This window comes from Pelecanus crispus, chromosome 5 (assembly GCF_030463565.1).
Source record: "Pelecanus crispus isolate bPelCri1 chromosome 5, bPelCri1.pri, whole genome shotgun sequence".
Classification (NCBI taxonomy): Eukaryota; Metazoa; Chordata; class Aves; order Pelecaniformes; family Pelecanidae; genus Pelecanus; species Pelecanus crispus.
In genome coordinates, this window is record NC_134647.1 from 54578054 (window position 1) to 54684030 (window position 105977).

The following is a 105977-nucleotide window of genomic DNA, read 5'->3' on the forward strand; positions in this document are numbered from 1 at the left end:
CCTGGGAAACCCATTAGCGCTGAAACTGGATCCATTCACCCTGCAAGGGAAGTTTGCCCAAGTCCGCACGTCGCTCTGGTTTAGAGGACAGTTTTATCAGGTGGTTATCACAGAACCCTCAGTGTGGGCTGTGTCGTGCAGGTGGTGTGTCAAGAGTGGTATTTTGTGTCCTCCAATCCATGGATGTTAACAGACAGGACAACCAGCTGCACCCTCCTGGGAAAAGCAGCTCAGAAGGTCTCTCCCAGGACAGCCAGCAGCATTAGTGTGGCACACCAGTTACCCACCAGTATGCAGCACACCAAAAGCACAGCTTAGAATAATAGGGCTGCAACCTGCCCAGCACTGAAGGGCAGCTTCCTATTGCTCTCCAACATAAAGGTGAGGCTTCCAGATGCACTGTAGGTTTTATTAGGGACCAGCAGCTGAGATGCCACATCCAGTGGGTTCCCACACCAGCAGGACTGCAAACATATCACAGGAGCAAGTTTGTGTGTGTTGGCATTGCTCTGAATATTCCCCACAGTCAGTTTGCTCTGGAGCAGATGGGCAGTTTCATCACCATCTCTACATTTCGCTGCTCTATTTCCCATGGGCTTCCCAAGCCTTTTGCCTTTTAGCTAAGGGTCCTGTGCCCTCACTGAAACATCCTGTGCAGCAGAAAGCTGCACCAGGAACACAGGGTGACTCAAGACATCTACACAGAAAGAAGCTTGCACACTGTTAAACCCTCAGTGGGATCCTCCAGAGGACTTTCACCCTCAAGTTCACTAGAGCTTGCTGCTAAAAGAGGGGTGGAGAGCTTCAGCTAGAAAGAAGAGTAAAGGACTTTCTCTTATGACCCTGCCAAGACACCAGCTACCTGGATCAGAGGCCAATAAATAAGAGCATATCCCTGACCCATTTTGGCCGCGTCTCCCAAGAGAGGGAAAGAACAAACCAATAGCAGTAATACATCTCCTCCACCACTTTAGCCCATCAAGTGTACTCATGGGTCTCAGCTCAGCTGAGCAAAAGTCATGGGATTTCTCAGAGAAAACTGTTGGCTAGAAGGACTCGGTAGCAGCTCAGCTACTGGAAAGCCTGATCTCCCATGGCTTTGTGCATCCCTTTGGTGGGCAGTCATGAACCCTGCCTCACACCTCAACTGCAGGTGTGGCATGGGTAGCAGTGGTCCCCAATGCAATTCCTGAAGTCCAGCAAGGGCTGTGCTCACACTAAAGTCTCCCCATGGAGGGGAAGAGAAGTAGTGGACAAGTTTATAGATCTTTTCACAGTCCCTTTATGCAAGACCCATAGAAACCTATTTTTTAACTTATCAAAACTGACAAAATCAGACAACAGCCACAAAAATTATTTTGTCAGGAAGGTGACAGGCCAGGCAATTACATAAGCCTTGTCTGAGCAGAAGAGCAAGGTAGAAACATTTACTGGGAAAGAAAAAAGAGCCACCACCAGTCTTGCTGGGAATGAAGAGTGGGATCTGTAATAGCAGCTAAAAATGAGTATATGTCCTGGAGGCATTGCAGTATAGCACAGCAACCACCACAGCAGTAAGGATAGAAGGCAAGAGGGGGTAGATGCAGACCAGGCAATCCACTATAAAGCCCCTGCATGCAGGGTACCTAGTGACTTCTTCCTTAGGAAGCACCTTGAAACAATGCTGGAGGAATTCACAAACTGGCATTGTCATTTTTTTTTCCAAGCCCAGCACATTGTCATTGACTTCCCCAGGAGCAGAATTGATCCCAAGTAACCAGATCCTCCCCAGACACAAAGCACCTACTGTATTCGCCCCGATGCTATCAGGAGGGGCTGGCCGGGTGCACGCGGTCAGGCAGCACCTAAGCTCTGGTGGCCCAGGGCTGTGGGATGAAACAGGACTCTTCCTCCTCCCCCAGCACACCACAGCTTTGAGGCCATCATGGGGAGGACTGAAAATACAGCAGCTCCTCTGCTTATTTGTATTTCATGGGGAAGCTCTTCCCCACCAGCTCCAGCCCTGGCTAATACACTCTCCACCAGGCACTTCTGTCAATCCCTTCACAAAAGCCAGCACTGCCACGAGCATTTGTTAGCTCCTCACAAGCTCCTGGCTGGAGAGGAGTTGGTCATATCAACAGCAGATTTTTATTTCAAGGAAAGAAAGAAATAAGCAAGTCAGGGAAACAGCTGTTAAACTGCAGGAATAATCAATTAGGAAGCAATTTCATCATCTTTAAGCTTGCTTGCATTTAAAAGCTTTCTGAAGGAGGTGATTAGCCTCTAATTGATGGAAACTGTAAAGCCCAGGAAGGAGGCAAAGCAGCTCAGTTTGTACAACCATTTCTGGGTCATGGCATGGGCTATGGGTCCCACCACTGCTGCCCAACACTTTGCAATACTTTTGAGAACAGCATCTGCTTTTGCGCTTCTTCATGGATATAACTCCTTGCCAAAGACTCACTGATACTTTTCTCTGGATTCAGTGTCCCTTCCCCATCTCACACTTCCAGGTAACCCAGCTTGATGTGGGAGAGCCACTGGTCTAACGTCAGCCACGCAGTTCTCCTTCCCTGCCACTGGCTGCAGAAGCCTGGCCATGCTCAGCCAACTGGTGCTGAGAATTGGCCCCATTTCTCATACCTTAAATTTGAGGATCAAACCAGGCTTTCAGATGGTTCATGGTGCATCTCCTTAGGCCTCCTAGTCACCCATGGTGGGGGCTGCTCCTTTCGTCTTAACAGGGAAGTGACTGCCTCATCTTCTCTAGCCACCCTGGTCCCACCTGCAGCTAACATCCCCTTTTTCAGATGAATAGCTCTGCCACATTTGCTACTGTCCTTTAACCACTGTGTCCTGCCTGAGCTTCTCACCCTGTCTCCAGCTTTCCCACCCCAGCCATTGTTGAATGCTGGGGCTTCATGTGCCCCAGCCCCCAGGTCTTCTGCTGGCAGTGCTGGGATGTCACCGCTCCTTCCTCACTCCTCCGCCTACTCCAGGAGGAGACAGAGCAGCCAACAGTCAGTTATAGCTTCTGGCAGGCTCCAGCTAATCCTTTTGGAAGAGTTTCACCAGTCTCCTCTTCCCAAACTCCTCAGGGGCTCTCCAGTTACTTCCCAAATACCTACATGCACTCAGCTGCAGAGCCAAACCCTCCAACCCTGGGACACCAGATCAATGTTGTCAGGACAACATAATCAGCCACCCAAGGCACAGGCGTTACATTTACATCTCTAGTTCCATGACCTCATGTTATATTTTCCATACGGTCCCTGCCTCATTCAGCAAATGGGTGGTTGCTCACTGTTTCCCATCTCCTCCTCACTCTCTGTGCGCAGCCTCAGGGCCCTCCATGCTCAGATATTATTTTGAGCTTGTGTTGAGCACAGACTTGTTTCCTCGCAGATGCTCTTGGGAAAGCAGAGAAGCCTGAGGCTCCATGGATACCTCCCTTCACAGCCCCTCCTCACTGAAGCAGATATTATTGCATCTGTACAGCAAGAAACAGAGGCAAGAGGAGAGCCAGAGCTTCTGGGGGCCAGCCAGTTTCAGAGCACTGATCTGAGATACCAAAGCTCAGCTCTACAGAGCACTAATCCTGTGTGGGCTCTCTAAGAGTCCTAAATAAGACTGGTCAGAAATGGGTCATTAGCTCTTCACCCCACTTGAAGCCACCAAGTTGATAAGGACCCTAGGGTGCTGCTTGCTGGGGTTCACCACCAGCTCCCCATCTCTATGCCACAGGGTCTGCCTGCCTCCTGCCACAGTTTTACTCTGCCCTGAGACCATGATTCAATCCACCAAGCATCCCTCTGAATGAACCCCCTGTTCTCAGGGTCATCAGAGGAGAAATCTGATCTCCCCTCTGAAGCAGCAGCTCTGAGGGCCCGAGGCAGTGGGAATCTGCTGTTCTTCACCGAAAGTGCTGTTGGTATTTGATCACTTGGAGTGTTTTGACATGGTTTGCAGTTGGATACACTCATCCTCAGCCTGTGAACTTATACATGTCAACCAGGCAAGCACATGTCAGCCTCCACATCAGTGTCTAGGAGGTCTACAGCTGACAAGATAACCTTTTCATGACCAACACATTGCGACTCAGAGGAACGGAGACAAGAATTTGGTCTGATCTCCAACAAGATAAGAAGTTATTATTCACCTTTTTACACCTGAAGAGCTTCTAACCCTTTTCCTGCCTTTCCATTGCAAATCTTTACCATTTCATAAAGCTTTTTTTAAAAATGAAGTTTCCACACAGATGATGAGCAGTGGAAGAAAAGACTTAGCACATGCAAGTCACAGATTTGGACAGCTGGTATCACTTGGGATCTTGCTCACAGACCTACCATAAGGGTAAGGCACTCATCCTCAGTGGTTTGCGCCCTATTATGTGTCACAAGACAAGCATTTTCTAGTGGTGGGTGACATTTTGTGCCCAGAACAGCATCAGTGTAGATATCAGACATCTGGCAAATGATTTCACTCTGGAAAGGTGTCAGGAGCAACCAAAGCTTTGGTCTTTTCCCACCAGAAAAGCAGTATTTACTACCTCCCATGTCCAGTTCCAGGGAAAGACCTTGCCTGTGGCTTCCCTGGGATGCATGCCTTCTCCACCTCAGATGTGCAGAAAGATGACCCACTGATGTGGGTACATAAGAAACTCTCCTGCAGACTTCTTTTGTATATGAGTGCATGCCCACATCACACAAGAAAGCGGCCCCCACCCTGCAAACAGCCTGTGCAGCCAGGGGCTCGGAAGGTGGCTGTGCGCTGGGGTTCACACATGAGCCTCCTCACTGCACCAAGCTCTTCTTTGCTAGGAAGCTGTCCACTTTGGGGTCTCTTAGTGCCTATATCTCAGTTGGCAAGAACCAGCACAGCTCCACTCAGTCACATGCTGAGCCAGGCCATTTTGAGCAAGGCAAGGATCCAAACCTTCAGCTGCAGGTGGTTTTCCTAGACAGCATCTGCTACCAAGGTGACATGCTTCCAGAAAGGTTGCTAGCTCCAGCTTCTACATCTGCACACTATAAGTCTCCCACAAATATCTAAAAATACCATCAAGACTTAAATCTCCAGATGCAAACCCAGCCAGTATTGGCCAATACCATTTTGAGTTTCACTCCAGTCTGCATCTGCCACAGGCTCCTGTACCATCCATTCACAAAGAGCAAGTTAATTAACATAGTATCACTCAGAGCTAGCTCGTTCCTGGCTATCAGTATCATCTAATCAGTGTCCTCAACTGAAAAGTAATCTCTGACTTGATCTTTCCTTGGCCACTGAGCAGTGCCTGCATAGAGGGAGCTTTGTTTTGAGTCACTAGAGACATGAAGGTCAGCTCCCAACCTTTTCCTGGCGTTGCCCTTGCCTTGGAGAGCAAAGTAGAGCCTGTTTTCGTGACAGACCTTGTTCTTTTCTTCCTGACTTTGGCAAGAAGATACCATTTGTCCTAGGGAGTTGCTCCCTGTATGGCAAAGCAGCACCATGAAACTACATCTCGGGGGACCAGTCCCGAACATAGCAAACCCACCACCCACCCAGGGACATCCAACAACCCGCCCAGCCTGACAAGAAGTCATCTGCCATGCAGTGAGTCCTTCACTTGCAGAAGGTAAGGCCCAGCCATTTTTGCTTTGGCAGGATCCATCCACACTCTGAAATAAGGCACAACAGAATATGAAATCCGGATGACAGGAGGACCCACATCTGCTACTGCATTGCACAATTGCAAGTTGGACTTGTGTTCAGGTTGTGTCAAGCACACAGGCCAACTTGCAGAAGGAGAACAGGTTGAAGACCATGAATTCTGCTGATTTTACTAGACAAAGATCTGCCCCCTTCCACAATACTGATCCTTCCCCAAAATTATATGCTATATGTCACAATTTTATACATATACACACACATACCTTGAGATACTGTTATTATAGCATGTCATTACATTTTTGCAAGATTTTAAAAGTAGGCAACCAGTCTGTATGACATGGGTTTTATGGGGGTTTTATTTTGGGGGAAGTAATTTGGTAAGTGTAAATTGATAGTTAGGCTGATGGAAAGCCAGACTGATGTAGGTGAACATTTTTCAAACAGGAGATAGCGGTGGGTGGGGAAGACAAGCCTTTTATCTTTAAAAGATTTTTTTTTTTTAAAACCCTTTAAATATGATGTTTTAAGAAACATCCAAGTGAGAGGAATTTTTAAGGCAATTTTAATAACCATTAATGAAAACATCTATTTTTCTATTGCAAGCCTGGGTGGTGTTAACCCAGCCATTACCTACAGCTGGATCCTACAAATCAGGCTCATACTGGCTTCATGGGTCACAGCAGCTCCTCCACGCCACACATGCTCCGCCTACCCCAGATCTGCCCCCTTTCCACAAGCAAAGTACATCTCCAACTCCAGCTCACAGTGACTGTCAGCCTCACCCCAACCCAGATCCCCTCTGCTCCACTAGAGCCAGCCAACATTTCTCCAAGACCACCAAGCCCAGGGACAGAGAAATCTCAAGCCATAATTTCCCCAACCTATCCATGCCAGCACAGGTCCAGCCCTTTTCCCTGCTGCTGTGGAGCCTTCCTGTGCCAAAATCCCAAACTAAAAGACAGGATTTTGCCTTTCCATGTTGTCCACACAGAGGTTGGGTTTGGAGACCACCAGCTAAAAAGAATTATGCTTAGCCAACATTAAAAAATACTAGCACTTATAAGAGGTACCACCCTTGTGTTTTGCAAGAGTAAAGTACACACAAATACCACAGTCTCTACAAAGAAATTCCCCAACATGTAATTCTCTCTTAGAAAGAGCAAGGGCTTTAGAAACACAGCAAAGCTTACACACAAGCACCTACCCTGCTGTCCTTCATAAGATCATCTCAGATCGGGTCAGTCAGCTTCTTTAATGCACATCCTCCTACCTCCTCCCAAGCCTAAACAACCTGTGAATCCTGCTTTTGCAGGGTTTTACTCTCGCTCCTGCAACACCTTCACCTGGTGACTCACTGATTACATCCCAAATGAGCAAGCAAGCACGGATGAGATATTTCTACTGGAAGAGAAGACCTTGCAGCTCAATAGAGCTTATTTAATTCTCCATGGAAAGCCTTCTCCTACATGTTAGACATTTCTCCAGCCTTCTTTCTGTGCTTTTTCAGCTCATGTTTGGGGGCAACAGAGTCCAGATAAGGGCTCAGAGATGTTTTGTAATCCAAATGTTATTGTCAAGAGAAAATAGAGCCTGTGCAGTGATTAAAAATAAGTTTTCATTTTGGGGAGCGAGGGGAAACACTCAGCTGCAGGATGACCAAGAACACAGTCCCGAGCAGTTTGGGTCAGGCAGGCTGCCCAGCACCCTGTCCCAAGACATGACCGGGTGAAGGGAACAAACCGGACACTGCCGGGCTGGGACTGCTGGGGGTTTTGCAACAGTTGCAGTTCATAGGGTCAGGTGCCATGCTCTTCTGTCCTGAAATAGAGCAAAACCCCAAACCAACCTAAGAAATCCAGGCTGTTCCTAGTTCCTTGCAACTACAACTTGCAAAATAAAAATCACAAGTTTTCTTCATGAAGCCACACCATTTTGGAATATTTTTTTCCTGCAGGTTGGACTTTGAAAGCATTTTATAGCACAGGGACAGCAAAGCAGTGACTGATGAGGGGCAGGAAGGTGAACACCTTGTTTTGAACATCTCAGACAACGAGGTGTGGATCCCCATGCCCAATTTGGTAGCATCAGCACATGGTGGAACCTCTCTATGTCAGGGAGCTGCAATGAGAGCAACTCCTATTGCAAAATACCCACCCATATCTTTTAGGCAGTCCTAACATGGAGTTGCCCATGGCCCTGCCATGGAGAGTTGGGGTTCATGGTGAAGTGATAGTCCAGGTGAGAGCACTTATGGGGTAACCTGGCCTGCAGAAACACTTTCCCACTCCTCCAGTTCCCCCTGCCTGGGAGGAGGGTGAATGCCTCCCAGCCATCCTGTGCTCAGTGAGCTGGGATGGCAACCAGGGATGTGAAGGTACCAATGAGGTCTGCAGGGCATTTTAAGCCAAGAGCTCATGTGTTCGGGAAAATGTTTTGCTAGTAACCTGGCTGTCCTGGCTTCTCTAGCTCTCCTTCAATGCTAAGAGTGTAGAAACACTGTGGGCAGGTGTAAACATGAAGCAGTTTTCTGGTGGTACAAACACACATGAGCCCATGCAGAGAGCTGGCACACATGCAAAACACTACTTTTTCTCTTTTTTGCCCATCCTTTCTACAAGACCCCTCCTTGTTGTCAAGGTTGCCTGGTGTCTGGCCTCCCTTTTTCTTTTGTCATTTTATCTGGGAGTCATCTCTGCTGCCTACAGATGTCTGAAAGTTGGCTGTTCAGGGCTGAGCTAGTCCTGCACAATCCTGCACAATCTCCAGTGGAGAGCCCCAATAAGCCCCTCACTGCCGCCTTGGGTGGGAGCCAGAGATAGGTGTGTCACCTTCCAGATCCACCAATCTCTGCCCACTGGCCACGGAGGACCCTCAGGGGCCAATTTAGTCCCAGACCAGAGAATATTTGATATCAAAAACCCAAGGAGCAGAAGCTTCCTCCATGGTCTCACCATAGCCTACCCAACACCTTGCCGACTTTGGAGACAATTCAAACACTTCCCTCTCTGAATCAATGGGACACCCCATGCAAGAAGAGACCAGGCTTTGGTTTTTTGCAGAGATTTTTTTTTTTTGCTTTTTAATTTCATCTTGGTATGTGATTTCTGACAGTGTGTCAGCATCTCCCACCGGGTCAGCCATCTCCAGACCCTGCTACATTCAGTGTCAGATTGTACGGTGGTGATGAGCCAGTGTTTTGAGCCTCACAGTCACTTGCATGTCTTTACGGGTTGTCACTTACATCATTTGTGAACAGCAGCACAAAAGGACACAACGCATGAAAACAAGAGTGGGGATGAGGTGAGGGTCAGCTGAAGGCTCGACCCTAAGGAGAAATTTCTCCAGGTTCCCACGGCTCCTGCAGGGTTGAACCTGAGCATGGGGTGGGAAATGTAGGGCTCTCCCTCCTTTCTCTTTTGCCTGAGGGGTGGCAATACAGGCTGCAGTGTTTTCCAGAGACAGGACAGCAGCTCACACTGGTCTAGCACCCATATTTGAGGTATGGGATGGGGTTGCTGGCGGAGGCAGGCTGGGTCCTGCCGTGGGAAGGAGAGAGGTGATGCAGAGAAGCATGGCTGGGCCCTGATGGGCCAGGATGTCCACCAGCTCCAGCAGCGTTGTCCACCCCGCACTGACCTCCTGGACACGTCCAGTGGTGGGGACAGGACCTGGCCACTGTGCTGTCCCCATCGATCTTCTGGAGGAGAAGCAGGTCCCTGGAGCCAGCCCTACTTTGGGTTTCAACTGCACCTCAAAACCAGTGGGGCAACCTGAGAGCACCAAAAATAACCAACCCCGAAACCCAAACCTATTGCCTGAAATGAACTGATGTTCCTTCCCTGCCACTGGGCTTTTGCAACCTAAACATAACGTTTATAAAAAGTAAATTATTTCATCTTATAACTTAAGTGCATTGAGTATTTCCTTAAATATGGTTCACGCTGAAAATAAAGTTACTTTTGCTGTACAGTAAATTTCTGATAGACTTAGAAATAAACTTTGTTGATACAATCTGGCAGGTGTGGCTGTGCAGTGCATCACCCACAGCCACACAGCTCTGCACACACACACGTGCATGCCCACACACACACACATACACACACAGAGCCCCGTCCTCGGGGATGGAGACAATGTTAGGGGTTTCTAGCTTTCTATATTTGCACGGGAACATCTATCTTAAAAGTCCCTGTGTTTAAACAGCAAGTGCTCAAGCTGGTCAAGGGAACAGAGGGAAAACCCTGCAGAGAAATTTCCCCCCTGTTTCCCCAAAGCGTTGTCAGCTTTTCAAATTTCAAAGCCCAGCTGATGCTGCGGGCTCCCCCCGTGAAGATCAGCAGTTTGCTCTTTCTGCCACTCGGACCGAAGGTGGTGCAGAGGGGATATAGCACTGGGATGTTCCCGCGGGAAGGGTTTCCCCCTCCCCACTGCCTTTCCCCCTGTCAAAATGAGAAATTTGGCTCCCCGTTTGAAATTTGAAAATCCATGAGCCAGCTGCAAAAACCACTCCTGTCCCTAATCCTAGGCTCCTAAGAGAAACATGAAACTATGCAACCCATAACTTAACTCACTCCTTGGGAATCCCAAGCTACAACATATTGTTTGACAGCATCCCAGCAGTGTTGCTTCCCCCTCCCTCCCAACCCCGGGGACTCTGCAGCCCCTCCTGGGGCAGCACGGCGGCGGTGGCTGCCCTGTGCCGGGGACCACGCTGCACTCAGGAGGTGAAGTAGGAGTTCTGCATGGAGTAGAGGTGGTCGATGGGGTTCCCCACTCGTGCCTGGAGTGGCCCTGCGTCCGCTGTGGCGAGAAAGCAGTCGCCCAGGTTGCTCAGTGAGGTATCATCGCTATCCAAGTCGTGGAAGAGGGGCTCGGCACCTTGGAAAGCAGGGAAGGAGCAGAAGTGCTTCAGAGCCTGCTTTCTCCTCTGGCACCTTGGCAGTGCTGGCTACCCCCAGCTTTTGCAGCATAAGGATTTAGGGGTGAGGGGACTGCCATCTTCCCAGAAATTGCCGCACCCCCCATACGTGCCCCCACTACACAGCCCAACACCACAGCCCAGCATTTTTTTTGAAGGAGAGAAGGCAAGAGGCAAACCCTGGAGCCTTACCGTAGGGGTGCATGTGGTCTCCGGGCATCTGCGGTGGGGTGAGCCCTTGCCGGAAGGGGTCGGAGCCGTAGACGCTTTGCTCCATGCCCAGCAGCTGCTGGGGTGGGGGCAGAGTGGTGTAGGGGTTCAGCATCCCCTCCAGCCCCACACTGTTGCCACCGTTTGTCTGGGCTGGAAGATAAAAGCAAGCTGTCGGTGCAGTCAGGCTGCTGCTTTTTTGGGGGCCCAGCTCCCTTCGGAAGCCCAGAGAGGGCTGGGAAATAGGGACACCCTGAGTGCAGGGAGAGCTGGGTGCAAGGGGGGTACCTGAGCTCAGGCGCTGTGTGTTCTGCTGATCCTGCTGCTGCTGCTGCTGCCTCCTGGCGAGCTTCTTCATCTGGACGAGAAGGGGAAAAAATGGGGTGAAATCATCCCCCCGGCAGAGCGAGGAGGGAGGGGAGCCCCGGCACTGGCCACTAGTGGGGGGGCTACCCCTTGTACCAACCTTTGCTCGTTGGTTCTGGAACCAGACCTGCACCACACGGACGCTCAGCCCTGTCTCAGCTGCCAGTGTCTCCCGCACCTTGGAGAGAGGAATGACAGTGGTGTCTCAGCCCCCTTAGCTTTTTGGGGGGACTTTAGGAGGGGACAGAGCAGCTGGGGCAAGTCCTTGCCCAGCACCCAGGACATCCCTGGGGGCTGGAGGCGGCTGAGCATGTGCCCTTCTCCCTATACCTTCCTGCAGGGCTTGGAGGAGACCTCAAATGATGCCTTGAATGCCCTGCGCTGCTGTGTGGTCAGGATGGTCCGAGGTCTCTTGGGCCGCTTGTGATCCTTCCCGTCCTCGGCGCCCTTCCCTGAGGCTTGGCCCAGTTTGCAGATGCTGTCCTCGTCGTCACTTTTGCCTAAGGGAGGAAAAAAAAAACAGGTCCTTTACAGACAGTGGGCAGCGCACATCATTTTCCAGTATGTCCGAAATAATCTGGGGGACTTGAAACAAACTGGTGTTGGTGGGGATCTTCTTGTGAATGTGTATGAGGAGCTGAGGTTTGGGGATGGCTGTCCCATGGCAGCTCAGATGGGGGAGAGCTGCTGTGGCTTATAGTTTGGGGTCGCTCAGCCAGCAGATGTGCTTTTTGGTTCTTCTTTTCCCCAGCAGTCTGAGCAGCTGCAATGTGAAACCCTGGGACACCTGATTTTCCCTCCATCAGACCCAAATCCCTGCTTGCTCCACAGGGATTTCCTGCCAGGCCACAGCTGGGGACACATCTGGACAGAGATGCATAGGTCACATCCACGCAAGGGGACAGCAGCCATCAAGGACCACTGTGCCCCTGGGGCTGTCCCCTAGCCCCGCTGGTGACTTGGCATCTGGTCCCTCTGCCCAGACAGCCCAGGCTGCAGGAGGTCAGGGCACAGGGTGAGCAGAGATGCTCAGAGAGGGCAACATGTTAGCCAAGACCTCACAAAGCCCTCCTGATTTGCCCCGCCACGGAGGTCAACTCCATTCAGAGCACAGAGTTTTAATCACAAACATAAGAGGCGCCTTTTTGCCTATATTTCCCCCCTTCCAGGGAATCTCCCTGGACAGAAGCCCAGGCTGCTTCAAGCTTCGCCCCTCGAGTACTCGCTGCAATGTACGGCTCCGTTGTGTTCCCAGGCACTGGTGTGTATCTCCCTGCTGCTCTGTGCTGCTCAGGGCTGCAGGGCATTTGGGCAGGAGCTGCTCCGGGAAAGCAGGCAGCGCTGTCCTGCCTCCTACCAGCCCACCTCATTTACCGCATCACCACCGTGTTGATGACCTCGGTTGTGTGGGAGGGCTGTAATGCAGGTTTGACAGCACAGGTCCTTCCCTCTCACGAGCGGTAAATCACTTACAGGCTTTTCCAGAAAGCTCCTCCACCATCTGTGTGGGAATCGATAACAGAGCTGAGGTGCTGGTTTGATGTAGACACAGGCTGCAAGGCCGTGCTTGGCCCGAGTCCTGTCCTGGGGCTGCCGTGACTCTGGGAGATGGGGATGCACCAGGGGGTTGTAAGCCTGGCCCAGAGTAATCCATGGCTAAAGCAGGTCAAGTTGTACCCCATGGTGACGGCTAATAATGGATCACACATATCAGAAAAGTTTAAATCCAACAGCAGCCCAGTTGGCAATCGTGAAAGACAGGAGCAGATATCTGGGGAGAGGGGAGGCAATAATCCCAGTGGAGGAGCTAGGATGCTCTTGCATACCATTTACCTCTTCCCTCCATGCTTCTGGGCTCTCTCCTGGCCTCACCAGCTGATAGGGAGACTTTCCCTGTGGCGAGGTCTGGGAGGTCTGGGACAGGGAGAGATCTTCATGCTGGCAGTCCCCAAACAGCCTGGATCTGGGTGCTGGCCCCCAGGAGCCAGAGCCTTGCCGCTGCTGTGAGCTCCCTGCTCGCTCACAGCATGCCCATGGCAGCAGCGTCAATGGGAAAGACAAACTGCTGTTTCCTTGCATGTCCCAATACAAGGGATGCTGTAGGTCTGAGAGCCCCAGCACTGGGTACCCTCAGGCTGTGGAGTCTTTGACGGCTAACGGGGCTGAGCAGTGGCCGCCGCTGCCTCCTTCTCAGTGCCAGCACAAGCAGGGTCTCTGCTCCGCTGAGCTGCCTGCTCTTCTGATACCTGAAAGAGTTTAATTTTGATGGAAGCATAGAGATTTTACAAATATTGGGAGGAGGAATGTCAACCAATGGAGACATTTTGGTGCCTGAACCCCTTTGCACCCTAATACGAGGTAAGCACCCCAATCACCTCCAGTCTGGGAGGGGCAGAGCCCAGCAGGGGCGAAGCCAGAGGTTCATGGACTCCATCAAGCAAATGATGCTCAAAACCCATGCGAAGGGGGAAAACTCGCTTGGAGCAGCTCCCCCAAGCCCTCCCCCCCAACACCTGCTCCCCAAATCCCTCCCAGTGTCAATGGGAAAGAAGGAAAAGTGAAGCCGGATTTGGCGGGGTATTACTTTTAATTAACTCTCCCTTTCAAGCCTTTCCCCACCAAGGAGGCGGGAGAAATTAATGAGTGTCTGGGGCTGCCCCTGACGTCACCTGGGAAGGGGCCGGGGCGATGGATATTGTGCGACGTGCCCTCAATCCGACCTGCCTAGCCTGTATCCCGCCGCCGGAGCCAGGACATTCCTCGCTCGGGAGGATTTAGGGAGAGGAGAAACGTTAGGACGCTTTTAATTGGAAAGCGGGGTCCTCTTTCAGAGGGGCTTGTTTACTTAGGCTGGGCAGCAGAGGCTCAGGGGAGGCAGTAATTGAAGGAAGGGTTTGGGAGATTACAGACAACATATGGCTCGCTTTTTATCTGCACTTTCTCATAAAGTGGCCTTTGGTGCGCGGCGGCCAGGGGGAGGGAGGGCAGGGGGCTTCAAAGCAGCAAGGGGGGGACAGAGGAGACGCTGGACATGCACATCACATGCTGCTGGTGAAGGGCATCCAGGACCGGTGCCGGAGCAGGAACACCCCTCTGCATCCCCCTGCATGGCAGTGGGGTCCCCATGGGGAATGCAGCAGGAGAGGGCAAAGCCACGCCACGCTGAGCATCCAGGTGAGATGTGCACCTGGGCTGTCCCCTGCCGTGCCACTGTCCCCAGGGCCACATGACATCCAGAGACAAACTGTTGGTGGCCACCAAAACCAGCAGGGATGGTGGTGGGGCTAAGCTATTGGGTCTGTGGGGAGATGGGAAGGGCCAGGACCCCCCAAGCCAGGGGTTGCCAGGGGATGCTGGGGGCTTCTGGCTGGGTTTCCAACCAGCCAAGGGGTTGCCGTGCCCTTTTGACTCCCACACTGGCCCTTCGCATCCGTCGGATCTCAGCTGGAGTTTCCACCAAAATAAGTATTTCCCCTGGAGGTTTTTGCTAGTTGAAGCTCTTCTTTGGCCGGAGCCCCTAGCAGCGGGGCTGGGCCATGGGTCAATGAGTCGCTGGGGAGGAAAAGCTCCCCAACCTTTCCCAAACTGCCCTTTTTCCCCACTAGGAATAAACCCAAACTGCTGCGGGCAATTCACTTATTTTCCTGCATGACGTCTCCTCATTGGTTCCTATTTTAACTGAAAAAGTTTGCACACCCCAGAAGGAAAAAAAAATAATTCTTCAATCAATTAAGGACTTTCCCAGGGCTAAGGCAAGAGCCAGTGGCAGCGTGCCGGATCCTGCTGCTTTCCTGCCTCTCCAGCACCTCCAGCATTGGACCATCACTCACCAGCTCCCTTCAGCCACCTCCTCCCATGGCCTCACTCTTTATTTTTTAAATATCATCACCATTATCTTGGGGGAATGATTTGTTCTTTCGAGTGAGTGGGGCTGCAGAGCTCAGGAAGAGCCAGCTGCAGGCAGTACCACAGAGCAGCCGGGTTCTTGCAGAGGAGCATGATATTAAAGAGAAACATGGGCTTTGGGCAATTTTTGCTCCATCCTCACCAAAACCAACCCTGTTCCCCCATGCACCTTCTCCCACCTGCAGTGTCACCTGTGCCTGGTGGTGAGCGCCAGGCTTTGCTGTTGTCTGTGACCTGCCCTGCTTCACACCTTAACAATCCCCTCCTAAACAGGCTCGTAATGCTGATTTCTATTTTTATTTAATTCCAGTGCTTTGCTCTAGCAGGGAAAACACAGGCTCCCCGCAGCTTGCCCACAGCCCTTTCCAGAGCACAGCATTTTAAAGGGAAATCCTTCCCTCCACAAAGCACATTTTCCCCCAGTGATGGTTTTTAAGAGGAGCTGAGCGACCCAGGCACGTGGTGTGGGGCTGCACTGTTTCGCGAGGAGCAGGGCTCTGCAGGGACGGCATTAACATGAGGATTTCTGCTAGCAGATCATTTCCACCCCCCAGCCCCCGTTGCTGGGCTTTCTTACTAAATTTGTCTTCCTGGGAAACATTCAGATTTGATTTGCATTGACTGTAGATACATATTTTAATGCTGATCTGATGCTCTGGGCAACCTGACCTGGCAGTGACACCCTGGCTGGAGCAGGATGCCAGCCTCAGTTTCCCCTCTATTAAAAAGGGTGGCTACAGCAGAAGCAGCTCACGTCTTGCACTCAGCCTTTCCAGAGTCCCAGGTGGGGACAGTGAGGCACAGGGAAGGGACAGAGAAGGTTTAGCCCAAGGTAATCAGTGGGATGCTTGGGACTGTGATTTTTTTTTTTTTTAGGAAGAAAACTCTCATTTACAGTCAACCTATGCCAGCGCAGCTCCTCCACTTCCCTGGGCGAGGAGGTGGCAGATATCACCTTCGGCCAGCACGGCTCTCCCTCCCATGCCTGGGGAGGTCATACGCCCCTCAGGGTGGGGGCCAGGAGCACAAACCCTTACAGAAATGAGCCTAATGAGATGGGATGGTCCCCAGAGCATCCTCCAGCCCTGCAGCCCCTCCGCTGCTGAGGTCCCCACTCACGCCCTTGCCACTGAGGTGGGAGAGAGTCTGGCTGGAGGATGCAGCAGTGCTTACAGAGTTTTCCCTTCAGACCATGAGGCAGAGGTTCAGGGCAGCGAGCCCAAACCTTGCCTCCAGACCCCACTGCGCTCACAGGGGCCTCGGAGTGGGACCAGCCAGGGAGACGCCGGGCGCGGGCGGCCCCTTACCAGAATCTGACAGAGCCGGGCTCACCAAGCTCAGCAGCTCCCGCTCCTTCTCGTAGTCGCCCTTACATAGGAGCTGCCCCTCCTTCAGCACAAACTCGTCGCCCTTCTGCAGGCGCCGCTCGCAGACACAGCAGCAGAAGCAGCGCAGGTGGTAGACACTCTTCTGGGCGCGCATCACCAGCTCGCTGGGTGCGATGGCCTCCAAGCACCCAGCACACTTCACCGCGAAGAGCCTGGGGGAGCAAGAGGATATCCCGCTGGGATGCCCGGCAGCACCGCAGCTGCACCCAGAGGGTGGCACAGTGTTGGAGACAAGGGATGGGGCACCTGTGGTGGGGAGACAGGCATCAGCACAGGATCACTGTGTCACCCCACTGGGGCTTTGATTGTGCTGAGGTGCTGGGCACAACGATGCTGGCACCCCACAGTGACATGGCATGTGCTGCAATCTTGCCCTGTGCCAATGGAGGATGCTGCCTTTGGGTCAACTTTAGCATTTTTGGCTGATCTGTTGCCAGGTGCTTACCATGAATGCGGTCAAAGGACAAAGACCCCAATGTCAAGGTGCTCCAGGTGAAAAACACAGGCGTCAAACCCAACAGTCCACTACCACCACCACAAGACATGGGACACACCACACCTACATGAGTTTTATCAAGTCAGCCCTACACGTCCACCTGCCTCCAGCTGATGCCTAGACATAAGGACATACTGGAGATGGCAATGGGGCCAGCAAGCTCATCCATGTCTCTCAACAAGCACCTGCAGAAAGCATCTGTGCTGTTGGTCCCCCACGAACCACCATGTCCCACTGGCCTGGGTCACTGGAACAGCCCCGTTCCTGCTTGCAAATGCATCAGAAATGTCTAATATATCATAAAAATCTCCATGGCAGCAAGTTTTGGGTTAAGGCTTGGGTGACAGACTGAAGACTTGGTGTGTCAAAAGGAAAAGAAAAAGCTCAGCCTGGTCCTTGACATTGATGTGACAGCGTTTGAGGCATCCCTAATTGTACAGTTCCCAGGTTTCAACACACTGGCTTTCTACTTAAAAGCCAATAATAATAACTATAGCAATAACACTTTAGGTTGAAACAGAGCTTTTCTTTCTCCAGTTTTAAATGTCCTTGCCAAGAAGCTCAGTAGCATGATCACTGACTTACACCTGGGGAAACTGAGGAGAGCAAAGTGGAGGTGGCAGCATCAGTGCTGGCTTGAGAGGAGTTGGAGGCACCTGAAACCAAACCATGGGCAGAATGTTTTAAGTGACTGGGATGTTTCCCTCAGTAGAGATGTTTGAAGGTACCAGACCAGAACCTCTTTGCCACCCACAGATATCTGTGGTTTTGGCTTGGGCCCCATAAAGAAAAAAAATCACTGTTTACCCAGCCTCGTCCTAAATATCTGTGGGAACTGGACATTATTATTCCCCTGTCTTGATGACTTTGGCCCAGAAAGAGAAGTCAGAAGTCAGCACACATCCTGCAGAGGTTATCTCCGAGCATCACCCATGTCCCAGCCCGGGGATGCCCCAGGGACCCACATGGGGAGCACTGCATCCAGCCTTCCACTGGCCCCGTATAGCTCCCACCTCTGTAGTCCCTGTCCTACGTGTCATCCCCAGTGGAGACCTGTGGGGCCAGGGGGCTGCGGGGCTGGGAATGGCTGGCTGGGGAGGGGAAAGACAGCCCTGCAGCCACCAGCGGGCTTTCAATCCTTTCTCTTTTTGTTGGCTGTTACAAAAAAAACACATAGGAAATTAAAAGTGCTGAGTCAGCCCCATTCCAACAAGGAGAGGACTGCATGTATGCAAAACCCTTGCAGCAAAACCATCCGAAAATGGACATAATTTTAAAAAGGTTTTGTGATGAGCTTGATAGCCCATAAAACAAGGAGTTGGCAGGCAGAGCAAGGTACATGCATGTCTTTGTGCCCCTGAGGTAGCTCCCAAGGCAAAAGCCCGTAACACCAGAGATGCTGCTGAACAAAAGCTCCCCAGCAGCAAAGGGGTATACATCTTGCCGCAGCCCACGCGCAGCCTCTGCTCCCGTGAAATCCCAGCCAGGCTTCATTTCACCTTTTCATTTCACTGCTTTAGTTGCCCAATAGCTGATAAACAAGATGGTCAGCTGTGCAAACCGCCGGAGGGGGACAGGCAGGCTCCACCGCGCAGGCAGCGAGCCCAGGAGAGTTGGCAGCAGCTGGTCGCATCTGTGCCCATCTCATCAGAGACTAGCACTTGCCCGTGTGAAGCCAGCGAGCCCAGGCAAGGCAGTGCATCCTGCCAGCACAAGAAGGGCAGATACATGCAGGAGCAGAGGACAACTCTTGTCTCCCCATGCTGATGGGCAGGAACGGCTGCAGTGCATCACCTCCCGGTGCCCTGTGCCATGGCTGGTGAGCACCAAGCTCTGGAGGCAAACAACTGCCTGCCAGATGTGGTTGCAGCTGGCAAGGTGCCACGGCACACTGCCACCTGCCAACCATGCCTGCCAGCCTTTGGGACTGGGTGTCGAGGACTCAAAGGGCTTGGAATTGGGTCCCCAAATGTATCCCACTGTATTGGCATCAGCTCCCTTCCGCCTTGGGGTCTTCTCGCAGATGCTTCATGCCAGTGCGTGGGCTATGCCCGCTTGTTCCCAGGTCTTCCCAAAATGGCAGCAGCAAGCACGGGGATGGGGTGCACCACTCTCCCTGTGCCAGCCAAATCCTGGGTGCACTCAGCAAATTGTAGCATTCCCCAAGAAGTAGGAAAGGAATGTTATAAAGATTTTATAAAATGCTATTGTTGCTACAGAAAGTGGAAAACTATCAAATAAAAGGTAGAGGTTAAGGAGTTTATAACTCCAGATAATACCATTAGTAATGTTTATTTTTTGTACATTCAACCTTGATTTCCCAGGTTTACATACAACTGTCTTTCTCTAAGGTATATATATATTTTCAACACCCCTATGACTGCCCTGGGAGAAAAGGGATGTATATTCCTTTGAAAGCCTCCGTTCTGAAGGGTCATTTTTTCTTATTCCAGCTCTGAGAAACGTAGGCTTGTGTTAATGCTTTATATTTCTGTAGTCATTTCATCTTTAATTATGTCTCTTTTATCTCAAACTGGAGGTGATTTGTACTCATCTGGTAATGAATTCTCATCCTGTTTAAATGAAGTTTAAGCCCTACCTGTTGGGATTACTAACTGCTCTCAGTAATAAAATACTGATAAGCTATTACGTTACTGCTATCTAATCTTCATGAATGAATGTGCCCAAAATCTTTATTTCCAGGGCACTGATTAGAAAGCCATAAACCTCTGCCAATTAGGCACAGCAGCACCAACCAAGCAATGATGTTTCTAAGCCCAAAGAACGTTGCAAAACAGGAAGGTGTGAGATTTAGGTAAATGGTTGCCTAATATTAAACATTAAAGCCATACTTAGGTTGCTGAATAAATGACTTAATTTCCAAACTGCTGAGTCCCCAACAGCTCCCCCTGAGGGATGCCAGAGGGATGGAGTGTCTTTCACTGCACAGTGCAGGACTCCCCCATCCCTGGGCAATGTGAGATGCAGAGAAATCCCTGTAAAACCTTCTTCACAGCATGAAACCACAAAGAGCTCCTTATAACCTACAATAAACCCAGATTTTAGGGACTAAAAGGTGTCAGGCATAAGAACTGTAACCTACCACAGGTAGTAATGGGGAGAGAGCAAAGGGCATCGCTGGTGTCCCAGGTCCCTACAGCCCTGGATAAGCCCTGGACAGTACCAGCTCCTCTACGGGGACTGGGGAGGAAGAGTGTGCACAGATAACCCCACACATGGATAACCCCATGCATAGATAATCCCATGCACGGATAACCCCACGCATGGATAACCCCATGCATGGATAATCCCACTCGGGAATAACCCCACATAGGGTAACTCCAGCATGGATAACCCCTGCATGGATAGCCCCACTGAAACACTCCTGGTCAGACTGAGGTGGGGCAGAAGCAAAATTTTCTTCCAGCCCCTGATCTAGCAATTAATTTAATGTTTTTGCCGGAGCAAGACACACCAGCCTGGATCCAGAGATGTTTTCCTCCACCTCAGGGATCTGCAGCTCTCTTCCCAGCTCCCTCCTGCTGCAAGTAGCAGGCTGCAGAGCAAATACCATCTTTTCTCCCCTCTCTACTTCTTTGTGCCTCTCTGCAACTGCAAAGGGGACTTTGAGATTACATTTCTCTACAGGAGGCTGCACAGAAGAGAAGAAGGACTGGCTCTGCGCAGTGACATCAACAGATTTTAAACCAAGAACAAATTAGCCACCCCTAAATTGCAATGAGAGTGCCTTCATTTCTGCCATCCTAGGGATGATGCAGGCTTTAGTTCTCAGCAGATTTTTTTTTTTTTTTTCCTCCATAGCATGGGATTCAAAGGCTAAATCAGGCCTGGCTGGCAGCCTTTGGGTTTGTTTAACCACATATGAAGCTGGCAGGTGCAGGGACAGGGTGACCTGCTCAGCACTGTGATGCTCGGTGGAAACCCAGCCTGCCACTGGCAGCTCAGTAAAAACCTCAATGAAACACTGACAGTGAATATTTGTAAATAAATTAAAAAAAACCCCAAACACTCACATTAGGAAGAATTGGAACAAAAATATGGTGATGCAAGCATTTTTTATCACAACATACAAGCATTTGTTTCCAATCTTAGAAACCTTCCTTTTCCTGTTAAATCTGCCTTTTTTTTTTTTTTTTAATTTCGGTCCCTTTTGAAATGACAATCTGCAGTTTTGAAACAGAAAGGTGGTGGTGGTGGGTTTCAAGAAAATCTTGAAACAAAATATTCTGCCATTTCCAGAAGTGCAACATTTCAGCTCAAAGACCCCCAAACGAGCTAGCTGGTGTTACAGACATCCCCCCTTCCCCTGGGACACAACCCCACATCTCTGTGCAATTCATCTTCCTTGAGAAAGCCATCCCAGACCTCTGCTTTGTGGTTTCCATCTGTGCATCATCACTGAAACCTAGAAATTTCGACACGTGGCCAAAGCCACCTCTGGGGCAGCGCATCCCATCCCCAGCACACCAAGGAGGGGGAGCAGCACGGGCAGCCCCAGTTTCCCATCAGAGCCACCACCCCCTCTTTCTCCCTTTATTTTGAGGTGACAGGCTGAAAGGGGCCATGATTGACGGGTGCTTCCCGGCTGCTGTCTGTCTGCGTGCACCGCATATAAACGCAGCCCTTCAGAGCCTCCCCGGGGGGGTTGGCGGGTCGGGGATGCCGATATTAAATACTGACGGACAAATCTCAAATGCTGCGTGGAGGCTTGGTTCAGGCAGCGGGCAAGGCAAGGCAGCTCTGCTGGGCAGAGGGATGCTTTCCTCCCTGCCTGCGCCAGCCTGGCCCAGAGATGTGATGAGAGGGGCAGGGGCAGCCCCCAAGTGACCCCACGGGCTCCTGGATGAGGGCTGGGGTGGGTGCTGTTGGCACCGATTCCTACGAAGCGGTGCAGGCAGCTGCCCTGCTTGCCTCCCCACCAGGGCTGCCCGCAGCAAACGCATCCGCAGGGATGCTGGGGTTTCCAGCACCTCGGTGCAGAGACCTGACCAACTCAACTCCTGCTCTCACCATGGCCCAGGAAGAGACTGAGCAGACCCCAGCTGACCCATCGGAGGTGCAGGGAGCTCCAGCCCGGCCATAGTCACAGCCATCCCCAACCGACGGCTCTCTGGAGAGCAAAGCCATGACGCCCCCCAGAGCCATGACCTTGGCATGGGGACGAGCTGATGGCCATGCATGTTGTGAGAGGCACAGGAGGAGGCTGGCAGTGGGCGCCGGTGGTGAGCCGCAGGGCTCTGTGGGGAGCAAGGATGCTGGATTGAGTTGTCTTGGCACCGGGTCATCTTCTCACTCACTGTCACTCATTGGAAGGGGGGACGGCAGCACCAGGTCCTCAACAGGCTGGCAGTGGAAAAATGCCAGTTGCTGTCAACCCTGCACCCATGGCTTGGGAATGAGTCGCTGTTCTGCTGCCACCAGGATCCTGTCACCCTGTCCCCCTCTCTGGCCCTTGTGGGGCATGGACCGCTGCCAGGAAGGAAGGGTGATGGATGTACTGCCCGTGTGTGCTGCCTGCGAGGGCATCCCCTGGCCACAGTGATGGGGGGACCACGTGGACCCTCGGCCCCAGCAGGAGGGATGCCAAGGCCATGGGAGGAACCAGAAAAAGGCTGAGTCTGTCTCAGCGCTGCAGAGAGCAGGCTGGCATGTCCTGGGGATGGGGAGAGTGATTCGGAACACAACCCAGCACCAGCGAGCCCCGGGGTCCTCCAAAGCCACCGCAGGTCTGCAGGCTCCCCGACCGATGGAGGAAAGCACCCACAGCCACCCTCGCCTTCCCTCCCTGCACACCCCAAGCCTTCGGAGAGCTCTCTGGTGGGATGGAGGAGGGATGTTTTTCCCTGGGCTGTTCTCCTGACCCTTCCCAGTATCCCGGCTCCCTCCCCCCGAGGCGGACAAGTGTTCGCTTTACTGCCTGGCAACGGGGCTGGGGCTAAGCTTGCTAAAATATGAGTGTTTTTTGGCTGGAGTACCAGAAGGCTGCAGTCCTACAGAGAGAAAAAAATTGAGCACTCCATGCCATGGCTCCAGAAAGGGGGAGAATTAGGTTTCACACCGAGCAGGCTGGACCATGGCATTCTTTAGTTAATGCTTAACAAACCCCCAAACAAAAGCGGCCAACTTCGCTGCATGTTTGTAAAATGTATTCTCAGCAGATTCAGGTTTATTGGAGAATTCGCTCGCTTTGCTGCAAGTGGTGTTTTCCTTTTTTTTTTTTTTTAATTTCCCTTCTCCTCCCTCCCCCCGCTCCCCAGCTCAAGCCCTTCTCATTCCTGCTGCCTGAATGCATCTTCCAACACTTCAAGGGGACATGGCAACCGGGCTGAAACGGGTTTATTTCATCCCAGGGGCTGATGTGAGCTTGCCTCTGTGGCCCCAGGGTGCGAGTTCTCCCCGGGGACCGGCCAAGCCACTGCTGGTAACCGTGGATGGGGAGTCCAAAAAGCCAACCCTTGGCTTCTTGCATATCCACCCCAAGCAGTTGGCCAGCTGCTCTGTTCTCGGAGAGGGCAGGGAAAGCAAGGAAGGGAGGTGAAGCCTGAGAGTCCTGCTTTTCACCTTTCTTCACCTAACCCAGCTCTTTCAGGGTCCAAACCCAGTGGTCCTACCCCCTCCAGCATCCTGCTGTGCTACGCATCCCAGCTGTGCACACCTCCGCACCTTGGAGAGCCCATCACAGCAGTGGATGCCAACAAGCACAGCTTGCTTTCAAAGGCAGAGCCACTGTCAGGGATGGCCGGGGCACAGAGGAGGGGGACAGCCCCATCCAGGGACCCCAGAGGCTTTGGAGGCATTAAACTGGGGAGTCAATGCATGGGCATCCTGCAGGAGCATCCCTAAATGAGCTCCTGCCCTGATCCTCACTGGCACCTAAGCAGCTCCCACGTCCCCTCCTGGTGCCTGGTGCCATGGGAGAGGACACTGGTGAGGAGGGAATGCTGGGGAGGTGGTGGCAAAGGGGAAAGGGGGCCAGCAGAGGAGGAGGAGGTTGCCACTGGGCTGTTTAACCCTCCTTCTGCTACACATGAACCACCTTAGCCTTCCCAGGAAAGAGCATCTTTGTCCCTGCTTCCTGGATGAAGTCTAAAAGTGGTCACTTAACATCCTCTGGACCCTACAGAGACCACGCTGGGATGTGCAGGGGCACTGCTAGACTGATAGGGTTAAATAAACAGACAAACAAAGCCTTCCCAGCAAACAGCTGCTGCCAAAATACACTAGCAACCCTCAAGCCTTCTCTACACCAAAATAAAAGGTCAAGCAAGCACGGCTTCTAAGACTGCTTTACGTTGCTCCATTTCTGATCAAGGACATACTAATAAGACTTCCACCAACAAGGTGCTGTAGGAGCTGATGGTTCTGGGTCCCCTCCAGGCCCTCGGGGAGTCTGATAAAAATCCTCTACTGACTTCAGGAGCAGCCAGAAAGCAACCTTCTGGGCAAGGCCAAAAGAACAATACCAAAATGCTGATATTCTTCCCCATTTCCCCAAAGGCTGCTTGTTTTTGTGCTTCCACCCACCCCCATAAGACCATGTAACATCAGGCAGGGAGCTGGCCCCATCACAGCACCGATGGAGCACCTGGCTTTGGAGGCAGGAGGGACACAGGTAGCAGGGGGAGAGGCACACACAGGACTGCGTCCAAGCCCAAACACCATCCCAATAGAGACGAACCAAGGATCGATCCCATCCAGCCACAGCACGGCAGTTCTGCATCCCAGCCGATGCATTTCCCACCAAGCCAAATTTCGAGCAGTGGCCCCCTCCCCCCTGTGCCCCCAAGAAAACAAGGATAATTGAAAAACCACAATATCACTAGTTAAATTTAATATTGAGAGTGAGTGAGCGGGAGCCAGAGGTCAGAATTAATTACACCCCACCATATTTCAGCACGCTGCCGCGGCTCCGTGTCCTTTCCTTGGGGAGCAGTGCTTCCACAGAGAGGTCGACAGACATTATTAGAAAGGACTGATTTAAACGTACCCCCAGGAGCTTTTCAGCTTGTCTCTTCAGAGCCTTTGTTTGTACTGAGATTAATGGGGAGGCAAATGATGGAAAAGCAAAGTCACCAAGAGCAAGAGGATGTGCCATCGCCACCACCACCCCGATTTAGCCAGCTTTGTAAGCGGGGCAGGAATAACTAGGAGAGAAGTAAATGCTGTTTGTGTCATTCACTTTGCAGACAAAATGTAACAATCTTGAAACTTTTTTTTTTTTTTTCTTTCCAAGGAACAGAAATCCTGGCTAAAAAATCCTGCGGGGTGGTTTTCCTACACCCTTGGGGATTTTACAGACCCACTGTCTTTTCAATGTGCTGTACCACTCTGGGGGAAGGAGCTATTTTCGTTCTGTTCCAGCTTAGGGTACCCCCTCTTGCAAATTATTATATTGGCCTCTGAATCTTTTGTAAAACCCCTGTGATGGAAAACAATTATAGAAACAAAACAAAAAATTGAAACTTTTCTATTTTCCATTCAGAATTTCAAAAGGAAGGTTACAAAAACCAAAAGAAAGGAAAAGAAAGAGCGTTCAGACCAAGCAGAGAAGTTGTGAAATCTCCTTCCTTGGGGATAGCCAGCGCTCGACTGGTCCCAGCCCTGACCAACCTGATCCAGCATCCAAGCCAGCCCCACTCCCAGCAGAGGTAGGGCTGGGGACCTCCAGTCCCTTCCAGCCCCAGCTCCTCCATGATGCCATAAATTCACTTCCACCTTGTACCAACAGGTTCAAAAAGGGATCAGGCAAACCCAGGGAATTGAGTCCACCCCCAGCCTGGTCCCACATGCTTTGGACCGACCTCACCAGCATCATGCTTAGGACCACCCAAATTCCTGACTGCCCAGGGCAGGACGTGCTCCCCTGGCTTTCAGGGGCTTTCCCAGAGCATCACCATCAAGGGCAGCAGGGGTGGATATGCATTGGGTCCAGCCGTGCCCCAACGCTGGGGCTGCTCTCGAGTCTCCTAGGCTACAATCAAGGCTTGCGTTTTCCTTTATTAAACGGAAAACCCATGTTCCCCGTAAGGGCTCTCCGAGCATCCAGGGACAGGGCCATGGGAGCCGCCGTTTCCCCAGCGTTTAAAATTCACAGAGCGTTTGTGCCGACGTGCCAATGTGGCAAACTCTCATTAGGAGGCGGCCAATATCCTGTTGAGCTTCCCGGTGCTCCGGCAGCTATAAAAATCGCTCGGCTGTATAAAAGCTAAACAGAGTAAACTAAGTCAGACATAGAGACCAGCTGCTTCGGACCGGCTCGGCAAACAGAGATCCGCGGGAGCACACCGGGCACTGCTGGTGGGGAGATATCAGTCTCCTGGCTGGGTTATTTCTTGCCTTATCTTTTATTTCCATGTGCCCCAGCTCACCCTCGCATGGGGTTTTGCATAAATATCATCTGCGTGTGTTGTCAAGTTGTTGGGATTTTTTTTTTTTTTTTTTAATAGCATTTCCACAATGGGAAGCAGCTGTTGTGGTTAGTAGGCTGCTCCGTAGCAAAAGCTGTGCTGCACATGGAGATATCTCAAAAGAGGCATCCTTCATTCATAGCTCCGTGCACTAGAGAGCACTATAACATGTGTTTCGATGAAGTTTGTTAACTACTCGGCTAAACAAGCGCGCTGGAAATGCCAGAGGAATATGCTCTGGAATGAATGGAAATATTCATCTAAAAAGACATTAAATTTAAGCCATCTTTTCCCCCCCACTCCACTGATCTCATGTTGCAGCCCTCTTCTAGCGTTTGCTCTCAGGCTGGGGTTTCGGGAGAAACAAATGCTTGCGGCATGTTTTGCAACCTCAGTGGCACCCGAGACAGGGCTCTGATAACAGATGACGGCACGCAGTGGGGGTTCTCATGCCATTGGTGGCCCAGGGACGCGGTGGCAGAGGCAGCCCGGACAGGCAGCTCACTGACCAGGATCCGGCAAGCGACCTGCTCCCAAATGATATCTCATGCGTGGAGAAGCAGAGCAGCTCTGCCTGTCGTGGGTCTGAGCATCAGCACCCCAGAGGTATTCAGCATCCTAGACGAGCTCAGTCTCAAAACAAACAGGGGTAAAACCTCAGTAAAACGTGATTATCGAGTGTTTAAGATTCACTTCCTTCTTCAGAGCTTTTTCCTCTTCAGTCTGGGGAAGTCTGGGAGGAAAGTCTACATTTTCAGCCAACGTCTCTTGAAAATGTAGTTTTACACCAATGTGAATCCAAACCTGGTTTTGATTTCTGTGTAGTGACTGCATTTCAAGGTGGCTTTGGTAGCCATGAATGCACCCCAAAAAGGCTCTAACTGGTGCCAGTAAACAAGAAGCAGTCTCAGAGCCTGACAGCAATTAGAGCGGTCAGTATCCATCACGTGGGGAAGATGCTCAGAAGGCTCCAAACTAGCCTAAAGGTGCTCAGCGCTGGAGCTGGTTGAGAGTTTTCCCATAAAATAATTTCTCTTCCTTCTACTTGCTCTATTTTTTTTTTTTGTATATACATACATATTCACACACACATGTATGTACATACATTATATGGGTTTTTTTTTCTGAAAAATCCTTATTTTCCACAGAGTTTTTTCAATTCAGATGTGAGCCCAAGGGGACCACTCTGGTTCAAGTCACTTGGGTACTGAAGGGCTGTGCACAGGGATGCTGAGCAACCTGGAAAAGAGGGACCCCAGCGCTCTGCTTCTGCTTGGCAAAAGCCCTGGCTGGACCCCATCTCACCACTCCCTATCCAAAACATTTTTCTGGAGCTTTTTGATCTGAAAAAAGATCTCTTTTTTTTTTTTTTTTTTTAACCATTTTGATTTTCATGCCACAGTGTGCTGAGGATGAGCGCTGACATGCTGGAATTTCCTTCCAGGTGTGAACCATTGATGCTCTGTCCCACACACCCCCTGCACCCTACAGCACCCACAGCCCTCCCCCGTGTGTTCCCATCACCGGGGCACCAGAGGAGGCTGAGAGGGATATGGGAGGGATATGGAGACCCCCACAAGGTAGGGAATAAGGATGCAGGGACAGCCCTGTCCCCTGTGCCACCACAGGGCTCAGGCCACGGTTGCGGATGCAGGGGTGCGGGGCCAGTGCCCAGCTTGCTGGGCTACCTGAGACAGGTCCCAGGGCTGCTGAGGTGCCAGGATGAGCTTTTGACAGATTAGATGGTAAAAACAAACATGCTTTCTCTAGGAAACAGGTTCCTGCCGCTCGTCTGCTTGGGGTTATCACAGCATCGGGGGCAGCAGCCCTTCCCAGCAGCCTCCGGCGGCTGTCGAAGCAGGATATTACTTTGTTGCTTATTCATTTTATTGCTTCTCCTTTCTAAATATTTGCTTGGCAGGGAAAGGATTCCCTTTACACAGTATCTGTTTTTACAGGTCAATTGAATTTCTGGCGCTCTCAATCCCTCTTTCCCTCCAATTGCATTTGCAAAACAAATATTGATTGTACCAATTAGCTGCGAATCCCTCACAGAAGATGGCTCAACGCCTTCAGCTGGGAGAAGGTGCTCCCGACCCCAAAACATGTGCTAGTACACGGAGCCAGTGGGATGGGAGGCCACAGAGCGGCAATGTCAGGGCAAACCTCCAGCAGGATCCTCTGGAAGACAACAGCAAAAATGATGTTGCTAATCCTTCCAGCTAGAAGGCAACATCTTTGAAGGGTATTAAATTAAAGCTGGGGTGTCCCCTCACACCTGAGCCAAGTGTAAACTATCCCGTGCCTATCATTCACTCTGGAACCTAATGATTGCAACCAAGGGAGACCACGAATGCCACCAACAGCAATAACAAGTGTGTCCAGGCAGCAGGCTAGATCCATTAACCCCTAAAGCCACCATCCCCAGCAGAAGTCTCATTTCTTTCACTGCAACACTAAACACACCAGCTTCTTGCAACAGGGGTGAGGTGAGAAAGACACCCCTCTCCCACTACTCAGGTGTTGGGGAATCCCTTCTAGCTCTGCTCTTTTGCCTGGTGTGTGATATGCAAGCAGCTTTGGGCAGCAGCATGGGCATGCTTCTCCTGCCTGCCCCAGCAACATTTGCTGTCCAGAAAAGCTGGCAGATGCCTGTTTTTAAGGGAATGGACTAGACCCTGATGATAAATGAGTACACACTGGGGTGCTTGGCCACAGAGCAAACGACCACGATGACACCTTCTTGCAAAATCACATCCTGTAAATTAAAAAAAAAAAAAAAAGTAAGTTTTTCCCCCAAAATGTCTGTAGGGTTTGCCTGTGCAGTGCTGGACTTTTCTGAGCTGTCTCACCAAAAGCAACGGGCACATCCAACCCAAGCACCACGTCACACTTTTTCACACTGATTTCATTGCTCTGAGTTTTATTTGTGGTTTCCTTGGGAGGTTTTGTCAAAATCCTCACTGCCACAGGGAGAAAGGAAAGACACCTCAGTGGAAAAATAAATCAGTGTTAAAAACTTGCTGTGTTTTGCTCCAACGCAGTCTAAATAACTTTTAAAAGAACGAATGAGATCACTGAATTGCACAGTGGTGCAAGTCACAGTGGAAATCCTTCACCCTGCACATGGACAGTCATACCAGCCTTTGGTGGCTCTTATCTGCCCCAGCTACAGCTGGGACGAGGGTCCCCAGCACCAGCTGGGATGGTGATGCCAGATCTGGTGTCACTCTGGCAGGAGCTGTGACACAGCCCTGCAGCTCACAACCCGCCGGATCGCCACCAGCGGTGCATTCAGAGCACACTGTTAAATGTGTCCTGCCCATGTCAAAAGTCACAGCCCAAGGCAAAGGCGCAGGGGGGGCAGCAAGGGGGGTGTTGCTGGATTAGCCACCAAGGCGGGAGCCCCTGCCTGCAGCCTGCCGGGGCTGGAAAATGGACTAGCCTGCTGCAATAGCACAGGAGAGATGCTGGGCACTGCTAGAGGCCAGTCTGTCCCAGAGAAGACTCCCAGGCTGCTGGGGTTGCCCAGCCTTGGAAAAGCCTCTCTTTCCAGCTCCCAACCTCAAAATGATGCTGCAAATCCCAGAAAGCAGAGACAGCCCACAGCCCCCTTGATATCCCCTGCAGCCCAGGGAAGGCGGACTGCCCAGCCCAGCCCAGCCTGGGAGTGCAGAATTGGCCCGGCATCTGGGAGAAATGCTTTTTCCCCCAAAACGTGGGATATTTTTTTCCCCCACATTTCTCTGAATCACAGCCAGGGGAATTCAGGTTCCCGCTGCAGCACCAGGGTAAAATGAGACAAGAAAACAGAGCCATTGCCCCCCCATAGCCAGACCCAGGACACAGAGTCTGGTACCCATGGGGGTGTCGGGTCCCCCCTGCAAGCTGAGCTAAAGCCAGGACAGAGATGTCAATATATAAGATGTTGACATATATTCTATATAAGATATCAATATATAGGCTGGTCCCATCTGATGACAGCATGCACGCATCCAGCGTCCCGGGGTGGAGGGCGGGAAGCAGATGCCTGGTTAGTGAAAGGAGGGACTAGCCACGAACCGCTCACGCTCGTCTGCAGCTTGGACAAGTACAAGGCTGTTTGGCTCCATGTTTTGGGCCCGGGCCCATCTCTCCAGTTTAAAGCAGTTGAACCAATCCCAAAGGCTCATTAAATCGGTCTGCCTGGAGCTGGTTCCACCGCCAGGACATTTCATCCCAACGTGAAGCTGATGTTTCTCTTTGCAGCTACAAGGGATTTGGGGCAAGCAAGAGGAGGCAGCCCCTGTGGCCAGGGCAGCGCTGCCAGCTCCCTGTGTTTCACCTGAAATGGGTGACAGTGGATGCTGGAGGCCCCATGCCCACAGCCTAGGATTGGGGAAGAATCCCACCTTTTCACTATTTCCCTATTATCTCCTCCCATTTTAAAAAGATCTCCCTGGGCTGCATCAGGGACGGGAGCCCTTGGGCCAGCGAGTCCCACGAGCTCAGAAACGAGCAGGCAAAGGCAAAGAGCCTGGTATTTATCCTCAATTCATTTCAAATGACATGATGGGAAAACCAAGGTCAGGAGTATTAATTTATTTTGCCAGCCTGTCTCCCAGACATGCAGGGCAGAGGCAGCCTGAGTCCCCCCTCCCTCGTGTCAAGCAACACGTGCGTCCATTCCCTCCCAGTGACATCCCTAAGACGACGTCACCATGCCACCGGCAGCCTCCCAGCCCTGCTGAACCCTCTAAAGGTCAGCACCGAAGGCATGTCCACCACATATGGTTATTAGTTCTCTGTGGGTCCGTCCATCCCTCCACTACAGCTGGGTGAACAATTCACAGCGCATAAATTTATCTAGCAGATCTCAGCCCACGTGCTGTTTGCTAACAGTCTGTAGAGAGGCTATATTTTATCCCTTTGGGTTTCTTGGCCAGCATTCAAGCTCCTGACCCTGATTTATTCGCAATCGGTCAAGAGCCACATTTCATCTCCATAGGCCACGTCTGCACAGAGCTATTCGAAGCACGTGGCTCGATGTCCTGCAGCAGCGCCGGGGCACCTCGCCGTAAGCTGGTCCCGGTTCTTTGTGGCATCTCCAAGAGATAACCAGGGGGTTTTGCATTCAAAAATAGGTTCTGCGGGGGCAAACTTTGCCTGACGAGAGCAGCGTGGCCGGAACAAACCGCACCTCTTCTGCGCACAAAGGCGATGAGAGCTCCAGATGCCGGCCCAGGCTGGCTCGCCGCCTGTCCTCATCCCATCTCACCATCTCTTTGCCTACCTCTCTGCCTATTTATAGTCATGGAAGACCTTTGCACAACGCCTGAGCAGCCAGAGGGTTGAGTGTATAGGCGGGATGGCAAATGCCACTCTCTAACTTTCCAAAGTCCTTTTCCTTCTGCCTCCCAAGGGGGAGGCATGCACCCTGCCTTCGAGACAAGACCTTGGAACCAGCCAGAAAATGCCTCTCAGAGCTATACCCATCACCAACCTGGCCCTGTGTGTTTCATAAACCACCCTACGCTGCATCTCAGTGAGTCTTTACTAGGGGAGCAATTGCACTTATGCAGACGTGAGCATCCCTCTGTGAAGCCAAACCAGATAAAATAATCAAGACAATGGGAGAGGTACAGGGTAATCTGAAGAATTTGGAGGAAAGGAGTTATGTGATGGATCAGGGTTAGCATCAGCCCTATCTGACATCTTCATTGGCAATTGCAGTTAGGGACTAATTAGCATGTTAATAACATTAGCAGAAGATAATAGACTGGAGACGATGGAATAAAGCAAAACAATCTGAAGGGGACCCTGGAGAGATCAAAAAAAATAACAAAGGAAATTCAGCTTGGAAAAACGCAGCTTCTGCAGTCCAGGGGAAGAACATCCGGAGCAGATGCTGTGGCGGGAGGAGGAAGGCGGGAGCAGGGAAGCAGAAAGTGGCTCAGCGTGGGAGCGCTGTGTCGGGCAGGTGAAGGAAGGCAGCCCACTGGCTCCCCTGCAAACCAGGTCAGCGGTTTTGCCCGTGGGCAGCTCAGCAAGTGGGGCAGTCTGCAAGATTTCACCAGGAGAGCTGAAGGACCAGCACTGCACCCTGGCAATCTGCAGGGCATCCTACTGGGGTGGGATAGTGCCTTGTAGGAAAAAATAATACCCTAAGTAGAACTGTTAAATGCAGTTTGACTTCATCTGGAGCTGTTTCCCCCTGCCTGGGCTCGGTAAGCCCCATCGCACAAACATCTCCCCTCCGAGCAGTGGCTGTGTGCCTGGTTCCCGGGCAGATTGGCCACATGTGGGAAGGGGAGACGTAGCAGAGGGCTGCCACCTTCATCCCGGCTGGGAAAGGCAGGGGGACAGCAGTCAGTGCCCAGACCTAACAGCTGTGTTCACACTACTAAAGGAGACCCCCACTCCCCGGCTGTACATAGAATTCCTCCTCCTCTGCAGAGCCTCACACTGCTGCCTTTGCTCGCTGCATGCTGTATGTTGACAAGCATGAAGTGCCGGATGCCTCTGTCCTCCAGTCATGCCAAAGCCCACCCATGTCTCCTCCATCACATGAGCCCCCAGACCGTTTAGTGAAACCTGCACCAGCGCTGTCTTATGGGGCACGGGATGAGGGGTGGCCCCCAAGCGTGGGACGCCTTCAGTGGTCCTTGCCCTGGTATCACTGCTAGTCTACACTTAATAAGAAGATGGATAGAGTTGTTTTCTTGTAAGAAAATCCTATAATACAATCAAAATAGGGTAACCTGAGTGCATTTCTTATGGGGATCCTAATGGACCAGCACCTCCTGGTACAAACCAGGTGGCTGTAAAACCAGGCAGGATGAGAGCACTCATGGGGGGAGGATGGTGAGGCTGGAGCTGCTCTCACATGGCTCTGGGAGCCCCAAGCGAGACAGATGAAACAGCATGCAACACCCCTTCAGCAGCAATCCTAGTCTCACAATTATGAAGGCAGAAGGGACTTTGCCCATCCTCGTGGTGTACAGGGTGAACAAGAGAGCTCAGAAAGGCTCACCTGATCTCTGCAGCTCTGCTTCACCAACAGTTCTTCCTGCCAAAAAAAACCACCCAGAAGCCAGCAGGATTGCAAGGAAAGGGATGGGCTCATTAAAAGCACCCTTCATCCTGACACACAACTGCTCCTTAGCCTCTCAGCTGGAGCCCTACACCCCCAAACCCTGGTGCTCCCTGGCTGGGCATCCTTGGGAGTCGCTGTCTCCTCTTCCAGTACTTATCAGGCAGACCAAGCAGGACCTGAGTCACTGCCATTTGTTCCCACCACCTGGGGACAAGGAAAGTCACATCATGGTGTCTCCTCCAAATGGCTGCTGCCACCCCTGATGTCTGAGCACCCCAGCCCTTCCTGGGACCATTTGGAGGGTTTAAAAGTGCAACCGATTCAAGGGAAACCCAGACTTCTAACCTGCCAGGACCAGTGCTACAGTGTGCACAAGCTCCGAAGGCTCGAGGCTGTGCAGTCACCTGGCATCAGGAAGGGGCAGGAATTTTATCACCCAAAGGGGGGTTAAAGTGGTTCCTGATGCGCAAGTATTTGGAGGCAGGCAGGGAGGAGGGGAGATACTTTCCCATGATTTGTGGGCTGTTCTCAGGCTGTCCTTGCTGCCAGGTCTTGGGCAATTTGATGACTTTTGTTGCAAACTGGAAGAACAGGAGACATATGTGAAGGAGGAAACTCACATTCCTCTCGCCTAAGAAATCCCTTCTCACTTTCCCCCAAATCGCACATACACCCAACCTCAGCCTCTCTGGGTTGGCTTGGACACCGGCTCCCCTCCCACACCCAGATGACCTACTTGTCCAGAAATGGCCAGGGCCCGCAGCCGGCCAGGGCGTTATCCTCTCCTCCTTTCCTTCCCTGCCCACCTCCTGCCTGCACAGCCCTGCCAGCAGCCAGGGAAAGCAGGGGGACACTTTGCCCTCCAGAGAGGTGAAAAACGCCAGATAAAACCAGACTTTCCCAGCAGCAACAGTGCGAAGAGGACTCCAAGCCTCCAAAACTCACCCCAGCCCCTCCACAAGCCGCATCCCAAGCACCTCCACACCTCCTCTTCCAGAGATGTCCCTGGTGGCTTGGAAACGTGGATGTTTTATTTCTCTGTCCCTATTTCCCAGGAGAAAAATCCACACTGGGCGCTCCCTGCCTCTGGGACTGCTGCTTCCCAAAGCCAGACAGGGATGTGACCCACTGGGCAGGGGTGGTGGACACAGCAATGGATGTGGCACACCAGGCCACCGTACCTTGATTTCTACAGCATCTCCCCTCCCTCAGGTGCCTCCTCTGCCCTGTAAGTCCTCTGCGGGATCCAGAGGTGGGAAAGGGCTCGCACAAAGCTAAAACACAGTGGTAAGTCACCCCAGGACATGAGACCATGTATTTGCAGGCAGAAAGCCAAAACCTGCCCGAGACCCTGCAAGTGCTCGAATCCACTGTGAAAGCCTATGGGGAAGGTATGCACCAGGAGGAAAACCATCCAAGCACAGAGTCCAGATTGAAGCAATACAGAGCCCCTGGTTAGGGAATCAACCACTGAGCAAGTTTCCCTTCTTACTTCCACAGCATGTTACCACTGGAACCTAATGATGTCACCTGCCAACCTGTTGAACGCCTTCTGAGCAGACACCTCCTGAGGTGGTTAAGGTAAAGAGTGACCTGCATGTCACCAGCACGGAAAGGTGCCTCCAAGCCACCTCCTGAGAAGGAGAAAGCAAGGGACTCATTTCATTGCAGTGCAAAACAGCGTCTCCATCCTTGTGGCCATCACAAAGTACTTCCCAGCTCTACCTACATATTGCCAGAAAGTATCTATAAGGCTGAGTAAAACTCACCTCCAAAAGAAAACCCCTGTCCCCCCAGGGTCAGCCATGCCATTCTGGTGAGTTTCTTGCTGATGAAAAGGTGAAGCCGAGACCTCACATGAAAACTGCAGGGAGGAACCCGGCAGCGCTGGGTTAAGCAAGACCCTGCAATCTGGCCACGGGGTGTTTGCCTGTGCAATCTCGGCTTTGCAACGGTTTGCAGGTCCATTAAACAAAGGGAGACAGAAAATTGGACGCCAGTGCCTGCTCCATGGAGTGAGAGCCGCCCTGCTCCAAGCCCATCTTGCCAGGGCCTCCTGAATTGCCCCCCCCCTCCGCCCCCTGCTTTCTGAAGGAGAATAAAGACAAAAACCAAAGATCAAACACAACCTCACATGTGCTCAAGGGGAATGACCAGTGGTAGGAATGAAACACGGTCCTCACATGGACCTTTCCGCCCCCATTTCCACACCCAGCTGGGTTTAGGGCTTCTCAGCTGGGGCGGAACCCTTCTGGGTAAGAGGAGAAAAGGCTCCAGGGTGGATCTCACCGTTTCCTATTCCAGGAAGGCCAGAGCCCCTTTGAACTCTGTCCTTCTGCTGGAGAGAGTGAAATCTGGAGACGCAAAACCACACACACCAATGCTAATCTAGACTTAAACCTTCCCTGGAATCAAGCACCATCATCCTGAAAACATCACCGATCCATACGTGTGCCAGGCAGTCCTACGACAGACAGACAAGCCAGACGTGATCTGCTATGCCAACATTAACGGGCAGACAAATATCAGCCACTAGATTTGATCTTTTAAGCACCAGTGCCTTGCCCCAGGCAGCCAGCAAGACTATTATTAGGGCTCGAGGCAGCCTGACCGCTGACTGCTTTCCCTGCAAGCGCTGCCCCATGAAAGGATAAGCAATTCCCACCGTGGTACCCTTCATTGCATAGATATTGGATTTGGGAAATACTTTTTTGCTGCAGGCAAAACATTGGGTTTTTTTTTCCATGCCTGCCCTTTCAGCTGAGAGTGGTTTAACACTGTTTGCTGAGCTGCCCAGCTCTTCATGGCAGGCACCATCTCCAAACGTCTGGGGAAAATCCAACACGTGCCCCAGATGGTAAAAGCAGATCTGTCATCAAAAGCCACCGGCATCCCTAAAGCTTGCCCAACCCCATCCCTCCAGCATGTGGGGAGCCTGAGGAAGAGCAAACCAGTGGAGGTAGCAAGCAAATGAAAGGTGTTGCTGGAGTGGGGAGGCAGCAAACAGCCCCACGTGCCAGCATCTCCCTGTGAAATAGCTCAATGGCCCTGTCCATGGGCTGGGGAGCTGGTGAGGAGTTACTGGAGCCCCCTAGAAACCTGCAAAAAGCTTTAGAACAGCTGGTGGCAGGAGGGAAGAGATGGACATAAACATCAGGGCAGATTGGGAAAGCAAGATAGGACACCACCTCCCTTGCTATAGCAGCTCGAAGTCCTCCTGAAATGTCTCCCTGAGCTGGGGTGAGCACAGCAGAGGCACAGGACCACCCAAGACATCCACACCAGAGCTGCAAGGTGCCCAAGTGCTACTGTGATGGGTGCTGGATGCAATGGGCATCCTCGACCCAGCACAAACAGCCCCATCCTGGGCTGCTCCTTCAGGAACTGCTGTGATTTTACAATGCACCTTTGGATGTAACAGGACCCTGTTTTTCTCCCTAACATCCCTCGTTACTGCAGTGTGTAAAAAAACCCCTTCCATAATTTTGTTTTCCAGGTTGTAAATTCACTTCTTGGTTGCTGGGATAAGGACACACAGGGGCCTCACCTCACCATGCTATGTTTCTAATGATCTCAAGATCGTCAATGGGGAATTGTGCCCTGTTTCTGCAAACTATTATCTAATCTCATTCCCTCCATCCCATTACTTAAGGATTTACAACACACAACCTTCCCTGAAATGGCTTCTGGTAAATTCTTTGAAAGCTCTTATGGTCCTCACATCATCGTCAGGGTCAGCCACACATTAATGGCAAAGCATTTATGCAGTGGGTAACTCGTTCCCTGGCAAGTGAGTTTGTTTATGCTTTTTAAATTCAGGAAGCGATTAATAGTTGCCACAAAAGCAACATGCTTCTCCTGGGTGAGGGCCATAAAACCCCGACTCGCCTTGGGGAATTCAGATGCCTCCATCTCAGCAGACACCTTCCATGGGCATGGTGTTTGCAAGGTAAATCCTAATGCTGAATAACTGATGCTAGGAAATTTTTAAGCACTTCCTAAGTTGGAGAGCTGTGACTGTGGCTTTCCAAGCCAGCTCAAGGTGACCATTTCAGGGAACAGCACTGCTAACATCAAGAAGTCAAACAAACATGAGACCTGAGCATCTTCCAGATTTCCCTAGAGTCAGAGAGATGGAGTGCTCCCTACTGAAAGGTAGGGGATGGCTTCATTGAATCCCCTGAGTCTGGGACCTCTACCTTTAAAAATTAGAAAGCCACAGATAATGCTGTGGATGAAGCCAGACTCCCAGCAGAATCTGGAGATCTGATGGGGCATCCTGTAAAACGCTGGAAAATCCCGGTCCCTGGAACCCAGCATCCTCCACTCATATCAGAAACCCCAGTCCCCAGAGCCCAGCATCCTCTGCTCACACTGAAAACCCAGTCCCTGGAGCCCACGATCTTCCATTCACACCAAAAAACACAATCCCTACAGCCCAGCACCCTCCGCTCACACTGAACAACTGCAGCACCTAGAAAGCAGAGGCAGAAGCGTCCACCCCATGGTGCTTCCTCCTTCCCGACCAGCACAGACATCTCTCAGGGAGAGAGGATCCACTTGCTGTCTCCCACTAAAAAACATCAGTCGGCTGCAGAACTCCCCAGGTTTTAGGACACAAGCTCCCTTTCCACGCTGGCCCCCTCACAGCCATCAGAAAGCAATGATTTCCAGGCTTACCCCTCTGCACTAGACTTCAACCAGCTGCAGACAGGCCCTTGCATATCCTCTTCCTAATCCTTCACGCACGATCCCTAGACAGTCCCTGGCTTTTATTATTTTCTGGCAGAAGAGAGCACCACGTTAACCCCCGTGCGCAGGCTGCAGCCTGAGCATCTCTCAGCACATCCCAGCTTGGGTCCAAATTATAAATGAAATGTTCGTGTAACAAGAGAACTGGCGAGGGCCAATCGCCCATTATTTTAAACCTCCGCTAATTCTTATTTAACGACCTGTCCAAAAAGTCCCTTCTAATTGCTTGGTACAGTGATGGGCCTAAAACATTTATTTATTGATAAAGACCATCGGAGACTCTTCCCATGGGGAATGGCTGTGCTTTCCTGCAAGGGGCTGGGAGCCAAGGGCCAGAGCAAGCAGCAGCATCACTGCACTTGTCCATCAAGAAAAGGACCCTGCTCTCCTCACCTCTGCCAGCAAACACTTCTCTGAGAGAGACACAAGATGAAGTTCTTACTGGGAGATATTTCAAGGCACTGAGAGCGAGGGAATATTGTCTATATGTATGCTGGTAGGTCCTGTCCTTAGCATGATGCTGTAAAACTCTCAGGGGATGGAGCCGCACCTGGTGCACAGGCTCTGGCTAAGGGACAGCAGTTTCCAGATGCGGAGACAGTGCATCGGCAGCACACGAGAAACCTCCTCAGGGCTTCAGGACAGACACGGGCAGGGTTTGCAACCCAGAGCCATGCTGATCCCAGGAACACATCCTGCGAGGGGAGATCCCGAGATGCAGGCTGCAGCCTCACCAGCCAGGAGCAAAACAGCCTCCATCTCCAAGCCTGAGCTCCCGAGGCGCCCAAGACTTTACACCAGGAGGGATCAGAGCCCTGCAAGATGACTCAGTGGCCAGGCGAGGCTGCAGCCAGGAGCTGCCCCTCCACCCCAAGCTCAGCACTGACCTTGAAAAGCAGGGCGGGCGGCTGCCATCGCCGGCATCATATGATCCGTTACAAAACACGACGGGCTCTACTTAGAGGTTACACGCCGCAGGACAAATTTAACACCCGAGATTGTTCCCGATCCCACTGGAAGAATTCCTGGCAGGGGCTCAGTAATCGCCCACTACTGTAAGTGGCCAAGTGCCATCACATCGGTTCGGCTCCAGACACACGAGGACCTCGTTCCTTATTTCTGACAGGAGAGACGCTTCAGCTGATGGCTGACACCATGCAAGATGATAAATCCTGTAGCAGCAGGTGGGCCTTGAAGCAGAGAGTAAAGGGAATCTGGAAAAGATGCTGTTCAGCCTTCACTTGTCTGAGAAATGTATTTAAGGGCTGCAATTGAAAAGTTGCATTGAACACAGCCTGAGTATGCAGCTAGGAGGACCATGAAGAGATCCCTGGGGAGAATGATGATCTGGCGGACATCAGAAGAACAAGCAGATGGAATGGAGGCATCCTCAAAGGATGCCTGGTCCACAATGACCAATACCTGGGGACTTCCCAGCCCAGCCATGAGAAAGAAAAACTCAGCACCAGGAGAAATTCTCCCTGCTGCCATCCTACTAGCTGTACACAAGCTCTTCCAGAGCCACGCTGGCTATTTTCAGAGGTAGAGCAAGCAGATGCTGCTCTGAAGCAGGGCCCAGGAAAGGCAAAGGGCAGGCGGGGTGGAAGAGCCTCTCCCAGCAGCGGATCTGGTCCCAGCTCAGCAATGAGCCAGGCCCTGCCGCTCCCTCCTCCTCCTCTCCTTCCCTTTCCTTTCGACCGGCCCCAGCCCCGCATTTCTGGAGCAGCAAGAGTCAGCTCTGCCGATGCTGCTGAGGGGCCCCGAGCCAGCTCTGGCTATAACCCGGGATGAAAACATCAGCTCTGAAACACAGCAACGGGGAAAACAGACAGGCGGACACGTGTGCACACATGAAGACTCCTGTAATCAGGATTGCTCCTGCGTTAGCAGTGAGGTTTGCAATAGCAGGCAATTTAGGGTACCTGCTTTGATCCACAGGCTCTGATTTCAGGGAAGGGGGATGCGGAGCTTGGTTAGAGTGGGCTTACAGCAAGCAGGACAGATGGCGTTTCCTTCCAGCCCCTGTGAACACAAACCCAGGACCTGCTGCTCCCAGTCCGGTTTGCCCTCCAGCCTACACTAAAAGCCCAGCACCATCCCAGCCATGGTGCTCACGGGAGGAAAGGAGCATCGCTGTGACAGGCAGATGGGGATGCTCAGAGTGGGACCACATCGGGTTGGGCTGCGGGTGCCCCCAGCACCTGATGCTCAGAAAAGACCAGGTCGGGAGCACCAGCATGGAGGTGATGGAGCCGGGTCAGACCAGTGACAAGACGACAGAAAACGTCGTCAGGCCAGTGGCTATTTTTATCTGCAAGGACCAACACTTAATACTCTCCTATCTCCCACAAAATGTCACTTGAGCTCCAGCAGAAAGTTTACACCGCTTGCAGACAAGGGCTGAAACCTGAGCATGTAATCCCTGCTCCAGTCAAAAGTTTTAGTGGGATTCACAGTGTCTGGACAGGGGAAGATGAGAAAAGACCCCTTTCCCCTGAGAAATGATGGGTGGGGCAGAGGAGAAACAGGACAGGCAGTTCCCCTCCTGGCACCATGTCCCTCCGCAGGGTCATCTGCCACATCTGCAGAGCACAAGGGACTTTGTAAGCCCTGGAGCTACATCGTGGCATCCCCACAAGCTCAACCAGACTTTAGCTACCCTAAGAGGGTCTTCAGAAGAGGAGAGAATGAGGAAAGCGAGGCGTTCACCACCCCACTCACTAAACACTGTAGTCCCCAGGGAGATGATGCCGAGAGGAGCAGGGTGGGTTGGGCAGAGCCCACAGGAGGGTTTTGCAGCAGGTTGGGGCAGGACACCAAATCGAGATATCACTGCCACCCCTCTTGGCAATTCCCCCCTCTCCATCGAGCAGCTCTAATTACTTCAAACACCATCTCCCCACCTCTGCCCTCTCCGCTCCCCCCCCATTCTCTCTCGATCCAAAGCCCAGACCCAGACACGCCTGAGGCGTGAGGAACGGAAGCTTCCTTCACTTAATAAAGCCAAGGTAGAGCAACGCCGTTATTAACAGCAGCCTGCTCCCCACTCCTTGCCAATGGTGGGAATATTGCACCAGTAATCCCAGGGGAGCACCCTGGCGCTGCCCCAACATCAGATGCAATAACGTGGCCCCTCCGGGCCCCGGCACTACCCTTTTATATTGCAGTGAGCGTAAATGCCAGTGTGGTCCCCTCCCAGGTGCCCCCTCACATCACAAGCATCATTTAGTATCACGGATGGATGGAAACCCCCTCCCCAGTCAGGTGCAGGATAGCTCAGATTTAGGACAGCATCCTCCTGAGGGCTTTTCCACAGGAGGGACAAAAAAGTAGGGAGCAAAGAGCTCTGGGCTGGGACTGAGCCATGGTAAAACGTACTGTGACATGGAGGTGTCTGGTGTACTCAGAAAATTAGGGTACCTCATTAAGGCTTGCATAGAAACTTAGAGGTGAATTTTGCTGGGGACAAAAGGCATGAGCTCACATGTGCCTTGGAGATGCCCTCAACCACTCCCAGGTGGCTTTTTTCACATCATGTGGCCTTTTTTAAAATTAAAAAGGCTGGCCAAAGTAGTCAGGATGAAGATGCAAGTGAGGAGAGCACCCAGCGGAGGATAGTGCTGGGCAAGCCCTGCTGGGCTCTGCAGCCCCCAGGAATTGTGGCTGGGGGCCAGAGGAAAAGGCAGGATGCTGACAAAAGGAGCAGGCTGAGGGTTTCCCAGTGGGATGCACAGCAACTTGGTGTGAACAAATAATGGATGTTGACGGGGAAAATCAGCTCCACTAGACCCAGAAATCCTCTCTTACAGCAAGGAGCGGGGTAAAAACCCCAGGGAATATACTGCAGAGGCAAAACCCGCATTCCTGAGATGACCAAGAAGTGATCACATCTATCTCCCTCCATCTCCCGTTTCTAAGATCCATTTCTGAAGCACCACTGGCCAAGAAATTTTGGTTGATTGGACGTGGTTAAAGCAAACACACACATGCAAAAAAATCTTATAGCTGAAACTTGAATGGTCTCCACAAACATCTTGCATACTTTCAAGGACACTGAGGAAATACAGATTTTTTTCCCCCCATTTTGTGGACTTAAAAAAAATGCCCCAAGGGAAAAAGTTATTTAGAACTACTTAGGAAACACAAAGCATAAAAAACATAAAAAGCCTATAATTACTGCTCTGCCAAGGGCTTGTCAGTTTGAAAATCCCCGCTCTTGAACCACTAATCCTTATGGAAAAAAAAATGCAGCTTCGGCAAGATGCATTGTCAGTTGACTTTTGCTGCACTTTTCCAGCACAAAGATGTAGATTTGGTTTTCATTTCATTAGCACCTTTCACCTACAATGTGTCTGGTGCACTTCCCTGGCCAGCCAAGGAGACCTGCAAAGCATCACCCTGAGGTGAGGCCAGCGGCTGCTCTGCGTGAGAACAGTGCTCTGCAGGCATCAGGCCGGGGAGGGAAGGACCAAGGCTGATATTTGGAGACAGAAGTGCCTGAAACAGGCAAAAATAAATCAGTTTGGGGTGGGAGTATATTTACTTTAAAAGCCAATGATTCAGGCAGTTCCTGGGATTTTTGTTATGGGGTTGGAAATAGCATAAAGACATTACTGGCAGGGAAATTGCACTTTCTCTGGAGGATAGGGATGGGCCATCCCAGCAGAGCAGGGTGGATTTGGGCTCTCTGCTTTAGCAGCCAGATTCAGCACTTCATGTCATCCTGCCTGCATAAGGATGGGTGGCATCAGTGCCTCTGAACTTGGTTGGCCATGGAGAAACAAACCCATGAAGCTAGTTGTGTCCCCACATGTACCCCAGCATCAAAGCATTGACCATGTTTCTTCCATCTTCACTCCAGCCATAAAGAGCTACAGTTTTGCCATGAGGCAAGAGAAGGAGACGGGTGAAGCGCTGGGAGTGGGCAGGAGCCCAGCGCACTCAGCCAGAGGTCATTACCGCTGCAAAACCTTACCATGAAACTCAAAACCAGATCCAGCAGAGATTTGGAACACAGCACATCTGGAGAGAGAGCCCTTATCCCCCAGCCCCACACCGGCCAGTGGCTCCACCAACCACCTGGGGCCTTGGCTCCACATCTCAGCCAGCCAAAAAACAGTGCAAAGATGGGTTTGGTGCTGTGAAGGAAATTCCCGTAAAGACCCTGCCAAGGGCACAGACACTTTGGCTCCTGATGGGACCCAGTCAGAGATTGCCAGCGTGGGCATGCCAGCAACCCTCCCCCGCCTGGAGCATCTCTGGCGGGTACTGCGAGAAGCGTGTTACACCAGACAGAGCGGGTGAGCCACCCGGATCCTGCTGTGCCCTGGCACCCATCCATCAGTGCTGCCTGGGTTTGGAGCTGCAGAGCAGAGGGCATCCATCACACACGTGTCTTGCACAGCAGCAGCCAGAAAACCTCGTCCCTGCCATGTGCAGCTTTCCTCTTACCAAGGATACCCATCTCTCTTGGGCCGACTTTCCCCATGCAAGGCCCTTGACCCATCTCGGACCTCCTCTCCCATTACTTTCTCCTAATCCATCTCCATAACAGAACCTCCCACCAATGTGGGCTTTAATGTCCTCGAGGTAATGTGTGCAGGAAGCCTCTCCTCCTTTCTGGTTAACCCTCCTTCCTAGGGCCAGAGCTGAAAAAAGCTTAGACTCAATAGCCCAACCTACAAGACTTTAAGCTTCATTAAACTTTTAAGCTAGTCCGTTGAGGTTGCTCTTTTAGCCTTTCATAATTACAGACGCAGAAGGAAGGAGCAACATCCACCTGAGCAGGCATCAAGAAGATTCAAACACTTAATGGCTTTCCTAACCAAGCTCCCACGTCCACATCACCATTTAAAAGGATCTGCTCGATACCACTCCAGTGCTCTACCCGGCAGCGGAGATGCTGAGATATACATAATTCAGTATTTCAGTTCTCTATTGCCAACACAGCTGGCAACCCATTTGGCACAAGCGAGACTCAAGACACATGAGTCTGAGCCATCCTACTGCACCGGAGACCGCAGGTGCCCAAGCCAAGAGGATGACTGGGTTCACAGATGTGGTTCAGGTGAGCAAGGAGCTCTCAGCTCTCCCCACTGCCAAGACCTGGAGATCAGCATCTCCACTGGGCAATTCAGACTTTGGCTTTGCCAAACCCTCTGCTCTGGAGGAGCCTTTTCCTCCCCCTCAGCCCTCACAGGAGCCTACAGAAAGTGATCTGTAAGCAGAGAGGAGACTGTCAACCCATCCTCAACACCCAACACAGGGCTGGGGTCCTGCACACCCAATGCATGCACTGCACAGCTGCCATTCCCTCCTCTCCTGTTGCCTGGAGGGTCCCCTCTAAGGTCAGCAATGGAAAAGATGCCCCAGAAGTGTGTTGTAGGGCAGTCCCAATCCAGGCTCACCACAGAAGTCATCTGGCAAGAGTTTCGGGATTGTGCCTTGACAAACATCCACCCCCACTATCAGCACCTGTGAATTTATTCATCCAATGGCATCAAAATCACCCCTGTGGAGGCAATTGTGAACATTTGCCATGTTGCTTTTCACTCCTCCTGTTTAGACACATTACTGCAGAGGTCAGCAACATTTTGCATAGCTAAGACACTATTTTCCAGGAATAAAGACTTCACAGAGCCAGCAAATGCCGAGCAGAAATTCTGACAACCAAAGCATCCCTGTGTTTTTATGATGGCGGGGGTTGGAGGGAAGAAATGACAACACTGACTCTTTCAAATAAAAAATTGCTGCAGCTGAGAACTGCCTTCAGGTCCCTTAATCTATTTCTCTCCCCTTTCCAAATTTTTCCTGCCAAATGCTTCCCTGAGCTTTCAATAGCAAAGGGAAAAGGGAAAATTCCTACCTCCCTCTTCCTGCTTAGCTGCCTTGGGCAATACTACACAGTGAAAAATCAACTTATAATGTGGCCCCTCTGGCCCCAGGCAGGGAAGAAGGAGCCCTCGGTACTCACAGGCTCTAGGTTCATCCAAGTAGCTTTGCAGCACAAAACCAGAGGAGAGAATGCACTTCCCAAAGAGATTAATCACATCCAAATAGTCCCAAACAAATCTCTTCTCTGGAAATCGCTGTTGCCTCTTGCTGTTCTTTTAAGACTCCACTGTGCTCCCTTGTGGGGCAGGGGACCTTGCCTAGAGGGATCTGGGGGGCTCAGTGCCCCACCGCAATGGTGGTTATCATTCCAGAGGAACAGAAGTACTGGGGGGGGGGGGGGGGGGGGGGGGGGAGATTTTGCACGCTGGCGGCGGGGGTGGAGGACAATGGGCTGAGGAGTGATGGTCGCGTGAAAAGGGATTTGTTCCGCTGTCAAGGGCAGAAAGCTCTCCCTAAGAGCAGCGTTAGGAAATGAAGGCCACAAGGGAAGGAGAGGGGTAGGGAGTGGCAAGGGACAATGTACAGACGATGGCAACAAGGAGACAGCTGATGGGCTTGCGAAGCACAAGTACCAGCCAAGGAAGCCTCCTCTGGTGTGCTCTGCCCTTCAAGACATTTGTCCTGAGGAAGAACGGGATGCCTTGGCACAGGGTGAACATTTCATCTGCGGCCGCAGAGCCCCAGCAACGTTCAGACAAGGGAAAGCATCACTGACTGCCAGGATGTGCCGGGATAGAGAGGAGAGCAGTTCTCCTTAAACAACCCTTGGCAGAAGCCGGTATGTCTGCAACACATCCTCTCAGTCACCTTTGGTCAAAGGTAGCCCAAGGTGGAAAACACAAAGGTAGGCATGCCATAAAAATTAGGCAAATCCAGAGAGAGACTGAAAATTCATTTCCAGCCTTCAGACTCCCCCAGCAAGATGCTCAAAGCATTTGCAATGATGAATGAAGCCTTTTTTAGCTATATTCATATTTCCAGCTCCATCTCATGGAGGAAGGAGATGACTCTCAGCTCTTTTTCCTGCGTGCGACCGTGGCCCATCATAGCCAAACCAGGCACCAACTGCAGGAGACCTGAATCCAACAACAGCATCGTATCCATGGGTGTGGGAAATGCTGAGCCTCTACTGAAAACAGGTAGGTCCAGGCAAGCACACAGGGCTATATGAGAAAATAAATTGCTTGCATTGAACACAACATGATTTCAGCCCTGTATTGAGAAACGCACATGTCATCCTCCTGAAAAAGCCAACCTGTGTGGGAGAAAACACCATTTTCAGATAGCCAGCTTACAAAATGTGGAGCACCTGAAGGAACCCTGACAAGCTGAAAGAAATTGGTCTTTGTTAATAAGGTCCTAGCATAACAGATAAGCCAGAAGACAGAGCCCTTTGACAGAAAAAAACCCCAAATAAACAGAGACTGGTGCCACCAGCCCAATGCTGTGTTCCTGCTGCCAGCACAGCCCTGGCACGGCACTACTCAGCACTCACCCTGCCCCACGCCTTTTGCAAAAGCTTCAGGATCTGCCTGTCCGTAAATATTTGGGTGGGAAGCCAGGGATTACAGAACTCCTCTCCTGGGCAACCAAGGTTTGATGATCTCAAAAAAAACAAACCTCAAACAGAGCTGCAATGAGATGCCTGCCGGTTTCACAGAGACGCACAAGAAAACCCGGGTGCATCCATTGCCCCTGAGGACCAATAGCACCAGAAGACACCCGGGGACCAGCTGGCTTCCTTCTGCCCAGGAAGGATTCCTTCCAGGTTAAAAGTATTGAGGAACAAAATTGAAGTTACAGGCTAACATACTGTGGCTATAGGCTTCCACACACGTCTGCGCAGTGTTTGCCATGTCAAGGAGCACCATCAGTCCCCCCCCCGCCCCCACCTCTCCCTTCTGAAATCTCTTATAAATACTCAGAAATTCAAATTTCTTATGAAAACATATTTACAAAAATTATTTTGAGTCAGCCCCAGTGTTTCACCTTAATAAAATGCAAATCTTTTCTCCCTGCTTTAAAGCTATTCTTTACTGCTATTACAGAGGAGATGCTTTATTAAATGGCAGGCAGACACACAGTCCTCCTGCCCAGGCTCCCTGTCCCCATGCCGGTGCCAGTGTCCCCACTCCATGTTTGCATCTGCAGACGGGACAAGCCAGAGACAAAATAGAGCACAAAGAGCATCTTGAGAAGAAAAATATCCGGGACATAAAATGTATTGAGTACCCCACCTTGGCCACCTCAGGGTTTATCAGAAGTAGGAAGCCATGAATCCAGACCTAAGCCTGATCCAAACCGTTGAGTTTTCCCCCTCCTCAGCCAGAAGCAGGGCTAGCACCCTTGGGAGCAGAAGAGGACACCAACCCTCACCCCCCAAAGTCCTCTTCTCCTCCTCCAAGGCAGAAGGTGCTTCAGGGTCCCCCCCGAAGTCCCCCCTGGGGCAAGCGTGCAGGATCAGAGTCAGAAACCGCTGCGGGGCTGGGTATTTTGAGGCCATCCCACTGCTGCCAAAGGGGACAGGGGCAGCCAGCGGAGCTCAGCCTCCCCAGCAGTGCGTGCAGCCACCAGAAAATCCCGCCCGTGAGCTGGCAGCAAAACTAATACCCGAGGCCACCACCCTCTCTGAAACCAGCTGCGGGTGACCACAGCATTGGGTTTAGACCCTGCCGGAAAGGTCCCTGAGGAAGGACCGAGTAAAAAAAACAGATTCTGGGCTCTCTTAAATCCATAGCTCGGCAAATTCCTTCCTGCGCCTGGCGGCTGTGAGCAGGTGAAGAACCGGCGAGGCGAAGGCTGGTGAGCCGGGGCAGGAGAGGACCCCAGCTGTCTCTCCAGCTGGTGGAGACAAAATTCTCATCAAACCGAAACAAACCCCCCTTTCTTCCCCCAAGCCGATTGCTTTTCAGAGCCTTCACTGGGATTGCAAAGACCTGAAGTGGTTCCCCCAGCTCCAAGCACCCTGTCTGGGGCTGATCGGGGAGGGCCATGCCACAGGGGGAGACAGAAAGACAGAAAGACAGAAAGACAGAAAGACAGAAAGACAGAAAGACAGAAAGACAGAAAGACAGAAAGACAGAAAGACAGAAAGACAGAAAGACAGAAAGACAGAAAGACAGAAAGACAGAAAGACAGAAAGACAGAAAGACAGAAAGACAGAAAGACAGAAAGACAGAAAGACAGAAAGACAGAAAGACAGAAAGACAGAAAGACAGAAAGACAGAAAGACAGAAAGACAGAAAGAGGGAGGGGGGGAAAAAATCACTGCAGGTCTGAAATAAGATGGCAGAAACCATGGAGGCTCCCAAGGATGCCCAGGTCCCAGCTCTGTCGGCAGCAGCCCGCAGCCTCCAGGGTCCCACTGCCAATGAGCAGGAGAAAAACCGACCCCAAAGCCAGCCGTGTCCCCACAACGGAGGGACAGATGACGAGTCTATTCGGCTGCCTCAGTCCCAAGCTGCCAAACGTCGCTTCCTTCCAGGCCTTTCTACAAAATATTAATTGTAAGACACAAATCTAATTAAGGGCAGGGGGAAGGGGCAAGATGCCAAATCTCTTCTCCACTCCTTTTGGAAAGGGGCGTGCAGGAGGATGGGGGCGCGGCGGGAGACAGGGGCAAGGAGTATTTTGCTTGCCTGGCTTTTCCAGAGTGGATCCCGCAGCAGCCTCCGTAATGCCCCTCTCATCACCGCATCCCACTGCTTCCCTCCTTTCCCCCCTGCCGGCATAACAAGGTGACTTAATAACAAAAACCAAAGGACTGGAGTCTGGTCCCAGTCCAGCAGTACCCACCACCACATCCCTGGTGGGGATGAGGCCAGATTCGGCTGCCCCAGAGCCGCGCTCATCCCAGCCCTCAAAGAGTTGGCGCGATTCCTCCAGGAGCTGCGGGAAAGGGGGTGAGGACAGAGAGGGGTTTGCTAGGGGACACAAGGCACTGGGTGGGAATGGAGAGCAGGCAAGAAGGGTGGGAAGCACTAGAAAAGAGGTTGAGGGATGGGAAAAGAAAGACCAGCAGGAGGGACATCGTGCCACAGATCTGCCATGTGTCTGCTACTCTGCCCAGGCCAGCCTGACTGCCCCCAGTGCCTGGCCAGATGGAGACACCCAAGCCAGCACAATCCTCTCCCTAGGATTCCCTACAGAAGGAGAAAGAACCTCCGGAGGGCATGTTGCACTGTAGCTGTGTTGACCTGTGGCTCTCTGGAGGGACCGTTCTCTCCCATCAGCCACAAGAAGAGCAAAAAGTCCCATCTCTCCAGGCAAGAGAACGCAAAGCACTGCGAATTGCCAGCACAAACCTCCCAGACCATAGGAAGCTTCCAGCCAGTGGGACCAGGCTGCCCTAAAGCATTCAGCATCACCTTATTCGTTCAATCCATTTGGGATTATCCCCCTCGCAACCCTTCCGGGCCAGGGAAGCAGCACCACGGTTTGCAGCTAATTGTGCAATTACATTCATTACCCACATTAAGCAAGATAAACAGCCACCATGCTTCAAACCTCTTCCCCCTCTCTCCTCTACAGCAGCAGCTGCCAGACGAGCCTCCAGCAGGCGAGAGGAGTCTGCACTGCCCCAGGCCACACAGGACCCACCTTCCCCCTGGGCAGGGCCAGCCACGGTCTGCCGGGACCACGCTGCTGGGGATTCAGGCTCATCCCCCATACAAAGATGTTGGGTATGATTTTAAAACCCAACACCAATGGGTTTCTTCAAGTGTGTTTTCTTTTGTGAATGTTCAGAGGTTGGAAGGATTTCCCCTCCCTCCCCGCTTTCGCAGCTGGATGCACCTCCTCGTTTTAATTCACAGAGGAGGAGGCGGAGGCACCCTCACGACCCCATGACTCCAGGAGCAGGGGATTTCAGAGCCAAGCAGGGGGAGCTTTGCAATGACGGCGCAGAAGCTGGCAGCGGCACAGAGCCGTCAAGCCGTGCGAAGACAGGGCGAGCATCACACAACTGCCTCCCTCGGCCGGGGAGCCCGGCACGGTGGCGGTGGCTCGGGGGCCATGGCCGCCCCTCCGCTGCCGGCGCCCACATGCCAGGCCTGCTCCGAGATGTGCTGGCCATCTGCTCCTGCCAGCCGGGGCTGGGGCCGGGGCTCTGCGCCGTGGCTGGGGACGTGCCAAGCCGTCCCGCCGTCGCCACGCTCCCCAGCTGCGCCCCCCGTCACGACTGCACCGCTGTCAGCGCTCCTGGCCCCCAAAACCAGCCGGCGGGGTTCCTGCACGCCGCCGGCATTGCCTGTGGCAGGGCTTTGGGATGGGGTCGAGCAGGATGCCCCCGCAGCTCCAGGTCCTCCCCATGGCTCTGGCTCTGCTTGGCTCTTGCAAACTCACCATGAAATATGTCTGAGCAAGCAGGGCTCAGCCGTTCCCATCCTTCACATGGATTTTGAGCTCCCGAGGCACACCCTTTTGCCAGCCCCACTCTTCCCATCGTTTTCAGCACCCCTCCTCATTTATAGCCAGGTCTGACATTGCCCCCCTCCCCCCCCAAACCTACCACCTCAAAAGCCCATCCCCCTGGTCACTAACGTGGGGCCCCGCAGCCCTGGGGCCGCTCTGCAGTCGGGGAGCCAGCCAGGGCGAAGCCTGAACCTTGTCATAGTTGAGACTTATCAGGTTTGGACAAGAGCCGGGGGCTGCCGCAGGATTCAGGATGTTCTGTAACGAACGTCCTCTGCCCCAAATAGACACCGTCCCAGGGGCGTGGGCTCAAGCAGTCCCTCCCCAGGGGCCCTCCCCACCAGCACTGGGGAAACTGGTCCAAGAGCAACCCCTGGCCCCCCAGGTCCCCAGCCAGCATCGCTGTCTCAACTGCCCACGGGTCCTGAGCCATGGCCCTGGGTAGACCAAAGACACGCCGAGATCCAGCCTGGAATCCCCAGTCTTTAATCTGTCCCTCTCCAGGTCCTCTCCCAAGGTCTTCCTCTTTATGAAAGACAAAGAAATGTAAAACATCTGTTTTAATAAATGATTCCTAGATTTCTAGGGTCCAGCAAGTCAGACGCTTGCTTAAAACTGTCCGTAACACTTTCCACGGGTATATTTATAACTAAAGGCATAACTGCCATCTCGCGCTCTGTTGTTAACCCTCTTCAGCCTTGTTATAAACAGAGCTCAAACAGACAGCGAAGACACATGTCAGAAAATACTGGAAGAGAAATCCCTTCTTTCAATTAAAAAAAAAAACAAAACCCCAAACAACAAAAACAAACGCACACCACCACTACGACACTGGCAGGTAGGATCCCTGCTTCCCCGACACCCCCAGCACGGGCATTTCACATGCAGACCCCCCATCCCTCCCACCCAGTGAGCGCCGCTGTGCCGACGGAGAGGCCCCCGGAGCCTGGCTCCGCTGGCGGGACTGCCGGTGCCGTGGGGAGGATCGGCTGCTTTACACCATCCATCGCACCCGTGAGACGCTCAGCGCAAGGAGTGCCAATCGCCCGCGATAATTAACCAGCTCTCAGCTCGAGATAATTAGCTCAGTCCAAGAGCAGCAGCTCTTCCCCTGCGCGTTTCACACTGAAAGCCCCGGCATCGGCACAGCGGCGGAGGCAGGCATAGATCTCCTGCACCTGGGGAAAACATTCAGCCCAAGGACAGGATGGGCAGTTTGGGCAAATAAAGAGGTTTTGTTGTTAAATACGGTGTCATATGTAAAGCTCCACAGAGCCCAAAGGAAAGGGCTCTTTGGGACTCTGCCCTGCATCCTTGCTGTCCCCAGGCAAGGAGCTGCACCGCCAGCACAGCCAAGAGCCCTGCCGTGGGGATGCAGGGAGCAGGGACATGGACCTGCAGCCCCACACCAAAAAAAAAAAAAAAAAAAAAAATTCAAGGGGACAACGATGTGAGAGAAGGGACAGATGGGTGCAGGAGGGGAAGAGGTCAGCAGCAGTTCAGGGCTAAAACCATCACGCTTTGGGGAAACTGCCTGCTGTGGAGCCTGCTCCCCAGCTCAAGCAGAAGTTACCAATCCAAACACAGCCGGGAAATAACCAGGATAAACCGTGCCACCACCAGAGTGTAGGAAATATTTGTGACATCTTTTTTTTTTTTTTTTTGCAATCATCGTTGTCCATCCCAACAGTGAGATGGGCACAGCAAGAAGCCAACTGCGGCACTGATTTCTTTCGCAGCCAAGAGACATAGGAGGAGGGTTTCGGGTTGGAGCCGGCTTCCAGCGTTCAGAAGCCACAGTCAGTCGCACAGAAAGTAAAACCCACTGCAAACTGGAAAGGCATTTCTGCAGTAATATTTACCCCAGTGTCCCCTTAATGCTCCAAACGGAGGCACGGATAAAGCAGAAAATGCACATTAAATTGTATTGGAAACCTACAGGAACCAGTAGCCAAATTTCTACAGACAAACAAGACACGCACCCAGTCTTGACGAATTTTCACCTAAAAAAGCCGTAACGCAGATCTCTCCTTTCTACTCTCGCGGCAGCTAATTCTTCCGCTCTTTCGTAAACATTTGAAAACAAGGTCACGCACACAAATTCTGCTTTCAATTTGCCTTGTATCCATAGTGATTAAACTCAGAGCCACAATACAGGACTTAAAGCAAAAAACTTTAAGAAGGCCTGGAGCAGGGCTAGCCCCCGGCACGCTCACCGATCCACCAAAGGCCAGGGACGAGAGAATTGCCAATTTTCTCATATAACAGTGACCTGGGAATTAAATCGCTGGGCTCCAGCAGCCGTGCTATTGCCATAGCAAGGGATCCGGCCCCCCATTTACACCCTCCTCAAGAAACAACCAGCCCAGAGGCAACACAAATTTAACGGCTCCAAAACCCAGACAGGGAGTGGGGTCCAGCAGAGACGGCCAGAGTGGAATGAGCAGGAAAAAGCAAAAGCAGCTGCAAGAGAGGAAAGACTCAGCAGCATTCTCCTCATTCCCACTGGAAAGGTTTTTCTTTAAAAAAAGAAAAATAATTTTCTCATTGTCTTTTCCCCCTCAGCCCCACACTTGCCAAAGGGGAAGCGTCGGGGCTGGAAGCTTTAACCACCTACATCCAAATTTCCTGCTCCATCACAGCCCCAGGCACAGGCAATGCCTCCAGTGTGTGATAGCAAACACTCTGAATTCAGCGGGGCCTTCTCTGGTCCCTGCCGTGTGCCTCAATTTCCCCATCCGACTGGGGGGAGCAATAGCATTGCCCTGCCTGTGGGGATATTAGGAAAATAGCCCCATCCAGAACCAGGTCAGGGAGGATATAACATTCCTCCTGCAGAAGGAAAATAAAGCCAGAGGAGATAGGAAAATGCTTGGCCCCATCCCTCCGCAGCCCCAGGGGTCTCACAGGCTCCTGACAAAAGGCTCCTAAATTCCCAAGGCACAAACCGAGCACAACGAAACACCTCTAAAAAGGGGAGAAACGGGGCTGCAAGGAGGCGGCGGGGGAGAAGCACAACTTGCCACGCAGCACTGTAAACCTGGCACCTCTTGGGACACACGGGGCAGAGGAAGCGGGGAGCTGCGAGGGGACGCCGAGCCCCCCGTCCCCCCACGCTTTTTGGCAGGGCGCTGGGGCTTTGCGGGCGGGCGGAGCAGGGCGAGAGGGGCTCGCCGAGGGGCAGAGGGGCACTTACTTCTCGTAGTCCAGCTTGCAGTAGAGTTTCTTGTCACGGTAGAAGCAGGTGGTCTGCAGGGGCTCCTTGCAGGACGCGCACTGGACGCACTGCTCATGCCACAGGCTGTCGTTCAAGCGCAGCAGGAACCGGTCCGAAATAACTCGCTGGCACCCTTCGCACACCGACTTGGGGGTCGCGGCTCTGCCTGCGGGGAAGGACCCGGGGGCAGGGCTGGGTGGAGGGAGAGGTGGACAGGGAGACGGACCGGGCGAGGGATGCACGGAGGATCCCGCTGCTCTCGCTTCCCCCGCGCAGGCTGGTGGGTCGAGGGGTCCGGGGGGTGTGCGGGGCGCTGCTCCGGGATCCGGGGGGGACCTGTGCCTTAGGGGACCTCCGGGGGGGACACATCGCCCCCAATTTCGTTCCTCTTGGAAAGGCGGCGGCAGAGCCGCAGCTCGGAGAGAGGGCGATTGTTTGAAACCGATATTAAAACGAAGAAAAAAAAAATATTTATTGTTCGATACGAAGGAAAGGCCTTCGTTGCGCTGGGGGGGCGGGAGGCACATATATAATTTAATGCAATCGCGGAACGAAACGGGAGCGGGGAAGGCGGGCGCCGGGGGCACTCCCCGGGCGAAGGGAGCGGCGGGAGCCGGGCAGGGCTACGGGCAGGAACGAGCCGTGGGGAAAGCTGCCCCCGGGCCCCCCCAGACCCCCCTGTGCCCATCGCTCGGGGCCTGCCCGGCCGTGCCCCACCCCGGGGGGTCCCCGGGAGAGCAAGCGGGATGCCCCGACTTACCCAGCAGGGAGGAGAAGGGGGCCGCGGGGTCCAGGGCGCTCTGCAAACTCTCCTCCATCTTCAGCCCGTCCAGCATGGTGGGGAGCCGGGCCGGGCGAGGGGGCCGCGCCACCCGCCTGCCAACACAGCCCGGACACGCCGCGCTCAGCCCGGCCGCCGGCCCCGCCGCTCCCGGCCGGGGCTTCCCCGCCCCGGCTGCCCGCCCGCTCCCCGGGCGCCGCGCTCCCCTCCTCCCTCCCTGCTGCCGAGGGGGAGGAATCCCCCCCGCACCCCCGTTCCGGCTTCGCGGCCGCTGCCCCGGGCGGGCTCGCAGCGTCCCACCGGCCCCGACGTGGGGGGCGGCCGGCCCCGGGGCCCCCCGCGGCAGCGGGACGGGAGGATGCGGGACGGGGGGATGCGGGGCTGCCGTCGGCGGGGCTCGGCCGCTTACCTGGGGCGGCCCGGGCGGTGCCTTCCTGCGGGGAGCCGGCGGGAGAGGCGTCCGCAGCTACCGCTCCGGGGGGCCCTGCGGCGGCTCCTGCCTCCCCGGGCCGGCCTCCCCCGGCCTCCCCGCCGCCGGAGCTGCCCGGGGTGGGGAGCGAGCCGCGGCGCCCTGGACGGCTCCGGAGCGGAGCGCACCAACCTGCGGGGAAGCGCCCGTCCGACTGCTGCCAAGGCACATTTCCTGGAGCTGATACCTCCCTGCCCGACCCCCACCCCCTGCCCTCCCCTCTCCACCCCACTCGAAATAAGTTTCCTCCCCGCTCTCCTGCCTGGCTGCAGGCACCGGCCCCGCCACGCCTCGAGGGGCCGGCGGCCCTGCCCGGCTCCGGGGGGCACGGCCGGGCCGCCCCGCGGGGCGCCGGGACAGCCCCGGCTCCGCTCCGCTCCGCTCCCTGGCTTTTTTTCTTCTTTTCTTAGAAAGCAAGCAAAAAAGAAGAAAACAGAGGGGGGGAGGGAAGGGGGGGGGGGGGGGGAAGAAAAAAAAAAAAAAAAGGTGGAGGGTGGTGCCCCGCCACCGCGGCTCTCCCGGTAGTGAAACCGGCTGGAAATCAGCTCCCCCTTCCAGGAGAAACCCAGGCCGGGAGTTTTTGGGAAAAGCCGGTCCCCGGCGGGGATGCGCTCCCCCGCGCTGCCCATCGCCCCGGGCGCCTCGTTCCCGCCGCTCCGGAATATTTAAGGAAAATCAGTGCTGGGAGGCGAGGGAGACAAAAATTTTAAAAAAGCCAGAGAGCTGCCCCGGAGGGCTCGTCGCCGGTGATCGCCGGCGCCGAGCAGGGCCCGGTCCGCTGCAGGCGCCCGCCGGTACCGCGGAGCCGCAGGAGGAGGCGACCCCGGGGAAGCACCGCTCCGGCTCCGCCAAACCGCATCGGTTTCGGGGAGGGGAAACCCGCGGAGGAAAGATCCAGCCCGGCCGGGGAAGCCGAAACCCGGAGCCTTCCCGCAGCCCCGGCGATTTCCCGTCCCACCCGGCTCTCCTCTCCTCTCCTCTCCTGTCCGGGGCTGCGGTCGCTGTTTTTCGGGGAGTTTCACGGGCCCCGCAGCTCCGGAGCCATCCGTAGCGGGGCCGCGGCCGCGTACCTGCCGGTGCCCGAGCAGCCTGGGCAGTGGGGCGACAGCTTCCCTCGGCACGGAGGAGTGCTGGGTCCCCCCTCTCCAGCTGGCGGGGGAGAAGCCGGTTGCAGAGCTGCAAGGGACCTGCTACAGACTCGTGGAGGACGGGAGGTTTTTAGGGGCCTCACCTCCTGTGTTCATCAGTGACCTTGGCACCAGGGGCAGGAGTGCTCCCAGCCTCTCCATGGGGTATCCTCGTCACCAAGTGTTCCCCACGCCCAGATGACGTGGGTGATGCAGGGACCAAGGTCATGTCCTTTGGGAGCTCGTAGGAAGGAGAGAGGCCACAGGTTAACACAGGTGGATCACCACCCTGACAAAATCCCATGGGAGAGGGAAACAGGGTCCTGGGATGGCCCCACTGTTTCCCAGTATAACTACGCTGGGAGCTTGGGCACGAAAGCATTGGTACCATCGCACAGGTCAGCATGAAACAGCTCTGATCTCTCACATTCAGGAAGGCTGAGCTTCAGCTGCAGAAGGGAGGCACTGGACTCTGATGCCTCTGTCTTTGTGTCTCCTGAATGTCTCCAAGCAGCTCCAACCAAGTTTCTGGGTAGCCAGATCTGTTGGAGCCACATTGCAAAGACACCAGCCCAGCAAGTACTGTAGCATGACTGGGGGCTCTGGGCACCACACGCTGCTCTTCCTCCCTGTACAAACCAGCACATCCACCCCACCCCACGCGCAGAGCTGTGCAGGGCAGTAGATTTTTCCTTACACAGCCAGGGGCCAGCCCTGTGGGGTGGGGATGCCATCCTTCAGCACTGCTAAAAACTGTGGCCCTGTACAGGGCACCTTGCTCATATACTCAGACTGTCCACATGATTTAATCTGATCAGAGATGCAGGAACAGCTGGGACGGAAGTCATTCCCCCCTAAATGTTGTCACCCCATGGTATTCACCCTCCTCCTCCTCCTCTCCAGGCAAGGAGGGGCCTGGAGACTGCCTTACATCGCAGGTCTCATGTACAATTCCTGGCTCAGTCCGTGAAGGACGGGCCCAGCGCATAACACTGAGGAGTCTGCAGCAGGGTGTTGCTGCCCATGATTTACACACCAGCTCCCACACAGATCACAGGTACTGGAGCACATCCTGTCTTGTGCAAAGGATAGTCACCTGGTGAACCAGTAAAACACGCAACAAATAATCTCCAAACCCCCTCTCTAATAGCATTTACAGGGTCCCCTGGCAATTTCACCTTTCCCCTCCCAAAGTACACATTCACCTTGAGCAATGGTGCTACAAAAGATTGGGGGGAGTATCTCAGCCAGCTGGCTGTATCCTCCAAGGGCCGGGGTTTCCATGATTAGCTCACCCAGAGCTGAATTAGGTGCAGCAGCCCACAGCATCAGCAACTGAAGAGAATTAAACCAGAGGAGAAGCAGGACTAGGTTTTCTCCTTCCAGCTATAGGGTCTGCAGGCAGCCAGGTGTTACAAAAACTGGGTGGTCTGGGAAAAACAGCATTAAACAGAAGCTGCCTACCAAATTAACAAGACTGCAGTATTGGAAGAGCACATCTCCCCCAACAGTCTACCCAGTGGTGTTGCCCAGCTCTCACATCTTGTACCGAGGAGCTCGGGTGGACCAACAGTTCCCTGCCATTCACTGCTGGAAGGAGGTCAGCAGCTCTTAGCTCCACAGGTGGGTAACCACAGTCACAGCAACAGACATGGTCCTAGACAGTAGGGAGCCGGATCCTTCCTCCAACATCACCTTAACTCTGCCCGGCAAAGCAGATGCAGAACCACGTAGGAAAGGAGAGGGCTAGACCCAGAGGTAGGCACACAGGAGACCAAAGAAGAAGATAATGATGATGAGTTGTGCTCCCTACATGCACTCCAGCCACCTCCCTTGGGACAGGAGACACTGGGCATCATGATGCTAGCTAGCATCATCAAGGCGCCTTTAGTGCCTGAAGCCAACTTGACCCAGAAGACAAAGCACTGCCCATCACACAGAGACATCCCCTCTACACCACCCTCTCCTTCCTGCCACGCTTGCAGCCCTTTATAGGCATCAGCTGCTGCACACCCAGCTGGGTGGGCTGTCCCTGGGTAGAGAGGCAAGCCAGGAATCAGCCCACAGCCACAATGCTGTTCAATTCCCTGAGGTGATAAAATCCTCTCCCTTTACCACTGAAATCCCCCAAACCAACCCTGTCTCAGGTAGAGCTAATTGCACAGAGGGCAAAGGGAGAGAGATGAAAGAGGTATGGGGTGGCAGCCACTGGCCTTGCATAGCTATAGGTTGGTCCTTGTCCACTAATGCTGACAAATGCCTGGAGATTTATAAGGGCTTCTTTGTCTTTGTATCATGTTTTCCACCACAATGTACCTCGCCATGAAATAAAAGCCATCATCCCCTGAAAGAGGGTACACACACTGCTTCCCAGCCATCCTGTCTGACCCCACCACCACCATCAGCTTCAGGAGCCCCACCTGCCTCCTGATCAGTGCAATTATGCCACCTCCTCCTCGTGCCCTCTGGTACTTCAGGAGGTACCAACCCAGCACAGCCTCCCCAGGTTCCTACCTGGGCCTTTGACGGGACAGCAGAGAGCTGGGAGGGATGGAGAGGGGATGAGCAGAGAAACCAGGCAGCAAAGAGAGCATCTCAGGGGAGCCCAGGTGCGGTGGTGAAGGCGGTCCAGGGCCCAGCCCAGACAAGAGGTCCTTGAGGAATGGCCAGTGGTGGTGGCACTCAGTTCAGAGTCACACCATTGGGTCTATAGGACATGCCCTTGAATCACTAAATTCAGCAGAAAGCCCAGAGCTGAACTGAATGCAAACCAGATGAAACCTTTATAGTGTGGGATTTATTTTTTTTTATTCCCAATCCAGAACTGCTGTTGCCAAGCTTCAGTAGAAACTGAAACAGCCACTACAGCACACAAATGAAGACAGGGCAGGAAAACACAGCGGCTTGATTTCTGGGTGAGAAGCAAATTCAGCTTAGCACAAGCAATGGAATTTAAGGATTTTTTAATTTTCCAAGGTCCTCATCATAGGTGGCTAAACCCACTATCTTTTAGAAGTGCCCTCTATGGAGCACTACAGAGCAAGCAGCTCAAAAAAATTAATAAATGCTTTGAAACCTTTGGCCTGTATGCTAAAACAAAGCTTGTTCATGGTGTGGGGGGACCTGCTGCTAACTCAGAAAGCTCATGAGATGTGATGTATGGTGGGAAGGAGAATATGACACTTTGCCTTTCATCAAGGAAAAAATGTCAGAGCTTCATCTGAGGCTATGAGGGTTTTCACAGGGAAACCAATGACTGGATCTTCAGACAAAGTGGTGGCAAGACCCAGCAACTGGCATCTGGCAAGAGCAAAATTCAAAGCAAATAGGAGGAGCCAGGTTTCAAGAGGAAGGGTAGGTAGCTGGACCTTGTTACGTGCTCTCCTTGTTATGCTTGAAAAGTAGCTAATGCCTTGATTTTGAAGGCACACCATGACATATGTGTGCAAGGAAAAATTGCCACATTGCAAGGGACTTAAACTTTGGTGTTCTTTGATTTTTTTTAGTTCTTCAATGTTATTTTTGAACTCTTTGTGCTGCTGTAACTCCACACAAGCTGGGGGCTGAATGTATGTGCAAGGATAGAAGTTTTCTTTGGCTTATCCATGATTGTAATTTTTACCATTTTATGAAAATTAGGTTTTTGCAGAGCTGCAGGTTGGGTAAGCTCCAGCCATGCCAAGCTGATGTTCTTCTGCAGCAATTCATCCTGAAGGAAAACTACACCATTAAGTTATATACTAACTGTTGTAGGGTTTGCTCCCTGGGGTGTCTGTAGAGACTCACCACTATGTTTTGTAAGGCTAGGGGAAACACTGCTCTTAGGCAGCATTTTGACACCATTGTAATAGAGGCCCACAACATGAATGAGGAATCCGAGGGTTAGGACCAAATCCAGGAGATTACATCAGACCTCAGGTCCTCAGTGATTTCAGATAGAGCTCAGTTGCTCAAAGACTTTCCTCTGCATAGGGCAACTGTCTACTACTGACACTTTCAGACGACCAAGCAGTCTCTTATTTACAGAAACAATGCTCTGTGACTCATGTTCTCACTGCCCTACCAGACACAGGGTGGGGGAGCATGTGATGGGGTGTGCGTTAAGCAGATGATCAAGCACACAAAATTTTCAAAAAAAATCCACTAGGCATCTGGAGAAAGAGGACAAGCCCTGCTTGAAGCACAACCTGGAGACCTTGTGGCCCAGAGACCACCTTTGCAGGGTCTCAAGGTAGCCTGCTAAGAGTAGAGGTGTCCAGGAGCCACAAACGGCCACTTTGAGATTTCCTGCCCCAGCCTTGGTTATCATATCCCATCACTTTCATCTTCAAAAATTGACTGCTCATATTGCAGGCAGTGGTCTGGATTTGCTCACAGACTGTGGATAGAGATCAGCATCAAGACAGTCAAGGTGAATCGCTCATGGGACTTAGCAAGATCTACTTGCACTGACTGCAGTGGGCATATGCAGGGCCATCTGGGCTAGGTGCTGGATTCCACTCTGCTGTCCAGTTTATTTTTCTCTGTTGCAGATGTGTTGAGCTGTTCTACCAATGTGGAGTATCAGGGACTTTGAATCCCTCATCACGCACTCAAATTAAGCCACCAAGAGGCATCACACTGTCTACATTAAACTCCTGTCAGAGAGGGTTGAGCACCACCCAAAGCACTTTTGGATGTCCTGGCTAAATTAAACTCCAGCCTTGCAGTTCCATGTAAACACTTTTGATCACAGCTGCAACAACTGTGTGCTGAGGACAGCCTGTGAGCTCCTGAAACAGACAGCAGTATTGGTGTGGAAGCATCCTGTCCTCTCCAGCTGGCTCAGCCCGCTGTGCTGCAGCAGCTCACCCCAGAGCCAAAGCACACTCTGAGTTACCACCAAGTGCTGCAGGGCTCCAAAATAGCACTCAGACACTGTCTTACCAAGAGGTCTGCTGCATGCATGAGGACCCTCAGCTTTTCCTCCATATATTTCAACAAAAAGCATTAATACCACACGGTGGCATCAGCTTCTGCAGCCCTTCTCTTGCTAAGCCTGCTAATGGCAACCAACTTCCTTGATTTAAACCATCAAACCTGAGAGCAGGGAGGTCAAGAGAAACCCAGGGCTTTATAATCTGAAAAGAAACCCAACCCAGCTAGTTGGGGGCCAGCTCTTAGAATCCCAAAGCTCTTGGAGGGGGAAGCCTGTAGCAGCCCAGGCTGGTGGCAACCTTTTGCTTTGTCTAACCAGCAGCATGGTGTAGGTACCACCCCAGCCCCATCTGCATGCAGTCTCTCAAACTCTGGCAAAGGTTTTACAATGAGCAGGTTTAATAGTTTGTGTCTTTAAACACTTCCCTTTTAATGGAAAATTACCTTTTCCACTAAAAAATAGCCCCTTCGTCAATGCTTTTCACCTGTTTTGAAATACCCCATTTTTCTTCTAGTGTCATAAAAAATAATATTACAGTTTTCATAATTTTGGATTTTTGTTTCTTTCTCCTTTTTTGCTTCTCTCTTTCTCCTTTTCACAATGAAATACTGGAGAATGAATCATGTCCCTGTATGGGAGTTTTAACAAAATGTTTCATTTTTATCCTTCTTTCTTTCCTGTTGTCACTCCTCCTTTCCCCCAAACTTCCCCAAGTCGCCAAGCAGCAGCACTGCAATCTGTCACACGGACAGACGAAGCACGGCTGCATCTCATCGCACTGTCTGCTGAGAGGGTCAGAAGGGGCAGATCACTTAACACTACACCTGTTTTATGAATAAGAATACAGGCAGTTTTGCTGGGTTCCTGGGAGGACGTTTTCCCACCAGGATAAGCTCCACATATTGAACAAATTCATCTCTTTAACTCGTTTGACTCTGGTTAGCTCAGTTGCAATGGGAAGCTCCAGCAGTGCCATTTGAGCAGGGGAAAGACCAGACAGAGCTTTGAGACAGGTTTTGTTAGAGTGTCTTGTGCTTTCCCTCTCTGCAAGTTTCACTTATGGAGGTATGAGATTATAAATTTGGGGTTGAAGAGCCTGTTTCCAGTGCAAAAATGGGGGGGGGGGGGGGGGCGCAGGGGGAAGCCTGAGAACAGGATCCATGAAGCTTCAGAAAAATGAAAATTATCCATGAGCACACCAGGTTTGGGTCAGCCCAACATATTCCACCTGGACCAAAATGAAGCACTTTGGTTCTTCCCTCAGTGGCTGGACTAGCTCAGAAAAGAAAAAACACATTAAAAAGTCACTTTTTAAATTACTCCAAAAATTCAAGGAGTTCAAGAGTTTCTTTGTAAGATGGTAGAATGAAATGTTTTGGTTCTCCAGGTCTTTCTTTAACAGTAACAAGAAGCAACAATACCTTGTTCTCTCCTGGCCAGAGGACTGTGCCCATCAGCACAAGCAGCAATATCCTGAGTGACGTTCCTGCCCTGATTTGGGCTGCCCAAGAGTCTCTGGAGGGTCCCTCAGCCCCATCCCAAGACAGACCTGTGACCACAGCAAAAGAGGATGCTGCTCTACCAGCTCCAATCAGCGCCTCTCTCATATTATTTTATTTGTTTTGTTGGCTTTTATTGAGAGTGAAAAAATAATTTAAAGCAATTATCTGTACAGGGGGGCAGGGGAATGGTTAGCTGGTTGGAGGATCTGTGACCCCCCCACGTCCAGGCCAGGGGGGGTTAGAGGGGGTGATTTACAGCTGTACAAAACCACAACAATCCCACCGAGGAGGAGCAGAGGGCGGAGGACATCTCTTGAGCTCTCGTGGGCCCAGAGCAGAGGGGTGGGAGGCTGTGCAGGGGCATGGGGGCCCAGGGTCTGGCCAGAGTGGAGCCAGGCCCTCAAGTGACCTGCAGGGGTGTCTCCAGCATCTCCATGAGGAAGGTGTCAATGGGGGTGTCCCCAATCAGCTTGAAGAAGAAGAGGTGCTCCAGGCACTTCAGCCCTATGGACCGCAGTGCCGGCAGGCGCAGGAGGAGTTTGGCAAACCTGGAAGAGAGCAGAGTCAGAAGCATGCAGGAGGCAGTGGCCACCCTCTCTCAGGTGTTTCCAAGCCTACACCAGGGGCTCAGGAGAGCAGAGCCCAAATCCTACCCAAAAATGCTTTGGAGACTTCTCCATCTTAGATTCCTCTATGCTTTCAAAATAAGCATTTGTCTCTCCATGTGTGGAGGGAATATGTATCTTTTCAAAACAGAATTTAGCATTTTTAGAACTTTAAAAAAAAAAAAAAGAGAAGAAAAGAGGATACATCAGATACATCCAGATTCTCTCTCCAAGACTTGAACTAGTGAGTTACATCTCCATGGTGCCATTTAAATCCTTCTTGAAAGAGCCTTCAAAAATCCCCAGCCCCCAGAGAGGGTGCGCGACCCTTCAGCAGTGCCTCTGCCAGCCGCTGCCTCCTGTTTCGAGGCGCAGCTGCAAGGGGGTGCAGCAGGCAGACTGTCTCCCCCTCCCCACGTCCCACTTGCAGCGCTCTGCGGTCACATCCAGAGCCAAAAATAGCAGAAGATGCTGTGGGCGCATCACTTGACTAGCGGTGATGAGGAAGGATCCATCTGCCCGCATTTTGAGAGCTTGGCCAGCAGAGGGTAGGATTGGATTGAAAAGCAAGAAAATTGCACCTCACCAGCACCCTAAAGGCTCTGGCCCAGGATTAGGGCACCGAGAAGATGGACCAGCCTGCGGGAGCTCGGCTGCTCAGGCAGTTTTGGCTGGTGTCCTGCTCTTGCTTTGCTCCACGGGTTCTGGCCTAGGGTGACTCAGGCAGAGCTAGCGCAGACACCCCTGCCTCAGTCTCTTCTTTCCAGGGTGGGAATTGTGCTACCCTAAGGTGCCTGCTTTGCCTGGGGACACTCACCGCCCTGGCTGCTCAGGGTACTTCTGCTTCGTGTAGGCTTCCAGTGTGGCATAGACCTTCTCCCGCAGTGATTCCACTTCTGAGGGGCTGGACAAACCCTTGGCATCTGGACAAGGGACAGAATACAGGTAGGGAAGAAATCACTGCAGAGGGGACCTTTCTACTGCCAGCAGAGTGACTGCATGCATGGGTGGGAAAGGTCTCGGGCTCTCTTTAATCATGCACTCAGGGACTAGGACAAATCTGTCTGCAGTCCTGATGCTCACTGCCACAGCCCTCCGGCCTGTGACCTGCTGAGGGCATATGTGTCACCTGGGATCACCCCAGGCCTCAGACTCACCTGGGTTGAACAGGACAATGGCTCGCAGGCACCCCAGCTCCGACTTATCCATCTGCATGTCTTTCATTTTGGACACCAGCTCTGTCAAAACCCTGCATGTGGGGGACATGGGTGGGCAGACTATCAGAGACAGGTACAGACAGCAAGACTGGGGGCTGAAAAGCATCTGGGACAGGCACTGAGAATACCCCCAATTCCTCTCTGCAACAAGAGGCAGCTTTGAGGGACAGCCATGCCACACACTGCTTTTTCTACATGTGCACCGGCAGCATTCATGGACCTGAGCATCAAATTCGCTCCCATTCTCACTTTGCTCAGCACAAAGCCTCTGTGCTCTGGACTATGGAGAACAACTTACATTCACTTGGGGAAAAACACATGGGTTTTTCTCCACATTTCACTGTGCAAAACATGGGCACTGCCCTTACGCATGCCAGTTGTGTAAGAGTGGTAATGCAGTGGCCTGCCAGGCAGGGCACAGGCATGGCATGGACAGTAATGCGTGCAGTTGTTGTATGAGCAAGTTGGGGTTTAAGGCTTTGTCAGCTAAAGCTCTTGCTGATCAGTATTAGCTCTGGATCCAATTACAGCAAACTCTTGAGAGAAGGTAGAGAAGCACTCCTCCCCCTGCACACCCAAATGAAGATCTGCTTCTGCAGCTGCAAATCCCTTTCCAAGGTGCTTTCACCCCATTCTTGGTTTTTAAGCCAGTCAAGCATCCCTTTCTCATTCTAAGCTATTCTGCCACAAATCACCATGGATTTGCTCTAGTTCTTACTAAGGACATGTTTCCTATTCAGAGGGGAAAGGCAGAGCCAGCCTGGCCACCACTGCTAGGGGATGGCAGAAACAGGCCACGTACCTGTCGAAGATGGAGCCCACACCAGCACTGTGAGCACTGCTACGGTGCACGTGCAAGCCCGTGGCCAGAAGGATGCCATCTTGCACCGACACAGAGCGATGGGAGAAAGAGGCAATGAGCAGCTCATTCCAGCCTGCAAGAGGAGGTGTGTGGGACACAAAAGGCAGTTCAGCAAAAAAGATCAGTCCCACATGGAGCAGGAGAGCTACTTTCTCCATGCTGTCTTCAGACAGCTCACAGGAGAGATAGGACCCCAGGTACAAACTGCACTGGGGTGACAAACCCCAACCAGCAGCAAGGAAGCTGCAGAAAGAGTCTCAAAGTGCCAAAAAAAAAAAAAAACACCAACAAAAGATTTTTTTTTTCCTCCTAAAAACCCATGTTCCTTGCATCAGCAACCCCTTTACATCATTTTGCACATTACACACTAATGTGCCCCACACGTAGTAAGTTCTGCAGTTATAGGAATTTGCATTAACAAGACACATTTATTCACTCTCCCCCAGCCCTCCTACATGTCTGCATGAAGAGGGGAACAAACAGCAGATTCCACTGTCCCATCCACAACCTTTGCCAGCCGCTCATCATGGCTCAGGATGGGTTGCTCACCCTGTGACAGCGGGGATGGATCAGCTCAGGATCTCCCGTTCACCACCCAGCTGGCTGGCACAGCACACAGCTCAGAGAAGGGACTGGGATGCCAGGAGTAGTCCCAGAGGCCACAGGGGGGGACATTACCTGCCCGGAGGAGAATGACTTGGTCCTCCAGTGTCAGGTCAGAGAAGTGGGGAATTCGCTTGGCCCACTCGACGAGTGTGAAAAGCTGCTTGTCAGCTGCGTGGCATATGTTGGTGACAGGGTCATTTGTCTAATTAAGAGTGATATTAAAAGGAAAATAGCAGAGGAAAAGAAGAGAATTTGTCAATGTAAAATCTCTGATAATCACTGTCTGCACTGCACACAGTATCGGATCAAGTTAATGATACTCAGAGCCACAAGTAAAATGATCAAATTGCCAATAATCTCAGCTGTGCGCTGTTGGGAAGAGAAGATATTTATTACTGCTATCCCCTCTACAACCAGCTAAATCAGCTAGTTGCTAGACTTTCCTATTTGCTTGCTGTTCTTCGCAAAGCAAGTCCTGCATGGCAGGCTGCAGTCCTGCTTCCCAGGGCACATCTAAAAGCCATTAAGAAGCCTCTGAACAGGCATGAACAGCAGTTTTATCCAAACCAGCAAAACCACAGCAGTAAACCTGCTGTGTCCAGCTCCATTCCAGTCTTGCTCACTGGGGCAGACAAGCAGTGCCCAGGGCTGTGCAACTGTGGAAGCCAACACAGGACTCAGACTCTCTAGCATCCAGCTATTGCTCATTCAGACCAAAGGGAACTGGGAAAAAATGCTAGGAAAATAATGTACAGCCTGTTTCCTAGATGTCATTCAGAGTAGTTTCAAAAGAAAGATTTTTCGTGATTTTTAGGTGGTGCGAAGCAAAAACCCCTTGCAAAATACCAGTTGTTCACATGGGGCTCATCTTTTCAAATCGCACCTCGAAGGCTCTCATCTCAAGCTGCAAGTGACTTTAGTGTCCCTTACTGAGCTCTCTGTGTTCATGTCGCTGCACGCCTCCGTCTTGGGTTCGACTGCCAGCTCAGCTTCCAGGATCCTCTCCACAGGCATGTCCTCGCTGCCACTGCTTGTGGACTCGGCCTCGTTCTCACTCCGCTCCCTGCTCCTCTGCCTCTCCTCCTGCACAGCTGCAGGACAGAAATGTGGCTCTTTACACCCACAGCAACACTTAACTGCTCACAGTGGGTCCCCTTTCCTCTGGCAGGAGGGATAAGAAACCCCCTCGGGAGGGGGAGAACAGAAAATAAATGGGTATTTCAGATGTATGTCCACCACCCCCTAAAAACTTTGGGGTTGCTGTAGACCAGTGGCTTCCAAATTTAACAAAAGGTTGTGATTTCCAATGTATGAAGCTCCTCAATAGAGGAAATAGGAGTTGGTACCTCCAGGTGGCAGCCTAGACTCAGCTGCCACTAGACGCTAGAGGAGGCAGTAGGGACCCAGCACCCAGACACTGAGGTGTGCTGTGCTCGCTGCCTGCTTCGAACAGTCCCACAGCAGCCAGAGCATCCAGCAGCAGGGCTGGACAGTCCCTCACCCCCAGCTGGATCCACATGCTGCCTGCCTCATTCCTGAGCAAACACTTACCCAGCCTGGCCCAGCCCTGGTGTCACCTTTCCCTCCACCACCTCTCTTCCCAACCCACCCTGCCAGAAAGCAGTTCCCCGCACCTCTGAATGCCCCAACGCCTTCACTCTCTTCTCCCATCTCTGTACATTTTCCAAAAATATCTGGTGGCTGGAAGAACAGAGTCACTGTAATTCTTTCCAGATCTCGGCTATTAACTCCCAGGGCTGCTGGGTGTGTGGAGGACAGGTCAGTGTAGGATATGTGTACACGGTATGCCAAGCCTTGTGCTCAGTGGAAGTCCCTGGTGCACTTTTTTTGTTAGAGAAATCCCAAAGGAAAATAAGAAAATTCTGCTAAAAAAAAGAAAAAGGTGACCAGCCGGTGTCATATCTGTTTAGCTCATTGCTGGGGAGAAATGTCCCAAAACTGCAGTCCTGCTAGAGTCACTCCCCAGTGTGAGAATACAGCACCAGGCAGGGGCCCAAAGTGCCCCATAACCCCTAAGGGATAGGTAGGCAGCTGGCCTGGTCTCAAAGAACTGCCAGTATTGAGCTGTAGGCATTTATACACCTGAAATGAAAGGTTCAGTGGGGGAGAAGCTGGCTGCAAAGCTGGCCTCTGCCAGGCAGACATTGGTGCTTTGCTATTCAACAGCTTAATAGCTTCCCCACCCATTAGCTAAGCACCAGGGAGCCAGTATCCAGAGGAGTGGGAAAACAACCAAAGCCAAGGGATAAAAAGTCCTTTAAGAGGAGAGGGGACCTGCATAAACACCAGGGGACACCAGGGAAGGGATCAGCTCAGCAGGCCCACAGCTCACAGCAAGACTGCAGGAGAATTTGATCCCCATTTTCTCAATTAGGTAAGTGCTGCTGGAAGAAGGGTGTGACAAGCTTTTAGGTCAGATACTTGGATCAGAAGATTTCTTTCCCATTTATCTTTATAGCTCTGATGTTTGCAGCGGTGTCAGGAAATAAGCCCTTGCATCACCCTTGCCTTACCCTGGCTTATGTTACGGTTCTTTCAGGGGAAGGGCCAAACCACAGGAGGTTTGTCAGCACTGAGACTCATGACCACTTTGCAATGCTCAGCACTTCCCTGAGTTTCTCCCAGCTGGGAGGATGCGCTTCCCAGCACTGCCCAGCTGCTGGGGAACTGGCAGCATCCAAGGAGATGGCTCAGTGGGGCATCCAGTCTGGCACTGGTGAGGGAGGGCAACACAGGACGCACATATGTGCCAGCCAGCTGGGCAAAGCATTTGTCCTCTTTAGGGTAATGGACAGAAAGAAGCCAGGAAGTGTTTCTAAAGTCATCAAAAACTTAGTGGAAGAAAGAGCATGCCAAGGAAGTACTAGTCCCATCACTCAGCCCCCAAACGCATCCAGAATTTGTTGTTCAAGCTGCAGTCTGTCCCCAGTTTCTGCAGCTCCCAGAAAGCCCCTGTGATTTATTGTAACCAAACCCCCACAGGATCCACCAAGATCCTGGGGTTTAAATTTTCACACTCTGCAAAGAGAAGTTGTGTTGACACCCTGGTCCTCTGAACCACTTTGCACCCAGCTGGAAGGTAGCGCTGTGCCTGGGATTAGGTTTTTGAATCAAGCCTGGCATTTCACAGTCCCCCGCTGCCCTATGCGGTTGAGGCAGCACAGCACTGACAATGCTACAGGGAACTAGACGAGGCTCAGCCTGTGCCCGGTGTTACAGCTACTTCCCCAGGCTCTGCCCTGCACAGTCTGAGCTCCCGCATGGGGAGCGGCTTGCATGCTCTGCGGGGGGACAGTGTGGCGTCCAAAAGGGACAGCTACACTGCCTGCTAGTGTTCAACCCCAGAGGCAGCACAGTTGTTTTATCTTGGAAAAAAGCAGCTTAAAAGCTGTGCTACTTGCTGCTACCTGACCTTGCATCTGTCAGCATAATTTGGGAGACAATCCAGCTCAGTAGTCCTTGCACCACCAAGGAGGAACCAGCTAGCTGCAGGGGGCAGAGGTGGACAGATGAACACCCGTGCCGCTGGGCTTGCCTTTTCCTACAGCAGGGATTCACTTGGTCGTGGCTTTTACAAAGACCTTTGCACTCTCCAGAGCTGTGAGGCAAGGCTGCAGGACCCACCACAGACACGTCACCCTGAGCAGCTCTTGGAGGCTTCCTTCAAGTCAGTGCAAAATCCCTCTAAGTGCAATTGCCTCAGGTCAGATCCTTGCTCCAGATCAACACCTTAGGTGGTTTGGGCCAGAAACAGTCCTTTGGGGGTTACAGTGAGTGCACGTGGAGTATGGAAGAGGCTGCGTGAACTGCTGCCGCACAGCTCTCTCCTGCAGCACAAAACCACCACAGGATGCGAGTTGTACCAGAGCTTATCTGCAAAGGTGAGGTTGACAGTGGAAATGACAGAGAACTATAAAATAAAAGACAGAAATAAATCATTCACCCTTATCTTCCAGTGCAAGGATTAGGTGGTGACAAATGAAGCCAGCAACTGTAAACAAAAAAGGACGTTGCTCTTCACACAGGAGACAAGCAGGCTGCAGGACTCCTCACTGCCAGGTCCTGTCCACCGCAGAGGTGTACAGGGGTCCAGGCCATTAAGGGCCTGGACTAAGGGCATGCTTGGGTCCGAATCAGTTACTAGGTTCAATAGTCACCAGTACGTGTGTTTAGGTGGGATGGGAAGAAAAATACAGTGTAGTAGTTTCCCCATCAGCCTCATTTCCTTTACAGAACGAGGTCAAAAATGCCCTGAAGCTGTCAGTGTGGGTTTTTGGAATGCTCCAGCCTCAGAGGGCTGCCAAGAGCAGACCCTAATGAATGTAAGGAAAATATCTATAAGCCCATTCCTTCCACCAGCCCACACATACCTTCCCTCTTCATCCCCATTGCGAGGCACTTTTGATAGCGGCAGTACTGGCAGCGGTTGCGTTGGCGCTTGTCTATGAGGCAGTCCTTGTTGTCACGGCAGGTGTAGATCAGGTCCTTCCGGATCGTCCTCTTGAAGAAGCCTTTGCAGCCCTCACAGCTGTACACCCCGTAGTGCTTCCCTGGGGAGCCAAGGGGAGGCCATCAGCAGGCAGGCAGGCATCTGCCCTTCCCTCCAGCATGGAGAAGCTCGAACCAACGCCAAAGGTGAACTAAACTGGCTGCAGGGTATCACCTTAGGAGGCCTGACTTGGTTTTAGTGGCTCTTAGCAACCAGCAGGAGTCAAACTTTGACCACTGCTTTCCTGTGGTAAGGAGGGACCACGTCCCAGGGAAAGGATGTGGAGCCACATCTTAGCTGCAGTTCAAGTGCAGAAAAACCATAGGTAGCAAATGGGGTGCACTGATACAGAGGGGGTCTGCAAGACATGTCCAGGCTGCAGGTCTCTGGGATAGGAGAGAAAACCCAGGCACAGCCAAAGCTCAGCTAACACAAAGCACAGGTAAATAGGTACACAGTGATTTTGATATATTTACCTTTGATAAACAGGGACAAAATGTAAAATGAGGTTATACACATAAAGGAGAAGAACATGGCTTGTAGGTTTTCTCTCTTTTGGGCACGGTGCAACTAATCTGCAAAACAGACAGCCTGCCCTTGGGTAAGCCAGACCCAGCTACGAATCTCGCAATGCCGGTAATGGCCCCAGTAAGCCTCTGCAGTGTTCACTCCTGCACGAGCCTTGCTTCAGAGCATCTGGGGAGTTTTCATTGCACAAAGCCTTCCCCAAGAAGGAAAACCTCCTACCTGAGGACCTGTCCCCACAGATGGCACAGATGTGTTTGGCTAAGGATCCTGGGCTTGCGGACGGATAATTCATGTTCCCGATCCCTGGGAGACCTGGCAAAGGCTTGACATCCTCCGAGCTGCTGACATTGTTCAGGACATTGAGCTGCAGAAGCCACAAGACAGGTTAGAGGGTTGAGACTCATACCTCAATGAAACCATCCCCAAATTGAGCTGACCGCTCCCTTGCTGCTCCTGCTGGGCTTGTCCCACAAGCTTATCCCCAGAAACTCCATGGGGCTGCCATGGGCAGACAGACATCCTCTGGTGAATCCAGCTGGAGGGGTTTAAGCAGATGCCTGGTAGCAGATAGTGCCTCTCACCCTGCTCTGATGCTGTAACCAAAGCCAGGACTAAACAGAGCTGGAAAAGGGCAGGCAGCAACCCTCAGCTGCTCAGTTACAGCCTCCAAGCGACAAGCCTGGTGGGATCCTGCCTGCTTCATTAGAGGATGCTGATCACTGGCTGCTCACAGCCTTGAGCACTAACAGCTTAATAAGGAAGAGTTTTGCGGCCAGGCAATTTGTTGCAATTAAACCTGCACCGCTGCATGGCTAGGGAAGCTGTAATGATGTTCTTTTTAAAAAATAAAAGCGTTAAGTGGGTTAGCTTCCCTGCCTCGTGATATGCAAATCTGCATAAGCGTAAGTAAACATGGCCATCTTGGTCACTCCCTGGGACTTAGGTTCCCAAACACTATCACAGGCTGGAGAACAGAACAGATTTGGGGTTGCCAGATTAAAAAAAAAGGAGGGAGCAAGCTGAGCACCTAAAATCAGCTGCAGAGAGATGCAGGCAAAGAGCCCAAAGCCCCCAGCTGAGATCCCCAGGAGCTGCTCACGGCTGCTGCAAGTTAAAGGTTACAAACTGACATCGATTAGAGACCAAAGCCTGACGTTGCCCAGGGCTTTGTTTTATTGCTATTTGCTTTTGAGCTGTTGTCGGCAGGGCAGTAAGGATTAGGGGCCATTGAGCACGTCTTGTCAAAAGCTGTCTGGGCAGAGTAATGTGTCTCCAAACCCACTATCAAATCATCTTTCCCATTGCAATGCTTTGAGGGCTAGGGATGGTTTCTTCATCACCGAGTTTCTTTTTAACAGTCATCCCAATTTATCAGCTAAAGTTCTTCTTCCCAGCAAGAGGGCAGAAGCAGGGACAGAAAACAAGGCTTTGGATGAAAATCCAGCTACAGCCTTTGCTACAGTCATAGAGACTGTACACCTAAACTGCTAGATTTCATGCATGCTGTTGCAAGTTCTCCATTTGCTCCAAGAAATTGCACATTTCCCATGAAAAAGTATAATTTCCACAGGGAATTTCAGCAAAGAACAAGAAGGATTCATCCCATCAGGATTTTTTAGGACCTGTCAGTAGAAAAATAAAAAGGTGAGGCCTGTTTTCATCTTCCCTCACCACTGTTCCTTCATTTTCAAAGCTTTAAAGGTCTGATGACATTGAAAATACAAGTTATCCAGCAAAAATTACCACATTAGGAGCCAGGTTGGTTGCCCCACTGGAAAATAAAAGCATATAGGATAAAATTTCCCAGAGGGACAGAGGTTCGGTCTCCCCAGCAGAGACCCAGCTCAGGCATTGGCAGCTGTAAATCCTAATGCTTAAAAACCTGAACTTGGCCCAAGGAAAGGAGAAATCAACCACTTCCTCCCCACAAGTGTCCAGCCATGTTTTTTACCCTGAAATCTTCTTCTTGGCAAGATGCTGAGCCAGGAGGAACTTTTAATGGTTTAGTGTTACCCAGAGCTCAGGTACCACCTTTTATTTCTCTCTGGCTGCACTTTGAGACAATAATTGGGAGGGGGGAAGAGGGAGCAGGGAAACGGGGCAGTTTTAGCCTTCAGTGTCCTCGGAGCTTGACTCCTGCAGGTTAAGTGCAATCACGTATGATATCTGGGACAACTGCTTGAACCCAAATCCATTAGCTGCCTCCCTGCCAAATCCCCAAGGCCCAGCTGTCTCCTTACATTAGAGGCAACACAAACAAAACCCGCTCCTTGGAGCTGGGAACTTGGCATGGTGCCCAGATTGGGGAAACTGCTTCCCAGAGCATCCCCAGCCCCAAAGGAAAGGTTTCCATGCAGCCAATGCTGCCACCAGCTCCACCACCACAAAGTACCTGCCCTGGATGCCACAGGTACAAATATTGTCAGGTCAATGGCGAACAGTCGGGTGGTACGAGGGGAGGAAGGATGCCCAGCTTGCCCACTGCAGACAGCCCAGACCCACGCAGGAGTTGAGGATGCTGGTGAAAAGTAAGCCAAACCTGCCACATCACCCTTATACTCTCTCAGAGCTCTTCAGGAGCCTCCCCATACCACCCTCTTCCAGCCTTGGTGGCAGGTGCCAGGAAGACCTTCAGTCAGACCATGGAGTAGCAGCAGAGTATGGAGCAGAGAGGGCTCAGGGACCATCTCCTCGCTGCTCCTTCAGCAGGAGCTGTGAGGCTCTAGAGCACTCCCTACCTTTGGGTCCCACTAATAAAATGCAAAATCTTGTTAATAAAAGGCAGAATTTCCACTTAGATTTGGACTCCCAGAACATTTCAGCACACTATCAAAATTCCACACTGCCACCTTGGTCCCAGCCATGCTGGAGGTGGTGCCGGGCTCTTGGGGCAATGTGTCCCTGTCCCTGCCCCACAGAGCCACCCTAGGAGGCTCCCAGCCCATCCATGGCTCTGGGGAGGCACCGACCCTAACACTTGGGTCTCTCCCTGTCTGGAGGGGAAACCTCAGCACCTGAGTGAGTTCAGGCAGTGAAGACAGGAGCGCTTCATTTTTCTCCAGGCAAAGTTTATATGCAACACGGAGCATGTGGCTGGCATTTAGCAGTAACATTTGTGTCTCTCTCGAAAGTCTGTCTCCCTTGCAAATAATGAAATAAAGCAGATATCCTTTTGCAGGAAGAAGGGGAATGCTTCACATGGTACAGCATTTGGCTATCCCAATTATTTCCACGTACAGTAATTATACACACTGCAATAGATGCAGTGAAAGAGAACTGGACTGCACCCATGGTGAGAACAGATATGGCAGTTAGCTCTCTCCCCTTATCATGCAGGGTATTTTGAAATATATACAGGTGAGTTCTCTGCATAAGTCCCCCTGACACAGACACAGAAAGAATCATGTACTGGAAATTGTTCTTTACAGCTGATCTCCCTCAGTGTTCAAAACACACCAGACTCCCCACCAGCCAACCCACTGCCTTAAGTTTTGGGACTTTACCCAGTCTGAAGACCATGAATTATAGCAAAGCAAGTGTGCACATCTGCCTACCTGTGGACCGGCATGTGTCACAAAATTCATGCCCGGAGCTGATGACAGAGCAACGGGGTGTGAGCCAATGGAGGATGCGATGACTCTGTATGGCGAGCCCAGCGCATTCACCGGAGACCTGATCGTGTTCATGGGGGATGGCAGTGCCCGGGAGGTGTTTGCAGGGGCCTCGAGGTAGTTGTGGTGCCCGTCCACCGAATTTCCTGTGGAAAGGCTTGACGATGGACTCACAGATGTGGAGCTGGTGTGAACAGGGGAATCTACAGGGAGAAGCAGAAAGATTAACTACACTATGAGCGAGGCTGGCTGTACAGTGATCAGCTGCCCAGCCTTAGTCGTGGCAGCTTAGATGCTGGCCAAGGCTCAAAGCCAACCAGCAAACATGCCTTAGGCTATAAAGAGAAAGAGCAAAACATTGGTTATGGTACAGGAAATAGAGTTATATACAGCAACAAAACATATTATGAAGATAATACTTAATAATCAAATCTTCCTTCACTGCTTCAGTGCCTCAGCTGACTTGGAAGAAGGAACGCTGCCTGCCTGCCTCAGGCTGGTTTTCTCTGAACTATTCTCTGAGGTCCCACTTCTTTTGTCCAAGCTGGCTCTAGAGACAGTGCACATCTGAAACTATGAGATCATCACCAACCAGGCTGGAAACCCTAAATGCTCCCTGTGTTTTATGAAGCACCTTCGCTCCCTGCAATGGCTCAGGCATAGTACTCAGCAGGCTGCTCTTCCTCTTCCCATGGTTCAGCTCTTCCCTTTCCCACCCACTTACCTCTCCACCGTGTTATTCACATGTTCCTCCAGCTCTCAAAACTTGATGCCAGCAACTGCAGGAGGAGCTGGAGCAATGCAGGACAGAAACTGTCCATGACATGCTAGCAGTGCAGATGACAGGACAAGGCACCCACAAAACATTTTGTCCATTACTTTTTCTCACTTAGTACAAGGCAGAGCAGAGACTGTGGCCACACAGACATTCCTGGGCAGACAGTCTCACAGCCACAAGGAAAGAGGGTTTCCTCCTTCCACATTAAAGAGCTCCAGTGCACATTGCCAAACTGAGCCTCACAGTAGCCCCATGAGATAGATCAATCTGCCCCTGAACCCCGCTGGGGAAGAGGTGGCGTAGAAAAGCAATATAACCTTGATCTTTGCCACTTCAGGGCAGTCTCTGAGGCTGAACACCTCACCCAAGGGCTAAACACTGTCTTCTGTAAAACCAGTCTCAAACATTCAGAGAGTATCTGGGCATCAGATGTCCACTAGTCCCAATGGGTTATGTATCTAGCTGTATTTTAAGGATTTATATAACCTTTTTTCCTTCCCCTAGAATTTACCAACCCCAATTAGCATTAGCATTGTTGTTAACATTTCAATGAACTGCTGTTTCTCTGTTGGTTTTTCAACACAGGAGATCATTCCCTGGAGTAGCAAGGCAAAGATGTTGTGTGGGAAGGTCACACAGTTGGTTTTCCATGGCTGGCACAGAGGATGCTTGTTCCCATTGCATTTGCAAGTAAGGCAGTGCTTGGGTGTTTTGTTTGTTTGGTTTTTTCCTCCTTTAACATTATTGCAAAGTTATTTACGTGGCAGTGTTTGTTATTTTACCTGAAGTAACAATCAAATCTGATTCAAAGGGAAGATGCACAATAAAGACGGGAAAAGGTCAGCTTGCTGAATAACATTAAAGACATTTGTCAGAGTCAAGGAGGACTCGATCCACCGTTATCAACCCACTTCAGACTTAATTCTGCAGATGGAAGGGGGAGAAAAGGTCTTTGTCAATTCTTGCTTTGGCTTTTTGGATCAATTCTCCCAGTGGGAAAGCGATGTGCAGCAAGAGGAAGTCGGCTCAATGACAACAGCAGAAGCCTTGGAGGCAGCGAGGCGGTCTAGAGGCAGAGCCAGGGCTCCTGCCTGATGCTGGAAAGAGTCACCCCGTGTTCCCCTGCCACCATCATGGAGACACACAGCCTGTTTTCTGTTAGTAGACAGCAAAATCCCTACCTTGTAATGGCTTCCAAGCGCAAAAGCCTTTCACCCCAGAGACAGCTGCCAGGAGAGCCTTTAGCAGCAGGCAGAAGATGTACTGTTTGCCTGGCCCCTGCCTTACTTAAGTGCTCAGCTCACAGAGGCACCTTGGTCATTTCCTGGGACTTAAAAGGACCATCCTTACTTGTGCCATTATTGGCTTCAGAGAACAGCAAATGCATTTTTCATCACCTGTGAGTAGTCTGGTACCATAGCATGCAGTCCTCCCCAGCATCTGTAGCACAGACTTATAAACAAATTGTTTTTATGCCTCTTTAAACAACTAGATAAACAACATTGCCTTTGAGGATTCTTCAGCTTGGAAAATAAGCCACTGAAGGGAAGATAGGGCAGAAATCTATCACACCAGGACAGCTAAGGAGAAAAATGATTCTTCATCCTTTTCCATTAACACAGAAAAGGGCATATTTTGAAAGTATCATGCAGAAGATTTAAACCAATAAAAAAAGACTCCCAGGAGAGTTATTTAACTGTTTGCATTTACATCAGACCTTACAGAAACACTGTCACCACTGTTTCTCCATTAGAAAGGCTCCAAGTTTTATAAGGACCCAGAGCAAGGCTCTCACCCAAGGAGACTGCTGGCCAGGGCAAGCCCCATGGTGTGCTTTTGTCCGTGCCCAGGGGTGACTGTTCAAGGGCTACTGCCAGAGGAATCCCCTAGCCACCAGGATGAGATCAAAGGTTGAAGCCAGGAAGCCTGGAGGGCTTGTGCCTACCGCTCTTACCCCAGCAATGAGACACCAAAGAGGAAGCATGAATGTGTGAAGGAGTGTTTGCTGGTGGAGATGGATGGAGAAATGCATATATCTACTGGAGAGCACGCAGGTGTAAAGCCAGCTCTGCCAGGGCCTGATAACACAAACCAGAGTTAATATGCTTGTTTCCACAGTGCCTGGCCACGCTGTTCTGCCACGGCTGTGACAAACCCATTGGTCAAAACCATCAGTGTTAACTTTCCATTTACCAAAGAACAATTTTATCCATCTGTTATAAACCGTAATACAAGCTGCATTTAGAAAACCATAAACAAACAAACAAAAACTCAAAGCAAAGCACTCCTGCACAGTGGTCCAAGCTTTGACTTTCAGTCCTTCCCTGGGATAAGTTTGCCAAGTCAGTCCGAGGGAGCAGAAATGAACCCTCCCACACCTGGGGAAATACTCCTCTCATCTTCTCATTTTCAGGCTGGAGCACTCCCAGAGGGATGCAAGGTGTGACTGCTACCAGGTTATCAGCTTGTGCAAGTAACAATTTGCATGGCTGGCAGAAGGTGTGCAGGAAGAGCCATGCCAAAGCATCCTTGACAGTGGGGTTACTTTTTCCCTGAGCTGAGTACCCTCAAAATTGTTTCAGTCTAAAGGAGCCAGGCTGGCTTGAACAGCGCAAAGAGCAGAGATTGCAAGTCTGATTCATTTTGTTTGGAAACAGCGTCATGCATCTCCCAACAGAAAGCAACAAGAAAGGCCATGGGCTCACAGGGATGGCGTGGCTTTCCTTGAGGCATTTTCTCCCATCATTTGGGGGACAAACAGAAACATCAGCATGGCAGCGGAGCAGGATCAGCAAGGAGCTGCTCTGCAGTGGGGAAGCAGCTCTGGGACAGAGCCAGGGGGACTGGGGAGATGGGACTCAGTCCTGCGTGCCAGCCACAGCCGGCCGCCTCCGCCTCTCCAGTGGCATTCGGCACAGGTGACATTTACACAGGCAAAAGCGGGCCCGGAGTCTGTCCGTCAGGTAATGTGAGGTGACAAGCGATGCCGGGGATTCAGCCAGCTGCGGCAGGGCCCCACGGAGCAGAGGACATCCCTGCATCGGGAGGCAAGGGTTCTGTGGCTGGCATAGCCCCTGCCCGCAAGCGCCAAATGCGGCTCCCAGACTGGCCAGGTCCCCCACATCTGCTGGGGAAGACTGGCTGAGACCAGGCATCAGGGATTGCTACTGCTTTTAACCACCTACTCCAGATTTAAGACCAGCTTATTTCTGATCCACAAATGGGGCTGTTTATGTCTTTCTCCCCCATCTCCCTCCTCCACATTAATACCTGGACAGGTAGTTTCCTAAAAAGAGGTTCAGGGAAGCCTGATATTGTATTTATTTCTTACCTGGAGGAGCAGGGGAAGAGAGGACAGGAGGGAGCTACCTGGTGCGGATTCTCTGATGTCTCCACTGCAAACATGCAGCATCCAGAGAACCCAGTGCCTCAATCAACTCTTCACAAGCTCTCCTGTACAGAAATGCACACACTCCAGCCTTCTCTTTGTAGGAAGCAAAGTTTAAAAAGAAGAAACTTGCTTCTGGGTGCTTTGCTGTTTCAAACTGCAAATGTATCACATCACTTTCTGCACAGAGCAGCTGCGGGCTGGAAGCGTGCACACAGACACAACCTCCATCCTGTTGCTTTAGCATTCAGAATAAGGACCATATCTCATGTCAGCATAGACAACTCTGCTTACATTAGAAAAAGTAATGAGGGAAGCCTTTGTTCTTCGCATTTTGAGAACACTGCCTTTGAGGACATAAGTAACAGTGTTATATTCACCCACCAGCCACTGAAGCCAAGCAAGGACACAAAGCTTTGATACTCCACTTCCACCTGCACTTCATCTTAGCAAAATCCTAGTCCAGGGATGGGAAACTTGCAGGAATAACCTCACAAAATCAGGAATAGCTGAACACCATCTACATCACATGCACAGGTGTCTGACAGACGCACCTGCAGAGCACGAAGCTCCAGGTCCATGACACCATTGCTAAACAGCCAGGTCTGGACTAACACAGCTAAACTGGTCCAGGACCAACACTAGCTCAATAAATCCAGCTTGGATGCCTCTGCGCTGTGAGCACTTCACAGGTAAAACTGGGGCAGGTGTGGAAGCAAAGACTACCTGCCAGAGTACACAAGTGACCCCAAATGCCTTGGCAAATGCAGTAAGAAGAGAAGCGTCTAGGCTGTAACCAATAAAGCTGCCCTGATTTTCACCCAAACAGTGTCAGGAAACACCAGTCTCAGCAATTACATTTGAGCAGAAAGTGGAATGAGAATGCACAGAGACCAGAAACATCCAAGCCCTACGTACACTGTCAATTTAACCAACACGGGTTGCAAGTTTGTTTTGGTTTGGCATTAACCAAAACCCCTTCAGTCCTAACACCTAGCAAAACCTTGAGAGGAAAAGTATTGGTGTTAAACACTGGGGTCTTTCTTCAACTAAGACCTAAAGCAATCCTACCTCCTGAGACCTGCAGATCCCTAGCAAGCCTAGAGATTATGATACTTTCAACCTTCACAGCTTTGTTTTTAATGTCAGAGAAAAAAAAAAAGCTGGAACAAACTCTTCAAATAATTAAAAATATGCTTGTGCTTCTGAGGCCTCAGATATACATGGAAAGGATTCATTTCATTGGCATGAGCAATTAAAGGTGCAAGTTGCCCTGCCTGACACGACTAGCAAAACTTTGCAGATACTTCATCTTCTGCAGATCAGAGAGCACCGAGAAGTGGGAAGAGACATGCAGAGAAGGGTTGATTTCAGCAGAGGAGCACAGGCGTGCGTAGGAGGTAAAGCTTGGCAGGCAGCTTGTCCTTGGGGACGACCTTCAAGGGGAAATACCTGGGAGAAACACTCCTGAAATTGGATGCAGTTATGTAGCAGGGAACCCATGTTAATGGGAATCAAAGAAAATTTTGCTGCTATGACTGCAGAAGTAGTTTTTATTTAATACATGGAAGCTAAACTGAAAAACTATTCCCTTTCTGGTGATATTTTTAACTGTCCAAGCAGATTTCCACAGGCAGTATAGATTGCCATGCTAATATCCTACAGAAAGGTTATTGTTTTCACCTCGCTTTTAAGGTCCAGTAACCTTTGTGCTTCCATCTTTCTGCTCAACTCAGTCAATAAATAATGCAGACTTCCCCTGACAGCTAACATCACGGAGAAGTAAAAATTTTTTGGAGGTGTGCTGGCACATATGTGAGCACAGGCTTTTGTGAAAGGGATCTGCACAGGGCAGTAGACTAAGAAAGCAGAAGAAAGTTTCCCTCAGCTCTCCACATGGTGGGAGGAGCTGCCCCCTCTCCTCTCAGATAATGCTCCTGTGCTGCCCTTGCAAACAGGGGCCACCCAAAACCTGGCCCACAAGTAGTGGGCCGAAAGCACATGAGCTTTCACCAGCCCTGGTGCTGGCTCAGCATCAGATGCTATTTTGAGATCTTGGTCTGATTTGACTGAAATTGGACGGTGGGCAAATAGCTTAATATGTCCAAGGACATTTGGACAAGACACACTTACAGTACAACCACATATTCTCCTCTCCAGGAAGCCAAGCTAAGGAGGAGGGAAGGAAGGAACAAAATCCACAGAAGCTACACAGGCTTTGCCATGACTTTCACAGGAACCATGCAGTACAGGGTAACTCTGTGGCTATGGCGATCTTGCCAACCAAAGACTCCTTTAGCAACTGCATGTCAGGTAATTAAAATAAGGACTGCAAGCCAAATTTACTCACCCTAACAAGGTATCACATCCCCCTGGTGACCACAGTAATACACTAGAGCTGGATAAAGTTTTTCATCCCCAAAGAAATAAAAGTTGTTGAATTTGAGGCCTGAAGGGTTTTTCACGACTGTCTGATCAGATTTCCCACCTGCCCAGTGGGATGTCCAGCACAGCATCCACCAGGAAAACACATGCACAAATTGCTACAGTGATCTCTAAAATCCTGCAGAGGTTACAGGTCCCTATCAGAAAGGATCCTACTGGTTGCAGGGTCTGTGGCTGCCCCAGGCAATTGAAAGCAAGTGTCTCCCGCTTCAAAAAAAAAAAAAAAAACCAAACAAATCTGCATTTCCCTAGCTGCAGGAGTTGCCCAGTCACTGGATTTTCTCACACCTTTGCTGGGTCAAAGAGCCCTCTTCCACCTTCACATATGCAGTTACAGATAGGGACATGGCAAGCTGTGACACCCAGGGGAAAAACATCCTACAGGTCACAAAACCTGGGGCCATCACAGGTGAAAAGGTGTCAAACAGCTGGGCAGCAACCCCACTCGAGGCACGGCCTGGCTTTTCCTCTGCAACTCTCCCTATCCCCCAAACGACCTGGCCTAACCCCGCTTTGCTTGGGAGAGCTGACAAGATTGCAGCCGGAGGTGGTGTGGCCAGAGGCCAAGTTACATGAGTACTAATAAAAGAGACTTTGTGGAGGAGCCAAGTTAGTTCTTGTCCCCAACCAACTGTGCCAGAGAGTGCTCAGAGAGAGAGGACAGCCAGCACAGCATCTTTCCTTGCGCTGGGAGCTGGGATCCGGATGAAATGCATCGTTCTGGAGAATAAAAACACATTTTGAAGCCCTTTCCTTGCTTCTATAGACCATATTGGCTTCTATTGCCTATAGAAGGCAAATCCATCTGCCTCAGAGCACATCTCCTGCTTTAGATGTGTAAGGGTGACTCATCTGAACACTTTCCCTGCTACTCTACAAACTCATCTGTAACACTTCAGAGTTTGTCCTTTTCTCATCACAAATGACGTGCTTATTAGCAATTTGTGTATGTACATTATCAGAAAAATTCGATGGTGTTATTCTGACATTTAAGATCAAGGTGACAGTTAAACACACCATGAAAAACATGTAGCTTATTTCTAACCTGAATGCAGATAAAATTAAATTAAAAGCATATGTAACAGTTACTTGAGTGTAAAAAAGAAGAAAGCAAATACCTGCTTCTCCCCCCGCCCCCGCATTATGCTCAAAATGTAGCCCAGAATTTCAGAGCTGAAGGAAATCTAAATACAATAAGAGTTAGACATGCTGAACAGGAGCAGCCACATCACCTTAACTCTGCCCTCCAGCAACACAGTGCAAGAACAATGAACGGAACAAGCTGACAGTCTAGTGTGGACACTGCCCTTTTCCACCATCCTGATGTCCCCCTTCATGGTGACAGCACAGGCAGGACAAGGAACAGTTTCACAACTATTTTAAAGGAGGGGGGAGCAGCAAAGACAATTAACATGTTGCAGGTCTGCCAGAGATGCAGGTTGCCCGCATGGGCTTTGTGATGAGGATCCCAAGGCAGTGGGAAGCTGCCACACCACCCTCCTATCAATGGTCATCATGATCCATCCTGCTTCATCCCTCTCAAAGCCTGACTGTCCCCTTACACAGCCCATGGGCCCTCAAGTTGTCTGGCCAGAGTAGCAATTGCTTTCTTTCTCAAACAGCCAGAAATCCCTCTCTGCAGACCAAACAACCCAGGGAGAGGCAGCCCCCACACCACCTGCAGGCTCCCAGACCCCTCAAGCTGCCTCAGGAGCATGGAAGCCCTCCAGCTTTGAGGAGAGTGTAGATGTGAGTGGTGACCTGCAGTTCTATAGTGTCCAGGGAGCATAGGACAGGCCAGAGCGACTGTTTTAAAGCAGCCAAAACAAAACTTGGCCAATGCTTTTGCATCTCTGTCAGATGTTCACCTGCAGAAAGCTCGTCCGTTTTTCTAAACCCAGCTAGAAGCAGGCTAAAACACCAGTTAAATATATTTTTAAATGAAAGTTAGAGTCCCAGTGTATTGAATTGTTGGTGGGCTGGAGAACTGTGCCTTCGCCTTTGTTGGTGGAGCAGAAACACTTCTGCTCCTACTACTAATTTTGTCTCCTAGGAATCTCCCAGAGGCTCTGCTGAGGGCTGTGACCCCTGTCTCTACAGGGATCTGTGCCTGGTTCCTATGAAGATCAGTTTGAACGTCACTTTTCTTTCACTTCCTTGTAAATTTGTAATACTCAATAAATTAAACACAAATAACACTTCCATTGTTTCACTCATTGCAGCAATAGGAGAGAGTTTGGCTTGTCTTTTCTTGTTCCTTAAAAAACACCAGTGAGCAATAGATTCTTCCAACAAGTCATCTCTTTTCTGCAGAAACTGCCTAAAAAAGGTATTTCAGAAAGTCAAGTTCTTGTGAAACTTGGGGATGACTTGATGCAATACCAATGACTTTTCTGGAGTTGGAGAATTACCAGAGGTGAGCATCTGGTGCAAGAGGGAGGAAAAAAAATATGCACATAGCGGGAACATTCTATGTGCAATCCAATGGCTGCACAAACCTCTTCTCTAGCAGAGATATAACAGATTGATGTATATAGCCTGGGGTCCTCCAGCATGAGTCCTGGAGGCATTTACCCACCCTGAAGGGCCTGGAAGAAGTTGAGGAGTTTTCCAGAGATACTAAGATTTTTGTCCACAAGTGACAATGCACTTTAACTTCCCTGGAGCAGCACCAATATTTTGCCAGCAGTCAACATGTGGGTGCTCCCAGCCCCTTGCAGCCAAGCACTCCAACCTGCCCAGTCCCTGCCTCAGTTGGGGAGCACCCTACAGCTCCCCAACCCATTCCCCTTACACATCCCCCCATGCTCAGACAAGAGGAATAACTTCAGATAAAAATAATGAGCGAGCCCTGGTAATTGCAAAGCCTGTTTCCCAAGAGCAGTTCTGGTTTCCGCAACTGGGTCTTGCTCACAGCTGGTGTGCACGGGGGTATTGCAGCTCACAGCCACAGCCCTTCGCAGACCGCCGTCTCACTGTGCAGCCTCATTTGGCTAATCTGACACAGCTTCACGCGATTATGGTGGTATCTGTGTCACAAGGGCAGGAGGCAGCCACCGGGCAAGGAAAGAGCCCTCTTTAGATTTTTCTTGGGGGTTGTTTTATGTTTTAAAAGGAATTTTTTCCTCCAGCAACTTAATAAAAATGCAATTGGAAAGATACTTATTTGGTTTGATCCTATTCTTTCAATGAATAGATTCAGTCCATCACACACAAACATATACATGCATCTCAAATGCTATGTACTAAACTTCAGAGGAAAGAGTCACGGTTTGACACAAACCTGCATAATTTCAGGCAGCTTGGTTTGGCTGTGCTGAAGTTCACCGCACGTATAATCACAGGACAGCTTCAATCATAAGCACAAGGCACCATAGGTTACAGCCACATACAAGCTAGGTTAAACGTGTTTTTAAATTCCCTTTACCCCTGCCCATACTCCTACTGTGGGATCAGTTCTTCCACCTAACCCAGAAGGCACAGATTGCAAACGCAAGTAAAATACTTACTGCCAAAGCCCGCAGGAAACTTAATGAAGTGAGGATAATTCCCATACATGTTTAATCTTCAGTTCATCTCTTGCCTTTTTAAACACAACTGCCGCCTCTAACTTCAAAGCTGCCCGGAGCGTGGCGCAGCCCGCCGGGGTCGGGACATGGCTCTGCAGGAGCAGGGGCTCTCGGAGGGTGCCGGGGCAGCTGCCTCCTCCCGTGGCCTCATCCTCACTTCACGCCAGCAGCAGCTGCTCGCCGGGATGAGACATGCTCTTGTTCGCCGCCGCTCAGGGCTGGCTCCCGTGCTCAGCTGTCTCGGCTCCCTGCGAATTCACGGCGGACCGTCCGGGTAGCATAATCACCCAGATAAGACACCAATCAACGCATGATGGCTCCGGTATAGATCAGAAATTGGGAGGGGGGGGGGAGGTTAAGTTGTTTAGGGGAGGAGCATCGTGGGGAAGGAGGGGGGTGCTTTGCCTTTCCACCAGTGAAGACACGATGCAGTTTATTAGTTATACGAGCCCCAGCCATGTGGAGGTGTTTTCCAGATGCGTGAAGGGCCAGCCCTCACCCGGAGGGGCTGGCGCCCTGAGGATGCACCATCTGACAGACAGGGCAGGAGCACACGTGCAGCCATCCCAGTGCTTTGGGGCTAAGGGTGTGCGGGCCAGGGAGCTCCGTGCTCCCATCCCACACCAAGCATTGCCTTGGCTGTGCTCCTGGCATCAAGTCATGGGCCCTGCGGTGCCAGATTGCAGTTGCCCCTAGGAAGCACAGCCAGGGCTGAGGAGGACCAGAACCTTCCTGGGGCTGGTGGAGCTGGAAGCTCAACTCCCCTCCCCAGCCCTACCCAAAGGGGTCCAAAACCCACCCAAATCACCAGAAAATAAGCATCATTAGCCAATTGCTAAAGCTGTATGGGATGAGAAGAGGTGGGGACATGGGACAGAGCCCAGGGGGCTCAATCCATGCTACATACAGTCAGTAAAGCATTCACAGCCATGGCAGCAGAATGCAGTAGGCTTGACAGACAGTCCTATATGTACATTCACAACTTCAATTTAATACCCACCCACCCATGAAGTACTGCAAGAAATAGATAGAAATAAGCAGAAACAAGCAGCCAGTTGCCAGATCGGGGCAAAACCACATTCAGTCTCCAGCACTGCCTCCTCCAGTGACTGGTACTGGAGGGGGAGAAGTCCCTGTTCCCTGCCCGGCAAGCCACCTACCCAATTTTGCTGCAATTTTGGGCAGAGGCAGGGATGCAGGCAATAGCACAGCCCACTCTTTCTGGTTGCTGATCTGGGTGACCTCAGATGAAGTCACCTCGAAGGAATGGAGGAGGGAAGAATTTTGCCTGAGGTTGTAAAGCGAGAAGAGACCAAGGTCTGCACTGTCTTACATGTGTGTTAGAGGATGTGGGTTGCAGCCCTGCTGTTGGCACCAGCCACGTGGCAGAGAAAGGGGGCACGGGGCTAGCAAGGGGCTCTGCCTTCCCAGGGACACTACAAACCACCTCCATGTACAGGCTGGAGATCATGCCATGCAAGCAGTGAGACAAAAAAAAAAAAAAGAGGGAAGAAGAGCAGATTAGGAGGTTTGGCATCTTTCAAAGGCCTGCTGGCTCTCAGCCCCCTCCAGGTCACCCAAGGGCCCATGCTGCCCTTTGGCACTAAGCATGCTACAAGGGGAAGGCATGCAATATGCCAGCAGAGAGCTGTTCACAGCATCCAGACGCAGCTCAGGCGGATGCCGACTGAGGTGCTGTCAGCCCTGAGGTATTACATGTACAGGAGAAGGAAAGGTTACCCTTGTTAGCTCTGTTTCTTGTTTTGCTCTCAGACACTGCCATACTCATTTCTCTCCAGCCAGAGAGTTTAAGCAAGGGAAGGGGTTTTATTTTCCCCTCCCTCATATTAATGATTTTTAAGTTGTTTTTTTAAAGGTGATTTGGCTTCCTCCCGTTTCTGTTCTGCATCTGTTTGCAAGCAACTGATAGTGTGCAATATCAGGAGGATACCATGCCATGGACACACAGCTCTTTATGGGTAGCAGGTACATCAGAGCACCTCCAGGACTTGGAGTTTTTCTGGGCACAGGAGCCTAGAAAAATTTTGTACTGCATCTCCACTTAGCAGAACAAATTAATAACCAGACTGGTGTCAGGAGCAAGGAGGTTTGCAGGCAATAGTATAAATGTTCTGCATAGCCCGTTAGCTGTGGCCCAGGTAAATATGCACTATTTTTTCTCACAGTTTGAGAGAGAGAGAGAGAGATCAGTATTCAGAGTAGGTTCTACTGAGGCAAAAAACAAGTAACTGCAGTCTTCTGGGGAGAATATAAACAGAAGAGATAGCTCTTGTATTTTCTATCCAGCCACCTTTCACATCTCATTTGTTTTATTGCACAAACATAAATGGCACTGCAGAACTGTTTCAGAGGAGGAGACGCAGCCAAGCAGCATGCTTACATGTCCCACTCACAGACCACAAGTTTTGAGCTCCAGGGAAGGGAGACCAGAGGGTTTGATAACCAGCACAAGAGCATAACACAGCAGCATCTAACTGTGTGGTGCTATGTCCTGTCCCGCTCTGTTCAGCTGAGCTTGTGTCCTCCCCTGCCACCATCCCAACATACAACGAGGACATCCCCCAGTGAACACCCTCAGCAAGGGCCAGCCCTCCTCCAAGTGTCCACAGCTACATCCAGGTGCAGGAGCCGTAGGCACAGCTCCCATTTCAGTGGGTGCTACACCACACTCACCTATGGGTCCTTTCAAAACCCTCTCCACCCTGCACTAATCCAAGTAGCATCAGGTCACTGGCAGCCACAGGGATTTCTAACCCATAGGCAAAATTTGCTATTTCAGGATAATGCTGGCTTTGCCTCCGGTGCAGTTCTTTAACAGCCACACAGGGGATCCTTGCTCGGGGCAGGAGGCAAGAGCCAGGCATGGGACAGGGATGGCCCAAGGCCCTGCAAACAGAGACCCAGAGCACTGTGGAGGAGCCATCTGCAAGGTGGCTTGTTTCAATCTTTGGGTAGAAAATTGGATTTCTCAGCAGGGCAAGTTGTTTTTCCTCTGTGACAAGAGTGAAAGAAACATTTTTCAATCAAAAACCCCAACAAACAATCTACTTCCAAAAGAAGTTATTTTCACACACACACACCCTCAATAAGATCCAAGACTTCCACAGAAGAGAGAGACTTTGTGCAGCCTCAGGCACAGCCTGCCAGAGGGATGCTTCTCTGATCTGGTGTCAGGGAAAACTCTGGCACGATGGGAAACCTGCCTGTCCAGCACCCACCCAGAGACCTTTCCCATCATCTGTCCATCACCCCACAGAGACACACCAGGGCCATCTACCACCAGTCCCTCCCAGCACTCAGAATTGAACCACTGTTTTGAGAAACAAATCCACACTTGCACAACAGTTTTCCTTCCACCTGCTTGAGTTGCACCTTGCCACCATCTCAGCCTGGCTTGTCCCTTGCCCTCAGGCTGGACTAGAGGGCTGTGCCCCCACCGAGCAGCCATGGGGCAGAGCCAGCTGCATGGCCAGTTCAGCCCCAGCAGCACTAGGACAGGGAGGTGTGAGTAACGAAGCGGCTTTGTGTTTTAAGCACCAACCGTGCTGAGATTTAGTAGTAGCATTAATTCTTACCGGCTACGCGGGATCTCAGCAGCTTTAATTCCATGCTAATGAAGTTTTAGTGGGGAATTATTTTTATTGATCTGCCCAGAGCAAAGAGCCTGATTTTAGTCCAGCTCTGCCAGCATCCCCTTCCCCATCCCTCTTTTCTTTCTTCCAGCTTAGAAGAAAGGGGAAAGACGACAAAACAGCTCTGAGCTCCTTAAAAAGGTTGGCAGTCCCAAGCAGTAAGTGGATTACTTTATTGATTTTTAGCAGATCTGGGTTAGTGAGTGCTTAGTGCTGCAGAGCACATGCACACACTGAGCAGCTCCAAGGAAAGCCCTACATGCCTTTTCCTCAGGCAAAGCAAGCATTGGGCAATTCATTTTGGGGGCACCACCATGGGTTTTGGGGTATGGAAAGGCTCCAGCCCCTGTACCCAAATCAGACTGTGACAGACTCCATGAACCAGCTCAGTCTCTCTTAAAGAAATACTGCAGGACTATACAGAGGCAGCCCTTCAATTTCTACTAGAAATAGCACAAGTCACTGCTTCAAATTATTGAATGCTTTTATTCCCCCTCCTTGTTATGTAAAAGAAGAAGACATTATGACTGCCACTGTTATTTTAGGAAGGAAAACCATTGCCATGGGACTCAGTGCTGGCCGTCCAGCAGCCACACCCGGGGGGCATCAGTCACAGTGGGACTCAGACAAATCAGTGCTGATTCAAGCCAACTGAGATACTAATGTTGTGTTTGTGTCCCTGACTCACTCACCTCCCCATTAGCTTTCTAAGGCCAACATACTGGCAGCTAGTATTTCAGCAGTGTGTTGGAATAGTATCTCAAAGATCTCCCAGCACTACTCCATCAATGCTTTTGAGATGTTGGCCTCTGGAGCCAGACCCTAAACATGTGAAGGCCTAAAGTGGAATAATCTTATCCCACGCTGCCCCAGAACCATGAAATCTAGAGATTAATTATGGTCCTTACTCCTTGCACATTGGATTGAACCATGAAAACTACAAGCATGACAGAGAATCCCATCAGTCCCCCATCCCATCTTTTTTTAAATGCAGAGGCATCTTATATGGCAACAGCATATGCAAATAAAAAGGTTGCAGCCTTCATAACCCTACAGCTGCACATGCATCTCCCTCCTGACACACCGCTTTGGAGGGACAGAGTCCCAGAGAAAACCTACTGCCCACACGGTGCTGGCGTTAAAGCTGGAACTCCCTTCATATGGCTAGTGAGGTGCAACAGGGGCTACCAGGCTGAGTGCCCCAGGAGCCAAAACGCCTGTTCCCCTCCCTGCTTGCCTCTGAGGAAGGACACAGGTACACCAGGTGACACACTCAGGGCCAGACAGGAAGTCAGTGGCAGAGTAGGGACTTGAAACTGGGTTTCTCAAGGCTAATCAATGGACTGAACCAACCTCATCTATCTGCTGTACCAGTTGGCGTTAGCCTGGGACACACAAAAGACACCAAAAGCAATGTGTCCCCTATGATTCCTTGGAGATGGAAGGGAAGGGAGCTACTGCATCATCCCTTCCCCACCCAGCCTTGCCATTTCTCGCCGCTGTCTCTTGTAAAGCAATAACCACAGACACCAAGCTAATAAAATTAGCCCCACAGCCCCACCGGGCTAATGCAATTACCAGCAGCAGCACATTCAAACAGCAGCACCACATGCTTGCAGTAACACAGCCTGCCCTCCTCTCCTTTTCCCCAGGCCTTCCCCATCTCTCCCTGAGCCCCACGGCTGCCGCCCACCATAGGCCCCCTCCCCAGAGCCTGGAGGGGATGGGCCACCATCCCCAGTGCCAGGCTGCTCCAGGGACAGCACTGCCTACCTTGCAGAAAGCACCATCCCATGCAGCCAAGAGCAGGCTCTGAGGGCAGATAATTCCCAGTCTGTTTAAACCTTGGGAGACCTTCAATTACCAGTGCCATAATGAGGCCCTCAACACTAATCAGAGGTGTCACCGAATCCTCTTATGCCGGCCTAAGCGCCTCCAGCAGCTTTGCTGGTTGTGGGGCCCAGCTGCCCACTCCTCCCAGGGAATTACCTCCCCAGGCAGGCACCAGCGGTGGCACAAGCACATTTTGACACATGCAGGTGAGACGTTCCTAGGCACCAGTGCCAGATGACAGGGTGACAGAGGCATCTGAGCAAGCTGTCTGCCCAGCCCAGAGGGATCAAGCCTGCACTGGAATGGGCAAATACTGCAAAACTACTAGAGGAGATATTTTAATGGTAATGCTCCCTATTTGAGGGAGCAAAGTACAGGTTTACATCCATCCATTTCTGAATATGAAGTGTCATCTATACCATCAAACCAAGCTCATTCTCTGGGATGCTCCAAGAAACTTTCCAGCCCCTAACTGCGGATGGCAGGTGACCCCATCTAGCTCTGCTCCTCTGTGCTGGCACTCATTTGCGGGGCGACAGGCAGCTCCCTCCACACATCCGTTCTGACTCACGCTTTCTGCTCCAACAATGCACTTTTTAATATCATGCGAGGAGCAAAAACAACAGGTCCACTATAATGCTGAGATATCCTGAGGCAGAAAATCCATTTGGAGCCCAGCTAGAGAGAGTCAAGTCAATTAGACACTTTCTGGGGCGTCAAGCTGCCAACAATCCCGGCCTTTGTAACAGTGAAGAATCACTGCCTATGTGCTTCCAGCGACTCCCCCTTGCCAGAGCAGAAAGGTCAGCAGCAGTAGCGTCATGGAAAAGCATGCAGCAAAGTATTCCTGGGAAGGTGGATCCACAAAAATTGCTATTTGCACCCTCTAGAATTTTTTTTTTTTTTTTTTTTTTTGTCAAAAGCATCCATTGCTTTGGGTTGGGTTTGCAGGGGAATAAGCAAGCCCATAATACAGGAGATTTGTGCTACACCAGATAGAGGTTTGGGCGTGCACTGTATCGAGGAGCAATGGCTGGGTCAACAGAGTGCTAGATCAGGGTTTGGGAGCTTGTGGCTCCCTGCCTGCTTTCAGACAAGTCACTCCACCTTTTTAGTTTTGCTGAAATAAAGATCATAGAGACAAAAAAGGAACCACAATACTGCAACTGGGAGTTACCCATCTCTCTGCACTTCAAGGCAAGTACCTGACTTCCCTTGTCAGTGGTGCAAGGCAGAAAACTGGGCTATAAAACCAGCATTCCAGGTTGGATGAGGACCAAATGAAGCCAGGATTTCTATGGGCAAGTGCTAAAGTCACTCAGATCCAAAAGCAGGTGTCTGACCAAAAGGCCCTCAAGTCCAGAGGAAATTTTGGTGGGAAATGAACACTCAGCTCAAAGTCCACTTCGACATGTCATTTGGTGTTCAGCAAGGGACTTTCAAAGGGCAGGTGAAGAAAAGGTTCGCTTGATACCTCCTTGATACCACCCTGCAAGCAAACTTTCCAATCAGAGTGCCAGAGGACCTACAGGTCCTCATTTAAATGCAAGCCCCTCTTTAACCCTGCTGCACACATGATGTGAAGCTGGGGTTTCTGCAAAATGCCTGAAAACAGCTATGTTACCTTCCTTTAAAGAAAACTACACCCTGAAGACCAAGATTTCCTTATCTCCTGAAAAAAAGTTCTCAGAGAAACCTTAGAAGACACAGTCCATGCAACTGCCTGCAATTTTGCCATTTTTCCACTACAACCATTTCTCAGAGGAAATATTTCAACAGAAGATGGTTCCTTGACCAAGTTAACTCTGCATTATTGCTTGTAGGGACAGGGACCCTAAAAAACCCCTAACAAACAAACAAAAAACCCGAGTAACAAAAAACCTGCAGATTTCAGGGCTTCTCTGACTACCCAGAAACAAACTACCCAAGTGAAACTCGGTGTCCCCACCTACCTGCGGAACTCTTGCAAAACTTTCAAAAAGCCTTTTTTTTTTCCTGGATCCCGCTCCATTCTTCACTCTCTTTCGCTAGCAAACTGGGATTTTTGGGAGCAGACTATCTTCCCCTCCTTGGCAAGGGCCTGAGCTGGGTGGCACACAGCTGACAGGGGACAGCCCAGCCACACAAGGTGTCTGCTGGACCTTGCATTTGTTGATGGCCACCAGAGCTCAGCACAGGGTGGGGAAGGTCTTGTCACAGCACTGCCCTGCAAAAGGCCACAAAGGGCTCCCATCTGCACTCCCCCCCCCCCCCCCCCCCCCAGCAGATACCACAGCCTCCTGTGCAGCTGGGGGCTTTGCTTGCTACTTTTATTCTGTGCATCCCCACGTTCATGCTTTTACATTTCCTCCTGCTTCAGCAAATGCAAAACTCCAGAGACAACCTGTCAATCTCCATCACATCCAACTGCCTCAGATGGTCTATTTATACCAGACAGGCACATGTGGATAATTTGGAGTTCAAGGTAACAGGGGTTATTTCTGCTCTGAGTAGCTCCTTTCTTCGGGGAGGAGGGCTTGGAGACATCCAAGAGAAACAGATTCACACCAGGGGCTAGCAGCACCATTACCTTCATGGCTGAGGGCACAGTAGCCATCACCAGCCACAGACCATTCCAGTTCCCAAGGTCCCAGCCACAGCAGCCAGGCCCCAAAAGCCCAGAAGGTTGATATCTATCATAAAACACCTCATCCCAGGCCCCTCTGCATCCTGCCATGGGAGAGGGGAGATCAGCATGTACCTTTGGATTTCTAATCCATGTTCTCTCCAAGCAAGCAAGGCCACAGCTTCAGGCTTGCTCACACTGGGTTTCTCCACTGAGCACTGCCTGGATCAGGTGCAAGCATCTGGCTGCACACTGTCACATTAATGCCATAGCAAGGGCTCCAGCTTTCATTGAATCACTCCTGTCTCTCCTGTGCTTTTATGTCTACAATACCATCTTCTCTCTGACAGACAGTGTATCTGATCCAGGATAAAGCCTGCCTTATCAAGTTGTCCCATCACTATCATTTAAAAACATCTGAAGAAGGAGAAGGCATTTACACCAGATTAGCACTTTGCATCACATGGCCACAGAGCTTTTGATCTGGACCAAGGGCCTAAAAGTCACATCTACCATATCGCCAAGGCACAGCTTCAGCCAGCACTTCTCAGGCAGCTGTCTTTGTAGTTCAGTCTGTGCTCCAGTCAACGAGGCATTTTCTATAAGCCGTGGTGGGATGGTGGGGCTGCTGCCCCTTTCATAGGATGCCTGCAGCTGCTCAGGAGGCAGGCAGCTCACCTGGATCCCACCCCCACTTCACTTCTGCAGATGCCACTGGCTCATTAACAATTTTCCAGTAGATTTCAGCCTGTTTGTTGGGTCCCCTGAGAGCAGGGAAGGAAATCAAATACCACTAAAACCCAAGCGTGTCTGCATGAAAGAAGGAGAGGCAGGTTTCTCAATGCTTTGCTGTCTCCTCTAACAGATCTCATCTGTTTCTGTAATGACATGATCTTCCTGGGGATGGCTCTCCTAAGCTCCACTGAGTTTCAAGCAAGTCTTGGAACAAGTTTTCATTGCTCCAAATACTCTGATCCAGCAAACTTGGCCTAGCACTATTAGCACAGCAACCCTGCACACTGCAAGCCTGCAGCTCACACCTATAATGCCTCTGAGTCACTGGGGGGGGGGGGGGGGAGGGGGGAAGAAAAAAAACCAAACCAATGCACCAAAAAAAACCCCAAACAATAAACCAGACTACATCTCTGCCCAGAGACACACCCCTGTTCGATGCTATGTCGCAGAGACATGCCTATACAGTCTCTCCACAAATACTGGATCCAGAGACACATTTGTTTTGCTATCATCTCTTTATAGATCCAACCAACATCAGTTCAAGACTCTTCCAGCCTGGTCTGTTTGACATTCAGGGGACTGAGCCATGTCTTCACCTTGCCTGGACAAATGCATCTCATCTGTTCTAGCGGCTGTCCTTCCCCTGGGACTCACCTTTCTGTGGCAGCCAAAGGGAGACAAACACAACATGAAACTCAGCCAAAACGTTCTCCCACAAGATCGGTTCCTCTCAATGTTTCCCTGCAGAAACTGTTTAAAACCCTTCGCCTCCCTGTGCAGCTGAGGGGCAGGTAAGTAGCCAGCTGCAGTGAGCATCCCTTTCCTCATCAATGCCTTCCATTGCCTTTCAAACATATTCTCATCTCAAAAACCACATGCTCCCCCGTACCAAAGAGAAAATCCACTGGTATTAAAAGCCATGGGAGCATGACAAAATCCCCTGTGCCCCAAAGAAAGGAACTGCCCTGGATCAAGACAAGCACAGACCACACCACACAGAGCCAAGACAGCACAGCAGCAAGGAGCAAGCACGTGAAGAATTTGCAGGGATGTGGAATGACAGTTGCTGGCACTGTCAAATAGCTGCTGTCTGCCCCACAACCTCTTCCCAGCAGAAAGAGAGAGAAAGCAGCGAGCACCTGCCCACAGCCACATGTTTTGGCCCTATCCTTTTGAGCCTGTGAGCAGAAGGAGCAGCCTCTGCACAGCAGAAGCAGAGAACAGACCTGGGATGATGTGGGCACAGCAATGCATGCTCAAGTACTGGCACTGTGCTGATGTGCACTGACTTAAGTCAGCTTACTAAAGCAAGCCCTGAAGATCCCAGAGCAGCTCCTCCCACACAGAGCTGTCTCCTCTGCTAGCCAGACATATCCCAGTTGCAAAATCTGGAGCCCAGTCCCTTTTCAGGTCTTAAGCTTTCCAAACCAGCAGCACAGCCCCAAAGGCTAATCGATACCAGTAAATTCACCAGCCTCAGGGAATGGTCCCAGGGTCTGTCCTACTGGTTATAAACACAGTCCCTGGCACTTTCCATCACATAGTTCCAAGCACAATTTGGGACTCAGCACATGCCAAGGGTTGTTCCCACAAGGAACTTTGGACATTTAAGAGCCAAGCCATATGCAACACAAATCATTCTCCCCTGGCTCACTTGATCAATGAGGCTTTTAAATCATACCTATCCACTAAATCCTGCAGCCCTGGAGCCTAAAATCTAGGGCAGCAAAGACCCAACATTTCAAGTATCCCAGAAATTGTGCAATACATCCCTCAGTGCGCCAAGTACTTCTCTGAATCCCCCTGGGCACCTGTGCCAGTTGGGAAGCTTTCCAGGAAGGCTGCTCCCCCAAGACACAGGCTACTTCAGGCTCTCGCAAGCAGAGCAGACCCAGGAGACATGTTTATACACCATGCTTTGGCACACATAACCTCTAACCTAGGATGACATAGCAGCAAGGGAAGAAGAGTATTGACGAACCCTTGGTCAGGTGAAACAGAAGAGCTTAAACAGTCGAGGGCCTCAGCTGACACCAATGGACACAGCTCTCTGACAAACAAACCCATCCAATTTGCAATACCCAAGAGCTCCCCCAGTGCTTCTTTCTGGCTGGAAACCAAGATACTCGTGCAGGCTGGCTCCCAGGACCCTGAGCAAGCAGACCCAAAAGCAGCATCTCTGTCAGGACTGTCCACCTCTCCTGGTCCTCTAAGAAGATACACCTTTCTGCACATTCCCATCACCTCCTCACAAGAATCTCCCAAAACCTCCACCATCATCTGTAACCCTCCTTGGGGAAGAGCCTTGCTCATATCTCTGATGAGCACCTTGCATAGCCATTCCCTTGGAGCTGCCACATTCCTGGCCTTTGTAGCAAGTCAGCAATAAGAAAAAGGTCATAGAATCATTTAGGTTGGAAAAGACCTTTAAGAACATCCAGTCCAACCATTAACCTACACAACCAAGTCCACACTAAACCAATCAAGGGTAGACTAGACTAAACCATGTCCCAGAGTGCCACATCTACCCGTTTTTTGAACACTTCCAGGGATGGGGACTCCACCACCTGTCTGGGCAGCCTGTTCCAATGCTTGACCACTCTTTCAGTAAAGAAATTTTTCCTAATTTCCAACCTAAACCTCCCCTGGCACAGCTTGAGCCCATTTCCTCTCGTCCTATCGCTAACTACATGTGAGAAGAGACCAACACCCACCTCACTACAACCTCCTTTCAGGTAGTTGTAGAGAGCAATAAGGTCTCCCCTCAGCCTCCTCTAAGCTAAACAATCCCAGTTCCCTCAGCCACTCCTCATAAGACCTGTGCTCCAGACCCTTCACCAGCTTTGTTGCCCTTCTCTGGACACGCTCCAGCACCTCAATGTCTTTCTTGTAGTGAGGGGCCCAAAACTGGACACAGTATTCCAGGTGCAGCCTTACTAGCACCGAGTACAGGGGGACAGTCACCTCCCTGCTCCTGCTGGCCACACTATTCCTGATACAAGCCAGGAAGCTGTCGGCCTTCTTGGCCACCTGGGCACACTGCTGGCTTATGTTCAGCTGGCTGTCAACCAGGACCCCCAGGTCCTTTTCGGCCAGGCAGCTTTCCAGTCACTCTTCCCCAAGCCTGTAGCATTGCATGGGGTTGTTGTGACCAAAGTGCAGGACCTGGCACTTGGCCTTGTTAAACCTCATACAGTTGGCCTCGGCCCATCGATCCAGCCCGTCCAGGTCGCTCTGCAGGGCCATCCTACCCTCCAGCAGATCGACACTCCCACCCAGTTTGGTGTCATCTGCAAACTTACTGAGGGTGCACTCAATCCCCTCATCCAGATCATCGATAAAGGTATTAAACAAGGCTGGCCCCAAAACAGAGCCCTGGGGAGCACCGCTCATGACCGGCCGCCAACTGGACTTAACTCCATTTACCACTACTCTCTGGGCTTGGCCACCCAACCAGTTTTTTACCCAGCAAAGACTACGCCTGTCCAAGCCATGAGCTGCCAGCTTCCCAAGGAGAATATTATGGGAGATGGTGTCAAAGGCTTTACTAAAGTCCAGGTAAATGACATCCACAGCCTTTCCATCATCTACCAGGCGGGTCACCAGATCATAAAAGGAGATCAGGTTGGTCAAGCAGATTTCAGGGCTTCTCTGACTACCCAGAAACAAACTACCCAAGTGAAACTCGGTGTCCCCACCTACCTGCGGAACTCTTGCAAAACTTTCAAAAAGCCTTTTTTTTTTTCCTGGATCCCGCTCCATTCTTCACTCTCTTTCGCTAGCAAACTGGGATTTTTGGGAGCAGACTATCTTCCCCTCCTTGGCAAGGGCCTGAGCTGGGTGGCACACAGCTGACGGGGGACAGCCCAGCCACACAAGGTGTCTGCTGGACCTTGCATTTGTTGATGGCCACCAGAGCTCAGCACAGGGTGGGGAAGGTCTTGTCACAGCACTGCCCTGCAAAAGGCCACAAAGGGCTCCCATCTGCACCCCCCACAGCAGATGCTGTGTCCATCACTGTGTATGTGGCAGTGACAGGGGCCAGGCCTGCCAGAGAACAGCCAGGCAAGGGCCAGCCAGTGCTCTGCAGCAATGTCTGTGCAGACATGACTACAGATTTTGGGGGCAGCCAGTCCTGGACCCACACGGTTATCACCAATGGCAAACGTGGAACAGTTCAGGGCAGAGGCTGCTGGGAGGTACCTGCTGGAGGAAGGACACTTGAACACACTCTGCTCCTACCTCCCCTGTAAGTATCCACCATTTGCAAGATGGACCTTTGGCCTGGCTCAGTCTCGCTGCTTTTTAAACACCCACAGGATGCTCTCACCCAGCCCACGCAGCTCTGGCATACCCCAAGTCCAAGTCCTGGCCTACATCATGGTGCAGGGACAGGGAGGGAATCACAGACCCAGGTTCAAACACCAGCATCACTTTTTTGGCCTGATGAGGAAGGCAGTGAGAATGTAAGGATGCTTGATGCGATGCTATGACTCCCTGCCATCCCAGGCTCTAAAGGGCACTTGGCTCCCCAGCCACCTACCCCATCCCCAGCTGAGCAAGCACAGCAGCCCCGCCCCCCCCCCCCGGCACCTGCAGCCCTGTACGTGCAGCCACAGACGGATGGCTCCCTGGCCAGCACATGAGCCTTCCCCACAGGCTGACTCTCTGCACGAGCTATCTGTCAGGGGCAGAGATCATCACCCAGCACAGAAACAGGGCTGAGCTCTTCTCAGCTCTCTCCGCACCACAGGTCAGCAGGGCTCAGACCCACGTGTGTGATGCAGAGGCAAGGCTGGCCAGGGCTGCCAAGTGGGACAGGCAGTTTTGCATTTCAAGTGCCCAAGGTGCTGGTGCAACTGTAGAGAATCCCATGCTACCCAGGTGGCGACCTGCCAGGAGACAGGTCCCCAAAGGTACTCCCTTCTCCTTCAGCAGGACTCAATGCCCTGTTTCCCCACCCAAAGCATTTATAGGGGGAAGTATTCACCTGCTCTGGGGTCACTCTTTGCTTCTGTGGCCATATATTCCTAAGAAAACCCATCCTAAAGGATGTGGCAGGTCCAGCCTGCCTGTAAGCTGCCATCCCCAAGTGCAGCCCCATTGCCTGCCTTGAAAACCTGCCCCAAGCACCCTGCTGTCCCCCCCTCGACTCATGTATGCCTTTAACAGTTTGCTGGATTACCCATTGCAACTAAAATAACAAAGCTACAAAAGAAGAGGGCAAACAAACGCGATATTCTGCAGCAATTAGGGCTAAATGGGGGAAAGGGGAGCAGGGAATGAATGGACAATAGGGAGGGCAGGGATGCAGCAGCCCGGGCCCCAGCAGGCTGGGCACACACTGTCCTCGGGAGGCCAGGTCTGAGCCAGGGAGCAGCGAGCTGTATGTAAGGAAACACAGGGAGATGAAAAGGGTTATTTAAACAAGCACGGGGCAGTCCCCACAGGGCCTCCCTGTCTGCCTGGCTTCATCACAGAGTGTCCAGCGAAGAGCGGCTCCTGGTTTCCCCCCTCACTGAGTCCTTTCAGGTGGCAGGGGGATGCTGGCAAGCTGCGGTGGGGTCCGCTTAGAAAGGAAGGAATCCATTAATCTCCCTGGTAATTACTGCCACATATGGATTTGCACAATTACACTCAGTTAATTGGTTATTACAGGCAAGCCAGACTGATTGGGCATAACGGCTGGGCTTTAACCCCTTTGCTTCCCCCAGGGCCAGCCAGACACCAAGGCAGCCTTTCTCCCAAAACAGTGCTGTATCCTCCTGTAACCTTACTGGCTCCTATGCCAAAGACCAGCAAGCATAGCCCCCTGCACCCAGCCTGAGGCATCTTTGCTCTGTTGCCTTCCTTTCAGTTGGGGATCCCAAGGAGACAGACCCAAGGGGGAGGAGTGAGCCTGCACCTCAAAACAGCCAAACTCCCCAGCTGATTTCATCTGCTCGGGGTTTGCAGCAGATGCACCACATACTCCCCAGGGTGCCGAGGGACTGAAAACTCAGATCTTGTTTGTGTTTAGGACGATACCCAGATTCCTTGTGCACTTCTACTTTGTGCCCTCAAGCCCAGCAGGGTTGGTGCCAACGAGAGGAGAATCCACTCCCAAGTCTCTCAGTCTCTGAACACAGCTTCTCTGACTAGATTTGCAGTGTAATGCTTCTCTTCCTCAAAGCACTGAAAACAGAGACTTTATTCTTGTAATAAATATATATATATAACCACAGTAATATAAGCTATGCCAAAAAGTACAGATAAAGCCCTTGTAAAACTCCAGACAGCATAGGACTTCTGCCAGTTGGGTGTGGAGGCAGCCTGACCTCCCCACACCACAGCCACCACCTCCAACACCCCTCACAGGTAATAGGCCATCCAAGACCTGGACCCAAAATGTCTTATTCAGGATCCAACAACATTTCTGGAGAAAGCTCAGAAGAGGCGGGCCAAGGCAAGACCGATTTCTGCCAGAATCATGTCAAAGGCTTCCTGTTAAAAATCTGTAACAGGAAAGCAAACAACAGCATTGCAGAAAACCAACAGGGCAGCAGGGCCCATCTGAGGAGAGAGCTGTGCTCAGCAGCCACTGACACCAAGGACAAAGCAGGCATTAGCATCCTGGCAAGGCAGAGCCACCACACTGCTGCTTGGCTTTTTCAGGCTCACACCCATGTGATCCTCCTCCACAGGAGAGGGCACAGAGAAATCCACTCAAGACAGCTCACGACACCCAGCTAGAGAAGACCTCACACATTGTTGCCTGCAGGGCACAGCAATGGGCCGCTATACCACACTGCGCCTCCCCATCCTGGCACATTCAGTTTTGCTCTCATTTATTGCATTATTGCAGTTTCCCAGAGACTTCCTCTTTGCCCTCATTGTCACACGTGTAGATGAGCCTTGACATAGCCCCATCCTCTCCCTTTCCCAAGGGCATCTCAGTACCCCTCCCCAGAGAGGCAGCACCTGCTTAGCAGTAGGATATTGTTCAACACAAGCAAGGGACATACAGAAATAGCAGAGCAGAGCCAGGCATCACACAAGGCACATGGGGAGGACTTTCAGCTCACCTTCTGAATCAACCCAGCAAGCTACTGCAGCAAGGGCAAGGAGAGAAACCAAGCAGGATCACAACCAGAAAAGAGAAATCTGACTCCAAACCACCCTCTAGCCTCATCCTCTTGGTAGAAAAGCTCTTAGGCAGCCTGCCTTGGGTTTTCAGCTGAAATAGATCAAGAGGAGACTGAAAACACCTGCAACAAACACCCACCCACCCTTTCCCCTACTGCGACCACTGCAATAATGCCTGCTACAACACTCTAGGTCTAGCTTAGGAGAAACCTCCTTCTCATCAGCTAATTAAAGGGCTTTTACTGTCCCCTCTCTGCTGCAAGGAGTAGGCCCAGCAATGAAAGTCTTCTCCCTAGAAGGTCACTGGAGTTACATGAAAGTTACAGTTTGTTCCTGTTGTTTCAGTCACCTGTCATTTCCCAGCTCCCTGACTTCAATACAGAAATATCTTTCTCATGCAAAAGCCAGCTCTAGGCTCGCTGTCTGAAGTGGAGCATCTCATCCATTGTAAAGGCAGTATCTCCCAGCGAGTGTTTTCAGGTGTGCGTGAGCTTGTCTTTGAGGAAGAGAAAGGCGGGCCGGCCCTGCACCCATGAAAGGTTGCTGATCTTTCCCACAAACCAATTGCCTCTGCAAAGTTCGGAATGAATCTTCAGAGCTGTCAAAAGGAAGATCGGGCAGAACCTACAGCCACGCTTAAAAAGGTCAGCTGGGAAAAGTCAGGATGGGAAGGATGCTTGCTTTATTGACAGATGCAGAGTGGAAGGGGCTAACCAGTGAGTACCTGCAAGCTGGTTTTGGCAGCATATGCTAGACTTCAACTCTGGGCTCTGTTGGCTGCAGCTGGGGACAAATCCTTTGTGGATCAATTCCAGACAACACAGTCTGGGGACTAAGCCTGAAACTGAGACTGGGGCTGAGCACCAAGCAGAGCTCTTATGCAGCCTTCCTTCATCCTGAGGGATGAGAGCAGGCTGGTGGGACGGATGCCTTTCTGGCTCTCGTGACTCAGATCAGCATTGTAGATCTCTGAGACTGTAACATAATTTTCTATCTGTCCTTCATTTATATGCACACCCATTTGTCCAGGTTTCTGTAGGAAACAGAGCTGTGAGCATCCAGGCATTTGCTGGCAGTTTCTCGTGTATGAAGTGAATCACCCCAGTAAAAAGCCAGGGAATCTTCCAAAACTGATGGAATTTGACCCAAACTCCCCTCACCCTGGGAGCACTTTAGAGTCCAGGTATGTTGAGGGTTTGGAGTACTTGTAAAAATAAAAAAATAGAATTAAAAAAAATTCTATTTAAACAATTTCTCAATGCCCTGGTTATAACATGGGTTCTGCCAACACAGAAATGTACCAAGGATGTCTTTCAGCTGTGCACCACCTCCCCATTTGTGTGGCACTACAGAAACCCTGCTAGAGTTGCACAAGGTTCACGTGGGGAGCTGTACATCAGTGCTATCATCAGGCACAGGCCAAGGTGGCTTTTCCAAAATGCTTTCAAGTTCCTGCCTAGCTCTCGGTCCTGCCTTTTGCTGAAGTCCCCTTCCCCTTAGCCTGTTTCAGGGGAAGGATTTAAACCCACAGGCTCTTTGTGTGCCTTACAGGTGGTCTGAGCCCAGACCGAAGGAGGAATTTGCCAGCCCCTTGCCATGCTCAGAGCTGGTACCAGCTCAGTGAGTCCTGGACACCAGCAAGTGTGCCTTTGGGGCAGACATTAGCAATGGTGGGTGATAATGGGCCCTGCTGTGCCCTGCAGGCTGTCAACACACATTAAGGACAGCCCTGCCCTGCGAAGCCAAGGGAAGGGAGTTAAAGAGGAGGGGAAAGCAACTTCACTGCAAGCCCAAGCCAGAGCCAGCAACTTCCTACCCACTGCCTCCTGCCTTGCCACCTCAGCATGCTGCCTGCCTGTTTGCACTTGCTTATCATCTCCTGGCCTTTTGGGAGCAATCGCTGCCCTCTCTGCAGTCCCTCCAGCCCTCTGATCTACCCAAGACAGGTGGGTTTCGATTCTCAGGGTTTGGCCCCTGGTGCAAAGGTGACTTTGCATACAACTGAATCAATTCCAGTGTTGTGCCACTGGTTTATCTGATATACAGGAATCAGACAAATAGTGTATCTGCTGATGCTAATTAAACTTGATATTGATATGTGATGTATTTACTATGAAAGCAGCAAGAGAAGTTGTTGGTTTAAATTTTATGTGAACATTATGTGAATATTCACATTGGGTCAATATATTATGTGAATATATATTGGAAATATATAAAGGCAAGTAAATATATTCCTTTTGGTCACAATATTGTTATACATACATTGCAAAGAGCTCATACACAGCAGATGTAGTGATAAACATTGGGTCAGTTCAAAACACAAACCAGGTTCAAAGGGATCTGAAATGAATTAGACCATTATGGCATTTTCCCAGTGGAATTCTCTTTCTCTCTACATACATGCACACACACATTTAATATAGTTGACAAAATCAATATTTATTCAGAGAGTGTTTCAGTTTTTGGAGAAACATCACTTTGTTAAAAGTATTATTCAAATGGAAAATTCCTGACTAGCTTTACACATAACTTCCACCTGTCCTTTGTTAACCATTATGAACTGATTCCCCAGAACTTCAGAGTATAAGCCATCGCAGCCCTCACCTGTAAATACAGTATCCCCTTCCACACCCTGAATGCTTTTCTTCCCCTCCATTGCAGGAGGAAAGCACACACTCACAGAAAACAGGTCTGGAAGGGACCTGGCAAGCTCATCTCACCCATCTTCCTGCCCCAAATCAAATCAGAGACCTTCAGGGATGGAGCTTCCACCTCCTCCCCAGCCCATCTGTCCCACCACATCTCCATCGCTCCTGTTAAATAGCTTTCCCCCATGTCTAAACTGAGGCTTCCCTCCTGCAATGGAGAGTGCAGCACAGTGCTATGAGGGTTTCTTTCCAAAACCTGCACCTGAATTAAACTCCCGTAAAGGCTCTATTCAGTTGGCGCCTATTGCTACAGGAGTAGCATGCCCAGGAGGCTGGGCAAGCCCCACTGCTCTTGGCAATGGCCACAGTGGTGTCCTGCCACCCCTCCGTGCAGCTGCACAACCCACAGCTGAGCCTGTGCTGCTGCTCAGCATAGCCGATTTGCATGGGGTCAGGGCAACGACTTACAGAAATGAGGGAAGGAGCCCGTCTCCAGGGAATAAGGAGCCTGTGTGCCTGGCTGCATTTCCAACCTGCGTCCTGTCTCTTCAGTGGACTCAACCATGAAGGGAGGTTTGGGATTGGCTCTATCAGCAGTGCTGGGCTGTTGGAGAAAGAAAGGAGTGTTTACACATTACAGCGCAGCATCCTCACGATCCGTTCTAAGTTACAAATTTACCTCCCAGACCTTGACCAGGGCTGGGGTTTCCTGTGTTTGCTCTTTGGGCTCCTGTCTCTTTGGAAAGCAGGAGGTGTTGCAATGCTGTGGGGAGGGCTGGTTGCACAGGCTGCCTGGGAAAAGCCCTGCAATGCAAAGGAGTTGGTCCAAAATGGCTCTGCTGAGAACATGTCTCCTGGAAGCAATTTCTTTTCAAACCCTGGCTCCTAAAGAAATGAAACCAAGCAAACAACTGCCATCCCGTCTGAGCATCTCAGTTTTGCTTTCCTCCTTCTCTCTGTCAGTTGGTCTTTTTTCATTTATCTGCAAACCTACCCACTCTATCTGATAACAAACTTTGCCATCGAGAAGGTGGCAGTGTTAGCCACATCATCACTGGACTCCTCTGGAGACCAGACATAGTTGGCTTTTGCCTCGCTGAACCTGTCTAAGGACCGTGGGGGCAGGTGACAAGGGAGCAATGTCCTGTACACATTCCTGGGCAGCATCACTAACTGCTTGCAGATGACCTGGACAGACCCTTGTCTCCAGAAGGCTTTCAGAAGACAACCAGCCTGTGCAGCGACCAGTTTTTCTTGTGCTGAAGTTAGAGCCCCTGGCTTTGTCCCTGTACCTGCTTATCTCTGTTACACTCTCAAACCTTGTGCACAGGTGTCTGCCTGCATCTTCCCTTGTATTTGGATTTTGCCAGTCCTGGTGGAGAGGAGCTACAAGCAAACAACATTCCTCTTCCCTGTCTGCACTGATAATCTCAGGATCTCATCTCCTCTGCGCTCCCCTTCAGGCTGTGTCAACATCACTGGGGTTGTGGAGGGCAGGATTGCTCTGACTTTGCTGCCCCATCCCGTACACTGTGTGCTGCCTGGCCCAGCACAACTGCACAAATAATATTCCTCTGGGATGTGAGTCAGACCTCCTAGGGGGTTTTAACCACCTCCCTCTCCTAGATTTCTCCGCATTTACAGCAACAAAACAGTCAGGTCCCAGAGTGCAGAGCGATTTCAAGACTTCTCCTTCCAGAGAATTTCAGAAATTGGAGCCTCTGTATTGCTGTAATCCCCTCACATCAGCAGACAGAGCATTGCTAAAGCCAAGGTGAGCCACACAGCCCCTTCCACATCAGTGCCAACAACTGCAACATATCCTGCAGGAGAAAGAGCTGCAGGAGTCCAGGCAGGCAAAGCTAGCAAGGGCACTGAATTGCTGGTTTGACTTTGCGTGCACTTTCAGGAAATTCTTAATCTCAAATTGCAACAAATTCCCCAAATTCAAGTTCTCATGGAGCTGAAACCCTGCAGGGTAGTCTGAGTTGGAGCCAGGAGGTGAGAAAAGAGACATGGAAAGATAAGATACCCTGTTGCATCAGCTCTGAGCCTCTTTAGGAGCCATACAAATCCCGTGTGCTCTGTCTGTTGTCTCTTCTTCCCACAAGCATTGCCCCTCTTACATCATTACACTGCTGTGGGTAAGATGGATCCAAACTTCTTGTTTTGTTTTGTTTTTACCCAAGAAGGGCTGCCCAGCAGTCAGATCACTAGTCAGGGACTCCAGGTCCTCTCGAACCTTCCACTGACCTTTCAGTTCCACTCAGGTTTGCCTCCCCAGTTCCCACAGACAGCAAGATATCTGTGCCCTGAGCTGCAATGCTTGGATCCCTCTTGCTGTCCCTTTCCCTTTCTCAGACCTAACATATCGCAGCAGATGCCAGAGCATGGAGCCACTCCAGAAACAAATCTGTGGTGTTAGGTGGCATGGCTTTAATTACACAACAGGAGCCAGAAGAAAGGCTATGAAACACTGCTCTTTCAAAATCTTAAACCTCCACTCAGAGCACATTGTGTGGCTGCGAGCAGAAGTAGCAGGACATGAACTCTGCAAGCACACAAAGGAGCTGAATCAATGTCCTGTTGATACAGCCTAGCAAAATAAGCTAATGATGGACAGGACTGCAGGTTTTCATATGTGAGGGAAGGATTTACAGTGATACCAAAGGAATTATTTCAGCCCCACAGTGACAATACCCACCCGCTTCCTTATTATATTTTATTGATCTTGCCCTAAATACATGTGGCTGGAGGAAATGATGCATAAAT

At 51.3% G+C, this 105977-nt stretch overlaps 2 protein-coding genes across 5 annotated transcripts; both read right to left on the reverse strand.

The window, feature by feature from the left end:
* Nucleotides 1-10345: 10345 nt before the first annotated feature.
* On the reverse strand, nucleotides 10346-55064 carry LMX1A (LIM homeobox transcription factor 1 alpha). 3 transcript variants are annotated; one of them, XM_075711046.1, is made up of 9 exons: nucleotides 54881-55064; nucleotides 54451-54566; nucleotides 53670-53856; nucleotides 16336-16568; nucleotides 11453-11622; nucleotides 11223-11300; nucleotides 11045-11114; nucleotides 10739-10909; nucleotides 10346-10506 (listed from the first exon to the last, which is right to left on the reverse strand). In XM_075711046.1, the coding sequence occupies exons 2-9, from the start codon at nucleotides 54524-54526 to the stop codon at nucleotides 10346-10348; spliced, it is 1146 nt and encodes a 381-aa protein (XP_075567161.1). In that variant the 5' UTR covers nucleotides 54527-54566; nucleotides 54881-55064. The 3 variants fall into 3 exon arrangements, with proteins under 3 accessions (XP_075567161.1, XP_075567159.1, XP_075567160.1); XM_075711044.1 differs by lacking the exon at nucleotides 54881-55064 and having other exon boundaries at nucleotides 54451-54526; XM_075711045.1 differs by lacking the exon at nucleotides 54881-55064 and having other exon boundaries at nucleotides 53670-53852; nucleotides 54447-54526.
* A 7823-nt stretch (nucleotides 55065-62887) lies between these two features.
* On the reverse strand, nucleotides 62888-103770 carry RXRG (retinoid X receptor gamma). 2 transcript variants are annotated; one of them, XM_075710843.1, is made up of 10 exons: nucleotides 103674-103770; nucleotides 74370-74629; nucleotides 71035-71179; nucleotides 70169-70348; nucleotides 66708-66868; nucleotides 65850-65979; nucleotides 65112-65244; nucleotides 64250-64341; nucleotides 63910-64015; nucleotides 62888-63035 (listed from the first exon to the last, which is right to left on the reverse strand). In XM_075710843.1, exons 1-10 carry the CDS (start codon nucleotides 103768-103770, stop codon nucleotides 62888-62890), a joined length of 1452 nt encoding a protein of 483 aa, XP_075566958.1. The 2 variants fall into 2 exon arrangements, with proteins under 2 accessions (XP_075566958.1, XP_009490567.1); XM_009492292.2 differs by lacking the exon at nucleotides 103674-103770 and adding an exon at nucleotides 84547-84595.
* Between the last annotated feature and the right edge of the window lie 2207 nt (nucleotides 103771-105977).

Excerpts from the sequence above, each read along its gene's own strand:
- RXRG (XM_075710843.1), bottom strand. The coding sequence starts at position 103,770 with ATGGTTGAGTCCACTGAAGAGACAGGACGCAGGTTGGAAATGCAGCCA. Across the intron at positions 70,349-71,034 it reads CTGTGGGGACAGGTCCTCAG|GGAAGCACTACGGGGTGTAC; the intron begins GTAGGAGGTTTT and ends TTGGCTCCCCAG. Across the intron at positions 64,016-64,249 it reads CATTGTCCTGTTCAACCCAG|ATGCCAAGGGTTTGTCCAGC; the intron begins GTGAGTCTGAGG and ends TCCCTTGTCCAG.
- LMX1A (XM_075711046.1), bottom strand. The coding sequence starts at position 54,526 with ATGCTGGACGGGCTGAAGATGGAGGAGAGTTTGCAGAGCGCCCTGGAC. Across the intron at positions 16,569-53,669 it reads TGCAAGCTGGACTACGAGAA|GCTCTTCGCGGTGAAGTGTG; the intron begins GTAAGTGCCCCT and ends TTGCTCCCCCAG. Across the intron at positions 11,301-11,452 it reads CCTCCAAGCCCTGCAGGAAG|GTGCGGGAGACACTGGCAGC; the intron begins GTATAGGGAGAA and ends CCTCTCTCCAAG.